At 34.7% G+C, this 121896-nt stretch overlaps 5 protein-coding genes, 4 long non-coding RNA genes, 1 other non-coding gene and 2 pseudogenes across 19 annotated transcripts; 4 read left to right on the top strand and 8 right to left on the bottom strand.

Moving 5' to 3' along the window:
- Positions 1 to 847: 847 nt before the first annotated feature.
- Positions 848 to 5602, bottom strand: LOC124455477 (solute carrier family 49 member 4-like). 4 transcript variants are annotated; one of them, XM_047006113.1, is made up of 4 exons: positions 5439 to 5602; positions 4011 to 4320; positions 2988 to 3678; positions 848 to 2448 (listed from the first exon to the last, which is right to left on the bottom strand). In XM_047006113.1, exons 2-4 carry the CDS (start codon positions 4318 to 4320, stop codon positions 2001 to 2003), a joined length of 1449 nt encoding a protein of 482 aa, XP_046862069.1. In that variant the 5' UTR covers positions 5439 to 5602; the 3' UTR covers positions 848 to 2000. The 4 variants fall into 4 exon arrangements, with proteins under 4 accessions (XP_046862069.1, XP_046862071.1, XP_046862070.1 ...); XM_047006115.1 differs by having other exon boundaries at positions 4011 to 4288; XM_047006114.1 differs by having other exon boundaries at positions 5472 to 5602.
- On the top strand, positions 3477 to 27573 carry LOC124455479. Its single transcript, XR_006951862.1, has 3 exons — positions 3477 to 3486; positions 6898 to 6904; positions 27467 to 27573. It is a non-coding gene; the product is annotated as an uncharacterized LOC124455479 (long non-coding RNA).
- Trnar-ucu lies at positions 6238 to 6311 on the bottom strand. Its single transcript has one exon. It is a non-coding gene; the product is annotated as a tRNA-Arg (tRNA).
- Positions 9142 to 10962, top strand: LOC124455478. Of its 2 annotated transcripts, XR_006951861.1 has the most exons (5): positions 9142 to 9347; positions 9437 to 9605; positions 9694 to 9908; positions 10456 to 10713; positions 10924 to 10962. It is a non-coding gene; the product is annotated as an uncharacterized LOC124455478 (long non-coding RNA). The 2 variants fall into 2 exon arrangements; XR_006951860.1 differs by lacking the exon at positions 10924 to 10962 and having other exon boundaries at positions 10456 to 10863.
- On the bottom strand, positions 9662 to 9968 carry LOC124455480. The gene is made up of 2 exons (XR_006951863.1): positions 9933 to 9968; positions 9662 to 9856 (listed from the first exon to the last, which is right to left on the bottom strand). It is a non-coding gene; the product is annotated as an uncharacterized LOC124455480 (long non-coding RNA).
- Positions 11485 to 24562, top strand: LOC124455476 (solute carrier family 49 member 4 homolog). 2 transcript variants are annotated; one of them, XM_047006111.1, is made up of 4 exons: positions 11485 to 12534; positions 15592 to 15913; positions 18183 to 18867; positions 23876 to 24562. In XM_047006111.1, the coding sequence occupies exons 2-4, from the start codon at positions 15592 to 15594 to the stop codon at positions 24321 to 24323; spliced, it is 1455 nt and encodes a 484-aa protein (XP_046862067.1). In that variant the 5' UTR covers positions 11485 to 12534; the 3' UTR covers positions 24324 to 24562. The 2 variants fall into 2 exon arrangements, with proteins under 2 accessions (XP_046862067.1, XP_046862068.1); XM_047006112.1 differs by lacking the exon at positions 11485 to 12534 and adding an exon at positions 15211 to 15307.
- A 1693-nt stretch (positions 27574 to 29266) lies between the features above and the next one.
- Positions 29267 to 45621, top strand: LOC124455475 (solute carrier family 49 member 4-like). 3 transcript variants are annotated; one of them, XM_047006109.1, is made up of 4 exons: positions 29267 to 29389; positions 32456 to 32777; positions 34938 to 35622; positions 45533 to 45621. In XM_047006109.1, the coding sequence occupies exons 2-4, from the start codon at positions 32456 to 32458 to the stop codon at positions 45552 to 45554; spliced, it is 1029 nt and encodes a 342-aa protein (XP_046862065.1). In that variant the 5' UTR covers positions 29267 to 29389; the 3' UTR covers positions 45555 to 45621. The 3 variants fall into 3 exon arrangements, with proteins under 3 accessions (XP_046862065.1, XP_046862064.1, XP_046862063.1); XM_047006108.1 differs by lacking the exon at positions 45533 to 45621 and adding an exon at positions 39527 to 40221; XM_047006107.1 differs by lacking the exon at positions 45533 to 45621 and adding an exon at positions 41020 to 41596 and having other exon boundaries at positions 29275 to 29389.
- Positions 45622 to 46945: 1324 nt separating this feature from the next.
- LOC124455668 lies at positions 46946 to 48030 on the bottom strand. Its single transcript, XM_047006309.1, has one exon. It carries the CDS (start codon positions 47712 to 47714, stop codon positions 47172 to 47174), a length of 543 nt encoding a protein of 180 aa, XP_046862265.1. The 5' UTR covers positions 47715 to 48030; the 3' UTR covers positions 46946 to 47171.
- A 7659-nt stretch (positions 48031 to 55689) lies between these two features.
- LOC124455679 lies at positions 55690 to 73978 on the bottom strand. 2 transcript variants are annotated; one of them, XM_047006317.1, is made up of 9 exons: positions 73820 to 73978; positions 69282 to 69410; positions 64349 to 64405; positions 63907 to 63976; positions 63092 to 63262; positions 62255 to 62764; positions 61607 to 61762; positions 57894 to 57935; positions 55690 to 57647 (listed from the first exon to the last, which is right to left on the bottom strand). In XM_047006317.1, exons 2-9 carry the CDS (start codon positions 69384 to 69386, stop codon positions 57139 to 57141), a joined length of 1620 nt encoding a protein of 539 aa, XP_046862273.1. In that variant the 5' UTR covers positions 69387 to 69410; positions 73820 to 73978; the 3' UTR covers positions 55690 to 57138. The 2 variants fall into 2 exon arrangements, 1 of the variants encoding a protein (XP_046862273.1); XR_006951983.1 differs by lacking the exons at positions 55690 to 57647; positions 57894 to 57935; positions 61607 to 61762; ... (2 more) ...; positions 63907 to 63976; positions 64349 to 64405 and adding an exon at positions 68799 to 69090.
- Positions 73979 to 82284: 8306 nt separating this feature from the next.
- Positions 82285 to 89695, bottom strand: LOC124455529 (annotated as a pseudogene).
- An 18132-nt stretch (positions 89696 to 107827) lies between these two features.
- Positions 107828 to 109973, bottom strand: LOC124455530. 2 transcript variants are annotated; one of them, XR_006951895.1, is made up of 6 exons: positions 109901 to 109973; positions 109555 to 109731; positions 108723 to 108837; positions 108561 to 108644; positions 107965 to 108145; positions 107828 to 107852 (listed from the first exon to the last, which is right to left on the bottom strand). It is a non-coding gene; the product is annotated as an uncharacterized LOC124455530 (long non-coding RNA). The 2 variants fall into 2 exon arrangements; XR_006951896.1 differs by having other exon boundaries at positions 107965 to 108102.
- A 2755-nt stretch (positions 109974 to 112728) lies between these two features.
- LOC124455896 lies at positions 112729 to 115610 on the bottom strand (annotated as a pseudogene).
- Between the last annotated feature and the right edge of the window lie 6286 nt (positions 115611 to 121896).

The following is a 121896-nucleotide window of genomic DNA, read 5'->3' as shown; positions in this document are numbered from 1 at the left end:
GAACCGTTTTGAGCGGAAAGCTTCTTAAAAACATGACATCATTTCTTTGTTTTTTTTTATATTTGTTTGTTTAAAGAAGCAAAATACAACATCGGAGTGACCAGTACATATATTGTCAATGACAACCAACATACGCGTAGCGGTGAGCTGAGGGGCTTGATTCTCCTTAGAAATTTTACTGCGGGAGGCTTAACCCCCGTAGAAATTTGTAAATACTATCGTATACATACACACGAAGTCAAAGTCATAGCTAACGTATTAAATAACAATTTAATATAATACAAACAAAGTAAAAAAAAAGAAAAGTAATGGTAAAATACCAAAATGAATTTTTTCAATGATATAAACGATTATCAACAAAAAAAAATTAGGCTAGTTAAAATCAGAAGTACATCTGACTGGCTGCATTGAAATCGATGAATCCAAACCGGACGTATTGATAATACCTTGAAAACATAAAAACAGTGTTGCCAGATCGTGAAAAAGTTCATGGATTTGTGAACTTTTTGTTCTCTTCATGAACATCTCGTGAACATTAAAATTTGTGAACTTTTTGTGAACTTTCCAAAATTTCGTAACTTTTGCATTTTTATCATATTATAATAAAGAAAGTATATAAATTTACAAACAAATAATACTTCAATGACAGGGCAATCTTCATAGCTCAACATATTTCAGGACAACAACAATTTTCACGATAATCCGTTATTTTCTGATAATTTCAAACTTAATCCAGGGTTTTCGGCAATTTACAAAACTGCAAGAGTATATAAGAGACCTTACGAAATTCTAAGCCTATGGAAGCAGACCTTTGCTAGTTGGCATCTGTACACTGGTTTTTGCGATGTTTTGAGTTTATGGCAAATATTTATTTGTTTCTTTTTATACATGAAGTGAGCGTATCATACAAATATATATATGACTTTCATGACTTTAATGACAAACAATAGGTACTCCTTATAGGGCTTTTCAGTAACTATTTACAAAATTAAATACTTATACATATTTGTCTTATAAATGTATGAAAAAGAATATCATTAAAAGGATTTTTAAAGATAAAAGTGACATTTCAAGATGGAACTACAAAAGACCTTTTAAAGCTTTCTTAAGAAAATCATATATTGCAATATATGATTCTTTGCAATATTGAATATATTGCCAAGCTCACCGTAATAGGTTTGAGCACTTTGGTGACTCTGCAAAACAATCCATACATTTTGTAACTGTACATCTTGTCTCACAAGTGCGGGAGTCACTTTTGCACTATAGTGATAGCCAGGAGGGCACATTGTTAAACACGATCTACAATACGTTTACTGCCCATGCGTAATTTAAGCAATGTCGGATTGTGTAGAGTATAATATATGTTGGCTGTTGCAATGAATTTTCAAAGGACCTTGTCGGCTGTTGTAATGAATTTTGGATGTGATATGACTGTGAGAGTAACAGTCTAACAGATATAACCGATGAAACAGTCAAAAAACGTCAATCAGCACCCTAAACGTTTAATTTGGACACCATTCATTTTGGGACCAGAGACCAAAGTGAGAATATGAGACGATGTAATGTGTTGCAAACTATAGTTTATACTATTTCAGTTTCATATTGTCCTAAACGTGACAAAGTAAGTCAAAATCTTCAGGATAATATAGAGTCGTTATAAGGTTGTGACTGTTTGGTCTTTTAATACTGCTATAGCTACGCAACGAATATTTTGGGAAAAGCAAAAATATTGGATTAAAGGTATAAAAGTATAATCTAGTCACTGACAATCTAGTTATACAGCTGTAGAACAAGTAGTACATTATTTAGCTATATATTAAGTAATAACGTATACTTGTTTATTTAACCAATCAAGGATTTAATGCGTCTTTAATCCTCAGAAGTCTTTGTCCAACCATAGATTTGGACTGAAGTAAGCTTCGGGTTTGGTTTGGATAATCCTTCCGTTAAAACTGATGAAAATGTTTTGATTATTGCATTCCATTGTAGTAATTTGTTCACGTGGATATTGAAGCTGAGATAAAATCATTTTCTCTTGTCGAATTCCCATCCACAAATGACCTGTTATAACGCTCTTTTATAAAAAGTAGAAGTACAGTTGACACAGCACAAGTTCCCACTGTAGCCCACAGCATCCATTTTATACCAATATTTCCCAATGGAAGAAGAAGAAATAGCGACGCCACGACATTGTTAAAGAACGTCATAGCACCGGAAGTAATACCCTCTGCAACCGGATATGTCAACTCAACTCCCAACTCAAAGAACAATGGTATTGTTCCGTTGACAAAAAATCCACTGAGGCTAAATAAAACGTAAGCTAAACCTTTATTAAATCTAACAATTCCAGTAAAAACGTAATAAATCAACAGGACAGAGTAGAAAGAACACGCCATAAAGATGATAAGCAATAACTTCAAATGTCCAGAAAAACGATCAGCAAATCTGAAAAAAACACAAAAAGGAAATAAGGTGAAACGCGTTTAAAGCCCAAATTCATGCTATGCAATGGTTTTTATTTTTAAAGACAACAGACTTTCGTTTCCCCTGACGTAACGTATTAAGCAATAACATTTATTTGCACCAGTGCCATTTTATTCTTGATGTAGAGAAACACCGCATTATAATCAAATTATAGCTTTCAAGCTAAAAAATTGGTAGCAGATGATAGCGTGCTTACTTTTCGGATCAAAAACTTCCACTCCCACTACCTATTTCGCTTTGAAGTTTGTGGAAGAAAACTCCAAAAATTTGTATACAAGTTTTGTTCGCCCTGAAGAGGGATGACATTGTCAAATGCCGACCTAAATTATTCATTATAAATAATTTAGTGGGCAAAATGCAAAAACTAAATTACCCTCCACCGATTTCACTTAAGGCATACATAATTATTTGTGCGGTTTACGTTTATTTTGGTTACCCTGTGAAACTCCATAAATAATATGACAACATCGTCAGTTGACCAGATAGTAAGATATACTTACGTAGAAAATAGGACACCCGAGATAGCACCACTAGTGACAGCAATAAACCCAAGCAGTCCAGCAAAATTTTCATTCACCTGTACACCGTACTCCGAGAGATTCTGATACAAAATGGCACACCAGCCTCCAAATACACCTGTACTGGCTCCGTATATTGTGGAAAGAAGAAGAAAATTAAAGTTCTTACTCAGTTTTCGTGCACCGTCTTTAAAATCAACACGATCTGTGGACGCTGAAAGACTCGGAGGCTTTGGTGGCTTGGATGGAAAATATGCTAATATGACAAAGAATAAAATTGTCTGTACTGAAGCCTCGAAGTATAGTAAAGTATTAATTTGCTTTTCGTATTTTTTCTCTTCAGTTGTGTTTAGTCTGTAATTATCACCAATTTTTACAGCATTCGAATCTTTCACATCGTCGACAAAGGCAGGTCCAATAAGAAAAGACAGGGAGAATCCTATATATGCAGCGACAGTTGATATTGCAGTGGCAGTGGTTCGTTGGTGCTGGGGAAACCATGTTGACGATAAGAGCGGTGGTGCTGCCATACATACCGGACCACCCAAGCAGCTGATTATCTGGCCGCAATAAATTAAAGGTGTCAAAATTTTCATTTTGCCCGCAGGTAAAACACGTAAAACCGTTCCAACCACTTGCATGGCAGCAGCTAACAGCACTGTGAAACGCAAACCTAAAGACATACAGAATATATGTCTTTTAATACGGCAAATCATGCATAGATGAATATTGCATCCCACCTTCTATCGTCGCTCTGGCTACGTGCCTGATTCGATCATTAAAAGAGACAAAATGTAGATTTTTTAATTTGAGACCCAACTTCCCAGTTTTTTTCAATATAATTGGCTATGCAAGCTACAATTTTCTGTATATTGATTGTTTAGAAGTGTTTCCCACACAAGAACCAAGTATGTATTTGGCCTACTTCGTTTTGTTTAAAGGTGATTCAATTGACTTTAAGTTAACCGAGAAGGCGTTTCAATAATTGTGACAGCATGTATTTACCTTTAACATCCATAATCCAAGAAAAAGGTAACATTGAGACACAAAATGTGATGCTGCCTAAGGCAGCAATAAGATCGATAACCCATCCATCCCATTTATAAACCGCTCTAGCTGTCGTCTCTATAGGACTAAAAGTGTTCCAAATAGCAAACTGCATCATTCCATTGATGCAGAATATCAACAGAACGTACCAACGTTTCTTGTAAACCTGCACATGTTTCCTTGTAGCCATGTGTTCATGAATAGGAAGAAGACATGGATTGCTCTCACTTGGGTAACTGAAATTACCATATGACTTATAATCATCCATCTATACACGTGAAAAAAGAAAACATGATAGATAATTTGTTCATTGACCATAACAACATGCAAGTTAAATTACCCTCATTAAATATTATTTTACCATGCATGTAAGAGAATTACTTTTTGATGCTAAAATTAGCTACTTCATTCATTTCCGTGAAGTCGGAAGATTATAAAATAAATTCAAGCGTTGAATCAAATTTAAGCAGTGAAAACCTTTTTTACTCCTCGAAAATAATTTTATGTGTTCAGTCACTTGAAAAAAATGAATCGACTTAATTTTTTAAAGAAAGAAATAGTAATTTTTCAAAGAAAAAATTTGCATTGTTTGAGTAAAAAATCAGGAATGCTATTTCAACCAAGGAATTGAAGGTCGTCATTTGGTTGTGCCTTTACTGATTCTCAGTAGTTTATTTAGTTTTAATCTTAACCCTTTAAATCTAACCCTCTAAACCCAATCCTAATCACCACGCTGAAATTTCGTGCTGTCGTACTCTGACCGGTAATTACCTGTGGATGGAACTGCTAAGCGGTTCGAGCTAACCGGTCACGTTGAGTATCAAATTGAAATTGAGGCAAGTCCATCATACAGGCAAAATGTAGGAAATAAGATCATATTAACATTTAACATAGGCAAATTTACAAAGTTGTCTAAAGGCTGTTTCAAAGCCTTGTGAAAGCCGTTAAATTTGCCGCTAAGCAAGCTTGAACTTTATTTTCTAGCAAAAGGAACGAAACTTCCCTGTTTCGGCGCAAATTTTTCAAAATTTGTATTATGTAAGACATACTACGATGGCAAAACAGCGAACAGTGAATTCACATGTGGAAGTCACATGTATAACTTCACTCAACTCAAGAGCGGATCAAGTGTCGATGAAAATTCAAGCACGCTCATGAATTTATAGAACAGGAATATTAACAAATGAAATTTGTGAAATTATCTAGTCACCTGAAGACACTATGTATACCATGCATTTGCACATTCAGTTATTTTATTCATTGAATCGAAATACTGTACGCTGTTTCATAATGTCAGTGAATACAAATACTTTCAAAACGACGATATCAAATATCCTCTATGTTTGATTATGACCGGGCTATGAACTATGAAAAGTGATTACTTACATGCACAAGTAAAGTTGGGACTTTAAAACAAACCTAAATAGCTGGCTTGATGGATTTCAATCGATGAACTTCGAAGATCTTTAAAGTGAGTATACAATTAAGAAAAACTCTGCGAAATGATCAAATTATAATGGTTATGTGACCAATGTCCTTCACAAGCATCAACAAACAGGAAATTCGTAACGGCTATTGTATACTCAAATTCACAATCTCACATTAATTACGCGATCCTAAAATAGTTGACAAAGCAAGAAACGTGTTGATTGGCCACTTAAGAGTAATAAATTGAAATATGAACATTTATACCAATGGCTTTATCGAGAATTATCAAGAAAACTGTCCAAAATTGTGCAAATATGTCCAAACTTATCATTGAGCATAATGTTGCAGTAAAGAATATGTGAAGTAACAAGATTTTTAAAGAAAAAAGTACTGTAAGACTCAAAATACGTATACTTAATGGCAGTTGATACCTTATATTTGAGAATTGCGAACGGCTTGAGACATTTAGCTCATTACAAGCCACTGCAGCTGCCATGTCACTGATGTCAGTTTAATCTCGTCTGGCCAAACGAAATATCGCGTATATAAAATGCACTTTTCACCATAAATTCAGTTATTAGTCCTGTATAAGGATTATTAACAATTTATTTTCTTGCACATTAATTTTGAATTTGCAAAAGTTTTTCAAATCTGATGCTTTTTTTTTATTTTTTGAAAAAATATCATATGGTTTCACTATATAGTTTCACTTATACCCACTGTGAAAAATCGGTTTTCTTTTTTTATAAAAAGTTTTCATCTCCGATGGGACTCGAACCTACAACCGTTGAATTAGAAGTCCAACGCGCTAATCCATTGCGCCACGGAGATCACGTTCTCAATAATGCATTATGCAAAGTTGCGAGGATATATGACTAAAGTGCACATTTGCACTCAGTAGTGAGAGGCACTGCTGACATTTGCTTTCTAACTAAAGGCATTTAAGAATCTCATTTTGATCCATGAGTATGCATGTTTTTCTGACATTTTATGTTTATTACATTTACCTAACCTGGTTAAGATTACAGAAATCAGTACGATAAGCTTCTGATCACTAGATCAATTGAGCAATTATCATTTTTATTATAAAAGCAGACTTTTGTACACAGAATAGAAAATGAACAGAAGGCCAACTCAGTTGTGTAATGTGTCCCAGATTTTTTATGCGCTTACGTCAGATCCGCCATTACACTGGCAAGTACTGTGGTTGCTGGCTACTATAAATTATACAGTACAGTGGAATGTTTGTGTAAGAAAATCGCGCTTTTAAACATTGTATTTCATCAATCATGGGAATCCTGCCCAGTAATTGAATTTTAAAAGGTGAGGCACAATTTCCATGCGATTTAAAGTGATTTGACTACAAAATAGACAATATGGCAGTATTTACATTGTATTTTGATGTTCTGATAATTAGAACGCAGGTTTCAAAAGTAAACCTGCACAATGTGTAAATCAATGTTCTAGCACACTACAATTATACACAAATTCCTTAGCCAATACTTGCCAGAGTTATGGTGGCCGTCGAATTTCTAGCTAGCGCAATGAGACATGCGCGAGGACACTGACTTCAAAGCCTCCGACACTAAGTTGGCCTTCTGTTCATTTCCTATTCTGTGCTTTCGGATGTCTTTCCCCCGAGTTTAAAGACTTGGAAGATTTGCTAGTTTGAGGTAGTGAAGCTCATTTGTACAGAGAAGTGTGGGTAAAACCAAATATTGTTTTTTGTGTGCATGCAGGTGTACGAACAGATTAACATTTGGGGATGAAGTCGATGAGTATAGTCGAGGAGACTTTTTTTGAAGTTTCACAGGGTCACTATAACTTTCAAATATTCTAATAGCTCTTAATAAGAACATATTCGAATGAACAGATCAACAAGTCTTTGAAATAGTCGGACCCTGCATTTTAGGACCACAGAGGGGAGATGTAAAAAAAAAAGTGAACAGTTTGGAAAACGTTGCTAAAATCATTTGCAAAAACCTTTGGTGGAAAGTGGAAATAGTCACTTGAATTTCCAATTATTCATCAAATAGTAAAAATTAGGAAATAACAAACATTTTAGAGGAAAATTGTGCTACTGAGAAGTACTTTTGAAAAAGCTTGCGCATGAAAACGTCGCAGCTAAAAATCCAATGAAACATATAGGGTTTAAAATGGCACATGCGGTTCGAGTTAACAAAGTTTTAGGAAAGTTGGCACATGCCTACGCGAACGCTTAGCTTTGAAAATGAAGATTGTTTTAAATTTTTTCTTTTTCGTTAATGTGATCTTGGTTTAATTTCATCAATTATACGTAACAGTCGACTATATAGAGTGTTTTCATTAGTCGCCATGTTGGGGGAGTTTCATGCTCTGTTGACCATAAACACTTTGATGTACTCCCCCAACATGGCCGTTTTGACATCACATGCAAGCATTCCATAGTATTTTCAATGTTCCTACAAAGATATAGAGCAAATTGTGCATTTGTGTTTTAGGATTTTTAGTTCGCCTATTTAAACTTTGGTTAAAGTTAAGCGTTATGACAGAATCATAAAGATTGAAAAAAGTTACACATAATTCTAAATTTTAGATACCGTAGCTAAAACAGAACAGACAATGCTTATATATCCATCGCTAATTCTCCATCAAATTTCAATTTCTGAAAATATTTACTGGGGCCACAGAGAAGATGTTTTTGATTTTTCATTTCACTACACACTGAAATTTCGTGTGGTATGGTATGTACTTACATGGATGTCACAAAGATTGTTTTAAATTTTTAAACCGGAAACACTTGCATTATTGCTATGCCACAGCGTGGCAGCACACTAATCTTGACATGATTCGACAAAGTCCTTCCGGCCGATCTATATAGAGGTAAAATCTCGATTGTTGGATGTCTGTCGGTATCATCATCCGGGGCGTATTTTTACGATTTTAGGAGGAGCGCACAATCACAACAATGTAGGACCTTTCGGAACATCAATCAATTTTATCTCGTTTGACGAATAACACGACACTTGATTCACCGTTGCCGTATTCAGCCAGTATTTTGATACTTATTTGCATTGTTTGTCCGCTCTTGTCATAGTGCTCGGGTGAGGAAAATATGATATTGGCATGGATTTAAAGGACACATGCAAGCTAGAAGACAACTTTATTTCATTGTAATGCCTATAGCGTAAAAATAAGACGTACCAAGTTTCAAAGTCGTCCGCGAAATATTTAAAAAGATATTTAGGGTTATAATCGGTAAAAACACGATATTCGATGACCATTGCTAAAACGCCGTGAGATTGTTTAAGTCTGGGAACTGGGAAAGAGTGACGTAATAGTTGACATAAACAAGCTTCGTTCTTATATCGTTCTACGACTTGCACGCAATTCTTGCACGGCTTTCGGTAGTTTGCTATTACTGTTTTTTATTTAACAAAAATTAATGGATTCTTCTTCTGAAGAAGCCGATTATGATATTGTCGTCAATAACAATGAGGTACAACTTTACATGTTTGAGCCTTTGGCCAACGCGGAAGGTGGTCATAGTAATGACAATTCTTCGTCATCGGAAAGCGAAGATGAATACATTCACAGAATTGGAAATGTTGAATGGTTAGTTGCATTTTATTGATGCTTCATTGTTTTCCCAAAGTAGAAAGAATGTTTTTATCTTTTGGTGCGAGTGTGGCTTTTGTGTGGTCATGAGTACAGGACGGGAAAGTATATGTTGCCAAGAGGTAAACAACACTGGTCCTCTGATACATGGCGATACATCACACAAGAGGAAGAGTTTGCCACAGTATGTACAAACGAAGCTGTCTTAAAAACAGCTATGGTCGTGTACACACATGACATTGGACCTATGCCTGAGAGTGAAGAAAACGAGTAAATATTACCTTAGAAGTGTAATTACGTGTATGTCGACAAGTGTATAATTCCGATAAGTATCTTAGACAAAATTTTGTATCGTTCAGAGCATTACGCTACACGGCGTACCGACAGTGGACGGCTTGGGTGCATGGCAGGTTGGGAAAAAAGTACCGACTACCCATACCTTCTTGTGCTGTGGACAAAATCCGGAAAGCATTTCCTTCGCCTTCTGGAGAATACAAAGGATTTGAATATGCTCAACACTACTGAATGGTAGGGCTTATGGCGTATGACAAAGTCTGTTCATTTGTAATTATGTTTATTTCATGTGGGGGACGTTATTTCTTTTTATTTATTAAAGCGAGATTTATGTTGCTTAATGGCTTCAGCTTTGCTGATTTTTGATTTGTGGTGAGTCAATGGGACAGGTATTTCTTTCACTCCAGCGACATCAAGAGCTTTGGAGAGTGTTGGATTAATGCGTCTGCAGTACAAAACTTCTTTCATCAAGTCCTTAACATATCCTGAAAAGCAAATCATTATTTATGTTGGCTTTGCATTGCACTTTGAGAAAAGGTAAGTTTATTTTTCTGTGCTAACCATAAGTGCTGTCAACTTTCACTGGTTTGATGACCCTTGTCCTTCTTTTGACTTTGAATAAGCCACTCTCCAAATCAATGCCTCTTCTGTTTGCCCATCATTTTCGTTTTCTGAGGTTTATTTCCATTCTCATTGAAATGAAGAGCAGCAATAAACAATCTACAAATGAATGTTAAGTTTATATTTACAACTATTGCAACTTATTGCTTTTGCAATGATGACTTTTAAGTAATCATACACTAGTCATAATTATATTACCTTGCTTCCATTGATCTGTAGAAAAATGGGTATGTTTTGGTGCAAAAAGAATCACCACTCGGTGGAAACCTTCGATGGATGAAGTCTGCTTCTGATAACTGAGTTTTCCAATATCTCTCATGAGATACTTGGACTCAACAATCGAAGACAGCTCAACATAAGCTTTTGAACCTAAGATCAGAAGTTAGTTAACAAAAAGAAAAAGAATGTTGATGTTACTTTGAAATTTATTTGCTTACAATACCTTTTTTTATCCACATTCTAGGCTCTAACATATCATGTTCACATTTTGGGAATACATCACTATGTCCCTCATGGATGTCACATATATGATTGAGAACTGACAACCACTTTGCCTTGACAAGTTCTTCATCACCATTGCTGGAAGCAGCACACCAGTATACATGGTTGGAAATTGATTGGGCCCAATTCGACAATAATTTGCAACCACTTTTTTTTGATGCTGCTAAAATTTTCTTTTTGATTCCTGTTGGAATTTAATTATTGATGAAATGTGTAAAAGGTTGGTTTGTTATGACAATCTATACCTTTTGCTACATGCCATACATCAAAGTAGTGCTCGATTTTTGGTCTTTGTTTTGACATGTAGGATTATATAGCTTAGTTTTTGATAAATGTAAACAAATATTGCTAACTATAACTATAATATTCACCTCTTGCCTTCGTCTCTTCTCAAATGCAGTTCTAACATTTGTTGGCTGCTTCCTTTTAGATGCTACACTTGTGGGTTCCAAAGAGTATTCAAAAATCGTGGGTACAGCATCCTTCTTAAGGCGAAGCCCTCCTGCTGTCCATCCTACTGATTGCATCGCTTCAAAATTTTGCACGAAGCACGAACTCTCGAAATGTTGCGAGCACAATTTTGAGCTCTTTGTTGGCTTCCAATTTTTGCGTCGGATTTTTTCAATCCAAATACCTCGCATACGCTTGTTTTCGGGAAACGAAAAAAAAGAAACCTTTTGCTGCGTTTCGTGTTTCTTAGAAGAACCGTTTTTACAATTAAATGCGGCACAATAAACCATATTTTCAATGCTAAATTGTCGTGTTGTTAAGAAGTTACCAATATATTTTGAACGAAGCGCGCAATTGACCGCGTTCAGCGAATGTCAACTATTACGTCACAACGACATCGGTAGCTGTCGCTAGCTCGTCGGGCATTTTCAATCGTTATCAGTAAAGCATCAACTTTAAACCTCCATATCTTCAAAAATATTTATCCTTTGAGTCTCAAACTTTGGTGAACTTTTAGTTGGAGCTATACCTTCATGTAAAGTACAAAAATAACAATCCGAATTTTATGTTGCATGTGTCCTTTAACAAAACGTCAAATACGTGGCGCGAGTCTAACCATGGCATGGACAAAGAATACAATGAAAAATTTCCTGTATGCAATGACTCCGCGTTCGAAGATTTAATATCATTTAATCGCATTTGGCACGGAACGAATAACATGCAACAAGGTCCTATCACAATGTTATTAAGAAAATATTGGCGACAAACTACAGTATTATTATTCATTTCTTTTGTTAATTTCGTTTGTTTCTACGTATGTAAAGTAGTAAACATGTGTTCGATTTATCGGTTGAGTGAACAAAGTATCATACCCTTCAAAAAAAGACAAATATATAAACAAATTTTTGAAGATACGATTGTCATCTCAAAAATTACATTGTTGTCATTTAAAATTACAAAGAGTTCGTCTATAAAATTTGTAAAATGAATTAAGTTAATATGATGTAAACATTAAACACTGGATGTAAAGCACGGGAAAAATTTAAGCCGGAAGTTGGCAGTCGGCTTTCCGAGTGCTTGACTTCGTGACTTCATTTCTTCCGAGCGCAGGAGCACTCATCCCATATAAAGTCAGATGTACATCGCATCAGTCTCATGTGGCACGTTGATTAGAAATTTAAAATCATTAGATAGAAGAAAGCGTTAAATATGGAAAAGCGCCAAACCTTTTATCACGCAATCATAACGCATGAAGTTCACCACATTTGTCTTGAAGTATTTTATCCAAGTTAATTTGCAACATATGCTACAACACGGAATCACTTTAATATGCTGTACACGAAGTTGTGGATCTAAGTGTAACCGATTATACATTGCAATTTTTATTTATAAGGGGCGGGATGCGAGGAGCAGCACTTCCCACTGCGATAGTAACTTCTAGTTTTACTGTCAGTAATAGCGAAAGTAACTTTTCTAGTTTTATAATTAGTTGTAATTATAATTTGGTTGGAATTATTACACTTTATTACATTAGAAACAGCAGGCTTTACAAATATCATTCGAGGAAATTCGATTTTGGAAATTTGCACAGGTAATTTTTTTCATTTTATTTTTCTTCGTTAATTTTAATTACAACGACGTATGCTTTAACGTGATTCTAACTGTAGAAGTTTTAATAAGTTTAATGATAAACACGCACTGGTGAAGTACTGTCCAAATCAATAATTGTATTAAAATGTACAAATTGTAGAAAAATATAAATATGTTGAAAAGAAACACCGTTGCTCATGAGTTACAGTTGTAAATTCTCCAGTACATCAACAATTGAAGTATGTACTTGAAGTATGTATTTCATGTCACCATGTTGGATGTATTCTAAAAAGGGTTTCTATGAATGATTATATTTCCCAGAATAAATCCACGTTGTTTGGGTGTGTAGTTTTGCCTTTCTCTATTTACAATTCAAATAACATACAAAAGCGAGAAGATTTTGTTTTTTTTTCTTAGTATAATCTGTTCAGAAATGAGGAAAATGGTTGTACACTACCTTAAGTGACATTCTATGACATTCTTACAAGTAAAATTAATATAAATGGTCGAAGTACAGTTTTTCAAGTTGATAAACAAAATAAATCACACTTTCAATATGGTGCAGTCTTGAGTTGAGTTTCATTAGCAAAATGTATCACCCATTATGTTGCAGTTATTTGAGTTGAGTTCATAAATAGTATGTATAACCCTTTTGAGTTTGACTAACAAAATATATCATACATTATAGTGCTGTTTATAGAGTTAGGTAAAATCGATCTTCTTTGTGGCCCAGTCTTTTAAGTTTCATAAACAAAATGCATCACTTGTTATTAGGCAAGCCAATTTGTAGCAGTGATCGAAAATGCTAGCAATATTCGCAATGGAAACAATATCTAAGCAAACTATGTAATTTAGTTGCCTATAAGAACCACTGTATGTGATATATATATTTGGTTGTATGGGAGAAAGTAATTGATCATTAGTTTTGCACAATGTTTTTTCATCAATGTATCTAAATACTTCTTTAATGTAAGATTTAATGTAAGAGTGTCAGATTTTAGGATCTTATGTACTTGATTGGTTGTTGTGCCTGAAAACAGCTAACAATGGTCGTGATAACCTATGCACACTTATTAAAAGTATAAATAAAAACGACTCTCTGAACAATTACCTTAGTTTTTGAGCAATAAGGTTTGAAAGAATAAGAATATAAAGAATTTGATGTACTACAAACTTAGACCTTGCTGGGCTACCTGCAAGTTTTTGTGCCAGGAAAAACCCAAGTATACTGACAAGTGTGCTATATTTTTGAATCATATTCAACAAATTTTTACATATGAAAACAATAATAGGAAACCTATAACAGAACAATTCAAGAAATTGACATGAAGCAAGGAAATTATACTGATTGTATGCCCTTTTAAAACTAAAATGATCACCATTAAGCCTTAGGTTGAATAAATTGGTATGTTATTTGTTGAAGTAAGTCTGCAAATCAATTGTGCTCGGTTAAACAGTCCGACCAATGCAATTATTGTCTTAATATTCAGAATTTAACATAAATTTTCTGGATCCAGATGTGAGTTTTAATGCACATTCTGGTTACAGACATTTATTTATCCTATAAAATGAAATAACATAACTTATTGTACTTAAATTTTATTCATTATTAATAATGACATGGAGAACAACAATTATCAGGTAAATATTGAATATTCCATTTCACTGAAAGATGAGAAGAACATCAACTTGAGTCAACAAATCATAATTATCAATACACAAGCAATTATTAATATAGAGAAGATGAAAATAGCTGTTCAAAGTGCCAATTCTAGAATGGTAATGAGGGGGGTGGGGTATTCATATACATGTATACATGCAAAGCCCATACCTACGAACCAATAACTACAAGAAAACTATCCAACAAGCCATAAATATTTATTTGATGACTCAATGAAGATATAGTCATTCTATAACGTGTTCATCAGTCAGTTCATTCCAAATAAGATAAAATGGTAAATTCCAATTAATCGAGTTACCAATTTTACTGTTGCTTGTTAAGTATTGAACTCTTACTAGTTTCTATGTTTGAATAGTCTGATCCAAAACACGGGAAGAAAGCAAGATTTAAAGTGCCTACGTCAGAATCAGGGAAAGTTCTTTAGATAGTTGAATCGATTCTAAGAGCATTTGCAACAATATATGCAGTTCAATAGCATACAATAGTTTCATGAACACATGTGTACATAATTATTTTTAAAGATGCCAAAATAACATATTTTAATATACTGTTGACAAAAATTAGTTTTCCCTAATTCTAATTATGCAATGTGATCATTGTGATTTCATAACGATGCAAAATGAAGAAAAGTTACATTGCTTCATAAAGAAATAGAATAACAAAATTCTTTTAAAGAATTATTAAGTCATTTTAAATTGCCTTTACATTTCAATAAAAAAACACCTTGGTCAAATTTGATGACATGAGCACTTTCATTAACTCGAGCAACGTCCCACGCATGCTCCGATTGGTCGATGCCCATGCTTAGATTAATTCATCCAAATAAGACACTGTCACAATGTACAAGTTCAAGATAACTGTACGCTTAATCTGTCAACATTGGCGATTTCGTTAAATGTTTAAAGTCGCTTTTATATTTTGTGGTATTTTTAGTCTTCATTATTTACTAAACTTTACTGCTTTCGTGCTTCCGCTGTTTTTAAATAAAGCTTACAACACTATCGTCTTGCTGGTCATTTATAATGGTGGCTGGAACGTGCTGTAATGTTGGAATCATACCATACACATATGAAGACTTCAGCGAAACTAACAAGTAATTGTTCATTATAAAAGAATAGGAAGTTGGCCAACTACTGAAACATAAAATTTACTCAATTTTATATGGTGGATTTGAAGTTTGAACGTGCAAATAAGAAATAAAATAGTAAACAAGTGAACGAGTTATCATTTAAAAATGAGCATAAATATCGCATGACATTTTTGTCGTTAAATAAATCGTGTGTAAGTTGCTCTTTCTCAGGCGAAACTCTCCTAAACTCGTTCCCAGGGCCTTTGCTAACAATACTGTGCAATTCACATTCACTCTTACGTTTTTAGATGAGCAATGGTATTCAGCGCAATGGTTCTAGCAGTCCAAACAAAGCCGATGAAAGTCTGTTGTCTCCTAAAGTTACTTCTAATCATTCGTACATCGGGCAATCTGAAACGCGAGTGTACAAGAGACGTTGGTATATCTTAATTATGTACTGCATCATTGGAGTCCTGCAGAATGCGATGTGGAACACATTTGGTCCAATAGAGACGACAGCTCGGGCAGTTTATAAATGGGATGGATGGGTTATCGATCTTATTGCTGCCTGGGGAAGCGTCACGTTTTGTATCACTATGTTGCCTTTTGCTTGGGTTGTGGACGTTAAAGGTAATAAATATTACTTCATGAATTTTCGTGTGTCAACCAGGATGCCTTACGCGTTAATCACAGCGTAACGTCCATTTTGTGTGCCAAGAATATGGAGGATGTTTTTATTGTGGTCCAACAGACCAATGATAATAATTAATGTAAAATTGAGTTTTCGTGAGTATCTGCTCGCGTATGCATGCGCTGTTAACCACTATACTATACTGAAGAAAATGCTGTCTTTATGTCGTAACCCTTGGATACAGTTGGTTATACGGACGACGACAAAGAATGCCTCTTTATCCTAAAAATATCGCATGTTATTTTGATAACTTAGCTGTTACTCGTTGTTACGTAAGTCATAATTCATTCCGAAAGAAAGTTTTTGTGAAGCCAGTCCAAACTTTGTGTTTGACAGTATTAAAAAATAGAACTTTTCTCTTCTGCTATATAGTAAGGTTTCAGATGCTTTTTCTCCGGATCATTTATAGCAGGCCAGATGCAATGAGGGTTGTAGCTAAATGGATATCAAAATCACCAATCGCATTGCCCTCACACATCTATCAAACCGCTATTTTCTCTAATTTTCTGGTCTGGAAGGGAGATTATGTTGACTTCACTTTACCGTTTAGTTTGCGTTCAGTCAGCGATTTTTTAAAGTTTGTCGGAGTTATTTCATTGGTTTGGGTTGAAAGTATTTGACAAAAAAGGTGGTATGTTTGAAAAATCACAAATTTGTCGGCCGACGACATGCCTGGCATTTTGTGGCATTGAGTTGGGGGAGTTGAATTTTAATGCGGCAACCAGAGTGTAGTCGCAGTATTTATGTTTGCAACGTCCAAAAACAGCTATCTTATGATTTGAAACAGTGAATAATTTTTTATGTATGGCTACAACTTCAAGGTCTCTACTAAGGATGGAATTAAAGACGACAACGACGGCGATGTAGATGTTGGTGTTGATGTTGGTGTTGATGTTGATGTTGATGTAGATGTTGGTGTTGATGTTCGTGTTGATGTTGATGTTGATGTTGATGTAGATGTTGGTGTTGATGTTCGTGTTGATGTTGATGTTGATGTTAATGTAGATGTAGATGTTGGTGTAAATGTTGGTATTGATGTTGATGTTGATGTTATTGGAGATGGAGATGGAGATGTTGGTGTTGATATTAGTGTTGATGTCAATGTTAATGTAGATGCAGATGTTGGTGTAAATGTTGGTATTGATGTTGATGTTAATGTAGATAGAGATGGAGATGTAGATGTTGGTAATGATGTTGGTGTTGATGATGTTGTTGTTATTATGAGGCTATCCGCGTTTTCGCTTTGCGTACCTATTTTTAATCTATTTTGTTTTTTGCTAACTTTTCAGATAAATTAGACAGCGCAGTGACAAAATTGAATTCAGACTACGTTTACACTACGCCGGATCGAAAAAGTTACCGCAGAATTTGACTGCGTTTACACTGATCCGTTTGAATTCCACTGCAGTTTTGCGTGTGTTTACACATAATGTCTCTAGCTGTCGAAACTCGTTAGTTGTTTGTGAAAAATTGCGCCATTTCTTATTTGTATATTGCTGGATGTTTATATCTGTAGCCATAGGTCATAAAAAACATCGATTTTCAATAGTTACAACGGTATCAGTCATTAAAAGCTTTCCAAAACATAAAATGATGACCATTTTTAATTATGCGCTACAAGGCGGTACGAAATAAATAGAACTGGTATCTAAAGTGTAGCGAAATATTAACGGTTAGCTATTTACACGACGATGCGTAGCGCTCCGTTTTCGTTCGACCACGTTTAGAAAATGTGGTCGTATCGCTCCGGAAAAGTGACGTTTTTAAAGAATCCGCTCCTGTGCAATATAAATGCAACCCTGTTCTGTTACTTTTTTGCGCCGTTTTTATACCGATATGGAGTAGAGTAAACGTTGTGTCAGGGTGCCGCAAGCCTAAAAGTTAACAATAAAAACATAAATAAAACCCGCAATGCATCTTTGTTGGCACACATTCTTTACGAAAACGTGTGGAACAATTAGACGATGTCTAACAGTGTGGACAACGAAATCAGTTTGTCGTGCATGTTAAGATCGGTGTTAACTGATGTCACAGATTATGAGATCAGTGTTGACGAAACACGTGATTATTGAAGTGACTAAATAATTGAGAGATCGAGTCTATATTATTTCTGCTTTACGTTATTTGTTGAAACGAATCATTAAAGATCAGTTTCTTCTATCGTCTCAAACTTTCTTAAGCTTTGATAGATTTCTCGTCTTTATTTAGGTTTACGTGTTGGTTTACTGTTATCTGCAGGATTCACGTTGGTGGGCTCAGTTCTACGATTTATTCCAACTGGCAGCACGACAAGTTCGACTGCTTTGATTCATTGCGGTCAGATAATCATTGGTTTAGCAGGTGGTATAGCTGCTGCTCCTCTCCTTTCTTCAACTTGGTTCCCTCCATCTCAACGCACTACTGCCACGGCCATTTCAAGTGCCGCTGCATTTATAGGATTCTCCATGTCTTTTCTTATTGGACCTGCCTTTGTCGACGATGTCAAAGATTCGAATGCTCTTAAAGTTGGTGATAACTACAGATTAAACGAAACTGAAGAAGCAAAATACCAAAAGCAAATCAATAGTTTGTTATACACCCAATCTGGATTGCAAGCAGTCTTTTTCTTTTTTGTCTTTGTATATTATCCATCCAAACCTCCCAGTCCGCCCAGTCAATCAGCGGCCACGGTTCGTGTTGATTTTAAAGATGGTGCCAGAAGTCTGATTACGAACTTTAATTTTCTTCTTCTTGCAACGATTTACGGAGCGACAACGGGTGTCTATGGTGGCTGGTGTGCTGTCTTGTATCAGAATCTTTCCGGGTATGGCATTGATGTGAATGAGCATTTTGCCGAGTGGCTTGGCTTTGTTGCTGTTATGAGCGGTGCCGTTTCCGGGGTCTCGTTTTCCGCGTAAGTATATTACTTGCTATATCTTGTCAGATTTGTATTGAAAAGAGAATTACCCAACATAAAATTTTAAGCATGCCCATTTGAAAAAAAATCTTTTTAAAGTAACGTTTGGTTTTTACACATGGCATCTGAGATAAATGTGAAATCATCCAATGATTTAGAACCCAATCCTGATTCCTCTAGATGTCTAACTACCGTGTCAAGGTGAGGCATGAACGCCACTCTGAAAGCTAGAAAAATACTAAACTCAAAATATGCTAAAAGAAGGTTTAAAAACCCAATCCTATCAAATATTTTAAAAATTAAACCTAGATTGTCAACTTAGCCACTGTACATAAACTCAAAAATAGCAGTTATCAATTGTAAATATCGTCAGTTTTGCCACCTTTCAACATGGCGGCTTGCTTCACTTAGTCCGTATGTTATGACCATTGAACTAAAATACATGGAACGCTACCTCAAGCAAATAATTGAAGCCATATCTTACGCCAGACACGCGAGATTTTACCCCAGACCACTGATATGTATATTACACTGGATAACGCATCCATGTATAAAATATAGTAAGATAATCGAAGCCGGAAGTTGGCTAATCTAATTATGACCTTTGGGGGGTTATCGGTGCCACTTTAATATACTGTTGTATTACAAAATCACAGTTTTTGCGTTTTGATTCGTTCTACAAAGTTTTGATTCGTGCAAAATTTTTGTGAAAGGAACAGAACAACCGGCAACAATATTTATTGGCTTTATAATGGCAGAAAATTGAGATGGTACAAGGTCGACCTGCATTGTTTTGAAACAAACTGGAGATTATATGATGCTGCTGCTTCTTAAAAAAATGTAGAAACATTACAGAATCCTACTAGTGCTACCAAAATATCATCTGCAATGACGTTTATGGAAGATTGCTACAAATTTACTTATTTAAAACAATTTGTTATTCATATCGCTAATATTATAATAAGGCCAGTAGCAAATGATCGATCTTCCGGCTTCACTTTTCGCAAGAGATGCGTTATCCAGTCTAATATACATATCAGTGAAACGTACCTTTACTCCATCATTTAAAGTCTTACACGGTCAGAATTTCGAGTGATTGAGCCATAATTTAAGGAAGTGCTACGAATGGAATTCTTTCATTATCCTTGTAATAAATTAATGACGGCAGCTTTTTATTATTAATGAGTGATGATTAAAACTGCAAATTAGAAAAAAACTGCGAATCTACGACTTGGGAAATCTTCGGATTTGGATTCAGCGTAGTCGAAAATGTCAAGATGGCAAAAAATTACTCAGTTCGAAGGGGTGCCAAATGAAGCTGAACAATATAGTACCACAATATACGGACTAACTCCATTGATATTTATAACATGGATCCATTGAATTTTAAATATACTGGAATGATAACTAAAATAAGAATGCCCTGTGATTGGATGAAACCAACATACGTCTAAAATTTGTCTACTCCCCCTGAAATAGTGCATATTTTCTTGGCAATGGATGTTTGTTTTTACTTTTGGCAACGGGAATTCCATCAAAAATTTTTATTTCTTGTCGTTTTTTCGACAATTTTTCAGCATTGTACCATTCTTAGCTTTTACCTAGCGAGATTTCTACATGGAAAAACGTAAGCGACAAGAATCGATGTTGACCTGACAAACTACTACAAGACGGAAAATGCTAAACTCTTCTTCTAACTCAGAAAAAGCGAATATTTTCGCGCGGTTTTTTGCCAACTTTTGTTTTTTGTCTGACAATATTTCAGAAACTAAACGACCTTTGTTCAATGTAGTTACTTAAGTGAACAATTAATGCCTTTACTATAGTCAAAGCTAAACATTGAAGGTATTAAACAAACAGAAAAGGGGGAAATTTAGCGATATAAAAAGTGTATTTTGAAAAACTAACTTTACAAAGGACTGGCGCTACCTAAAAGACACGGCTTCACTTTCCCCCCTGAGTTATCATTCCAGTATATTTATAATTCAATGCATGGATCGCGCATCACTAATTAATTTGAAGCCTGAAGGCGGCCATATTGAACAGTCCCACTTCACGAGATTCACATACAAATTATATGAATTTCTGCTATGAAAAATTGCGAGAAGCATCTCTTATGATGCATTGACAAAACTGCTATGTATTAGCTTTAACAAGATTAAGTGTTGGAAGCAGTTGTACTATTAAGAAAGGATTTATTTCAAAATTTAAGACACCATTTGAGAGATACTATTGAAAGATAACGCTTCTAGCTTTATGTTGAAAGATTTTTTAGGTTGTATAAGTACAATGCGCTCCAAAATTCATTCCTATCGTGGTTCTTTACTATAGATTATTATTACAGGTGGGACTGTTCAATATAGCGCCGCATATAATCATAGCTGTCTACTTCCGACTTCAATTTTTTGCCTTCCCCATATTGGGAATGCGCGATTCATGTAATATACATATCGATACTTCACTCGTAATTATAGAATTTTGGCGGAGTCAGATATCTAGTAGACTGGGTTCTAAGTCATTGAAGTCATCGCATTGCTCGTTTACATATGAACATTTACATATTATAAGCGTAGTTACAGATTTAAATTGCAGTGAGATTTAAGTGACGAATAGAACAAAGAAAAAAGTACTAAGTGCATGTGAGTGAGGATAAAAATACATAATTTGATGGATATGGATATAAATGTACCTACTTAAAAAAACTGGAGTAGGATGAAACTGTCTTGGACATTTGGATGTGAGATTAGAGATCACGAGACCTTCCTTGTACACTAACTCAAGTTGGGTAGGGCGATGAAAAGATAAAATTAAAACATCAGAGGAAGCTGTGTGATCTGATGTGTTAATATGGGATAAGATGCTAGATGTGGTAAGGCATCACCTGTTAAAGGCAATCCCAGGTGTTATGGTATAAAGATTGCGTATGGTGCTTGGTTTGAACCCACTTGCGACACGGTACAGCATCGACACTTGAAGTGATAACATTAATATATCTTAAGACTTTTGGGAATCTGTTCCATGCTTGTGGAAGGGCGGAATACAAATCTATCACTCATGTGATTGATGGCGGCATTGCCTTTGCGGTTAACTTGGGGGCGTATTTGAAGAGAGGGTTACCCTGTGCAGGGAAGGTAGATGAGTTTCTTCGGTGCAGTGACAGTTGCTGGTTTTGGGGTAGAATATGTAAAGAGAGCAACTGTCAATGCTATCAAATATTTGAGGGGGAAAACCGTTGGTTATCAAAGAGTTTCTAACTATTTTGGAGTTGATTGTGAAAGTTTTTGTATCTTGAGCAAAGATTGACACTAAGCGCGATGAATATTGGTAAAAATTAGGCTGCGCTTAAAAGTAATAGAAATGAAGGTGACGGTTGAATTGACGGTTTGATTGACGGTTGAATTGACGGTTTCAGAGGTGAATGTCATGTTGTGTGTTGTTGATTAAGGGAACCGAGGAACACATGTATGTGATCAAAACAGTGCTAATCGCTAAGTCATACGTTGGCACATTAGAAGATGAAAGGCGTCGTGAACGTAATATATAGAAGTGTTTTTCAAAGATGAGGACAGTTTTTAACCATTTCTGTCCATGAATTGATATAAAGATGGTGGCAAAAAGTAGTCCGAACGGTTACTCACCCGTTAACTTGTTGGTAGACTTGATCTTTTTCTTGACAACATCCTTCACAAACCACATACTTTCACCGTGCTCATGAAGCTCCTCTACTTCGGTCTTCCCTGCACAGGCTCGTACTTGCTTCCAAATACGCACTCAACTTAAACACCTCTACAATGCTGCCGGCATTCCCTTATATAAGTCTTGCAATTGTTTTCTGTCGTTCTACAAGCATTCTTGCTTCTTTTCATTGAAGTACAATATTCCCAAATTCTTAAAATTTGTTATTTTTTTCACGTCAAGTTCACGTTATTGGTGAACTGGTACCTGGAAATCTGGTGAACTGGTATCATCTCATACCTGGAAAACAGTCATTATACCCTACCTCCATCCAGCATCTTATCCATAATGAAACATCTAGTCACACGTAACAAAATCACCTAAGCTTCCTTCGATGACTTTTTTATCCTATCTTTATCATATTGCTCCCCTGACTTAATGATTAATGAAAGCTCACTTTCACAATGCAGCCTTTTGCAATTGACTTTGCGGCGTGTATAAATTAAACGTTTGTTATCGTTTCAAAACTTCACGTTACTAACGGCTAACTCATTGTTGCTAAGGCCCACGCGTTATGTTATGCAAAATATTGTTTTTATTTAACAGACAACTGCGACATGTTGAAATTTGGCAAGGATGGAAAGACTTTTGAAAACGTTAAACTCTATCGTAAGATATAAGAGTTTAAGTTGGTATTGGTGAGACACAGTGTGTCGTAGACTCGTAAAGCGACACTTTGTTATTAACCACTGTTATCTTGGGGTTACGAGTTAGAAACAATCAGATAGCTGTATGGTAATGTCAAGTTAGCCGTTAGTAACGCCAAGTTTTGAAACTATAACAAACGTTTCATTTGTGCACGTCTCGCGATTAATTGCAAATGGCTGTAAATGCCCAAAGCAGACATAGACAGTTTCATCTCACTCAAGCTGTTACGTGTACACCATTAATTTTTGTGTTCATATCCACCACTTTGTGTATCTGCATCGAGTATCCTAAATCACACTTTATTTTTGTCCAATCACACTTACTCGATGTTATTTAACACCTGTAACAACATACATTATATGTAAATTTTAATGTGATTATTTTGCATTGTCTAATGATGTCTTGTGTAAAAACGAAACATATCTTGTACAAAGACTTTTGATTTTTTAAAGTGTGCTTTATAGAATTATCTGTTTTTGTTTTTTAAAGAGGGAAAATTGTTTTTCATTGTTTTCTTCTGTTTTGATTGATTTTTAGTCGTACAAATTACGTACTATTTTTCCCGCGTGATGATTTTCATATTCTGGTTTTTATATTCTGATTTTCATATTCTGATTTTTAGATTCGCCGATCGTTTTACCGGACACTTGAAATTATTACTTATTGTGTTCATGGCTTCTTCGTTGTTTGCTATTTTGTTGATTTATTACGTTTTTACTCGAGTTATTGGATTTAACAAAGGTTTAGTCTACGTTTTGTTTAGCCTCAGTGGATTTTTTCTCAACGGAACAATACCACTCTTTTATGAGTTAGGAGTCGAGTTGACATACCCGGTAGCCGAGGGTATAACATCCGGTTCTGTTATGTTCTTCAATAATTTTTTGCAATCAATTTTTTTGGTTGTACCTCTGGGACATTTGGGTACAAAGTGGATGTTATGGGCAACTATTGGCACTTGTGCAGCGTCCACTTTGCTTTTAGTTTTCGTGAAGGAAACGTACAACCGATCTTCTGTAGACAAACGTGCAAAGGTAGAAAATGATTTTTCTTCAAGCTCCTTAAATATGTAAATGTATAAGAATCTTTGACCGTATATTTCATCTACAATACGAAATTCTTAATTTTATATTTTGAAATGGACAACTTTAAGTTATGATTATTCTTATAAATATTAAAGCCCTGAATTTACACGGAGTATAACTGTATACCATGTTTAGCATTTGTAATATATATCACACATACCCTCTTTTTTTATGCAACAAAATAGAATTATTGGTGAACAAAATTCGAAAAAAAAACACATACCATATTGTCGTAGCTGTATTGTCTTGAAAACAGTACGTAATCGTACAGCTCGGTTTCCATATATACGTCGAATCGTCAATCGTCGAAAAAATAGCTATTTTTCGCTCAGCGATCAAATGGAAACTTGGTTGGACGATTAGGAATGTTGATCGTCGAGATAGAACTTGGTTTTAGAACTCGGAACAAATTTCGGTCGTCGAGATAGAACTTGATAGAACAATTCTTCTATTTGAGAACATCATTTAAAAAATGTTGATACAGATATTCGCAAGGAAATCCTAGGAATTCTAGTTCCATTTCACTCGTGCCCCCAATATCCCATATCGAGTTGTTTGTAAAATGTGCACCAACCACATCTTGCTAATCAATCGTGAAGTATTTCCGCCAACAAAACCTCTTGCAATTATGTTACAGTGAAACATATGTAATAATATGTACAATCATGTGTACTAACCCGTCGTTCATCAAGAAGCATTCGTAATAGAAACTGGCCTGAGAAAAATGTCAGCAAGAATTTCAGACTGCGAAGAATTTTCCGATGAATAAAGACTTTTCGTTGGATAAATCCTACTTAATTCGATTTTCTGAAGTGTACTTCCTGTCTAACACAAATTGACAGCAAAATTTTCAAGACAAATTCGGTTTATTTCGTAAAAAATGATATACTTGTAAAATTCTTCTTTAATTTCTATTACGATCTTGCTGAAGTATCTTGCTGGAAGGCACGATCGCTCAGAATTTTGATTCCAAAAAAAGGGGAACACAAACATCTAATAAGGCCCTGTTTACATGAGACCGGAACGAAGTCAAACCGGTACCAGCTTATGTCGATTAAAGAATCATATATAGTAGATAATTCGTGCGCATAACAGCACTAATTTTTACAGTGAAAAACTGAAACTTCATTCAGCTCTAGAAAAGCGAGTAAATTTTACTACGGCTTACTCTGTTTTACCGTATCTAACACATAAAATTGGAAATTTTGCACGGGCGCTCAGCGCCCCCAGTAAAGTTGAGATTATACGAAAATACAGAAGTGAATTATAACAATGCTTAATTCCTCATAACTCGCAATACACAGCTGATGAAGACTAAGTTCTAAAATACAACGTCATAGTCCAATCACCAACTAACTTTACATCAGTTCGTATTCAGCGACCAAACAACTATAAGTTAATGACAATAAACGTAATAAAAGTAATAAATAACTAAACTAAAAAAGACTACATAGAAAGGCCAAAATAATGGCCCACCAGATGTCCACGACAGAGACTCATGTGAGCAGAACATCACCTGAAAATGACTATCGCTGAGGTTGTCTAAACATCAGCCAACATAAACATCAACTGTCCTTCTCAAGGACTCTAAACTCACCTGGACGATTTAAATCTACAAACATGTAACGATACTCCCGGCTTCAACCATTTACGTGAAAAGAAAACATAACGTGATGTAATGGGAGGGTGTGAGGGTTGTTTTATCTTACTTTTGTGTTTTCATATAATCTCAACTTTACTGGCGCAAAAAAACAAAAACTGAAATTTTGAGTAAATTTTGATATTTTTGATATTTTAATATTGTAACTGAAATTTTGAGTTTACATGATAATGTTTTTCGGAATATGTTACAAATTGTTTGCAGTATGGAGCAACAATTGAAAATAAACTACGAGACCTGAAACTGTTCAAGAAATTCTTCCATTTGCTCCACTGTTCCATCGATGTATCTTTTCAGCAATTTTTCAGAATTTGCACACATTTTTTCAGAATTTACAGATTTTTTCTCTAAGGAAGTTTTCTTTTTTTTGAGCATTCTGCAGATTCACGCTAAAGAATTGTTTGCACCATACACCGAGTTTGAAACACGAAATTTGTTCCTTAATATATTTTAGTCTATTTAAATGATTAATTATGAGTCAGAGTAAACACTCGAACGCTTTATTTGAATTTCATTCCACGAGCCAGTAATGTTTTTACACTCATTGTGCGCACTATTGTTTTCAATTTTGATGCGAGGTTTTTATATTTTTTCTTAACTAGGTTGAGTTAAGGCGAGACCTATAAAACAATTGAAAAACTCAAGTACATGTACGTAAAAATAAAAGTGTGCGAATATTTAACATATTAATTAAGGATAGGCTATCTAGGTGCAGTTAAGGCGAGACCGATAAAGCACTTGAAAAACGCAAGTACCTATATGTACATTGAAAAGTGCGCGAATATTCAGCATAATGAGTATAGGCATTGAGGATAGGCTATTTCCTAGGATCTAATAGTAATTTCTAGATTTAATCTCATACGTAAATTTGACGTCACTACAGCATACTTCAATGATAAAACATAAAGATACAATGTTCATTGTACAATGTTTAAAGGACAATGGCAATAAAATTTTTTTTCATACGTTTATCATAGATAGCTATGGAATACTTAATTTCGTGTTTTCGTGTCTCTTTTGAATTTTGCTGTTGAAAAATTTGACATAAAGTTGAATCCTTATCCGCCATTTTGGAAAAAAGCCTTATGCTAAATTATGCCAGAATACATTATTGACGTCATTGGCTGGTAACAACTGAATGACACAATATAAAATAACAGTATTGTAATAATATATAGCACATTTGTTCCCTGGAATTTTAAAACAAAAACAACAGTCGGCGGTTGTTAAGATTAACAAAAGTTGTGTAGTATATCACGCTTAAATACTTTTCCAATATTAAGACGTAGAAACGTTTATTTCAGCAGATCTTACAACTAGGCTTTCGCGACATACCAAGTGTAAGCCCAGACAATAATAAGCACGTTTTGTACACTGAACATTTCGTGCAATAGAAATATTTCATTTTCCATATTACAAACCTGTGACCAACAAAGAGTTATACGTTTAATTTATTATTTATATACATAAGAGTCTTTGCGAGATTATGTAGTTTTATATAGGTGATAAGCTATAAGCCGCTATGTTTTGTTCATGACTGTAGAGTTTCGTTTATTCGTAATGTTTTACGTGCGTGTTTGCGTGCAAAATGTACACGTACACTTTTCAATTAACTTTATAACTTATGAATGAATACAAGTTTTGGGTGAATCACTCATGCATTTTGCTTTTGCGCAGTTCGTGACAATCCTTCGACAATGATATGGCATCGCAATTGCAGATCATAACAAAGAACATAAGAGAGCGTCTGTCTAAGACTAAATTTACGGTCTCTCGTGATAATATGCGTATTTAAAATGTGTATGAAGTCCGTCTGGTGACGCGAAGGGTTTTCGTATGCTAGCATAAGCACAAGCAGGAAATGGTCTTCGATGTTTATTCCCTAAAATTTGAAAAATCCACCTAGAACATCTTTGATATGCGACTAATCGATGCAGCTTGTGTATTCTCGCCAGCTCATCAGACAGAGGGCAGTTTTCTTCAAGATACCGACACACGTCTATCTTTAACACACTTTCTGACAGCATATTGTCCCTAAATTCTTGGTGTGTTGTCAAGCAATACTCTCCTTGAGTTTCTGTTTGGCCTAGCAAAGCCTCATACTCATCGTATTCAAGCGCTTTTTCCAAGCAACAAAAACATTCGATTGCCTTTTTCGACAAAGTATGTCCACACTTAGAGTTTGAAGGCGCCAAGCATTTGCTCTCTCAACTTTAGCATCTATTTCATCCTCGACGAGGACAAGTCGCCCCGCTCACTCTCCTGTTCGGAACCGCTTTCTTCACTTGTTTCGGCCTTCATTTCAGGTTCATATTGATAGGACAGAACCTAACCCAGTTGATTTTCGTGTATGTCATCCATTACAGCAAAAAACCCCGTAAAATATGCTTTAAATGTGTTGTAACGCCGTCAATCACGAAGTATATTGTATTGTTGTTTTGACTGCTTACCAGCCAATGACGTCAATACCGCTCGAGATAATTTTATCAAAATTTTATCCAAGATGGCGAAATTTATAAAACTTTTGCTGCAAATATCTCAGCAACAAAATATTTTTGAAAAAAAATTTGCTATATTAGTTGTTAGACATCACAAAGGTTCAAAAATATGCCCTAAAAATTTTCGTTGCCGATGTCCTTTAAATTTTTTAACGTAGTTGAAGCTGGACACAACAGTGTGCTAAGAAAGTAGGATGGGCGCAATCATATAGATTGATAACGTACAAAATATTAAAAGAGGAAGTGTGTAAAATATATGCAGGGCGCAAACGTTGCATTACGCATTGAATTAATACTGTATTTCACAATGCGCGTTTGAAGCAATATTTGTTATAAAAATGACCACTGGTTTTGTGTCAGAGATGCCGCTTGCACGACAATTAATATAAATAAAGCATATTTTGTAGAAGCCAAATGAACATATAATACAATGTGGGCACTGTGCTGTATTCTGTTGATTGGTGTTATGAAAATTTATACAAGAAACATATTGTACTTATTAGCGATTATTATGTAAAGGCTTCTGCCGCTGACCAGAAAGCTATTAGGCGCGTCTCCGATTATCGCTCGGGTTATAGCAAACCCCTTGATTTATCTTGAAGTATTTTATCCAAGTTAATTTGCAACATATGCTAGAACACCGAACACTTTAATATGCTGTACACGAAGTTGTAGATCTAAAGGTGTCCGATTATTCATGGCAATTTTTATTGACAAGGGAAGGGGGAGGGGAGGGTGGGATGAGAGGAGCAGCACTTCTCACTGCGATAGTAACTTCTAGTTTTACATGTAAATATGCATTATAATTTGGTTGGAATAATTACAATTTATTACATTAGAAACAGCTGGCTTTACAAATATCATTCGAGGAAATTCGATTTTGGAAATTTGCACAGGTAATTTTTTTCATTTTATTTTTCTTCGTTAATTTTAATTACAACGACGTATGCTTTATATGTGATTCTAACTGTAGAAGTTTTAATAAGTTTAATGATAAACACGCACTGTTGAAGTACTGTCCAAAACAATAATTGTATTAAAATGTAAAATTGTAGAAAAATATAAATATGTTGAAAAGAAACACCGTTGCTCATGAGTTAAAGTTGTAAATTCTCCAGTACATCAACAATTGAAGTATGTACTTGAAGTATGTATTTCATGTCACCATGTTGGATGTATTCTAAAAACGGTTTCTTCGAATGATTACATTTCCCAGAATAAATTCACGTAGTTTTGGTGTATATAGTTTTTGCTTTCTATATTTACAATCTAATTAACATACGAAAGCGAGAAGCTTTTGTTTTTTTTCATAGTGTAATCTGTTCACAGCTGAGGAAAATGGTTATATATTACCTTAGGTGACATTCTATGACATGCTTACAAGTAAAATTAATATAAATGGTTGTAGTACAGTTTTTCAAGTTGATAAACTAAATGAATCACACTTTCAATATGGTGCACTCTTTTGAGTTGAGTTTCATTAGCAAAATGTATCACCCATTATGTTGCAGTTATTTGAGTTGAGTTCATAAATAGTATGTATCACCCTTTTGAGTTTGACTAACAAAATATATCATACATTATAGTACTGTTTATAGAGTTAGGTAAAATCAATCTTCTTTGTGGCCCAGTCTTTTAAGTTTCATAAACAAAATGCATCACTTGTTATTAGGCAAGCCAATTTGTAGCAGTGATCGAAAATGCTAGCAATATTCGCAATGGAAACAATATCTGAGCAAACTATGTAATGTAGTTGCCTATAAGAACCACTGTATGTGATATATATATTTGGTTGTATGGGAGAAAGTAATTGATCATTAGTTGTGCACAATGTTTTTTCATCAATGTATCTAAATACTTCTTTAATGTAAGATTTAATGTAAGAGTGTCAGATTTTAGGATCTTATGTACTTGATTGGTTGTTGTGCCTGAAAACAGCTAACCATGGTCAAGATAACTTATGCGCACTTATTAAAAGTATAAATAAAAATGACTCTCTGAACAATTACTGACCAGAATTTTTGAGCAATAAGGTTTGAATGAATAAGAATATAAAGAATTTGTTGTACTACAAACTTAGACCTTGCTAGGGTACCTGCAAGTTTTTCTGTGCCAGAAAAAACCAAGTATACTGACAAGTGTGCTATATTTTTGAATCATATTCAACAAATTTTTACACATTAAAACAATAATAGCAAACCTATAACAGAACAATTCAAGAAATTGACATGAAGCAAGGAAATTATACTGATTGTATGCCCTTTTAAAACTAAAATGATCATCATTAAGCCTTAGGTTGAATAAATTGGTATGTTATTTGTTGAAGTAAGTCTGCAAATCAATTGTGCTCGGTTAAACAGTCCGACCAATGCAATTATTGTCTTAATATTCAGAATTTAACATAAATTTTCTGGATCCAGATGTGAGTTTTAATGCACATTCTGGTTACAGACATTTATTTATCCTATAAAATGAAATAACATAACTTATTGTACTTAATTTTTATTCATTATTAATAATGACATGGAGAACAACAATTATCAGGTAAATATTGAATATTCCATTTCACTGAAAGATGAGAAGAACATCAACTTGAGTCAACAAATCATAATTATCAATACACAAGCAATTATTAATATAGAGAAGATGAAAATAGCTGTTCAAAGGGCCAATTCTAGAATGGTAATGAGGAGGGTGGGATATTCATATACATGTATACATGCAAAGCCCATACCTACGAACTAATAACTACAAGAAAACTATCCAACAAGCCATAAATGTTTATTTGATGACTTAATAAAGATATAGTCATTCTATAACGTGTTCATCAGTCAGTTCATTCCAAATAAGATAAAATGGTAAATTCCAACAAATCGAGTTACCAATTTTACTGTTGCCTGTTAAGTATTGAACACTTACTAGTTTCCATGTTTGAATAGTCTGATCCAAAACACGGGAAGAAAGCAAGATTTAAAGTGCCTACGTCAGAATCAGGGAAAGTTCTTTAGATAGTTGAATCGATTCTATGAGCATTTGCAACAATATATGCAGTTCAATAGCATACAATAGTTTCATGAACACATGTGTACATAATTATTTTTAAAATGCCAAAATAACATATTTTAATATAATGTTGACAAAAATTAGTTTTCCCTAATGCTAATTATGCAATGTGATCATTGTGATTTCATAACGATGCAAAATGAAGAAAAGTTACATTGCTTCAAAAAGAAATAGAATAACAAAATTCTTTTGAAGAATTATTAAGTCATTTTAAATTGCCTTTACATTTCAATAAAAAAACACCTTGGTCAAATTTGATGTCATGAATACTTTCAGTAACTCGAGCAACGTCCCACGCATGCTCCGATTGGTCGATGCCCATTCTTAGATTAATTCATCCAAATAAGATACTGTCACAATGTACAAGTTCAAGATAACTGTGCGCTTAATCTGTCAACATTGGCGATTTCGTTAAATGTTTAAAGTCGCTTTTATATTTTGTAGTATTTTTAGTCTTCATTATTTACTAAACTTTACTGCTTTCGTGCTTCCGCTGTTTTTAAATAAAGCTTACAACACTATCGTCTTGCTGGTCATTTATAACGGTGCCTGGAACGTGCTGTAATGTTGGAATCATGCCATACAGATATGAAAACTTCAGCGAAAACTAACAACTAATTGTTCATTATAAAATAATGGGAAGTTGGCCAACTACTACTGAAATATAAAATTTACTCAGTCTTATATGGTGGATTTGAAGTTTGAGCGTGAAAATAAGAAATAAAATAGCAAACAAGTGAACGAGTTATCATTTAAAAATGAGCATCAATCGCATGACATTTTTATCGTTAAATAAATCGTGTGTAAGTAGCTCTTTCTCAGGCGAAACTCTCCTAAACTCGTTCCCAGGGCCTTTGCTTACAATACTGTGCAATTCACATTCACTCTTACATTTTTAGATGAGCAATGGTATTCAGCGCAATGGTTCTAGAAGTCCAAACAAAGCCGATGAAAGTCTGTTACCTCCTAAAGTTACTTCTAATCATTCGTACATCGGGCAATCTGAAACGCGAGTGTACAAGAGACGTTGGTATATCTTAATTATGTACTGCATCATTGGAATCATGCAGAATGCGATGTGGAACACTTTTGGTCCAATTGAGACGACAGCTCGGGCGGTTTATAAATGGGATGGATGGGTTATCGATCTTATTGCTGCCTGGGGAAGCGTCACGTTTTGTATCACTATGTTGCCTTTTGCTTGGGTTGTGGACGTTAAAGGTAATAAATATTACTTCATGAATTTTTGTGTCAACCAAGACGCCTTACGCGTTAATCACAGCGTAACGTCCATTTTGTGTGCCAAGAATATGGAGGATGTTTTTATTGTGGTTCAACAGACCAATGATAATAATTAATGTAAAATTGAGTTTTCGTGAGTATCTGCTCGCGTATGCATGCGCGGTTAACCACTATACTATACTGAAAAAAGTCCATCTTTCTGTCGTAACCCTTGGATACAGTTGGTTATACGGACGACGACGAAGAGTTTCTCTTTATCATGAAAATATCGCATGTTATTTTGATTACTTAACTGTTACTTGTTGTTACGTAAGTCATAATTCATTCCGAAAGAAAATTTTTGTGAAGCCAGTCCAAACTTTGTGTTTGACAGTATTAAAAAATAGAACTTTTCTCTTCTGCTATATAGTGAAGTTTCAGATGCCTTTTCTCCGGATCATTTATAGCAGGCCAGATGCAATGAGGGTTGTAGCTAAGTGGATATAAAAATCGCCAATCGCATTGTCCTCACACATCTTTCAAACCGCTATTTTCTCTGAATGTTCTGGTCTGGAAGGGAGATTATGTTGACTTCACTTTACCGTTTTGTTTGCGTTCAGTCAGCGATTTTTTAAAGTTTGTCGGAGTTGTTTCATTGGTTTGGGTTGAAAGTATTTGACAAAAAAGGTGGTATGTTTGAAAAATCACAAATTTGTTGGCCGACGACATGCCTGGCGTTTTGTGGCATTGAGTTGGGGGAGTTGAATTTTAATGCGGCAACCAGAGTGTAGTCGCAGTATTTATGTTTGCAACGTCAAAAAACAAGTATCTTATGACTTGAAACAGTGAATAATTTTTTTATGTACGGCTACAACTTCAAGGTCTCTACTAACGATGGAATTAAAGACCATAACGACGGCGATGTAGATGTTCGTGTTGATGTTGATGTTGATGTTAATGTAGATGTAGATGTTGGTGTTGATGTTGGTGTTGATGTTGATGTTGATGTAGATGTTGGTGTTGATGTTCGTGTTGATGTTGATGTTGATGTTAATGTAGATGTAGATGTTGGTGTAAATGTTGGTATTGATGTTGATGTTGATGTTATTGGAGATGGAGATGTAGATGTTGGTGTTGATATTGGTGTTGATGTCGATGTTAATGTAGATGCAGATGTTGGTGTAAATGTTGGTACCTATTTTAATCTATGTTGTTTTTTGCTAATTTTTCAGATAAATTAGACAGCGTAGTGACAAAATTGAATTCAGACTACGTTACACTACGCCGGATCGAAAAAGTTACCGCAGAATTTGACTGCGTTTACACTGATCCGTTTGAATTCCACTGCAGTTTTGCGGGTGTTTACACATATTGTCTCTAGCTGTCGAAATTCGTTAGTTGTTTGTATAAAATTGCACCATTTCTTATTTGTATATTGCTGGATGTTTATATCTCTAGCCACAGGTCATAAAAAACATCGATTTTCAATAGTTACAACGGAATCAGTCATTAAAAGCTTTCCAAAACATAAAATGATCACCATTTTTAATTATGCGCCACAACGCGGTACGAATTAAAGTGGACTGGTATCTAAAGTGTAGCGAAATATTAACGGTTAGCTATTTACACGACGATGCGTAGCGCTCCGTTTTCGTTCGACCACGTTTAGAAAGTGTGGTCAATCGCTCCGGAAAAGTGACGTTTTCAAAGAATCCGCTACTGTGCAGTATAAATGCAACCCTGTTCTGTTACTTTTTTGCGCCGTTTTTATACCGATATGGAGTAGAGTAAACGTTGTGTCAGGGTGCCGCAAGCCTAAAAGTTAACAATAAAAACATAAATAAAACCCGCAATGCATCTTTGTTGGCACACATTCTTTACGAAAACGTGTGGAACAATTAGACGATGTCTAACAGTGTGCACAACGAAATCAGATTGTCGTGCATTAAAAGATCGGTGTTAACTGATGTCACAGACTTTGAGATCAATGTTGACGTATCACGTGATTATGTAGTGCAATATTGAAGTGATTAGATAATCGAGAGATCGAGTCTATATTAGTTCTGCTTTACGTTATTTGTTGAAACGAATCATTAAAGATCAGTTTCTTCTATCGTCTCAAACTTCTTAAGCTTTGATAGATTTCTCGTCTTTATTTAGGTTTACGTGTTGGTTTACTGTTATCTGCAGGATTCACGTTGGTGGGCTCAGTTCTACGATTTATTCCAACTGGCAGCACGACAAGCTCGACTGCTTTGATTCATTGCGGTCAGATAATCATTGGTTTAGCAAGTGGTATAGCTGCTGCTCCTCTTCTTTCTTCAACTTGGTTCCCTCCCTCTCAACGCACTACTGCCACTGCCATTTCAAGTGTCGCGTCTTATGTGGGTACATCTTTGTCGTTTCTTGTCGGACCCAGCTTTGTCGACGATGTCAAAGATTCGAATGCTGTTAAAGTTGGTGATAACTACAGATTAAACGAAACTGAAGAAGCAAAATACCAAAAGCAAATCAATAGTTTGTTATACACCCAATCTGGATTGCAAGCAGTCTTTTTCTTTTTTGTCTTTGTATATTATCCATCCAAACCTCCCAGTCCACCCAGTCATTCAGCGGCCACGGTTCGTGTTGATTTTAAAGATGGTGCCAGACGTCTGATTACAAACTTTAATTTTCTTCTTCTTGCAACGATTTACGGAGCGACAACGGGTGTCTATGGTGGCTGGTGTGCTGTCTTGTATCAGAATCTTTCCGGGTATGGCATTGATGTGAATGAGCATTTTGCCGAGTGGCTTGGCTTTGTTGCTGTTATGAGCGGTGCCGTTTCCGGCGTCTCGTTTTCCGTGTAAGTATATACCTTGCTATATCTTGTCAGATTTGTATTGAAAAGAACTTACACAACATAAAATTTTAAGCATGCCCATTTGAAGAAAAATATTTTTAAAGTAACGTTTGGTTTTTACACATGGCATCTGAGAGAAATTTGAAATCATCCAATGATTTAGAACCCACTTTGGAAGCTAGAAAAATACAAAACTCAAAATATGCTAAACGAAGGTTTAAAAACCCAATCCTATCAAATATTTTAAAAATTAAACCTAGACTGTCAACTTAGCCACTGTACATAAACTCAAAAAAAGCAGTTATCAATTGTAAATATCCTCAGTTTTGCCACCTTTCAACATGGCGGCTTGCTTCACTTAGTCCGTATGTTATGACCATTGAACTAAAATACATGGGACGCAACCTCAAGCAAATAATTGAAGCCATATCTTACGCCAGACACGCGAGATTTTACCCCAGACCACTGATATGTATATTATACTGGATAACGCATCTATGTATAAAATATAGTAAGATAATTGAAGCCGGAAGTTGGCTAATCTAATTATGACCTTAGGGGTATCGGTCCCACTTCACTTTTTTTTGTATTACAAAATCACAGTTTTTGCGTTTTTATTCGTTCTACAAAGTTTCGATTCGTGCAAAATTTTTGTGAAAGGAACAGAACAACCGGCAACAATATTTAATCCTAAAAAGTTTGGCTTTATAATGGCAGAAAATTGAGATGGTACAAGGTCGACTTGCATTGTTTTGAAACAAGCTGGAGATTATATGATGTTGCTGCTTCTTAAAAAATGTAGAAATAGTACAGAATCCTACTACTGCTACCAAAATTTCATCTGCAATGACGTTTATGGAAGATTGCTACAAATTTACTTAAGAACAATTTGTTATTCACATCGCTAATATCATAATAATTTCAAATTGCGTCTTTATTATATCAGTAAAGAAACAAAATAAATAATCAGAAAGACATTTTGATGAACAATAGTAAGTTGAAAACGGTATCATCAAACTCTACGAGATGTACATCATCAAAATATGCGAATAAATGTACTCTGTTGTCATTAAGCGATGCAAAGTTTTCAACCAGTTCCTATGTGAACAACTTCAATATCGATGAATAGGTTAAAGATATGAATACCTTTGTTCTTACTTTGTTGTAAATTTGTAATTTAAGTATTCATCTTCTAAAAATGTCTCGCACGGCTGAAATTGTCCTCGTCACCTTCATCTTTCAAATTTCAATACAACTTGCCATCTTATTTTTCAGTCGTTACAAAGACAAAAAAACAGAGCTTCAGAGTTTGTATAAGGAATAAAAACGCGAAAACTGTGATTTTGTAATACAAAGTATAGTAAAGTTGGACCGATACCCCCATGAAGCCAGTAGCAAATGGTCGATCTTCCGGCTTCAATTTTCGCAAGAGATGCGTTATCCAGTCTAATATACATCTTAGTAAACGTACCTGATGAGTGATGACTAAAACTGCGAATTAGAAAAAAACTGCTGATCTACGACTTGGTAATTCTTCGGATTTTGATTCAGCGTAGTCGAAAATGTCAAGATGGCAAAAATTTACTCAGTTTTACCAAATGAAGCTGAACGATATAGTACCACAATATACGGACTAACTCCATTGATATGTATAACATGTATCCATTGAATTATAAATATACTGGAATGATAACTAAAATAAGAATGCCCTGTGATTGGATGAAGCTAACATACGTCTAAAATTTTTCTACTCCCCCCTGAAATAGTGCATATTTTCTTGGCGATCGATGTTTGTTTTTACCTTTGGCAACGGGAATTCCGTCAAAAAATTTTATTTCTGGTCGTTTTTTCGACAATTTTTCAGCATTGTACCATTTTACCTAGCGAGATTTTTACGTGGAAAAACGTAATCGACAAGAATCGAGGTTGATCCGACAAACTACTACAAGACGGAAAATGCTAAAAAATATATAAAGACATTTTATATTAAAATGTTGCTTATTCGTGATATGCGATGTGCTTATTTTCTTTTCCTTTTTATCGGGTTTTTTACTCACAACATACAAAAATAGGACATAGTTTACTTGAAATATGTTATTTGTATTTATACATCACATGAATAAGGCTTTTTAAATAGTTTTTTGCGAGAATCTTTACTTGTTATTATGACTTCTTATATTTACTTCTTATAACTCAGAAAAAGCGAATATTTTCGCGCGGTTTAATGCCAACTTTTATTTTTGTCAGATAATATTTCAGAAACTAAACGACCTTTGTTCAATGTAGTTACTTGAGTGAAAAAGTTAATGCTTCAACTATAGTCAAAGCTAAATATTGAAGGTTATAAACAAAGAGAAAAGGGTGAAATTTAGCGATATATAAAGTGTTTTTTTTGAAAAACTAAGGTTACAAAGGACTAGCACTACCTACAAAACACGGCTTCAATTTTCCTCCCTGAGTTATCATTCCAGTATATTTATAATTCAATGCATGGATCGCGCATCACTAATTAATTTGAAGCCCGAAGGCGGCCATATTGAACAGTCCCACTTCACGAGATTGACATACAAATTATATCAACTTCTGTTATGAAAAATTGCGAGAAGCGTCTCTTATGATGCATTGACAAAACTCCTACGTATTAGCTTTAAAAAGATTAAGTGTTGGAAGCAGTTGTACTGTTAAGAAAGGATTTATTCCAAAATTGCTATCGTGGTTCTTTACTATAGATTATTATTACGAGTGTGACTGTTCAATATGGGGCCGCATCCAATCATAGCTGCCTACTTCCGGCTTTAATTTTTTGCCCTTACTATATTTGGAATGCGCGATTCATGTAATCTGCATATCAATACTTCAATCGTAATTATAGAATTTTGGCGGAGTCTAATATCTAGTAGACTGGGTTCTAAGTCATTGAAATCATATTGCTCGTTTACATATGAAAATTTACATATTATGAGCGTAGTTACAGATTTAAATTGCAGTGAGATTTAAGTGACGAATAGAACAAAGAAAAAAGTACTAAGTGCATGTGAGTGAGGATAAAAATACATAATTTGATGGATATGGATATAAAATGTACCTACTTAAAAAAACTGGAGTAGGATGAAACTCTCTTGGACGTTCAGTTTGGGTGTGAGATTAGAGATCACAAGACTATCCTTGTACATTAACTCAAGTTGGGTAGAGCGATGAAAAGATAAAGTTAAAACATCAGAGGAGGCTGTGTGATCTGATGTGTTAATATGGGATAAGATGCTAGATGTGGTAAGGCATCACCTGTTAAAGACAATCCCAGGTGTTCTGGTATGAAGATGGCGTATGGTTTGGTTCCACTTGCGACACGGTACAGCATCGACACTTGAAGTGATAACAATAATATATTTTAAGACTGTTGGGAATCTGTTCCATGCTTGTGGAAGGGCGGAATACAAATCTATCACTCATGTGAGTGATGGCGGCATTGCCTTTGCGATTAACTTGGGGGGCGTATTTGAAGAGAGGGTCATCCTGTGTAGGGAAAGCAGATGAGCTTTGGCGCAGTGAAAGTGTTGGTTTTGGGGTAGAATATGTAAAGAGAGCAACGACCAATGCTATTAAATATTTGAGGGGGAAAACCGTTGGTTATCAAAGAGTTTCTAACCATTTTGGAGTTGATTGTGAAAGTTTTTGTATCTTGAATAAAGATTGAAACTAAGCGCGATGAATATTGGTAAAAATTAGGCAACGCTTAAAAGTAATAGAAATAAAGCTGAAGAAATGTGTGAAAAGTCCAGTGCATGAATGTGAAGTTTTGATACACTGATTCAATAATTTTTCATCGAAATGTAATATCCTTGTCCAAAAAGGGAAGTTCGTTTGACCGTTTCAGAGGTGAACGTCATGTTGTGTGTTGTTGATTAAGGGAACAGAGGAACAGATGTATGTGATCAAAACAGTGCTAATCGCTAAGTCATACGTTGGCACATTAGAAGAAGAAAGGCGTCGTCAACGTAGTATGTATATAGAAGTGGTTTGAAAGATTGAGGGCAGTTTTTAACCATTTCTGTGCATGAATTGATATAAAGATCGTAGCAAAAAGTAGTCCGAAGGGTTACTCACCCGTTAACTTGTTGGTAGATTTGATCTTTTTCCTGCACAGGCTCGCACTTGTTTCCAAATACGCACTCAACTTAAACACCTCTACAATGCTGCCGGCATTCCCTTATATAAGTCTTGCAATTGTTTTCTGTCATTCTACAAGCATTCTTGTTTTTTTTTCATTGAAGGACAATATTCCCAAATTCTTGAGATTTGTTATTTTTTATCATGTCAAGTTCATGTTACCGGTGAACTGCATCGTGTATAGTTCGAATTCAAACCACACAAATCATCTCATACCTGGAAAACAGTCATTATACCCTACCACCATCCAGCATCTTATCCATAATGAAACATCTAGTCACACGTAACAAAATAACCTAAGCTTCCATTAATGATTTTGTTATCCTATCTTCATCATACTGCTCCCCTGACTTAATGATTAATGAAAGCTCACTTTCACAATGCAGCCTTTTGCAATTGACTGTGCGGCGTGCATAATTAAACGTTTGTTATAGTTTCAAAACTTGACGTTACTAACGGCTAACTCATTGTTGCTAAGGCGCACGCGTTATGTTGTGGAAAATGTTGTTTTTATTTAATAAACAACTGCGACATGTTGAAATTTGGCAAGGATGGAAAGACTTTTGAAAACGTTAAACTCTATCGTAAGATATAACAGTTTAAGTTGGTATTGGTGAGACACAGTGTGTCGTAGACTCGTAAAGCGACACTTTGTTATTAACCAATGTTATCTCGGGGTTACGCCTTAGAAACAATGAGATAGCTGTATAGTAACGTCAAGTTAGCCGTTAGTAACGCCAAGTTTTGAAACTATAACGCACGTTTCATTTGTGCACGCCTCGCGGTTAATTGCAAATGACTGTAAATGCCCAAAGCAGACATAGACAGTTTCATCTCACTCAAGCCTTTACGTATACACCATTAATTTTTGTGTTCATATCCACCACTTTGTGTAGCTGCATCGAGTATCCTAAATCACACTTTATTTTTGTCCAGTCACACTTACTCGATGTTATTTAACACCTGTAACAAAGTACATTATATGTAAATTTTAATGTGATTATTTTGCATTGTCTAATGATGTCTTGTGTAAAAACGAAATATATCTTGTACAAAGACTTTTGGTTGTTTAAAGTGTGTTTTATAGAATTATCTGTTTTTGTTTTTTAAAGAGGGAAAATTGCTTTTTCATTGTTTTCTTCGTGTTTTGATTGATTTGTAGTCGTACAAATTACATACTATTTTTCCCGCGTGATGATTTTCATATTCTGGTTTTCATATTTTGATTTTTAGATTCGCCGATCGTTTTACCGGACACTTGAAATTATTACTTATTGTGTTCATGGCCTTTTCGTTGTTTGCTATTTTGTTGATTTATTACGTTTTTACTCGAGTTATTGGATTTAACAAAGGCTTAGTCTACGTTTTGTTTAGCCTCAGTGGATTTTTTCTCAACGGAACAATACCACTCTTTTATGAGTTAGGAGTCGAGTTGACATACCCGGTAGCCGAGGGTATAACATCCGGTTCTGTTATGTTCTTCAATAATTTTTTGCAATCAATTTTTTTGGTTGTACCTCTGGGACATTTGGGTACAAAGTGGATGTTATGGGCCACTATTGGCACTTGTGCAGCGTCCACTTTGCTTTTAGTTTTCGTGAAGGAAACGTACAACCGATATTCTGTAGACAAACGTGCAAAGATAGAAAATGATTTTTCTTCAAGCTCCTTGAATATGTAAATGTAAGCAATCTTTGACAGTATATTTCATCTACAATACGAAATTCTTAATTTTAAATTTTGAAATGGACAACTTTAAGTTATGATTATTCTTATCATAAATATTAAAGCCCTGAATTTACACGGAGTATAACTCTATACTATATTTAGCATTTGTAATATATATAACACATACCCTCTTTTTTTATGTAACAAAATAGAATTATTGGTGAACAAAATTCGAAAAAAAACACATACCATATTGTCGTAGCTGTATTGTCTTGAAAACAGTACGTAATTGTAAAGCTCGGTTTCCATGTAATCGTCGAATCGTCAATCGTCGAAAAAATAGCTATTTTTGGCTCAGCGATCAAATGGAAACTTGGTTGGACGATGAGGATGTTGATCGTTGAGTCGATCGTCCAGATATAACTTGGTTTTAGAACTTGGAACAAAATTCGGTCGTCGAGATAGAACTTGATGGAACAATTCTTCTATGTAAGAACATCATTTAAAAAATGTTGGTACAAATATTCTCAAGAAACTCCTAGGAATTCTAGTTTCATTTCACTCATGCCCCAGTATCCCATATCGAGTTGTTTGTAAAATGTGCACCAACCACAGCTTGCTAATCAATCGTGAAGTATTTCCGCCAACAAATCTTCTCGCAATTATGTTACAGTGAAACATATGTAATAATATGTACAATCATGCAAATCTAACCCGTCGTTCATCAAGAAGCATTCGTAATAGAAACTGGCCTGAGAAAAATGTCAGCAAGAATTTCAGACTGCGAAGAATTTTCCGATGAATAAAGACTTTTCGTTGGATAAATCCTATTTAATTCGATTTTTTGAAGTGTACTTCCTGTCTAACACAAATTGACAGCAAAATTTTCAAGACAAATTCGGTTTACTTCGTAAAAAATGATATACTTGTAAAATTCTTCTTTAATTTCTATTACGATCTTGCTGAAGTATCTTGTTGGAAGGCACGATCGCTCAGAATTTTGATTCCAAAAAAAGGGGAACACAAACATCTAATAAGGCCCTGTTTACATGAGACCGGAACGAAGTCAAACCGGTACCAGCTTGTGTCGATTAAAGAATCATATATAGTAGATAATTCGTGCTCATAACAGCACTAATTTTTACAGTGAAAAACTGAAACTTCATTCAGCTCTAGAAAGCGAGTAAATTTTACTACGGCTTACTCTGTTTTACCGTATCTAACACATAAAATTGGAAATTTTGCACGGGCGCTCAGCGCCCCCAGTAAAGTTGAGATTATACGAAAATACAGAAGTGAATTATAACAATGCTTAATTCCTCATAACTCGCGTACACATTTCTTGTACACACAATACAATGACGTAAGAACCAGGTAACAAATACGGCTAACCGGACGTTATTCCTCATTTGACTCTTCAAATGACTACCGCTAAGTTTGTCGAAACGTCAGTCAACAACAACAAAAACAGTCCTTCTTAGGACTATACCAACCCGCACGATCTACAATTACAAACATGTAATGATACTCCCGGGTTCAAACCATTTACTTTAAACATAATAAAAGTAATAAATAGCTAAACTAAAAAAGACTACAATAGAAAGGCTAAAATATTGGCCCACCATATGTCCACGACAGAGACTCATGTGAGCAGAACAACAACTGAAAATGACTATCGCTGAGGTTGTCTAAACATCAGCCAACATAAATCAACTGTCCTTCTCAAGGACTCTATACTCATCTGGACTATTTAAATCTACAAACATGTAACGATACTCCGGGCTTCAACCATTTTCTTGAAAACAAAACATAACGTGACATAATGGGAGAGTGGGAGGGATTGTTTTAGCTATCTTACTTTTGTGTTTTCATATAATCTTGACTTTACTGCGGGTGCTGTGTGCCCTTGCAAAATTTCCAAATATATATCAAACACAGAAGTTTCGATGTAACAATGCTTGTTTAAAGCAATCTTCCCAAACTGGATGCGGTGATTACAGTGCCCGGGACAGCACTGCTCTATTGTATGAACGGTCAAAGTTTGTTCGATAGTAGAAACGAGTAAAGGTAGAGGTACCCAACCAGTTTATCATTTTCATGATCTCTTGATCTAGTGACACCCTAGCTACTCTAGCCTTGGAGGTTGACGATGACATCGTTGATAGACCCTTAAATATAGCCATCTGTACCAGCGCAATTCAAAACCGATTTGATCCATTTGTCAATCATCTAGGGGGACTATCCCGTATGCTAAATAGGCTTAAGCCCACAGGACCAGGCTTTCAAGAGGCCTGTTGCATCTAAACATAATTAGGATTTGTACGTTTTTGCTTGTCAGGGATAGCTAAATGTGTTTAACTTAGATCATTTATGCCGTTTAAAAAATTTAACGATCAATTGAATGCTGAGGAAAATGGCTTTCGTACTATCTACTGTTTAAATGCACAAGGAAATGCCAAAGCAAAAAAATTAACTGGAGTTAGTGGGAGAAATAAAGCCCACAACTTTGCCTTAGCCTACAGGTCCGGTAATTAGCAATCCGTTACTGCTGGCAATCGAACATGACTGAACACAAGACGATGACGTTTGTGGTAACTAATCAAATATAATATTAGGAATGTCATCGTTGGGGCCTGTTCTAAAAGAGCTCGCTCGCACAATATAGTACTGTTAACATTGAATCACCTAAAGTTTCTGAAACTCTGTATGTTCCACCTGGCAGTTAAAATTCAGACTCTTGGGCATGCAGGGAACCCAGTTTTCTACTGTTCTGTAATGGAATCCATCCCTTTTCTTCATAATCATGGTCACTCTTTACGTCGTGTCTGCAAGTGCCTCTCCTGTCCTGAGAAGTTGGTTAAAATAAAAGGGTGTGGTGTCAAGACAAAATGTGCACAAATAAATCTTAAATATCATAACGGAAAATAAATACTTTAGCGCTCTCATTTAAACAATGTCTTGTTTCGTTGCTCACAATCAAAAACGGATTTCAAAAAATCTGAATTGGAATATTTCCCTTCTTGCTTTAAAACACTGACGGTGCTAGAAAAAAAAATGAAATGCGTTGGTGGAAAATTTCTTAGTGTTTTCCCGGTATATTTTGGGGTAAGATGCGTGATGCAGTTGAGTTGATTACCTGTAACTGAAAACCGTTTATTGCCCCTTCTTTTTGAGTGGTTGTCAGCTTTTACAAACGAGATAGAATCAATTACCTAAATTCAAAAAGATCTTTCACTTTTCAAGGATATTAACGTGTGAAATCAATTTATCAAAGTTTACGTATTTTGACGGCCTTTGAAAGTTAACTGTTCAACAATTACAAAAACCTTTTTAAGCCGACAATTTGAAGTAACAAATACAAAACATACTTCAACAAAACATGATCTTGTAAACTTAGCTACATTAGCTTTATAATGACTTTGAAATAAAGTCAAAATAATGCTTTTAGATTTTGTTTCTTGCTATTATAACTAAAATTTTGAGTTTACATGATAATGTTTTTCGGAATATGTTACAAATTGTTTGCAGTATGGTGCAACAATTGAAAATAAACTACGAGACATGAAATTGTTCAAGAAGTTTTTCCATTTGCTCCACCGTTCCATCAATGTATCTTGTGCAGCAATTTTCCAAAATTTGCACAATTGCGAGTTTTTCTCTAATGAAGGTTTGCTTGTATTTTTGAGCATTCTGCAGATTCACGCTGAAGAACTACTATATTTCACAATGCGCGTTTGAAGTAACATCTGTTATAAAAATGACCACAGGTTTTGTGTCAGAGATGCCGCTTGGACGATAATTAATATAAGTAAAGCATATTTTGTAAAAGCCAAATGAACATATTATACAATGTGGCACTGTGCTATATACTTTGTGTTGATTTGTGTTATGCTATTTTATACAAGAAACATATTGTACTCATTAGCGATTATTATGTAAAGACTTCTGCCGCTGACCAGAAAGGTATTAGGCGCGTCTCCAATTATCGCTCGGGTTATAGCAAACCCCTTGATTTTCACCGTTGCCGTATTTAGCCAGTTCGATACTTATTCGCATTTTTTGTCCGCTCTTGTTACAGTGCTCGGGTGAGGAAAATATGATATTAGTATGGATTTAACAAAACGTCAAATACGTGGCGCGAATCTAACCATGGCATGGACAAAGAATACAATGAAAAATTTCCTGTATGCGATGACTCCGCGTTCGAAGATTTAATATCATTTAATCGCATTTGGCACGGAGCGAATAACATGCAACAAGGTCCTATCACAATGTTATTAAGAAAATATTGGCGACAAAGTACAGTATTATTATACTTTTCTTTGGTTAATTTCGTTTGTTTCTCCTTGCGATAAGTAACTTCTACTTATAGCTATTTCCGGCTTCAAATTTTTGTACTAACGAACGATATTGGGAATGCACGTTCCATGTAATATACATATCAATGGATATTTAGGACTACACAATCACAACCGAAAATTAATAAAAATCTCATAAAATGTTGCATATATTTTAGCCGTCGCCAAAGAGTACGCAGTATGTCGTCTTGTTTTCAGGCTACTGCACAGGATTTAGACTGTTGCAAACATTGCAAAAGCAACAGAAAAAAAATTCGTAAAATATCAGTCGTAAAAAACTTGCAGTACAAGTTGTAAATTCACTATTGTTAAATTGAGGCTATTTAGTGACTAACATGAATCATCAACGCATAAATCATCTAAACGCGATCGCATCGTTCAAAATTACACTGATTTGGATGTGTCTTCCCTGTGAAATTGTAGTAAATGTATTGCTGTCATAACTTATAAACTCTGTAAGAGATAACGTTTTTTGTTCTATGTCACTTGGTAATTTGCATTTATTCATTGTTTTGTCAAAATAGTGGACTTCTTGTGATGGTAATTGTCTTTATAATTCATGCGCCATTGCAATGTATGTTGATGAAACCTTAGTCTCCTGTCTTTGATGCTGTACAAGCATTGAATTGTTCATGAATATGCCTTATTATTCTTTCCATTCTTTTGATATGCATATGCAAGGTGCATTTTTTGTAAGGAAAATGCAATTGCCATGTATTTATCTGGTTCTTTATCTATATATTATGCACTTTATTGTTTTGATGAAAAAGTTCCAAATAAGGCTATTTTCGAACAACTTTGTAGAAGCGCTCAAAATAACCTTTCTGCCGACATGACTAACACTGCAAACTCAAAAATTTCCCCTGGACCCCCCTACGGTGTCTTGCACCTTCAGCGCTCGTTTTGCTACAGTCATGAAAAATGCTCAATCCGCCCCAGCCTCATGTGGCTACTCTCATTTTTTTAAAACAAGTTTTTTCAAAATCATTAGTTTCATGCTAATGTTTAGCTGTATTAATACAGAAACAACAGAAAACAAAACAGATGCTCTAATCTTTATGTTGCCATCTTGTAGAATAGTTTTGACTGTTGACATATCCATAAAACTATTATCATGAAAAAATGACACAAAGTTATGCTTATTAGTTGATTTAAAACATTTCTTTTCTCATAACTTGAACTTATGTTCTTACTAAAAATAAAAGTTTGGTTATTCGTATAAACCAGAGGGTGGACACAAGAGAACTTTATCCCTTGGTAGTCTATCGTACCTTCGATATCCATGAACACCAGAACAGTGGTTGTGATATGTTCTTAAAATTAAACACGTATTCAAAACTGTCATATTCATTTTGTTCTTCAATAACCAAACCATTTTTTTTCAGCTCCTACTCTGTTCATGGGATTCGTAAGCATTTCTAACACCTCATTACACACAGGCTCTTTTAATTTCATTATGTAAGTATCGTGAGATCCGATGTATGGGTTTTCTTCACATCTTCCGATTGTATAATTCATATAACATCGCCTCTCCTTTTTTCCACTGCGGGTTAAAGCATAGGCAATATTATGTTTTGTCATCAAACGTACATTGATTTTTTCAAATCCTTCTCCAAGGTAGATATCCATATTCGTAATTGCGATTAACTCATTTGTCAGTCTCTGGTTGACATAAGAAGCGAAATGTTTGTACGTTGGCATTCCTGTATAAGGACGGACAACAAGTTTCTGTTTATTTCTTAAATCCAAGGAATTTAGGCGCTCTTCAGCGTTGTTTTGATTAAGAAAGATATGTAAAGCCTTGACATGAGGGTGATTTAGATTTCGTTGAAGAGTTTCTTCGACTTCTTTCTGCCTTTCCATCAAACGAGTCGTATTTTTTCTGTTTGATTTATCTTCCATGGTGGCAAAGCCATTATAGGGTAATTTGTCACGAGATGAAGCTGAGCAGTTGAACGAAGATTCCCCAACACATTGTGTAAATTGATCTCCATGTCAAAATTCTCCAAGATTTTTTGCTTGTTCATACCATTGAGAGCAATGAAACCTAATCCAATTATAATAATAAGTATTGCCTTAACACACCTTGACACGAATTTCTTCATATTTTCCTCGTCTAAAGTTTACATACGCGTACGTTATTTGCTATGAAGAGTAATTAACTTCACTATCGATGTCTCCTCTTATTTTACACTTAGCTTCGAAACGTTGATTGCTCCTTTGTACACTGTCCACCAAAAAATCGAATTGCCAAAAAAAAACATAAAAAATCGCCATAGAAACACTACTGTGAAGGTACCACAGGATTCATCCTGACAATCATCCTGACACTCATCCTGACATTCATCCTGACATTCCTCCTGACATTCATCCCGACATTTATCCCTACACTCAGCACAGGATTCACCACAACCATTGATAATGATGGGCGATACCGCTAGCATCGATTCGATACGATACCGATTACTTTTTCTTAAAAGTATCGAGATATCGATTACTAAAGCGATTACTTTCTCCAAATTCGAAAATAAACGTCTGAGTCACTTGATAAAGATCTGATAATGGAATTGCTAAAGTGTGGCCTTATATACTTCAACAATACGACTTTTTTATTTTTATTTTTCTTGTCTTAAATTACAAACTGTCATAACATTATTAGGTGTAACGATAAATTTTCAGAAGCTGTATAAATTCGAATTGAAAAATTTGGTACATGTTATTATTCTGAAGGCGAGATTTCGAAGTGTTTTGATTAGTAAAAGTGAATAATATATTAAAATAACAAAACAGAAAAAAAAACATGTTTCTCGAAACCAATAATGAAAAAGAAGACAAACTTACATAATAGTGAAATTTTAAAAGTAATCGAAATCCTTTTTCGATACCACGCAGTATCGACTACTTCCGGATTAGGCTCCGTATCGGGTGGTATCGATACCAAGTAATCGGTAATTGCCCATCTCTAACCATTGAGTTCTATAAGACCTGGAGGGAACCATTGAGCTCTATAAGACCTGGCGGGGAAAAGTCAACAAAATTACCATAAATTATTAGCGGGCGGCCGCATGGTCAAAAACATGGCGGATTTTGGTGGTCAAAGTCAGCGGAGAGACGCGGGTTCATGAGATAAAAATTTTGTCGTCCACCCTGATTTGACCACCATGATTGGGAGTATAAAAAATATCAAAACTACTTTCCCAACATAAACACTTTTTAAAATTATATTTATTAAACAATCTGCAAGCTTCCGCGGTTTGCGGATGCTGAAATAGCGACAGAAAAGGAAACATTTCATGACTCCAGTAAATAGCATAGTATTAGTTTTACTATTTTTTTTTAACACGATACTTGAAGAGTGTTTTTACTACTAAGTTTTAATATAAAGTTATTTTTGTCCAGTCTTGTTTGTTCTTCACTTTATCGCTCGCCTGAAGAGGCGAAGCAGCCAATTTTTCTCGAGTTTTGCAGCCATCTTGTATCATGATCAAGCTAAACTCTCCTGATTTGAATTGAGTTTACCTACCAAAAATGGGGCAGAATTTGTTCATATTTTTTTTAAGAGATAAAGTGAAAGTTTACAACAGAGTTGTGTTGAAATTGAATGCAGTGCCATGCAAAGTTAATGAGAGCTATGGTATATGTTGTATAATAAAAGTAACTATTAAACTGCTTGCCTGCTCAATTTGACTGACTATATAGTGTACACAATTATAATGGGTTTGGAAAGTTGGATTTATGCAAACAGTTTTAAAGTACTACTTAGTTTTTCTGTAAATAAAGTATTTATTGTTATAGTAAACAGGTTAATACTTCAAAACCAAGATAAAAGAAGTGTGTTGAACAATGTGCTAAGATTTACTCCTACCTTGAAATTTTTGTTCAACAATAGCTTATGATTACATCATTGATATGCATGAAAATTAAACATATTATTGTCTTATCTCAAATCCATACTTGGTATAATTCCAGGTGGTCCACAAATTCACATTGGATGCATTGGTTACAATGCAGTTGAATGTAGAAGAAGCAAAAATAGATGGCAAAGAAATTCTTTGTGTCTTATGAAGAATTAGTAGAAATCAACAGAAAGAATTCTTTAAACAAATTGTAAACAAATTTAAATTGCTCATGGTCAAGCAACCTAGTCAAAGAAGCAAAGTCTGTCTTCAACATGTGACCTTTCCAATTATGTTTAGTTTCTATGTACAAAATACTATTTTCTAGAAACTTGATTTGTAAGTCTTTCATAAACATTTTTTTTATCAAGAGATAAAAGGGACACATCCAAAGGCTTGATGGAAAATACAAAGATTTATCAAGTTGTTTATCATTTAATTCCCTATTGTTAGTTTGTACTTATAAATAATTAGTATTGGTAGCTGTAAGTTGTTCAAGCAAAACAGAAGAGTAGTAGTGCTCGAGGGGTTAGCATTTTTGAAAAATTATATCTTGTTCTTGACATACATTACACAATTCCAAAAGACTGTAAGTACAACTCAATATACTTGTGAATGAAGTATGTATTGGAAAATCTATTTTAAGTGAGGGGGTTAAATTTGAGTGCCCATGCCTGATTTAGTGATGGATGATAATCAAAAAAATTTGACCCAAGATGACTTTACTATTGAAGAACATGATAATCAGGTGATCAATTTTAATTGTTTATTGCATGATCATACACACAGTTGTCAGTCTCCTTATAGACTGAAGCGTCATTTAGAGGAGGTCATTGAGAAACCTGAGTCACTTAAGAAAAAACTTAAGAACAGCAGGATGGGAAACGGTAGACTGAGAATGAAAGTCAATATATGTTTTCTGCACTTTCTAGTTTAACAGAGGAAGGCTTTATTAATGTTGCTCAGGCTGAAATCCTTAACAAAACCCTTTCAGGAATGTCAAGGGATATATTAAATAGGTTAACACATGAAGATAAAACACGTGTTTCCTACCCTACTGAGCAAAGATCATTTGCTCTTACATTGAAATTTTCTTCCAGGAAAGCTTATGGTATGTACGTGCAAAGTTTAATTTAGCATTGCTTCATCCAAGAACAATCCGCACTTGGTATAATCCAATTGATGGTGATCCAGGATTCACTCTAAATGCATTTGTTGCACTGAAATTTAAGGCTGAAGAAGCTAAAAAGGAAGGAGAAGACCTTCTATGGGCCTTAATGTTGGATGAAATGGCAATTCGCAAACATGTTGAGTTTGATGGCGACAAAGTCTTTGGCTTTGTTGACATGGGAACTGGTATAAATGACGATGACGCACTGCCTGAAGCAAGAGAAGCCTTAGTATACATGGTTGTCGCTCTTGATTACTCGTGGAAAGTTCCTGTTGGTTACTTTCTAACTGATAGTACTTCTGGACAGATGAAAGCTGATCTGTCAAGAGAATGTATTGCCAGACTACATAACGTTGGTGTTAGAGTCACCAGCTTAACTGCTGATTGTCCATCTTCTCATCAAACAATGATGAAGATTCTTGGAGCAAAACTCTCTTCAGATAATTTTCAAGCATACATTTAGCATCCATGTGACTCACGTTTGAAAATTTATACTTTTTAGATGTATGTCACATGATCAAATTGATGAGAGGTGCATTGACCCAATTGGGAGAATTGAAGGATGCAAATAATGACCTGATAAGGTAAGATTATTTGATTAAACTAGTCAAGAGCGTAGCCAGCCCGCAAGTTTGGTCGTGCTATGTAAATTTTTCTGTGTTCACTCACTGCAAAAACAATAGATTTCTAAAGAAATGAATAATGATAATGGTCTTAAATTTACATAACACGACCAAATTAGCGGGCTGGCTACGCTACTAAAACTAGTAGAGCTACAGGATTCAGAGGGTTTGCGCTTAGCAAACAAGTTTCGCTCCTGTCATATTCATTGGCAGTCACAAAAAATGGAAGTCAATTTAGCTGTGCAAGCACTCAGTTCTTGTTAACATGATACAATATAACATAAAGTATTTAATTTGTAAAGTTAATGTTATTTCAGTTCTTTAGTTATAGTTCAGTGGACACGTGACAATCGTACGATCTTACATACTTCCTGCACATATATATTTTGTTGTTGTAAAATCAATACTTATCTCTTTGAATAAAGTTCATAATCTAACAGGTTATGGGCCAAGGAAGCCCAGGAGTAGCCCAGTAGTAGCAAAGGAATAGCCCAGAAATAGCTCAGCAGTAGTACAGAAATAGTACAAGACCGTATTTATGGATAGTCAAACAATAAAGTGGCTTGTGTTCGATGGAACAGCCGAGAACTATCCGGCATGGAGCACAAAGTTTACCACATATTTGCAAACGAAAGGTTTGTACAAAGCTCTCATTGGGAGAGAAGTCATACCTCAAGAAGTTACACCGTTAACAGTCGACGCTACAGGTGAGCAAAGGGCCGAATGGGAAACAAAAGTACGCGAGAGAAATCAACAAATTGATGAAATCAAAGAAAGAAACAACACGGTATGGTGTCATATTGCATTAGCTCTTGACAACAACAGCCTTTTATACATACGACATGACTGCTTGTCGCCAGATGGTGGCGGAGACGGAGCAAAAGCGTGGCGTATACTACAACAAAGATTTTCTAACGTAGAAAAACCAACTGTAGTAAGTCTAGTTCGACAAATATCTCGATTACACTTAGGTGAAAGTGAAAAGTTATCCGAATATTTTATACGATCACAAGAATTAATGTCTCGACTCACTGAAGCCCGAGAAAATATATCAGAAACATTATTTAATGCTCTAGTCATTAATGGACTTCCAGAAAAATTTGAACACTTCGTGGTTCAAGAAAGTTTCAACCCAGCAGCCAACTTCTCAGAACTGAGAACTCGACTACAGAATTATGAGGATAGTCGGATCCAAAGAAACCAAGGAGAAGATAGCGCAATAGCAATGCATTCTGGAAATGCATCAGGCAAAAACAAAGCCCCAATCAAGCAAAAAGGAACTTGTTATGTTTGTGGACTCCCTGGTCATTTTGCCAAGCAATGCAGTAAAAGAAGTTCAGCTTTCTGTTCAAAGTGCAAGAAAAAGGGACATCTGTCAAGAGCATGTAGGAGTCAGAGTAAAACCGAAGAACCTTCAACAAGAGGACCAAATTCATTCTGATCATACTCTCAATGCATGAACAGTGGCACTGAAATAAATAGTAACAGTAGAAGATTGAATTATATCATCATTGACACCGGTTGCACAGATCACATCATTACTAAAAAGGAACTATTCGACAACTTAAAACCATGCAATACCAAAAATGTTAAGGATCCAAAGGGAAAATTAACACCTATCGAAGGTATTGGTGACGTACCAGTAAAGCTTCTATTGAAAGATGGAGAAGAAGTAGAGATGGTACTGCGAAATGTCCTTTATGTGCCAAATTACGAAGTCAACCTACTCTCTGTCAACCGAGCTGTCAAATTTGGACATAAGTTAGTATTCAAAGAGAGTGAAGCAAAGTTGATGTTAAATCATTGTCCAGAAATTGCCCTAAACAAAAATGCAGGTTTATTTTATCTGGAGATCATATTCCAAAGATCCAGTTCCTGTAATTCCATTAAAAGCAACCAGAATAAAAGAGAAATGAAAGGAGATTTTCAACTGTGGCATCAACGCCTCGGACATTCGAACAAAGATGATGTCAAACGCACTGTTAACTGCGAAGACAAATTAAAGAAAGTGTGTGAAACATGCGCACTTGGAAAGCAATCATGCAAACCTGTACCTAAAGAAGCTCACAATAAGTCCCAGAAACCACGCGAATTGGTATACACAGATATTCTTGGTCCATTTGAAATGCCTAGCCTCAGTGGATGCAGATATGCAATTACCTTTGTGGACGAATACTCGAAGTATGCAATCGTTAAATTCATGAGCAAGAAAGCACAAGCATTTGAAAAATTTAAAGAGTACGTAGCAGAATCAGGATTACCTCGAAAATTGAGAAGCGATAATGGAGCAGAGTATACATCAAAGCAATTCAAAGCTTACTGCATCGAATCAAAAATAAAGCAGGAATTTACGGTACCCGAAATCCCGCAAAAAAAATGGAGTTGCCGAACGCTATAATCAAACTCTAGTTGAAATGGGACGATGTCTATTAATCCAAGCACAGTTACCAAAACGTTATTGGGTAAGAGCCTTATCAACAGCATCTCATATCAGAAATCTCACCGTTACTGCCAACAGCGAACAAGGTAAAAGTCCTTTCGAGCTATTCACCGAAAAAAACCCAAGATTAAATCATCTACGCACTTTTGGCTGCACAGCATACGTCATGAAAAGGAAGATCAACCTTAAGAAATTGGATTCAAGATCTGTGAAAGCAAAATTTATTGGTTACGATGACAAAAGCACGGCTTACATCCTGCAAGAATTCGAATCAATGAAAGTCATCAAAGCACGCAATGTTGTCTTCAAAGAAAGTGAAATTCAACCTTTTTCAGTAAAAGATACGATAAATCCAGAACAACCAAATCTTATGAGCCCCAACATGGATTTCGACGATGATCGTTCGAAAGATGAGAAAACAAAGGAACCGATTCAAGATGAAGTGGGGGAAAATAATGCACCGATATCTGCTGTTCAACATCAGCAAGAAGATGAAGAAAATCCAGAGGAAGAAATCTGGCTTCCTAGAGAAAGCAGAAATCGGCGGCCACCAGAAAGGTATGGATTATACTATACGTTCAACACAACTAATGAAAGTTTACAAGAACCCAAGTCTTATCATGAAGCAATTAATACACCGCACGCTGAAAACTGGAGAAAAGCAATGAAAGCAGAATATGATTCACTAATAGACAATAACACATGGACAATAGTGAACGAACCAGAGAATGTGCAAGTCTTACCAGGAAAATGGGTATATAAAGTAAAGTATGGAGCAGATGGTCAAATCGACAAATATAAAGCAAGATATGTAGCCAAGGGTTATGCTCAAGTCGAAGGCTTAGACTTTTTCGATACTTACGCTCCAACATGTAAACCCGAAACTTTTCGAATCCTGCTCGCAATGACAGCACAAAAAGGTCTACATATTGGCCAGATGGATGTTAAATCAGCATACATTAACTCCAGCATAGAAGAAGAAATTTATCTAGAACAACCAGAAGGTTTTACCAAGAAAGCAAAATCAGGACGAAAGCAAGTTTGCAAGCTAAACAAATCAATATATGGATTGAAACAAGCGGCAAAGAATTGGTATGAAGCATTGGCTAGTCTACTTGTTAAAGAAAAATTCAAACGTAGCTGCAACGATTATTGTTTATTTGTGAGAAAAGAAGAAGATGGAACATCCTCATACGTATTAGTTTGGGTAGACGATATTATAGTAGCTGGTACGAGTGAAAAAGCAGTTAATCATATCAAAGCAATGTTGAGCAAAAATTTCAAGATGGACGACCGTGGCACACTGCACTGGTTCTTAGGAATGCGATTTCTACGATCTCACGACAAGATTACCGTTGACCAAAAGAAATACATCGAATCTGTTCTTCAACAATTCAATATGAGTGATTGTAAAGCAGCAGCAACGCCTGGTGAAGTAAATCTGAAGCTAATCAAAAGCAACGACGATCAGAAGTTAGCCGATGCAAGGTTATACAGGAGTTTAGTTGGTTCATTACTATTTATTGGTAAACAAACCCGTCCAGATATCCTTCACATTGTTAATCAGCTATCAAGATTCCTAGATAAACCAGACATGTCACATTGGAAAGCAGCAAAGCACGTAATAAGATATCTTAAAGGAACTATCGATTTACAATTAACATTCTTGAAGAATTCCAATCTCGATATCGTTGGTGATTCAGACGCAGATTGGAGTGGTGATCTCAATGACCGAAAATCAACTACAGGATATTACTTCAAATTTGAAGGGAACGGAGGTGCAATCAGCTGGGAAGTGAAGAAACAGGCAACTGTAGCACTTTCGTCAACCGAAGCCGAATATCAAGCTATGGCGGCAGCTGTACAAGAAGCAATATACCTACGAGCACTAATGAAAGATTTAGGTTATCCAATGAAGAAACCAACCAACATTGGAGAAGATAACCAATCTTGTATAAAGATGTGTCACAATCCCGTAATGCATAAACGATCAAAGCACATCGATACGAAACTACATTTCATTCGAGAAAGAGTACAAAGCAAGGAAATAAAGATCAGTTACGTTCCAACCGAAGAAATGACAGCAGACATTCTTACAAAGTCCCGTAATTATATTGGCCTTTGCTGTAGTAATCCAAGAAAGAAGAAAAGTGTAGAATCGTCTTGCAGGCAGCTTTCAGTCGATTGGTTGGACTGTATCTAATAATTTGTTGAATATATTCAGAAAGCCTATCATCTAGATCTGCACTGTACTCTTGGCCAAATAACTCCAAGCCCAGCCAAATTATTCTTTTTTCCTTTTTCACTTTGTCTTCAGCTGCCTTTTTTTGCTCTTCATTTTTTCCTTCCACTTCAGTCAGTATTTTTTTTATTCTCTCCAATTCAACGTCATCAAGCAAGGCCAAAACTGCATCATTATTTTCTTCTTCTCTACTTATATTAACATGGGTATTCATTGGTATAGTGAACACATTTTGTTCTTCTTTCGAAAAGCTTGTCGACCAGACGTTTCAGACTTTGCTCTGGAAATTTATTCACCAAAACCAACACTGGAGGAATGAAACAAAAACCCGCTTCGTAGGCAAATCGGTGAAGTTCGTCAATTTGGTAGTCTGTGTCTGCTTCAATCGATTTGACAACAGCACACCGGTATTTTTTTTTCTCGTCCCATAATATTCTACGGCATAAAGTTGTAGCTCCAGAGCCAGGTTCATATTTTAAGTTAACTATTTCTACGGAACGTAAAAACTCACTTGTATTAGGATCTGAAAGCTTGATAAGGCACTGTTCTATCTTGCTTGTTAACTTTTCTTGAAGTGTTCGTTCAATACCATGTTTATGGAAAAGATTTAGTTGCTGGATGACATCACCTTTATAAAAGTCTTCTCTGACTTTCTTGATTTCATTCTGAGACCATGTGGGTGATTTTGGGCAGAACACTTCCAAATCAGTCAGGGATTTGATTCTCTTATTCAAAACAGGTTTAAGACAACCTGTTATATAAGGAAGATCGGTAGTACTGTTTGGCCCATGAAAACTGTTTTGACCCAGCATTTCCTGAACGTTTTTCTCAAAAATATCAAGTGGAAGACCAAAATATGAACTAGGATATTTTAAATCCTTTCGAATTGTTTCTTTCATAGGTTTTACTAATCTTTCACCAATGTCTTTCTTTTCTGAAATGATTGTAATTGTTTTATTGGGCTTCCTTTCCAAGGGTAGTAAACAAAATTTCAATCATATCAGCCATTTCCTCCAAAAATTCATCATTTAAACACAAAATAACCCAATGCTTCTTAGTTGGTGATTCTTCTTTAGCTGCTGAGAGAGCCTCGTAGACTTGTTTCTTTGAGAACCTAATCCAATCTTGATCATAAAGTTCTTGGCTACGCAGAATCCATGTAGTGGCTCGTTTTGTGAAAGTTGATGGGTTGTTAACGTCTCCCAAGTTTTTCAAAATCGCATGGGCAGAATCATTGGTTTTGTTCACGATATAGTAAAGGCCATCAGATTCTGATATCTTATCAAACAAATCAAAGACACACAGCCAAGGAATATATTTTAGAAAAGAAAGTTCGCTCGTTCCTCTGTAACGTTTTGGGACTTTACTTGCAATCAAAATATAGTTAATCTCTGGTTGAAGATTTTGAAGACTCATTCTTAGATCTTCACTTGTCTTTGAAGAGGTCTGGGTATCTATTGATTCTACGATAAAATTGGTCATATAAATGTTTTTAGCACAAGGCAACTTGATCAATGGAAAGATAGATACCCACGCTGGTATCGTCAGCAAAAGCTGGTTTCCACAATAGGCGTGTAAAATATAAAAATACTGAAACTGTTATGTATAGAAAATGCAAACAAAGCTGAGATGACCAAGACCGTCGAAATGTAAATGTCAGTTTTTTACAAATTTTTGTTTAACCATGCATTTTATTGCAACATACTTACCCTGTTGGAGTAATTCAGGAAGCTGTTTTTTATCATTTTCCACTGAAAAATAAAAAAAATACTCATCAATAAATTCGCCATGATAAGTGCTCTTAGAAATAATCTAATTAAATTATCTAACTCAAACCACGAAGAGAAACATTTCATCACCAAAACTCGATTTGTCATAAAAATCATGCCAGGCAAACTCATTGGCGTACTCAACTCAATTTTCCCACCCACTGGTTTGACTCAAGTGCAGTTTCTCCATCGATTCTTATTTTTTATCTTTGTGCAATTTTTAGCTACTAGTATTCATTAAAATGTGCTGTTTTCTTACTTCTCAAGCGAGTAAGTCGTAGCTGACATAAGTCAGAAATCAAAAACACTACAACGTAGAATTAAAACAAGGATGCTGATTTTAACAGTTTAGAAAAATCTCCAATGTTGGCTGAAGTTCACATGAGTACTCTGAAAGAAATGCACTCCAAATTAAACAAAAAATCCTCTTTATTTTCAGGCATGTTAAAAATTATCACGACCTTTCAGTTTCCAAACACGGGCATCGACCAATCAGAGCACTCATTTTGCTTATTTATCATGTAAAATTTGAGTGGTATATTTGTTTTTATTGATATAAAAAAATAAATTTGGCGTTAATATTAACAAAACATCACAAAAATAGCCTAAAAAACACGCCAAATTTCGATAAAATGTAGGCTGCCTTCTCTAGTTTGGATTATAATTGAACCTCTGCATAGCATAAAAAATATAGGAAGCTACTAGAGCAAAATGAAAAATAAAAACGAAGTTATTTAGCTATCTTGTTGATTGTTTACATGAATAACAAAACATGCATACATTATGCATCATATGATTTTGAAAAATTTGATTGCAAAAACACACAAGTTTTAGCTGAATTGCCTCAATACCAAACTATCAAAACACATTAGTCATCAATTTTAATGGACATATATTTTAAAGCGAAAAAAGTAGAAACACTGACGTCTTTAACAGGGACGGATCGAGGATTTTTCAAACATCAATCATTGGACGTTGAAGGCATTTCGCACCCTTGGGGGTCCGAGGCCTTCTCTTCTGTGAAATTTTGAATTTCAAAGACCTGGAAATGCCATTTCTAGCGTTTAAGAGGAATGCAAAATGCTTCTTGTGGGCATCATTTTGGCGTAAAAACAACACATTTTGCTTACGTTTTTTTCAAAGAAATTGAAGTGAATGTTTAAATGTTTTGCTAAATATTTAGACTCATTATCATGCCAAATATATGGCTCATTAGCATGCATAGGAACATAAAATTTACTTTACATGCTATTCCAAAAAAGAGATAGTCTCTAAAAGTTTCAACTAAGTTATCAGGCATAGACCAGCTAGAGACCCCCATTCACACCTCTATGTAATGAGTTAAGTTAGAAATGAGATACTACAAGGAACTGCTCAAAGATATAGAAAAGCTCGAACTCGCAAGTTTATTGTAACCCTTTACCCATATCCACATACAGTGCCAGGAAATTCACCTTTTGAGAAAAAACTCAAAATTTGTATCTGCCAAAGATTAAACAAAGATTATCAAAGTAAAATTTTGCAATTAAGGACAGCTTAATACCATTAATGATTATTAGGCAATTCACTAGACTATTCTCTTCTGTAAGTTTATGCAAGGTGTGCCATATAGAAAATATCAGTAGCATTGTATTTGCAAATATAAACAGAATGTAACAAATATGCCTTTAATCATATATTTAAATGAATGTTAAAATTGGTACATGTGTCATGCTTACTGGTCATGATGAATATCTTTTCGTATAATCATAACTTTTTTAAAGGTAAATCTGAAGTAAGTTAGTTTAGAAATTATATTGATCATCAGTAAAATTATCTAGTGATCATAAAAATACTTTGCTGTTTTGCCAAATTTCAAGGTTTATCTGCATATGCAGGAACACATATTTCCTTTATAGAAAATGCTTTTCATACATTAATAGCCCTTTGGAATTTATGGCAAACAATCTGGTATGAGCCGTAGATCATCACACCTTGACATCTCTACATGAGATGTTTATTTAGAAAAGGGGACAATATGTGACATGGCACAATATTTCATGTATGTGAAATACTCAGCTTTAATACCATTCCAGTCAAATTGTCAAAATAAAAAGCTCCGTGGATCGAAAAGACTAACAGTCACAGGTTATTTCATCATAATTGACTAAATAAAGACTAAGCCCCATTACTTTAAGTGCAACAATACTTTTCTACGTTTACTCTTTGAATAAAATCAGAAAAAGGCTTAGGTAAAAAAGTGTTTCTTTAACAAATCTAGCGTAACGTGTAGCTTCAATTAACGTGTAGCACGTGCAATTGACGTAAATTGGCCTCCAGACACGTGTGTCTGGATGTCAAATTTGGCTTCAAAATATTATTAGGCTTTTCTATCACAGGTAGCCTTCCATCTATTATGGTTCAATGTCTTGGCCAGGCATTTACAATTCATCCATAAATTTTTCACCCACTTGAAAAAATTCACAGTCTGGACAGCAGCATTCATGTCAATATTTGAATTTGTATAAGATTTTCCTAAATTCCATCAGATTGTAGTTTCTATAACGCTAAAGAAAATTACTATGAAACGATCAAACATTCAATTCGGATAGTAAGCTTGACTATGTTAGCTCAGTTGGCTATCAGTCGAAATCGATCAAACCAATCACAATAAGACAAAAATTTAAACGAACCAATTACACGATAGCAATTGGACTCCATTATCGGTCCGGCCACCTCACTTATCGGTCGAGATTATTCCAGATCGTCCACTGAACTGGCTATTGACCAATGGAATGGCTTAAATAAGCGCTCTTGAACTCCGTTAACGGTCGAACCAGTCGAGCCACTCCGCTTATCAGTCAGCCAGTTAATATAATTCCAGATATGTTAAAATCTACTGATCTGTTTACTAAGGTGGTATTTATATAAGTTTTCATGAATAAAACAGAATTTTGACGATGAAATCCAAATGATTACAGAACGGGAATTTAATGATCACAAAAAATTGTACTCATTAACTTTGATAAATAATTTTTGAACTATAAACATCAGTCGCGTGACTGATTTGACATACCCTAGAACCGCCCTTGGTCGTTAAGAGGACGTGAAAACAGCTTGTTTCACGTCGTAAAAAAAAACACTAAGAAGACGTCGCAAAGATGGCGGAAGTAAAGAAACCGAATATTTACGACAGATTACGCCATAATAACGTCGTCTTAGACTTCGCGTCCGCGAATCAAAATGCAGATTGACTTTTTTTAAGACGATCGTCTCAAAAACTCACTGCGCCAAATGTGTTCGAAGAAATAAAAAATGTCAGCAAAACGTCAAGCGCTAGACAAAAAGTTAAAACCATTTCTACTTTTCGTCGAGCGCATGACGATTTTGTTAACGATTTTGCTGACGATTTGGTTTTAATTCGTACTGCGATGATGCTAGCTATGTGTTTTAGTTCGTACTAATTTTTAAGATGATCATCATAAAAATCGTCTAGTGGAGATCCGCTTTAAATAAGTTTAATATATCATGCTCAACTTAACGAATAATTGTTAAATAATAGGAACTATTCTAAAACTATCATTTTCAAATGCACCAAACTATAATGCTGCATCACCTAGGTCAACTATAAAATATAAATTATGAACTTAAAACTATAAACCCACAGGACTGACCTTTCCATTCTTCGTATTTTCCTGATAGCTCCTTTTGCATCATTGGAATATCTCCGGGGTTCAATTTTTTTGTACTTCCGCACATTCGAACATATGCAATATCGTTGCCCTTTTTTATATCGTACAAAACATTTAGATTGAATTTTGAAGCTTTTTCTGCAAAAATAACAATATAGATCGCATGTGAAAAAGCTAGATAATGATAGTGAAATGTCGTGATGTGTTAAGTGGTAAGAATAGCGTTAGAAGTTCGTTTGCAGTAATATAAGTTCGTTTATTTCATTAAACAGTGCCTTGTATGCATGAGCACAATATGAAATAAAGCGTTGCATATAACTTTTAAATGCAGACTTAATTGCTAGCTCTGAAGCATATAAGTAGCGAATAGACTATTTTCGATGAATTGTTGTGATGTGATTAATCCGACAACACGATTTATATTTGCCTCACTATAGTATAACGCCATGCTGGCTATACAAACATGAAGTCCACAAAGAATTTATGCAGTTCTCACGTAGTGGTCATCTCTGCAGGCATGCAAAACAACCTTCAAAAACGACCAAAAACTACAATTGAATAACACAATTATTTATCTGACTGATGACAGTTTTTGCGCTCATCACGATGAAAACATTGTCAATAACTTACTCCAGTTCTCTGATCTTTTCCATTCTTCGATAAAATACATATGATCCTTGCAAACCTTCCAGTTACGATGCACTTCAATTTCCACAATGTACTTGTTAGTTCTACTACCTGATTGTTCAACTGGGATAAAATAAACTTTTACTGCTTGCTTTTCCGCATTAGACATACTATCGACACCATTCTTAACGTGAGCATCCAGTACAGTGTTTAATGATTTGTTAATTGAATCCTTCAATTTTTCTACTTCGAGGCCAACAACTTCGCCGTGTTTGTAATTATCGCGTTTGTTTTCTGAGTCCCCGATTCCAAAATAAATTGTTCCATTATTACCTGCATTTAGAACTCCAGTTATAAATGGGCGAGCTATTTCCATCATTACCCAAGGAAGTCTTTGGGGGTTTCCTTTTGTAAACAATTTGATCTCGGTTTTTACATCTTCTGCATCGCAAAACACCGCTCCAAGCTCATATTTGTGATTGGCGGCTTCTTGTCCAAATGGTCGTCGAGTACCTGACATACAAATGAAACAGGAGTTGAAAACAATGCAAATGTGTTTAAATACTGAGAATTACTTTTAAAAATGGCTTGAAACAGCCAGATATCGCCGTTTAAGCATTATGAAAACGTTTGCAAAGTCTAGGAAATATAAAAATATGAAGAGACCATAATCGTAGCATTATATTCAGCACACATTTTATATTTACATCTCAGACTTTACAAGAAAAGCAGTGTCTTGCTTATAAATACATTTTGTACAAAAAAAAAACAATGTCATTTGTCAAAGTGCAAACTAAGTATTTGCGTGGTTCTTATAACGTTCGTAATTGATATACTAACAAAACTTTGGAACGTCAGTGTGTTTAGCATCACCATCAACAGCTGCATCGCAGAAATTTTTTTCAATTAGTAATTGCTCCTCCTGCTTTTCACTATTTTCCTGTGGCAGACTTGTCTTTGGTGCTTGAGGAAGACTTTCTTTACTTTTAAATTTGACATTGACTAGGCAATCTATATAATAAAATGTTATGAGAAAAATGAAACAAATCACATATAATGCTTTCTTGCAGTCATTGTTTATACACATTCTATTTCGCAAACCAGTGACAGGGATCTCGTTGGACAGGGATCTCGTTGGAGTCATTAAAAGCTGCCTCCCTTTCTTCGTAAAACCAAAGATTTTTCAGAATTTTAAGTGATTTCAGAAATTTGAAAATAGTTTTAATGTAGAGGAATTCAGAAAAAATGTTGATTTCAAGAGCAGTTCTGGCAAAAACGTGATTATAAATAATTTACGTTCTTTCAATGTGCTTTTAATGCCATCTATTTACCCTGTGAATGTACCTTTGAAAACAAATAAAATGATTCATGGAATTTTACACAAAATCTAGGAACTTCTGAAAGATTTCCAACGAATTTTTAAACATTGCATAGTACGCAAAAGTTCAGTTTGGCTTAATAAAAACGCTTTGTTTCCACTCCACAACTAAATTTCCGCTACTGTTGCAAACATCAGAACTTCAATTATATTTTTGTGTTCTTTATCACAAAGTTAGAATCTCTGAAGAAGTTATTTTTGTAAGGTTTTCAAATATTGTTTTTGAATAGACTACAGTTTATTTACACGAGATTATGTTGTAAAAAAATCACTTAACCTTTCTTATTGTTGAGAGACCATGTTTTACTGAATATGCGAGCAGAACCAGAAGTCATATGGATAACATTCTGTGAACAAATAAATAAGGGAAAATGCATGTTACATGCTGCAAACCTAATTGCAAATTTCTACACAATTAAGAAATAATTGGTTGCAATTACAGCAAGATTGTGATAAAAAGCATACGCCGTCTTCATTTCAAATGCATTGAGAAAAAAAATAAAAAAAATCATTACGGAAAAAAAACAACAAATAAATAACCATCAATCCAAATCATTAATACGGGATGGGGACTGGTCTACAGCAGAAAATAAACATCTAATCAGACAAAAAATTGGTAATTTGGCTTTTCTTTGTTTCATTTTGCTGTATTAGCAGTCAAGGGGATAGAGCTGTTTTCAAAAAAGCTATCAAAAATGTTTATTTTGTCAAAAGTTTACCTGCAGTACTTCCCACATTTCTTTTTCTGTTGTTGTACATTCCGTGAAAAAGACATCCTTTATTAACAATAATAGTTACATATAAAAACTATAATTGATCACTTAATTTCAACCGTTCAGCCACAGGGAGTAAACAAAAAATTATAAATTGCATGTTTACTTAAAGAAATAGTCTCACGGTAATGCTTGCACGCAACAGCGCTTTTTGGTGCACCCTAAAATGGCGGTACATTAGGTGGTCAGCGACATGTCTACTTCGATACATCGAGGATATATCGACGTAGACAATCGATATATAGACGGCAAAACGCGGTAGTCCAGGAAATAAAAAAAAAAGGATTGTTTTAAATAAAGATGTATTCATAATTAATATAATTAGCCAGAAACAAGTTAGCTCGTTTGTCCATCGATTTATGTACAAAAACTTGTACGTGGATCGAGTTGCTTTGTATAGCAGTTTGCACTACACCCTGTTCTTCATGATCAGGTTATTGAGCTGGTGATCCGTAATAGTTTAAATCCTTTAGATCTTATTTAAATTCCAACATTTTGTGCACTATTTTTAAGCCCTTAATAACCGAACGCGAGGTCTTTGTGGAGAAATATCGGACCAAGGTCTTTTTGTACAAAAAGACAGAGATCCAATATTTCTCAGTAAAAACTGAGAGAGCGAGGTCATTGAATGTTTTATTATATGGCATCATTTGACCTGAAACGAAGCTTGCTTTCTTTCTCGTCCTTGCTTTTTTTACGGGTTGGCTTTCACTTCTCTAGTTTTCGACCATAAAAAATAAATTTGAAACAAATTGTATCTTCTGTTTTCCAAGTCTTTTTCCTTCGAATTACATTCGTAAATGGTTTTTGTTCCGTTTATTTGCGTTTTGCTGTATGCATTACAAAGTTTGTTTACATTTCATTGTAAAATTACGTGCCTTGGACAGTTGTTTAATCACCGGAAAATAACAAGACCAGCAAAAATATTCCTGAGCCATTCAAAGCGCTTCATTTAGCCTGACGTGACGCTTGCAATAAAGTAAAGTTAATTAATTATGCAACTCTATATTCGAAGGTGGAATGTCATTAAAGCTGGATTTCCACTTCCCGGTAAGGACGGTAACGGTAAACGGTAAACGGTACACATGAAGGAAATTTTCCGTTTATTAATTTCCTCTTGTTTTGGCGGACATTTTAAAACAGATGCGCATCATCATGGCTAAACTTAGAACAAAAACATTAATGATGCTGTTGCTATTGAAAAGAAGAATGCAACTGCGAAAAAAATACAAAAAGAGAATGTGGGTTCGAAGAATATTTCAGGAAAGAAAGCAAAAAGGAGAGTTTCACCTTCTTGTAGAAGAGATGAGACTTTTTGATAGGGAATACTACTTCAAATACTTCAGGTTATCCGTATCCCAGTTCGAAGAACTTTTGCAGCTTGTTGCTCCTAAAATCGCCAAGTGCAGTGAAAAAAGAGAACCAATATCTCCGAGTGAGCGGCTCTCAGTTACTCTAAGATACTTGGTCACTGGAAAATCTCACGCTTCGCTGTCAAGCAATTTCCGTATACATCCTACAACTATCAGCCGTGTTATAAGAGAGACCACGGCAGCTATTTGGGATGTTCTTTCACCCATTTACGTTAAGTGTCCCGAAAGTGAAGTCGAATGGAAGAACATTGCGAAAGATTTTAATCGCAAATGGAATTTTCCACATTGCTTGGGGGCAATTGATGGCAAGCACATAGTCATGCAAGCTCCAGCAAGATCAGGGTCGAGTTTCTTTAATTATAAAAAAACTCACTCAATTGTTCTTTTAGCAGTGTGCGATGCACAATACCAGTTCACCCTCGTAGATATCGGAGACTCGGGCAGAAATAGTGATGGAGGCGCTTTTTCTAGTAGTAATCTAGGATATTCAATAGAACATGATCTTTTGCATCTACCCAGAAATGAGAAGATACCTGGATCAGAAAACAAATTTCCTTATGTTTTTGTTGGGGACGAGGCATTCCGTTTGTCTGAGCAACTGATGAAACCCTACCCACGCGAGGTACTCTCTTTGAAAGAGAGGATTTATAACTATCGTTTGTCTAGAGCTAGGAGGGTCATTGAAAACTCATTTGGCATAGCTGCTGCACGTTTCCGAATTTGGCGACGCCACATTATTGGTAAAGTTGACTTGGTCGTTTGTACAACAAAAGCAGTTGTGGCATTGCATAATTACGTGATGCATGGCAAATCTTTTTGGGCAAGTAGGTACTGTCCTCCAGGTTTTGCAGATACCGAAAACAGCTATGGATTTAAAAAAGGAGCCTGGCGCAACGAAGTAGAAGCATTTCATAGCACAGCTGGGTTGGCTGACATTCAACAACTTGGTTCTAATAATTACAGTAAAATAGCCAAGAGAATACGAGAAAATTTTTGTGATTATTTCATGTCTGAGGCAGGGCAAGTACCATGGCAATTGAAGCATGTCACAGCAACACATGAATGATACAAGTTATCTTTAACTGGGTTTGACAATTGTTGGAGCATTCATTAATGAAACATGTACATATGAGTAAAGTAGAACATATATAATGTGTAGAAAGTTTGTAATTTCTTAAGTTTTAAGTATGCTAGTTTTCTAATAAACTTGTATAAAAATACCCACATATAACCAGAATTTTAATGCTCTAATCGTGATAAGGCCTTCAGAAAAAGCAACTGTAATTATAAATGACAAAACAACAAGCATCAGTTGAAAACCAATTTACCTTCAACAAAACACACTAGAATTAAATAAAACAAGAACTTAAACATCAAAATGGTATTTATAGTTCCAGTTAATGCAGTTATATAGCATGCAGTTAATCATTCATCATCAATGTCAAAGCTCATTAATACCTCTAAAAGTTTGATTCTAGCTCTCTTGTTCTTCTTAGATGAGAGTTGTTTTAAAGGTGCCACCAGACTTTTACAAAAAAGTAAATCAGAATCATTTGTGTCTTCACCAGATTTATTAATGTCTTTGACTATTGCTGCAGTAAGAGCTGCATTCAAAGGGTCATCATCTTCTTTTCGTTTTCGAGTTTTCGTTGAGGCTGCTATGATTTCTGAGGATGGTTTGGGCTTGGGTGATGGATTTCTCATTCCAGGTGCAGCAATTGCTATTTCATTGGAACTGCCTGAGGATACTTGAGTTAAATCAAATGGTGACGATGATCGACTATCTGATAGTCTGGGTACATTCACATTGCTTGTTGATTTTCTATTAGAAACACTATCTCTAAGGAAACTCAATTCAACAAAGAAGGCACATGTGGGTAACTTTTTTGCTTCTGCTCCAGATCGTGATTCCAATTCTCTCTTTTCAGACACTTTCGGAAACTTTCTCTTAACCTTTTGAACTCATTTTCTGCTTCAATTGCTGAAAACATATGGGTAAAATAACTAATTGTTGTCAAAAGCATACCAAGTCACAAATTTAAAAGAAAGCACAACACAACATGTGGTGTGCAATACTCGCAATATTTTTATACACATCTGGTTTAATAGCAAAAAAATAAAAGCATCTGCAAATGAGTTTATGAACAAAATATCAATATCATCTGAAGTTTTGCTATGGACTTTACATAACTAGGACAAAACTAACAATATGGTTTTTTAGATGTAATGCTAGGTATGCAAACACACAGGTATAAACACATGAAATGGCATGTAACAAAGTAAAAACATGAGAGATTTTTCATTTCTGGTTACCACAATAAACATGATAAGCTTCCTGCTTGTCATTTGTTAAAGGATGCTTTGTCATTGATGCATATTTAGAGACTGTACCTTGCACATGGAGTTGCTCTGAAATTTTTAACCATGCTTGTTTCTTCATAACACTGCTCTTGAACCCTTTGGACTTCAAATCCCATAGGCAAGGATAATTCCTCACTTCATCAATCAAATTACTACTGAAGTGATTCTGACTTTGTAAAGAGTACTCGCTCTCTTCGTTATGTCCAAAATTATCTATCGTATTATCACTGGTTTGGCTAAGCAGTTGCTGCTCCTTGGAAACATCTTCAGTCGCCGTCATCTTCTGCATTATATCTTGATCCAATATATACGTGGATTCTTCAGATCCAGTAAATATTTGGCTACCATAATAATTGACATGCGGATTGCTTCTCTGAAAACTTAATAATTTTGTGAGCATCAATTTAGTATTATCCGCCATCTTGCTACTACCCAGGAGTCAATTTTTGTGGTATAATTTGATTGGCTAAAAAGTGAAACGGTATGAATTCCGCGGAAAAAAGTTGACTTGACTTCAACTTTTAAAATTGGAAAGCAGTACGGTGTGCATACCGTTTTGCGGTGCTACATTTTCTACTGCGCATGCCTGTACCGTTTGGCGGTTACCGTTTTCCGTCCTTACCGGGAAGTGGAAATCCAGCTTAACACAAGCACGCAAATCATTACCGTGATTATCATTCATTAAAAAAATTAATGTAGTACGTGAGCAGATTAAAAAGCTGACGCACTGACAGTAAAAGAATATGAGTATAAAAAGGACTGTAATTTTCCATAGACAACCTTTTCTTTAGCGTAATAGTAACTAAAGACAACTAATAGCATTTCGTCCGCAGAAGGCTGCCCTTTTCTTAAGTTATACTTTTTTTAATTGTACTATTGAAGTTTTGGTTGTCAACATTTTATTTTCGTCGCCCTTATTCCTTAACAGTATGAGGCTTCATTTCTGCAACATTTCTATAAGAATGAAAAGCAAGGACCCTATAACTATAATTCAATATGGTGGGGGGTGGGGGACTAATATCTAACTCTTTTTATTATTAGTGTGCACATTTCCGTTAATAATATAAACATGAAAGTAAAAGCATTTCTATATTTGTGCTGGTCTGTCTGTACAAATGCTCACGATGCCTATCACTATCCCTTACGTTAAACTCGTTTTCCTTAAAGACAGGAAGCATTTCTTCTTTGTCGATTTCTTTTAGTATACAACAGACGCGCTCATATCCTGTTTCTTGAACGTGTGAATCCATAATTCGCTCTCTTCTATAGCGGTCCTTGTAAACGACAAAATATTCATTATCACTTTATTTGAGATTGTTTTTTATGATCATTGTCGCACATAATAATTATCGCTTTCAATTAGCTGACAATTAATAAAATGTGGCAGGTAAAACGACCTAAAAGTCTAAAATTACTCCATGTTGAAATTTGCAGTTATTGAAAATGCAAATGCAAATGCCAGTGGTGCTAGCACATGCTATTTCAATTTACTTTTTCCGCCCCTAGAAGCTTCAGTCAATTTTGATATTAGTTGATTGCGGTACATAATGATTTTAAAAACACTAGTAAAACAATCGCAGAGCAAAATGACTCTCTACTAAGCTGTCTCCTCTCAGACAGCTTAATAATAATTCTTGTGTATGCAATAAAAGACTGTCTAAATTTCAATAGGTATTTTGTATATGTAGCTAAAGTTTAGGACTTGAAGAATCCAGTTACATGGTTTTAACATGCGATATTTTAGTACAAAATGTTTAAGTTTGAAGATTTCAAGTTTATTTTGATTATTGCTTAAATGTTGGAATAATTTTTCCGATTAGCAACAGCAAGAGATTCTTGGTATACTGAATAAATAATTTGTCCTTGCTACTCTTCCTCCCACAGTCAACAGCTTACTAAACTTCAACTTTAGTGGTGAGCGTGCTTAGTAAAGTTTTTCAACATCCTTTGCCAAGTGCTATGCGTCGTAATAATTCCAATGTATTAATTAATCAGCGGCCGATCTAGGGTATGTATCAAGTCAGTCACGACACTGATGTTTATAGTTGAAAAATTACTTATTAAAATTAATTAATACAATTTTTTATGATCATTAAATTCCCGATTTATAATCGTTCGAATTTCAATGTCAAAATTCTGAGTTAGACATAAAAACTTATATAATTATCACCTTAATAAACAGATCAGTAGATTTTAACATATCTGGAATTATATAAACTGACTGACAGATAGGCTAGGGGGCTCGACAAGTTTGACCAACAACAGAGTCCAAGAACTCTGATATAAGCCATTCCAATGGGCAAGAGTCAGACCAGTGGACGATCTGGAAATTCTCTACCGATAAGGGACTAATTGCTATCGTGTTATTAGTTCGTTAAACTTTTTGTCTTATTGAGATTGGTTTGACAGATTTCGACTGATAGCTAATGAACTAACATAGCCAAGCTTACTAACTGAATTGAATGTTTGATCGTTTCATAGTAATTTGCAAAAATTACAATCAAAGCCACAACTGGAATTTAGGGAAATCTATTACAAATTCATATATTGAATGCTGCTGTCTATAGTTCGATTTTTTCAAGAGGGTGAGAGATTTATGAATGAATTGTAAATGCTCGAGCAAAGACGATCTCGAGAGAGACATTGAAGTTTTTGTTTTTGAAAAGCAACAAGCCATCATTGTTTGTTTAGAGATTTCTGAGAAGACATATACATCCAAAATCGTAAGCAAAGGGTAACTAAAGTGTAAGCATGACTGTAAAATATCCAAATCAATGTATGCGAGTATGTGATGCAATTTATGTCAATGTGGCGTAAGGTAAGCAGATTCTTGCTTTTAAAATTGTTGTTGCTGAAAGACTTTTAGTTATGATTTCTTTGGTACTTGGGCAAAATCCTGCTTTCCTTCAAATGTATTTCAGTGGACAAAAAACATTGGTGGCCATAAGGTGCAATGCTGTTATTTACCTTATTATAAATAAATTTTGTGGATTTTAGTTTATGGTGCTAAACATCGTTTAAAATTTGAGAAAATTAATATATAACATGAGAAGGAGTTTACTATAAATGTAACCAGTGATTATTAGTTTTTCTGATACATAAAATATTTTATTTTGACAATTGACTGGCATAGTATAATTTAGTATTAACCTGAGCAATTTCCCATCCATGAAATTTCCATGTCACATATTGTCCATCTCTAACGGAACACCTCATGTAAAGATGTGAAGGTGTGTTGATCTAGAGCTTAGAACAAATTGTTTTCTGGAAATTCCTAAGGGCTGCGTATGCAGGAAGAACATTTTCTATCAAGTAAAAATGTTTTCCTAGGTATGTAGATAAGCCTTGAAATTTGGCAAAACAGCCAAGTATTTGTCATGATCAATAGGTAATTTTTCTGATAATCATTATAATTTCTAAACTAAAGTATTTCAGTTTTCCATTTTAACTCATTTCGATTATATAAAAATATGCTTATCGTAAGCAGTAACTAAGCGTGATGCATGAACCAATTTTAACATCTCTAGTCATCAACTTTTTGTAATGTGTACTTGTCATCTCATGTAATTATATGATTAAAGGCATGTTGGTTATATTCTGTTTATATTGGCAAATACAATGCAACTGGTTATTGCTATAAAGCAGCTTACATATAGACTTGCAGTAGATAATAATATAATGCTTAGTAAACATGAATAACATTAGGCTGTCTCTTAATTGCAAACTATCACTCTGAGAATCTTTTTAAAACTATGGCAGAAAAAACTTGTGAATTATTTTCTTAAAAGGCGGCTTTTTTGTCACTGTATGTGGAGATTGGCAAAGGGTTAGACTTAACTTGCATGGTTTCAAATCTGAGCTTATGAACTGTCCCTTGTAGTACCTCATCTCTAACTTAACTCATTACATAGAGGTGTGAATGGAGGTTTTTAGGGGGTCTGGCAAAATGGTAAAAAAATTTTTAAAGCCTATGTCTTTTTTGGAATAGCTTTATTGTATAGTAAATTTATGTTCCTAGGTATGCCAATGAGCCTTAACATTTATCAAAACATTCATTTTTGAAAAAACGTTAGCATAATGTGTTGTTTTTACAAAAAACCATGCCCTCAAAAAATTTTGTATTGCTCTAAAACGCGCGAAATTGCATTTCTTCAATTCAAAATTTCCACGGGAGCATAACCCCTGACCTCTAAGTGAAGAACGCCGGAGGCATTCCATGACTGATGTTTGAAAAGTATTAGATCCTCCCCTGCAATAAACTTTGACTTGCACGTTCTTTAAATTTTTTATACTAAAACCACGTTTTGTTGTTTTGTTTATATTTTTTGCCAAGAATGTTTTCAGTAATATCCATGATAGATGTGCACAGTGATTCTATGGGGTGCCAAATGTTACAAAATCATCACGGAAGATATGTATGAAAATATATTAGGCATAAATTGAATAAGTTGTTAGGAAATAATATATGTAGATTGCGTGCACTTATGAACAAAATACAACTATTGTTGCTTGTTGACATATTCAACTATCAGGTAAGGTTTTGTAATATTTGCGCTGCTGTGCTTGTGCTTTATTTTTATTTTTCGTTACCGACAGCAGGATCATGTTACTTTAAATCATTGTGATCTTCTGAACAAATCTTTGTAATAAAAGATTTTATAGATCCTTAGTTCAATGAGTAAATTCCAAATGTTAAAAAAAGCTGGCCCAGATCGGAAAAGTAGATCTAAAAAGCCAGCCCAAGCTAAAATCAATAAACCTTGTCTATTAAGTAATTTTTATCAAGGAGGTTAGCATAATGTTATCAAAAAATTTACAAGTTAAAAAAGAATATCAAAGTTTTTTCAGAGTTGAAACTGTGAAGATCCAGAAGTAAATTTACGAAAAAATTTTCTCGTGTAATTAAAATCAAACGTTTGCACTTTAATAGTAAATCAATGTGATTACGCTATATTTTTCATGGTAGTTGTCTTTCTAATGTCTGATGTTGTACATTGCAGATTTTCCCTTTATGTTTTTATCTATATTATCACGATTTACAGCATTTTTATAAACGACAAAACCCTGCACACAACAGGAATGGGTAAAATTGGCAAGGTTTGCATTTTTGGGTAACATGATGTTTAAATCTCAGACAATATTATCCATTTAAAGCAAAGAAAATTAAAGCACAAATACAACACTACCAACATGCTGCAAAACCTTACCTAACTGAATCTTTTAACAAACGACAAATGTTCTCGTCCACGACACCACTATTAAGAAATTTTTGTTCATAAACTACCAACAACATGCGGGCATATTATATAATATTATGTTATTCGCCTCATATATTATTCGATAACTGACATGTTACAAGCTGATAGGACCTGTAAGGTGTAACACGAGAACTAAAATCTAAATATCCATATTTTCTCATACAAAATTCAACGCAGTGATTCAATGCCAACTGTGGCTTTCTTATCTTGCAACTGGAAACGTACCATAATCACAAGTTATCTGATAACCATATGAAAGCTTATAGTCTTAAAAAAAATTGCACGAAAATCAGTTTGTGTATTCCTTTAATGCCTCTTTGATTTGGTGATAATATATCAAAATATACAAAATGGCGCTTTGACTTCCATCTACAAAAGCCATATCGCATTTAAATTGCATTTTGTATTAAAGTGTAAACACATACCGTTAAATGCTAAGTGAAGTGCGACGTTCAATTGTAATTTTTTATGTTATCGCTCTGTCTTAAATAAAGAGCATGTTCGCCTTGGTTCAACGAATATAATGCCATGTTTTGCCTCTATAGAAACATCGTAGAGAAGCGTCCTTTCACTTTCTGCGGCTTTGGTCATGTGAGAGTTTATCTTAAAAGCGTGGGTGTAGTTTGCGAGTCGAGAACAAAAGTTGAGAGTCGAGTGTTATGTCATGAGTCGAGAGAAAAAATTCAGTGCCTTAAAAGCATCATAAAAAGTATGATGTGATTTTGACGTCAAATTTGTGGTTTATATTTGTTGTTGTTGAAAATTTTCGTGATACTTCACATTTAATGATTTGTCTGTCATTTAACTTTATGGCGACGGCGATTATTCATGCAATAATTTTTACTAAGTTATATATTTCCGGAAGTGTTGTTTCATCCAAAGTATCTCATTAAATACTTAAGCTTTTATAAAACAAATCACAGCATTAGATAGCCTGCAATCAATGCCTTCTGTTAATATATATTTTATTACTTGGACATGTTTTAGAACGATTAAATCGCTGTTGCTCTGCCATCAACATAATTCCTAAATTATAACGCAATGAAACACTTACACAAGTTTGTCGGAATTTTAGTGTTTTGTTTTGTAGATATGGCAAAAAAAACAGATAAGACCATAGTAAAATTCAATGAATTTTCTATATGAAGATGGAATTTCAGCTTTTCACAATCAAATATATTGCGGTTTTGGCATTAGAGTAATATTTCCTCGAAAGTTTTTTTCAAGCGGAACGTCTGTTGCCACGGCGATACGTTAATAACATCTTAGGGAAACCATCGCTCCAACAGACTTTGTTTTTAATAAGACTACGGGAACATTTGATGTTGAGAGAACAAATGATGCTGAGTCAATTGCCGGTGGTTAAGAGTCATAGGATGTATAGAACCGGAGATATTGACACTCAAAATTTGGCGGTCGGCTTTCCGATCATTAAGGGTCAGGTCAGTGTTTCCCAGCTACTGGTACCATGTAATCCAGTACTACCTGTCTCATGTGGGCAGATGGAGCTCACCAGCCTTGGCTGGCAATCCATCTTCGGGAGTAAACCCTGAGGAAAAATCAGCTTTAGAGAGGAGATGGGCGCCGCCAAAACTTGTCTACGCCCATGGACTTGTTATGATAAGACAAATAGACATATCGACATGCCAGATCGGTCGAGGCCCGGATCACCAACGACCGCCCTTCCTGCTGCAGTGCCGCAGGGTTAAGGGAGTGAGAAGTATGCTACTGGGGCACAACCATCTCCAGCACTAAGACTTCCACGGGACAACACCATCATTGGGACCTGGACTGTACGGACTTTGTATGCGTGTGGAAAGATAAAAAAACTCACACATGAACTTTCTAGATACAAGTGGGTCATCCTAGGAATAGCAGAAGTGAGATGGACAGGCTTTGGAGAAACCATCAGGGATGAGGGAAACAAGTTGTAGTATACTGGGGATAACAACAAGCATAGACATGGAGTTGGCTTCATTGTCAACAAGGATAGAGTGAAATCAGTGATTAGCTACACACCAGTCAACAGCAGAATTATTTCGATTCGTATTGCAGCACGGCCAAACAACCTCTCCATCATCCAAGTCTACGCCCCGACCTCTGACTATGACGACGAGACAGTAGAAGGATTCTATGAAGAACTGGACAGGACCATCAAGTCCATTCCTAAAAAAGACCTGCTGATTGTCATGGGAGACTGGAATGCTAAAGTAGGCGAGGATGCATATGACCAATGGCCTGGTACAGTTGGACGCTTTGGATTGGGAGAGACCAATGATCGTGGACTAAGACTGCTAGAATTTGCCACGAGTTACAAGATGACCCTAGCCAACACACTGTTTCCGCATAAGACATCCAGAAGGGCAACATGGCACTCACCTGACAACAAGACCCACAACCAAATCGATTTCATTCTCTTCTCCTGCAGATTCAAATCCAGCATTAACAAAGCCAAGACTAGAACCTTCCCTGGAGTAGACATTGGTAGTGATCATGACATGGTGCTGCTGACTCAGACTAAAGAAATACTACAAGCCTAACAGCGCCCTTATAAGATTCGACCTAGAAAAATTACAGGATCCAACAATTGCTGCCACGTTCAAGGCAACATTGGGAGGGAAATTTGCTGTGCTCAATCTGTTGGAAGATGACAACAACAACCTCACAGAAAATGCGAAAGAAGTGCTACAAGAAACAGCAACAGAGGTACTTGTGAAGAGAAGGAAAAGGAAGAAGCCTTGGGTTACAAATGACATCCTGGACCTATATGACAACAAAAGAGAGCTCAAGAGGAAGAAGACCACAGATACATCCGCCGCTCAGAAGTATGCCAAAGTCGACAAAGACATTAGAAACAAAATGAAGAAGGTTAAAGAGAATTGGATTGCTGAACAATGTAACATTCTAAAAAGAGGCATGAGAAATGGTAACAGCAAGATTGCATATGACACCCTCAAGATGCTAACAAGGAAACAACAAGCAAGATCCTCGTTAATCGAAGACAAAAACGGCTCCCTTCTTACCGACGGAACAGCAGTCCTTAGAAGATGGACAAAATACTGTCAGGAATTGCACAACTGCAACTTGAGACCAGATACTAGCTTCCTAACCAAAGCACCCAATACAAACAGGGATAATGGAGATGCACCAATTTTTCAGAAAGAAGTCAAGGCAGCACTACATTCATTAAAAGGAGGCAAGTCACCAGGAGCAGACAATATACCTGCAGAACTTCTGAAGCATGCAGGCCCAGAACTTGTAAAGGCTCTAACCACCATCTGCCAAAGGATCTGGAAAAAGAAGCAATGGCCAAAAGAGTGGAGTCAGGCTTTGATCATACCCCTACCCAAAAAAGGCAATCTCAAACAGTGCCAGAACTACAGAACAATCAGCTTGATCAGCCACCCAAGTAAAGTCATGCTTTGGGTTGTACTAAATAGACTGAAGAAACAGGTTGAAGAAATACTTGCAGAAGAACAAGCAGGATTCAGACCTAATAGAAGCACAGTCGAGCAGATATTCAACATCAGAATTCTCATAGAGAAGCACATGCAACACCAGCATGAACTGTTTCACAACTTCATCGATTTTAAGAAGGCTTTTGATCATGTGTGGTATGATGGCTTGTGGAAAGTCCTAAGGAATTACAACATCAACAACAGGCTTATTGATGTAATAAAGGCTCTTTATGATGGATCAACTACTGCAGTTCATCTGAATAACAAGATTGGAGAATCATTCAGGACAACAGTTGGGGTTCGTCAAGGATGCCTGCTCTCTCCGGTTCTGTTCAACATCTTCCTAGAAAACATCATGACAGAGACACTATCTAAATTCCATCCATCAATAAGCATCAATGGTAGACCACTTAGCAATCTTCGATTCGCTGATGATATCGACCTTATAGGAGGTAGCGAGCAAGAGCTTCAAGACCTCACCACAAAACTTGAAGAAGAAGCAAAAGCCTTTGGAATGGAAATCAGTGCAGAGAAAAGTAAGGTTCTTGTCAACAGCAGCAGCAAGCAAGGACCAACCAACATCAGATTGAATGGACAAGCTTTAGAGGAGGTAGACAGTTTCAAATACCTGGGTTCCATCATCACTAAGAATGGCAGTTCAACAAAAGAGATCAAAACAAGACTTGGCACAGCTACAGCAGCAATGACTAGACTTGGCTCCATCTGGAAGAGCACAAACATCAGCCTCCCTGTTAAGATCAAGTTGTACAAATTACTGGTGATTTCCATCCTCTTATATGGATGTGAAAGCTGGACGTTAAATGCAGAAACTGAAAGGCGGATCCAGGCATTTGAGAACAAGTGCTACAGAAAATTACTAGGCATCCATTACTCAGAGCACAAGACCAACCAGTATGTCAGGCAACAAATTGATGATGCTGTAGGCAAACAACAACAGCTCCCAGCCATTGTAAAGCAACGGAAACTTGCATGGTTTGGCCATGTTAATCGCCACACTTCCTTGGTTAAGACCATACTCCAGGGAACCGTAGAAGGAGGACGTAGAAGAGGCCGTCAACGGAAAACCTGGTTCGACAATGTTAAAGAGTGGACTGGACACACACTAAGCAAATTGCTGAGAATGACAGAAGACCGAAGACAATGGAGATCCCTGACTGCAGTCTCTATTATGACACCCCTACGACATGAAAATGTCACGGGACTGACATGACATGACATGACATTTCCGATCATTATGTCTCTATCGCTATGCCAACAATAGCCCCGATAAAAGGTTAAATATGCATGATATGGGCACGCTGATAGGCCAAAAATACGCTCTCAAGACGACGGTTCTTCTAGTCTTAACATGGTGAAATCTGAATGAATTTTAGGCAAAATATATCGAAATTAAAATAGTAAACAATTAAATAAATGCGTTTTTTTGGTTTTACGTTAATTCAAACCTTAATATCTCGTGTAAAATGCTATCAAAACGAACGACTTCCACACTATCTAAAAGATCGTTTTTAAGCTATAATTTGTTGGTAAGTTTATTATTTTAAGTTGTGTATATCCAAAGTTATGACATAATGAACTTCGTAGGTCTTCAAAGACCAAAAGTTACCAGGGACCGTCGCCAAAGAGTTAAGGATAATTTCTATGCAGCTGCATTTTACGCTGTAGCGCAAAATGCCTACACGTTCATTAAATTACGCTTGTGCAACATGTCAAGCTCAAAAGGTCAATAGCACTCGTGCGCTCGCGAATAGCTCAAGAGCATCGCGACAAAGTTGAATTCGTTCTACTTTTGAATACATTATTTTGCTTGTAAGTTCAAAACATTTTATGGGCTTTCCGCGAAAGAGCTTTCTCATACAAAATATCCGTTTTGTAGGAATCCTAACCTTTCTTCTACGACGAATCAAATAGATAGCATTTAGTGTGTTTTTTAAGCATTGTAGAAGTAACTGTCTTTTGTTGACAGCAGCCACGTTTATTTTCTAAAAGAACAGTTGTAATATATAGTTTAGATGGCTGTTTGGCAAAGAGGAATAAAATATTAACTGGTGTTTACCAAGATTTCACAATTGATTTCAAAATGCAGATGATATAGTTCTTCATGGAAATAGTGAATTTTTCGACAGCAATCAAACAAAATTCAATGAGGACATTAATGCTGTTGCTGACTGGTTGGGTGACACTGAATTGTTAGTAAATTTAGAGAAAGGAAACACTGAATGCCTCATATTTGGAACAGCAAAAAGATTGACAAAGTTAAACGACTTATTTTCTAATTACTACTATGCAGAGTGAAAAAATATATGAGACAAAAGAATATAATAATCTTGGGTTGGAATTGAATATTACTTTCAATATGGGTTCTTATTTTTAATAAAAAATTTTAAGCGTGCGTCCGGAAGGCTGAGACTGCTTGCAAAGAGGTTGTCTTAACAGTAAATCGGCAAAAGCAATGTATTAATTCTAGTTTTTACGTAACTTCACTTATTGTAGTATACTCTAAATTAAATTAACTGAAACAAAGATGAAGAACATCTCAACTTTTCAAAACCATGCTGCCAAAATAGTTTCTTTCGGCAGTGGCTTTTTGGTAGATCTCTCTTTGGTTATCCAATGTAACTGTAAAAGAGCTTGTGAGGTTGTACGAAAAAGCCAATTTAAGGACATATAATTTCTTTTTCAAAATTTTCATCATTATTATTATATCGTGGGGTGGTCTGGCTGATAAGGAAGTCCAATCATTATCTTGTAATTAGTTTCAACATTTTTGTCTTTTTGTCTTTTTGTCAATTTTTTGTCTTATGTTGATTGACAGATCAATTGTAAATGTTAACTTGATAAATTTTCTGAAGACTATTATACTTTATTATAGATTTAAAATTTAACTAATATTTATTGTATGAAAAGGTATTTATTATAATAAGTGATTATTACTTATTAATTTCCCTAAACGTTACTGAGTTGCTCATTAATCTAACTTCTTGCAGTCTTATCAAATGTACCACATATCTTAATTGTATATGATGTAAAGTACTTAAAATCTACAAAACATAAAACAAAGGACGTAATCTAGTTAATTTGCAAACGTTTTAAGCCTGACCGCATTTTTTTTGCAGCTTTAAGTCTATTTCACTATGTATGATTTTTGAAAAATTGGTTTTCCAGGTACCTGCCAGCGATCATAGTATGAGGTACATGATTTTGCCATAAAGTTTTCTATCCATGCGATGGCGTCTGAAGGAGTTATGAAACCGATGAACAAGCGGAGTGGGCAATGGCTTCAACTCGTCTTTTTGAGGAGTTGGGAGTTAAAAGGCAGTTTCAAGGTGAGGGAGGCAAATTTGTGCCACGACGGTGGAAAAAACTAAAATAAAAATACATGAGCAACTGGGAAAATATGAAACGTCAACCACAACATTAACATTGCACAACCTTCTCAACCTTCACCGCTTTACAATAGCTCCACTTATAGTGACGTCACTACCGGAAAGAAGACCCTACTTCCCCACCCAAAAAAAGCTTACGCTCTCAGGTAGTTGAGCTGAAGATGTCACTCGTAGAAAACACTGTATGAAGTATTGCTATAAACTTGGGGTTAAACTTGCAAATTTTATTTTGACCAGACGCTCTGATGATGATTATGCAAGATTTTATAACAACATGGATGAATTGCAAGTTGCGAATAGTTAGGGATGAGAACTTAGTCACTACATATAACGTGGTGAGGAAAAGCGGAAAAAATATTGTAAAAACAAATACAACAAAAATTAGCCTCATCAAAATGAAAATTCATATACCATTCATTAAATTATAGTTAAATTGACTATCTGTGCCTCATATCTCTATAAGCACTAAAGTTCATAACTCGAGCTAAAGTGAGAGTCTTAAATTCAGTCGAGTTATTGTGATTTATTCGTGATCATCGTAATTGTTTTATAATGGCACAATTTATTTCAGGTTTGTTCATTTCTGGCCGAACCAGAGTGCAAGGGCTGTTTAGGGAATACTGCTTAATGGCATACATAACGTCGAAGAAAGTGCAAATCTTCTGAAAAGGCAAAGAACAGGTGCCAAATTAATGTCGACAATAAACGCGACAGATAAAGAGTTTGACGAGTTGAATTCCATGTAGAAAATTTACGCCTTCAAGCAACAATGCAGAAAAGTTTCACAGTAAATTCAAAAATTTTTACCGACTACCGAGATCTTATGTTAAAGAAAATTTTCACAATATTTGCAGAAAAGGTGCAACTGCAACATAATGCAATCAAATGCTCACTGATATTACTTTATTAAGTGATTTCGGCTGTTTGACTACCGCTAATCTCTCTCTTATTTTACAGCCCGTCGAAGGCTCTAGTCAAACAGCTATCAGCTCGTTTGATAAAATTAATTATATCAGTAAAGTTGATCGCATTATAAGTATGTGTATTGTTGCATGTTTTAGATATTCACTGATATTAAAAAGAACTCTGGACATGTTTATATTAATTCGATTCAAAGAACACATAATTTACATCCAGGACGACCGTAGATGTGTATCGACGAGCTTGTACTTGATAATTATACGACAGAATGTTTTGATGCTTTTGTACATCGATTAAACTTCTTCAAAGAGATTTGTGATGAAACCTAAAATTCGGTGAGAATCTCATTTTTGACTTACGCTAGCTGGACAGTTGGTGCATATGCAGTAAAGTTTTCCATTTCGAACACTAGTGGCTTCATAATATTTACTAATAAAGTATAGTATACAAATCAGAGAACTCTAGATACGCGAAAAACAAAATAGGTGATTACCACAATGTTAGAAATAGCTACGACATGGGGAATTTATGGCAATATAATGAAGTAGATTTATAAAATTATTATTTAAGCAATCTACTATATTATCTGTGTAATCTTTTGTTTTCTGGGGTGCAAAAAATGAGATTTCTATTAATTATAAGAATGGAATGTATCATAGAGTGTTCTCCCATGTGAGACTTCTTCAAGTAAGTATTATTAATATTAAGGAAACATTAAGGAAAGCATTAAGGAAAACATTTAGGAAAGCGTCGTAATATTGATACATGTCATGCGCAGTGAGAGCCACGCCTAATTTAAATGAGTGTAATAATGCTTCTACTCCAGTTTGAAAAAGTGGAACTATGCCTGCACACCTCCACTATCATTCTTTAAAATCAAAATTCTTACAGTCATTGTCAAACGTGTCTGAAACTTAAGAAATTCGGTGTGCTACTACATTATAAGCAAAACTTTTTCACAAAACAAAAAAAGCATCAAATTTATTAAGAGTCTGCCAAAATCCACTTAAAAACTGTGCAGTTTGAGCATGAAGAAAAGATAATGTTGTAAGAAAAGTAGTGACAGGTTGTAAGAGATCTAAGAATAACCATAACACTTGAAAATGCAGTTAAGCTCTCAACACATCTCTTGTTTTCAAGTTGTTTAAGGCAAACTGTGACATTGTAATGTTCACAACAAATATCACCTACGATTGTCCACAATTAAGTAATTACTCGAATCGAATTGAAGACTTTGCATACACACATTTCACTTTATAAAGCAGCAGTGAAGTATCGTTGACAATAAAACCTCTGTTAGGCTTTGCTCATGAAGTGCTATTTTAAGAAAGACGTTGTGCGTGAACGGTATTGAAAGAATATTTAAGGAAAATAATATTTCATAAAAATTAGCTACAAAAAAAACAACAAAATAATAGTTATGTTGCAAACAAATGTCTAATGAAAATCTACGTAAACGAATCAAAACTAATTTTCTTGAACTAGTTTGAAAATTGCACTAAAATATACTAAGAATAAGAAATATTAAGGTAAAAAGAAGTCTGAAAATTGTTCTTTCCATCTTAAAAGATTACTGCCTCAGAAAAAATTACGAGGCCTTATTTTCATTGATGTAGATTTTAAGGAATAGTGATAGCCTTTCCATGCCCTCCAGTTAATACCATCAGCGTATGAAGAGTGTTTACCATGATGATAGATCCCGTTTAAATTAGAAGCATGACAATTATTATACCACCATGCGCCTTTATAAATAACTGCACAATTTGCTGAAGAAGATTTATCGTTGTCAGAGTCTTTAGTAGTAAAGGCCATTCCCTTGTGGGAACTTTTAAACGAATCACCAGCTGTTCCTAAGTATTCGTTAAAACACAATGTTATTTGTTGTTTAAGTGCCTATGAATGAAATTTGAGCGACTAAGTTGTGCGGGTAAATAAGCAAAACCTAAATAGAAATTTCAATGCATAAGACTTTTGTTTATAACATCTCAAACACAATATATCTTTACACTATGTTAATAATTTACTAGTCATATAACTGCTATCTACTCCATGTGAAGTTTGGAAACATCAGTACCAAAAAATTGCTTGAACAAAATATGAATAGTATTATAAGAATATTGTATTTGTGTTTTGGCTTCAAAAGAAACAAAATGTACGATTTTAAAGAACAAACAAAATCACATATTATATTCAACACATCATAACAACACTGTTGAGTTGCTTTTTGTTTCCTGCCTCGTCAGTTTGAATCATTGTTTTACAGTGATAACAAAGAGCATGACCCAAATGAAAATTGTATTTTTCGGGAGCATGTAAAGCAAAGATCATGTTGTTGGCTCATTGTAGATAATTTCGTTCAAGTTTACTTATATGAAACTATTTTGCCTACGTTATTCTATGAAGAAATTACAAGTGAATGTCATCAAGTGCACTCAAGGTTACAAAAGTGTTACCTCGTTGAAAAGCACCAAGGAATACCAAAGTTTAAGTTTGTTTTCAAGAATAAGGCAACGTTGCGATTAATGACGGAATAATACAATTTGTTCCCTCACAAAACAGCATTGTAACACCTTGCACAATTGGCATAGATCTGATCTTATTTAGCTTTATTTTAAAACACCAGTTAAGAAGCTACTTGAAAGTGGAGTTGTATATAAAATCACATGTCCACGATGTAGCTCGTGCTATGCTGGCCAAACAAGTCCTCATTCAATTAACATTAGTAAGGAGCATCAAAGCAATACAAATCCGGTGGGAAATCCCTTTAGTTTATGTAATGACAGTATTACGATGGAAAATGTATGTTAATTAGTGAGTTCGTCAAGATCTACGACACATATAAAGGCCAATTTCCTTTACGGTCGCTTTGCCCGCGCGCGCAGGGCATACACATTTTAGCATGCGCTATAAACTACGTCATTGGCTTTTCTCGGACTTCACGGACGTTAGCGCACACGCTTTGAAATTTGAAAAATTTCGACTTTCTTGTCGTGCGAACCATGGAGCACGTGAATAATATCAACCAATCACCAATAGTTGAGACGCTTAAGAGAAGGCTGGCTGGTATAGTTATGAAGGCATCACCAGTGAACAGGTAGCTCAGTGTTATTGTCAGCCTTTCGTCTAGCCCTATGTCTACGCGTCGTGTTTTCCAGCATGTGATACTGGGGCTAACTAAACCAAGTAGCTCTTCAAATGTGCTTGGTTTTTTTGGAAACATTTGAAAAAAGCTCATGGTTGAATAACATTGATATTTGCATAAAGTTTGATATTCGCCTTTACTTTTTCCATCTAAATAGATTTGCCTCATCCAAAGTCGTTTTATAGAATTTCCTTCTTTGTAATCGCCTTCTTAATAACATCAGTGTTAAGAGTCTTCTATTTAAAGCTACTATCTTTGACTAGTTTTTACATTACCGCGCGCAAAAAAGTTTAATGGAGACTGTTTTTAAACGCGCGTACGAATGCTTAAAATTGTTCTCTCCGTGTTCGCTGGCAAAACGACCGTAATGAAAATCGTCCATAATTACTTTAGCAACATAGCAGATTAATGCCATTAAACCCTCTCTAAACACTAAAAACGAATATAGGACTCGTGTACTTGTTATGAAAATATATAAGATAGTAGATTATTGTAGTTCAAATTGATAATTCGAAGCTTTGTTAATTCCTATGTTAGATTTTTTAAAAGGCTTGTAATTTAAATGTTAGTCATTTCTAACATGATGGTACATGGAATACCAAAATATATCGTTTCCATACTGTTGTTGGCTTTTGTATGACAAAAATTATGTGCTGCAACGTTTTTACCTTGCAGGGTGTCTTAATGCTCAGTTTTTGATATAACATAATTTGATATCATGTGTGCTGCGCACATCCGTCAAACTTTCAAATGTTGTTCACTAGTAACTTTGCCAACGAGACTGAAATTTGCAGAGATTATTGTAAAACACCGCAGCTGCGTCAACCAATAGTTTGTCCTCAACTACCCTAACAATATTGAAACCATCCAAATGGACCAAAACTGAAGGACAAAAAACGTGGAAAAGTAAGGGTTGAAAACCTATTTTTTAAACCCTATTTTTATATGCACACCCACTTGGTCACAATATTTATGTATGCATGATATGCCGTATTAATTTCTTTTTCAATCTATTGTTTTTCACGTATCATAGAATAAACTTAGCAATTTTTTCCCCCTCCCCTAACAAATATCACCCCGTCTACGTGTCTGATGCCACTGTATGTCACTATAAATGCAGATGTATGAAGTATTGCAAATACCATTGTTAATCATATTAAAAGAAAAATTATTCCTTGGACCAAATTGTTCGTTCACAACTTTTTAAGTTTGGACACATTGTCAAGTTATTGATTGTGATTAAAAAAATTACTAAAGTATATAGCAGTAATTTGTACCTGAATATGTTCCAAGGCTTAACTTGTATTTCAGTTTTCACTTGTAACAGAGAAAAATCATATTCAGCATATTTTGTGTTGCCTGCTGTATCCTCCATGTCAATGCGAAGTTTATTTTGACTTATAGACGTTAATCTGTTTATTTTTCTAATCCAAGCCAGAATTCTGTTTTCAAGTTCCCAAAGCCATTTTTGTAATCCTGCCATCCTCTATAGAAATCAACACTACCATCAAGACGACGTTGAAAAACAGTCCAACCACCACCAGATGTCTTCATGTCGCAATATACATTGAAACTCCCTTGATCATCAGGATCAATCTGATACACACCACTTTTTCTTTCTCCTTTCTTGTAAAGTTCTGCGCAGTCTTTAACTTATTAGAAAAAAAAACAGTAAAACTTTCAACAAATTCGTTATCTTTGCGAGCTTTAGTATTTTAAAATTAAAACCGAATTTCAACCGAGAATTTTTTCAACAAATTATTTTTGGGTTTTGTTTATGAGAAAATATTGGAATTGAGTTCCATGGAATAAAAAACAAAAAGAAATTTAAATAATTTTCTTGCATGAAATGTTTTTAAACATATATGCTTCGAAGGTTTTGCTATTATAACAACAAAGCAAATATTTTTCTTGGGCAGTTTTTTTTAAAATGCAATGAATTTTTTAACTTTTTGAAAGAAATCCCGAATAACGATATCCTTTTTTATTACAATTTTGGACATGAATATGACACAAAGTCGTTGATGTTTCGTCTTTACTACGAAAATGACGTGAGATTAGCTACTAAAAAGCAATGAACGAAATATTTTTTTAGAGTTAGTATGAAGATAATTTTTTTATAGCTTTTAGACAACTGTCGAGTTCAGGGGTATTTCGATTTGTTAGAAACCCATTTATAATAGGAGTTGGTTAGGTTTGCTAATGACTGCCTCTTTTCCCCCTATCCCCACCCTCCAAAAATTGGCGATTTTTCGATAATTTTAGATTATGTCTGAAATTTGAAAACAACTGAATGTGGAGATATTCTGAGAAAGAATTTTTGAACGTAGCAATTACCCCGAGAATAACATGCATAAACGTGTTATCGTTAATCTGTTTCTATTTTTAGAGCTTTTTGTTGTCAATTTTCATAAACTACTCTTTGAAAACAGGTAAATGCCCCGATTTATGGAATTTTGTAAAAAATCAAGAAATTCTGGAAGGTTTTTGGAAACAGAATTTCTTCCAATAGGCATTGATGGTACACGAAAATAAACTGTTGGCAATGGATATCAACCTTGTAAACTTTAATTGGCAGTGTCAGCTATATGGAGTAAAAAAACCTTCAGAAGTTAATCTTCCGTGAAATCTTACTACCTGAAGACAATGGTTATCGGACTTGTACATTACTACGCACTTATTGATGTTAGAAATTATGATATCTTCCAAGAATTAGAAAAATAGTTAAGACATGTAGCTGAGAATACTTGGCATAGTGATTGGGATTGGACTTATCATAAAATTGCCTTTATAACTAGTCCCCGTATCAAGAAGTCAAAGGAAAATCAGATGTTTGCCATTTTCGTTGAAATTTACATTATAAAAAAGAAAAATCTTTTGCTAAGTTTTTGTTTGCGTAACGTAACACGCAAACTATCTATTCGTCAATTTTAATAGATCTTCCATTTTTTATACATCATTTGTATCTATTTAAGTCACAATAATATAATTAGTTAAATAAGAAGACAACTTAATGCTTTCTTTCACTTACTTACCTTTCGTATTCTTCTTACAAAACAGGCCTTTATTTAGAATGTCTAAAATTTGTTTTTGAAGCTGAAGTTGTTTCTGAATTAATGCTTTTAAATCATTATTGGTCCTTCGAGTCCTCAAAGCTCGTTTAAACATTTCCAATGATCCTATTTGTGAATGGTGATCATGACTAGATGCCTCTCTATAACAAGGTATAGAAAAGGAAGGCAGTGCTATGGCAATTTCAATCAATTAATGGAGGTACATGTACATATATGCATGTATTAAATTTATTTGAAATCAATTGTTATCAAGAATTGATAACATTCTTACAATTAAAACAGCCTCTCTCTTTCCCCCATGTGTCAAACGTCTTATGCCATTGAAGCCACAAATTTAATTGCTAGACGTCTCTTATCGTTGGGTAGAGTAATAGTTGTAGGCAATTTAAAGAAATGTGTTCTTAAACACTTTAATGCCTTGTAAATTAGAAATATATTCTTGTAAATAAAAATTTGTTTTGTTAAATCCTAGAATCAAAATATGTTATGTTCTTATAACAAAAGGGAAGTAATGCTCTTTTGGTTTTATTTCAGCAAAATTTCTTTCGAGTTGAACTGAAAATAGAGCGATTCCTATCATTGGAAAAATTGCAAAATTAATTTTCGATGACTCATCAAAAGTGTCATAAATATTTTCCTAAATGTCATCCTAGAGAGTAGCTGCAACGAATTAAATAATTTTTGCAGCTTAAAGTATGTTTTAATAGCTTTATACTTGGATGTTGTATGTCGATGTTATTAATAAATTACTATACTTCACAATTTTCCATAGTCTATTTTTCTATGTAACTACATTTTAGTCTATGTAATTGCTTTACCTTACAATATTTAGTTAGCGAATATAGAATTTAAAGAATAATATCACGTGTTTTACTCACGCCCAACAATAGAATCATCAATAAATTTCTAATGCTGGGAATGGAATTAATTTACCTCGTCGACAGACATTGTTTAATGCAAATGCCGTAATTAGTAAACCCTTTAATTACTTCTCAATTTTTTGTCTTTCGAATTTTTGATCGCTTCCGTGTTGTTGCCTTACGAGAACGCTGTATGGGAGGGAAAGGGTTCAGTAAAAAAGATATGTTGATATCTATTCCTAATTAAGCCTGTACTGGGTGATTGAAGTAGATCGTGATTGATTTTGAATTTAAACATGGGAAAATAACACCTCGATTGCCATCCTAAACAAGCCTATAGCATGTTTTTGAAATACAAATATAAGCGAATATTTGGATTATAATATTTATACACTATGTCAATTGTGTCATTTCATTATGAAGAAGAGCAGTTCGTTTATATGTATATACTTATAATTGCATATTTAATATTGCATTAATATGATGAAAAACAGACACAAAAATTTATGTAGACGTGTCAGCAGTCATTTTGCCCTTTCTACTCTTATATAATCAACTACACTTCGCATTCAATTCATAGCCACATACGTTAAAAATTATACGCGGATTAAAATTAACGCGATTGATTGACTACAAGACACAATTGCAGCTAACTGAACAAGGGTTGTTTAAAATAGTCAATAATTTTCTGCCAAAAAAAAAACAAAGACAAAGACGTTTCTGCTGATGAACATGGTTGATTTTTTAAATCAGCATGAATTAGGTAGCCACAAGTATGCTGCTGCTTTAAGGGCAAACGAAAAATAGGTCTTTTTTTGTCTTGTTTATACGATTCAATCGAAAATAATTTTGGTTATTCAAGAACCGTCAGTTTTATGTTTTCCTTTCGTTTGACGGCTTCCAGTTTGTAGGCAGAAAGAAGAAATTACTATGGTGATTCCTTTTACTTCAGCATTCAGAAGAGTGCATGATAAAATATCAGCAACTAGAGAAAACATTTAGCTACAAATCTAGCAGTGTTCGGCATACGTTGGATTACGCTGAATGTAATTGTCGTCTCGTCGTGCCGTCGGTCATGTTTATGTTTCAGTCCAAGTTCTATTGTTCAGTTTCCTTTTTAAAAGGAGAAAACGCAGCAAATCGAAGCGGGGAATTTTAAAAAAAGCCAAAAGCCAAAAGCCAAAACCAAAAACCCACACAATTTAAATCTTATACATTGAATCTTTTCTATATGAAGAAGCTTGGTGTATTTTAAAAATCATCTAAAATTTACCTGTTCATAATGGCAAATACAACAGAAACAACCAGCATAGACAAGAAAATAGAACTGGCCATTTTTCCAAGGAAGTCAATTAGTCGCAAAATAACTTTACCTTGCACAAACACTTTCAGTGTTACACTAAACCCTGATCTGCTATTATGACTTTGTCATAATAGCATTTTCTTATTCATGTAGCTCTCTTAGTTATCATGAGTTTTGCTGAAACGGATGTCGAAGTAAGATTAAACATCCTGTTTTTAAAAAAGGGAGATAACAGAAAACAAGATAATAATCAGTATTCTTTCATGTTTTGTGCAAAATTTTACGAAGCGATCATCAGCATGAAATTAGCGACAGTTTCAACGAGGGAAAGGTTTGTACTAAAGGGTAGAGCTGCAGAGAATTGCATTTTTCTTTATGGTAATTACCTAGAAATAAAGGTTCATAACTATTTATATGACAAAAGACATTTGCACGTGAGAAAAGCAAAACACGAAGTAAAACTCAATGTTCTAGTGTTTTTTTCACTCCACTTTATACTTTTCTACATCGCTTATGGAATTGTAAAAAAAGTTTACTGCATTTTCTCATCTAATATCAAAACTCTCATTGGTGTTTTCTTCGGTATATATTTTTGAAATATTTTTAAAATTACGTCGTGTGGAATGTTTTTCATTATGACCAAAAACGTGTCTGAGCCAATCAATCCCAAAAAACAAAACCAAAACAAAAAAAACGTTGTTGAAAACTATAGCCACAAAGCTCTCAATCATATGCATGCAACAAAAAAACACAAGACATTCTTTACACAATGAAAACCATAATGTATTCTAAAAACAATTTATGGTTCAGTAACTGTACACTGTGCACATTGCAAATACAAAAGCAACAACCAGTATGGTAAATTACGAAGAAAGAGCAGGCCATCTTTGCAGAGAGAATTCGTTGCAAAATAATTATAACCTCACCACAAACACTTTTAGTGTTACGCCAAACACTGTTTTGCAATTATAATATTTCATAATGGAATATTTCTATTAGTGTAGCTCTCTTACCTATCATGAATTTTGCTGAAACGGATGTTGACATAAGATTTAGACTACATCATACTAGAAAATAATTAATAAGTATTTCATCATTTTATGAGCAAAATATTACACGAAACCATCAGTATGAAGTGATATATTAAACAAAGGTGAGGTCTTTACTAAAGGGCAAATGATTGTATATATTTTTTGTTAACAACTAAGGAAGATATATTTATAAAATATTTATTGCATGCATGCATGGCATAAGACATTTTCACTTGAGAAAAGCAAGACACGTATTGGATTACTTTTCGAAATGCTTGCATATTGAAATGCGTAATTCATATAATAAAACTCGGTTCTCAATGCTATTTGTCCATCTCGTACATAGATTTTTAATTTGCTTACAAAACCTTTACGGCATATTTTGATGAGTAGTTGTATAAAAATGACTGCTGGCTCATTAGGTTTAAAATTTTTTCTGGGCCAGTGAAAGTGACCTATTTACTTCGGAAGCAACTTTTGCTATTAAATCCATGAACACACTTTATTTCAAGGGAAACAACTAAAGAAGAACATGCATATGTAAATACCCCCGATTATCGATATTGTGCAGCCCCTGATTCAATCATTAACTGAAAGAGAAAAAAAAGGATTCAGAAATTCGATCGAAAGTCCACTAATAATGCCACGGTCACTCTTATAACCTTTTTCACATCGAAATTGTGCCAGAACAATTTCCCTAGAAAGACTTTGATTTTGTTAAAAAGCTGTTGAAATCTATCTTTGTTCTTATATAAAAACAAGCACTTAATGAATGCTCAAATTATTAAAATGCGCTTTGATTATGATTGTCCGATCAATGATTGTCATTATTGCAGGTCATATGCAAATGCTCAATTGATGACTTCTTCGATGCACACAAGATAAGGATCTCCTTAACTCGTGCGTGTAGCGTAAATTAAATTGAGTTAGAGATTGTATAGGTCGATGTATGTTAGACAGTCTCATGCTAAATTAGTTCCACTTTTTTTTGACGTCATGAACACATGCATTAAACTGTTTCTCTCGAACGTATCACTATGTAACACATTTCTAAGCCCTTCATGATTCAGATCAAGTTTCAGTTGCTCTATATAGGCCTAGTGATATCACTAACTCGATGTACAAACTTCTACAAAATATGTGTCATTAGAGCTTAGTATGTCAACTTGTAAAAACGCACTGCTTCCAAATCAACAGTTTTTCAATTGAGCCTTCAGCAAGTACTTTGTTTTCGACAGCATATTTCAGGAGAGCATCAACAATGACGTTTAATATCATCACCACGATATGTTATCCACACATCACTATGACAAGGCGATCTATCTTTTCAGAATATATCCATCGTTTTTGCATAAAATGCCTGATACAAAACACAAACAGCTACCTTCAACTGTAATCTTTCCTATATTACGCAACCCTTGACAACACCTCATAAGCATTTCTGATACGTTAACTTTAATTCACAACAAAATCTCCGTGCTGTCCCTAACTTCTAAACGACTTACGATGAAATAGGATATATGTCATGTCGAAAGAAAGCTTACTCGTCCTGTTTTCAAGATTCAAGGAAATTACTTTATGCAATAGCTAATGCACAAAATATGTTGACTATAAAACACCAAATTTTCAAACTATATAATTTTCATGCTGCGTAAAATGCCTTACCAATGATAATGAAATATATTGTTCTCGGTGGAATATATTTCGCACATTTGAATCCCTCTCTTCAATTACAATCTTGTTTGTTCCTGCAAACACGATTTTAGAAATATCATTTCTTCTATAAGTTTCCAGTGCTAGACTGTTACACAAAATAAACTTTGCCTTTCAATTTCATATTTAAAATAGCACTTCAACAGTACCATTTGGTTATGAATTTCCAAAGAATAAGATCCGAGGCCAGTTTATATGGAGCCAAGTTACACGACTAGGCGAGTAGCTCGGCATACAGCACCAAGTTCTCGTCTGTTTTATTAATTACTTGATTAACTTGACTGACTGTTTACATAAGACATCAGAGTAACTCCCCTTGATAACAGTGGTGAGATCTCGGCAAATTGAGTTTTTTCGTTGTACCATATGAGCAGGATTGAACGGGATACTCGGTTAGGCTAGAAGAGTAGGTAAGAAGCACACATGCTTCTATACGTTCATACGCTGTAGCGCAAAATGCTCACATGTTCATTAAATTACGTCTGTGCAACATGTCAAGCTCGAAAGGTCAATAGCACTCGTGTGCTCGCGAATAGCTCAAGAGCAATGCGACAAACTTAAATTCATTCTACTTTTGAATGCATTATTTTGCTTGCAAGTTGAAAATATTTTATTGGCTTTCCTCGAAAGAGCTTTCACACAAAATATCCGTTTTGTAGGAATCCTAACCTTTCTTTTACGACGAATCAAATAGTTAGCAATTAGGTGTTTTTAAGCATTGTAGAAGTAACTGTCTTTTGTTGACAGCAGCCACGCTTATTTTCTCAAACAACAGTTGTAATATATAGTTAAGATGGCTGTTTCTCAAAGGGTAATAAAGTATTAACTGGTGTTTCCCAAGATTTCACAATTATTCCTCTCTTATTTATACAGTGTTTTTTATTGATATTACGCAGGCGCTAAATTATTCAAAAATCCTTAAAATGCAGATGATATAGTTCTTTATGGGATAGTGAAGATTTAGACAGCAATCAAACAAAATTCAGTAAGGACATTGATGCTGTTGCTGACTGGTAGGATGACACTGAATTGATAGTAAATTAAAAGAAATGAAACATTGAATGTCTCATATTTGGAGCAGCAAAAAGATTGGTAAAGTTAAACGACTTATTTTCTATTTACTACCATGCTGAGTGAAAAAATATATGAGACAAAAGAATATAATAATCTTGGGTTGGAATTGAATAGTACTTTCAATCTGGATTCTAACTTTTAAATAAACTTTAAACGTGCATCTGGAAGGCTGTGACTGCTTGCAAAAAGTTTGTCTTAAATGTTAATCAACAAAAGCAATGTATTAATCCAAGTTTTTACGTAGCTTCACTTGTTGTGATATACTCTAAATTAAATTAACTGAAACAAAGATGAAGAACATCTCAATTTTTCAAAAATATGCTGCCAAAATAGTATCTTTCGCCAATTTTTCTTTGGTAGATCTTTCCTTGGTTATCCAACGTAACTGTGAAAGAGCTAGTGAGGTTGTACGAAAATGCCTCTTTAAGGACATATGTCTTCTTTCAAAATTTTCATGATTATTATAATATCGTGGCGTGGTTTATCAGGTACCTGTCAGTGATCACTGTATGACGTATCTGGGTTTTGCATTAAGCTTTCTGTTTGACTAAATTTTTCTACTCATGGGTGGCGTCTGAAGGAGTTATGAAACCGATGAACATACTGGCAAGCAAAGTGGGCAATGGCTTCAACTAGTCTTTTTCAAGAGTGCGGAGTTAAAAGGCAGTTTCAAGGTGAGGGAGGCAAATTTGTGCCACAACGATGAAAAAAAAATAAAATAAAAATACATCTGAAATGGGGAAAATTTGAAACGTCATTCATAACAATAACATTGCACAACATTCTCAACCTTCACCGGTTTACAATAGCTTCACTTATAGTGACGTCACTACTTGAAAGAGACCCTACTTCCCCACCCCAAAAAGCTTACGCTCTCAGGTAGTTGAGCTGAAGATGTCACTCGTAGAAAACACTGTATGAAGTATTGCTATAAACTTGGGGTTAAACTTGCAAATGTTATTTTGACCACACTCTCTAAAAGATGATTATGCCATATATTATACAAACATGGATGAATTACAAGTTGCGAATAGTTGGGGATGGGAATTTACCCACTACCTATAACGTGGTGATCTTTTTATAAAGGAAAGCAGAAGAAATAATGTAAAAACAAATAGAACAAAAATTAACCTCATCAAAATGAAAATTCATATATCATTCATTGAATGATAGTCAAATTGACTATCCATTCCTCATATCCCTATCAGCAGTAAATTTCATAACTCGAGCTAAAGTGAGAGTCTTAGATGTAGTCGAGTTATGGTGAATTATTCGTGATCATCGTATTTGTTTTTAATGATTTATTTCAGATTTGTTCATTTCTGGCCGAACCAGCGTGCAAGGGCTGTTTAGGGATTACTGCTGAATGATATACATAACGTCAACGAAACTGCAAATCTTCTGAAAAGGCAAAGAACAAATGCCAAATTCTTGTCGACAATCAACGTGACAGATAACTGAATTTGACGACTTGAATTCCATGTAGAAAATTCACGCCTTCTAGCAACATGCAGAAAAGTTTGACAGCAAATCAAAAAATTTTGCCGACTACCGAGATCATATGTAAAACAAAATATTAACAATATTTGCAGAAAAGGTGCAAGTGCAACATAATGCAAACAAACGCTCACTGATATTATTTTATTAAACGATACTACCACTAGCCTTCTGTACTAAACTAGCTAAGCTTTGATAAAATTATTATATCAGTAAAGTTTGATCATATTATAAGTATGTATTGTTGCATGTTTTAGATATTCACTGATATTAAAAAGAACTCTGGGCATGTTTATGTTAATTCGATTAAAAAAACACATTATTTACATCCATTTAACCGTCGATGTGTATCGACGAACTTGTACTTGATAATTATATGATAGAATGTTTTGATGCTTTGTACATCGATTAAACGTCTTCAAAGAGAGTTTTGATGAAACCTGAAATTCGGTGAGAATCTCATTTTGACTTACGCTGGACAGTTGGTGCAAACGCAATAAAGTTTTCCTTTCGAACACTAGTGGCTTCATGATATTTACTAATAAAGTAGAGTATACAAATCAGAGAATTCTAGATACGAAAAAGAAAATAGATGATAACCACAATGTTAATAAATAGCTACGACATGGGGAATTTATGGCAATAAAATGAAGTAGATTTATAAAACTATTATTTAAACAATATACTATATAATTCACATTATTCAGATAAAACTTCATTATCAAAACCCTTTATGATGCTTAATAATTTATAAAAATAGCGAAGCTTTGACATTCATTGCAATAATTGGACGATAAAAATATTTTAGCCTTCTTGCTGTATATACAATGCATGACATTACGCCTTCTTAAAACTGCACTTTCCGGGGGGGGAGTTCGGCATCAAAGATTGTGAGATTTGCTGCACGTTATTTTGCATCATTTGCGCAGGTAAAACAGATAATTCCAAGGTAGTGGATGGCGATAGTGACTAATGGCCCCACTGAACACGCTATGGATACCCTTTCATTCATGGTTCATGTAGTCATATGTTTTGTAATGTGATGCGGTGAATTAAATGCTCGTCACATTACAAAACTACGTTTCATAAGTTTTCTTATTTGGTCATTTATTGTAAGAGCATGTGCATATTGGGCCTATAAGAACAGAAATAAGGTTCAAAATCTGCTCTTGTACGGCAAAAGGTGTCCACGTACTCCATTAAGACGCAGAACAATACAAGCATATCTTCTTTGCAACTCATCCGAAACATTGATGAATAAATTTTGAAAAATATTGAATAATTTGGGGAATTTTGAAACATGACCAGCTTTACTGTTGTTATTCACATCATACTATTCGTATCTACAGAACGTATACGAGTGCTCTGGTCATTGAAAGCATATTCTACACAGCTCTGCAAGATTATTGATGTTTAAACACATTAGGTATGACAATATATTTATGTCCTTCATCTCCTCTGTTCTTTCTAGGTCTTCGAAATCATGCTAAAGAAGATAGAACCGAATATTTGCTGTTTATCTCTTTCACCTATTGTTTTTCTGAAAAGGAAAATGAGATTTCTATTAATTATAAGAATGGAATGTATCAGCACCCGTTTCTGCTCATTCTAAATGGGTATTACTCAGAGTTCTAAATTTTAGAATGCGGAAGATAGCCAATTTAGATTGCTTTCTGTGCTATCTAATAATGGATGCGGTGTGATGTTTGTTGTACTACACATAAGGATAATAATATCTGAGATCGTCGCCATTTTGGTTTCCAAACATACACTAATAATCTATAACAAGGATTATTTAAATACAATGAACAACAGACCTGAAAAGTACAACAAACTTTCAAGAGAGCAAATTGATGCTCTTAATTACTATTTTGAGAATGGCATGAAATCTACTCTGTGTTTTGAGCTGATAAAAACAGCCGCCGAAGAAACGTCGTTGTCTGTGGACAAGGTCAAGGTGAGAACGAGCTCTTCTTTAGTCGTCCGCCGTCTTTTAAAAATTTTTCTGTATTCAGTAAACCAACTGCGAAACCAGCGCCATCAAATCAAAGCCATACGTATCTCAATCACATCCCTAAAGTTGTATTTCTACTCCACAGTAATTTGTATGAAGTTCTACTTTAAACTTTCCTTTTCCAAAAAGCACATTGTTACTATCAAGTCGTCATACAACAAGAATAAAACCAAATTACAATTTACTACTTTCAAATTATTATCTTCAATTACTGTCTTTAATTTACTGTCTTCTGTTACGTTAAGGACCGTTTGGTCCCACGTACAACATTCAACAACAACAATTTGTCTTTACTCTTATTAAAAACAACACCCTTTCAAACGTCACTTCCTGTTTTCCATTCCGTCCGTAGCGGCAATTCCTACTTCAAACACATTCTTATAATGTATTGTGATATACAATGGACATTCTTTATGTACAGAGTTATAGGCTGTGAAACACAGTAACTGGTGCAGCTTTATTGTAACACTTGATGTTATAATGTCAGTAAAAATTTCACAAAATTTGTTTGATACTGCATGTTTTGAAATTATTCAAAAGCTTCTTCACAACTGACATTATGCTTTTTTTCAGAAATGGATTGGCAACAAAGTTGCTTCTGTCAAAAGAAAATGTCAATCTAATAATTCGGAGTCACCCCTACCCTCATGTAATCCACCAAAAGTCCCCAAACCACCACCCAGATTACCGGGGTCAAGCGGATATAATCTATTTTGCTCAGAATTTTTTAAATCAGGTGAATGAAATATTAAATCACTTTAGTATAATCAATAAGGGTTTAAGGAATGTTACCCATCAAGAATTTGCTATGATGAAAGCCTTGACAAATTTATCCATTATTGCAAATGGATTGGTCTTGGAGAATCCGAGCAAAATAAATATGTACAGAAAGCTAATGACATGAAAACAACCCAGTGACATTAGATGATACTCAAAGAACAAAATTGGTTGATCAGCATATGAAACTTTTAGCTGAGGAGGTAACAGTCGTTTTATTAATTAATTTTGCAATGAATAGCAGAGGTAGCATTAAGTAATTAGAATAAATTAGAATAGGCTATTGATTGGGGAGACTTTAGTCTCTGGAAATGTACATAATTCATGGTATTCTGATAAAGGAAGTTCATATTGCCTTAACATTGTATGCATTTCTAATAGTGTTATGTTGAGTAAAACTCTTTGTTTTGAGCATGTATTTTTTGTGCAAACATGGTTGCAGTGATTACCAGATAGAAAGTTATTTCTTATTGCAAACTTGTTTTTCTTTTGGCATGAAATTTGACTTGAACGTCATCTGGCATGAAATACTTTTTTGTATTCTGGTTGTGTGGAATGTATCAGTTGAACTGTTTCATAAGGCTATGAAAGAATTAATGAAGAAATGATTTAATAATAATAAACTATATTTAATGGTAGTATGAAGTTTAAAGTTTTTGTGAAATTGAAAATTTATACAGTTACTAAATGCTGTGAAAAGTGATTGTAAAATTCTTTTGGTTCCAAGAAGATTAATCACTGAAGAGATGATTGTTGTTGCTGCTGTTGCTCATATTTTATGACAATATTTATACTTCACTGTCTTAATCACAGATGTAATGCAGACATATATGTCATATAATTTGGGATATGTAGAATAGTGTTTGGACAACAAAAGATTCTGTTTAATTCTCCATCAGTAATGATGATCATTACAATAGCATTGATGGTATAGCATTACATTTGTAGAAATAATAATTATCATAGCAATACCAACAACAACAGAAACTATGTATAGTAAATAAAAAATAGTAGCAATAATAATAAAAACAAATGTCATCTCATGCCATTTGTTAAAGTCCATATTGTTGCAAACTATACATAGCTTTTTGCAGTACTTATGCCTAATGTGACCATTATCAATTATTTTACTTTTCTTTTAGTTCAGTTACTTGGAGTATCCTGGTTGCCAGGCCAGCTGCTTACTGGTGAATGGAAAAAAGAACTTTATGTCCTTGGTTCATCAGGAGGAAAAAGATTTGTTCACAATGAACCAGCAGTTTTGTGCAAGTTTCAAGCAATGTTTGGTAAAGAGTAAAATAGAATAAAGTTTAACTTCTATTGATACGTAAGCACCAGTTTCATGGATACCAGTTACTGGATGGTACACAAGTAGTTACATGTGACTAAGTTTCAGAGCTTTACTATAATGTCATGTTACGTATGGTTGCAAAATGTTTATCCCATCTCAAAATAGCATATTTCTAACGGTAAATATTAAAATATTTTTGATATCTGATAAAGTGGTGTACGTATATAATATCATGAAACCATTTGCTACACTGTGTTTCACCCCTTTTGGCAATCACCAAGTGAATGACAGTTTAGTTGATGCTTTATTTTACTTTTATGAATTTATATTTTGCTCAATCTATAAAGATATTGAGCACGCTTTTATGACGAAAATTCACAAACTATAATTTTATATTGACAAGCCTGCTTCGTGATTTCTCACTCTTCATTAAATTCTCTAAAAAGAGTGAAAAATCACGAAGCAAGCTTTTTGGGATAAAATTGTAGTTTGTATAGCAAAAAAAAATTTGTATGCTATATTTGGTAGATGTAGACCGAGATGTAGACCGAGAAAAACAGAAATGGACTCATGAGGATGTAAGAATGCTCTTTAACAAGAAGTATAGTAAGTTAATTTTTTATTTATTCTTGTACGCAGGTCTTCACCATTGAGAGTGACGTGACCATTCAGGTGTAATTTTAACCACCACAGGCCTAGATAAAGTATTTCACTCTATGGCTGCAAGTTTAAAAAAAATATTTTTTGAATAAATTTTTCATTAAATACTTTTGAAAACAGTATAATGTTGTTAATAACAGTTATGTACAAAGGTTGCCTGTATATTCCTGAATGGTAGTGTTTACCTTACAGTGATAGTTTAATTTTACCTTTGATACACCTGCATAAAGAAATCTTCTGTTTTTAATAAAAGTATATGGAAGATACAAAATTTTTTCCTGTGAGTAATTTTGTAAAAATTACCGTTTTTACAGTCATGTTGTTAAGTCATTATGTTCGTTAGTTCTTGTCAGTGAGCATTTTTCTTAAAGGTGAAGCAAAATGTGTGACTGGTTCTTGCGTTCCATATCTTTCTGGTGGTTTTCATGTTGAAGGACTACCAGATAACATTCGCCTAAAGAAGTCACGACAATATGGCTCAAAGGAAATACAGAAAATCATGGACTGCCAGGACAGTATTTCCATCATTCTTGAAACGTCAGAATGTGCACCTTTGCAAGATTTTGGTAAAGACTGCAAGGAATTGCTTAGTAATGTATTCGGAAAATGTGACTTTAAAGTATCAAAAGAAAATGTGGAGGTATTGGATATTGAGACACATAGCATTTCTGAAATCAAAGAAATAATATCAACACACTGGAAAGTGTTATGTCTAGAAGCTTTGACAGAGTTAAAAAAAAAATTGAATGCATATGTGTCTCAGGCAAATCATTTCGTTTTGCCTGTGTACTGTGATGATGAGGAAAGTCAGTTCTGGCTTTTTTCATTTACGGGATCTCTACAAGCTCTGCACCAGATAAGCGCAAGAGGTAAATTGACAGGATGTTGGCTAAATCATGAGTCAGGCAATACCTTCCACCTTATTAAAAAAAAGGAAACAATCTTTGGAAAAAATATTATTAAGGACAATGGCAATGTAATTTTTGAGACTCATAGGTTTACTGATTATACCCAAACCTTCATATTGAACAAGTCCTTTGAAAGGAAAGTTACTCAAATTTTATCAAAACAGGGATACATATAGTTTTCAATTTCACACAAATGAAAAAAAATTCATTGTTTACAATGGTAACAGGTAGCACTGCAATATGTGCATTGTAATCAACTCAGTTTTTAGTTTTAGTTGGATTGTAAATAAGTCAGTTTTAGTTGGATTGAACATGTTTTTTTTTAAAAGGTAATATTCTTCTATTCACATATAAGCCATGCAGAATGTCTAATTCTATAATTAAAATTTCGAAGATTAAAGCCCAAAAGTAAAAACTACATTATATAGAAACTACACAAAGACATGCACCACTGGATGGGCAAATAAGATATCATTTTGTAAAAATAACTGTAATAATTGAGATACTTATGCATTAGTAAAAAATATTTATGTTTGTGCAATATGTTTTAAACGTCTTGCTATTGACAATGCATTGCAACCAGAAGAAATAGCTTTGGACAATTGAGTTAATTTCTCTTGCTGGCGTAATGCACATGTTTCTTTTATTGCAGGAGAGTAGTTACTTTATGTAGCAAGATGCCAAAGTCTAAGCAGTCTTGCTGACTTAAGTTGTTGTCAATACTTCCACATAAGGCTTTGACTTCATTAAGGTTCAGAAATACTGGCACCCAAACTTTTTTCTTTTCTTTTTGTTTCACAACAATAATGTTTTGAACTCCAAGACCTCCATGAGCAAATCCACAAGAATGCAACAATTCTATGCCTTCCCATATCTTAATTAATAAAGATATCCACTCGGCAAACGCGATTCCGTAACTATAGCACAATCCTTCCAAGGACATGTATACTCCAGTTCCTACATGACCATAAAATTTTGTTATTAAAATGAATGGCTTTTCATCCTGACAAATACCAATTAAGATTGGAAAACATGGGTGAGATGGTAAGCTAAGAATAGTTCTTGCTTCATCAATGACATCAAACTCAGATTTCCTCACTGCAACTGCCATTCCTCTAAACCAACATAACTCCATGCTATCAAAATTCCCATTTGGGAATGAATATGTAGGCTTTGATGAGGAACGTAGCAATTCCGACCGATTGAAACTCATGCAATCAGGTAATCCACATAGCATTTTATTCTCAGTTGAGCAATCTATGAAATGAGACAAGAAAATAAAGTTTGGGAAAATCATTCCCCCCCACCCCCCCAAAAAAAGGTTCTCAATATTACATACAAATAACACCAAAAATTAAGCACTTCCTCAAATTATTCTTATCGTGTGCCTCTGAAATTTATGTTAATTAGGGACTGCGCTAGCTATTTTAAACCATACCATTTTCCGTATGACATTGGTTAACATTTTCAATGGCGTCGATGTGGCTAATGCCAGAATAAAAGTAGACATGATTGCTATGAATTCGCTTCACCGTAGGAAAACACTTTCGTACAATGAACCCACACTCGAACAGATATACTCTTATATTTATTTCTCAACACTTTTAGAACATCTGAGTTACGCGACATAAGGAATCTTGATGAAACAGAGTTGACAACCTATAATAAAGTCATATATAACGATCAAGGACACAAGCGACTGCGTTCACGAGCTCTCGAAAGTGAGACGGTTTATATTTCTTCTTGATGCATCTTTTTTCGGCATTGCTTCAACTCAAATGACATAAATATGGGCAGTACAGTTTATAAGAGTATGCAACATTTGTGAGTAATGTCCATTGTCCATATATAAAATAAAGATAATAGTACCCGCTCGGTGATTGGTCTATAGCCGTGTGTGCATTAACCTGTGCAAACCGACTTCAACTCAATCAATCAAATCAATCAATTAACCAAAAAAATTTGCATATCGATGTAAATTTATCTGTTTCGAATTATTGTTTCGTATCATTGTATACAAGAGGTAAAAACTGTTTTTCGTGTTTGCACCATTGCACTGGCTTGTGCAAGCCTTGAAGCCGTTTGTGGGAACTCGAGCAGATGCAATCGGCAAACCAAAACCTTCGGTCTCCTGCTTGCACTGATCTGCTCTCAAGTTTTCCCAAAGGTCTCATTGGTTTGCATAAGGCAAATTGTATTTCTCAGATGATATATGGGCATATGTGACGTAAACGATCTAATAAATGCCCTATATTAAATTAACACCTTATGCATATTAAATTCCTTGCAACGCTACTTACTAATAAAGTCCTGTCCTAGATAGACACCCACCACCTTCACAACATCACCTTTATGATATATTAATTATAGTGGGTTCACAATTTGGCTTATAAGAAGTTTAGTTTGTCGTAGTTTTGTTTTCTTTGTTCACACAAACAACTAATATACACGTCTCTCTTTTCATTTCGCTGCACCACAACATCTAGAATTGATTAAACGCCCTGGCCGTTGATAAATTCTTTTACGGTACCAACGAACACTCAAAATAAAGCAAAATATATATCATAAATGAATTTCACTTTTAACATTTCGAGAATTCCGCTGCGTCGACATTTTCACTTTACGGTGCTTTTTGTGAAATAAACAGCACCGCATAATCCAATATCATCGAGCATATGTGATTGTTACACAAAAAGCATGCAGCCAGTAGCAATGTTTTGTTACAGCAAATAGTTGACAGTTGTGGATTTAAATTTTTTAACAAATTATGTTTCAAATAAAATATTGATTTTTTAGTTAGTACAACGACCCTTTAGCATGGACCTTATTAGTAGCAGAGTATGTAGCATCTTATAATAAAAACAACCCCAAAAACCGATCACGTTCTTTCTTAACATCAGAATGTTACTTTAGAATGTGATTGTAGGGAGGGTTGGTATTGCGCAGAGACGTGCAATGATTACGGTAGGCGTGCAACATGACAAGAGTGTTCGATCTGTAAATTGGCTTACGTGTTCTGTGAAATGGAAGCAGTGCTCAGTTACGTAGATTAATAATTTTGAGTTTTATATTATTTCAATACAAAAGCGTATCGATTCATTTCATTTTCTCTTACAGCGGCAGTGCCATCAAGGGTGCCGAACCAGACCGCACTCTCGTCAGCATCGTTTCGTTAGCTTGAACATCGGTAAAGTTAGTCATCTGTTTGAGCAGGGGCGATCTAGGATATTTTAAACATCAGTCATAAACGTCGGAGGCGCTCCGCACCGGGGTCTGAGGCTATTCTCCTGAGAAATTTTGAATTTCAGAGCCTTAAATGCCATTTCAGCGTTTTAGCATTACAAAATGTATTTTGTGGGCATCGTTTTGCTGGTAAATACAACAAATTTTGGTTACGTTTTTTTCAAAAAAAAAATGAAGTGAACAATACTTGAATGTTTTGCCAAATGTTTAGGCTCATTATTATGCCAAATATATGGCTCATTAGCATGTCTAGGAACGTAAAATTTATTTTACAATAATGCTATATTCAAAAACAGATATAGCCTTTAAAAATTTCTACCAAGTTGTCAGGCATAGACCCCCCTAGAGACCCTCATTTAAACGTCTATGTAATGAGTTAAGTTAGAAATTTGGTACTACAAGTGACAGTTCATAGATATAGAAAAGCTCAGACTTCAAACCATGCAAGTTTATTGTAACCCTTTACCCATCTCCATATCAGTATTAGCAAATTCACCTTTTGAGAAAAAACTCAAAATTTTTTTCTGCCAAAGAACAAGCAAAAATTATCAGAGTGAAAATTTGCAGTTAAGGACAGCTTAATGCCCTAAATGATTATTAGGCATTTCACTTGACTATTATCTTCTTCAAGGTGTGCTATATAGCAATCACTAGTAGCATTGTATTATCAAATACAAAACAGAATGTAAACCAACATGTCTTTAATTATATAATTACATGAATGTTAAAATTGGTTCATGTGTCATGCTTACTGGTTATGATAAATATCTTTTCATATGATCAAAGCTCGTTTAAATGTAAATCTGAAATAATTTAGTCTAGAAATTATAATGATCATCAGAAAAATTACCTAGTGATCATGAAAAATACTTTGCTGTTTTGCCAAATTTCAAGGTTTATCTGCATACATAGGAAGACATTTTCACTTTATAGAAAATGCTTTCCATACATCAATAGCCCTTTGGAATTTATGGCAAACAATCTGGTATGAGCCGTGGATTAACACACCTTTACATCTCTACATGAGGTGTTCAGTTAGAAAAGGGGACAATATGTGACATGGGACAACATTTCATGCATGTGAAATACTCAGGTTTAATACCATTTCAGTCAAATTGTCAAAATAAAAAGCTTCATGGATCAGAAGACTCAAAATCACAGGTTATAGTAAACAGCTTCTCATGTAATCAATGTTAGTTTTCTCAAATCTTAAACAATATGTAGTATAACTGTCCAATGATTGAATGATCAATGATCATAAACTGAAAAGCCCCAAACATTTGTTTATGATAAAGTAAATAATAGTATGGCGCCTTATGGCTACAGATTTTTTGTCCATTGAAATATATTTGCAGGAATGTAGGATTTCGCTGCCATATAACGGCCACGATTCCCAAGCACTAAAGAAATCATAGCTAAAAGTCCTTCGTCAACAACAATTTTAGAAGCATAAATCTGCTTACCATACGCCATATTGACATAAATCGCATCACACACTCGCATAAATTGACTTTGATATATTACATTCATGCATACACTTCACTTGTCCTTTACTTACGATTTTGTTGATGTAAATTTCTGCTGATAAAACTCAAAACAACGTTGGCTTGCTTTTAACATCAATGACTGAAATGTCGCTCGCGAGATCGTCTTTGCCAAGCATTTACAATTCATCCATAAACTTTTCGCCCTCTTGAAAAATTCCAGTTTGGAAAGCAGCATTCATGTCAATATATGAATTTGTAAAAGATATCCATAAATTCCATCTGATTGTAGTTTAGTTTCTATCATGCTTTAGAAAATTATTATGAAACGATCAAACATTCAATTCAGACAGTGCGCTTGACTATGTTAGTTCAGTTGCCTATCAGTCGAAATAGGTCAAACCAATCACAGTAAGACAAAAATTTAAACGAATCAATTACACGATAGCAAGTGGACTCCCTTATAGGTCCGGCCACCCCGCTTATCGGTCGAGATTATTCCAGATCGTCCACTGATCTGGCTATTGACCAATGAAATAAGCGTTTTTGGCGTTCTTACACTCCTTTATCCGTCGAACCAGTCAAGCCACCCCGCTTATCAGTCAGTTATTCCAGGTCAATTAAAATTCAACTGACCTGGTTACCAAGGAGATATTCATTGGATTAGTCATTAGTTTTCAATAATAAATAAAGCTGGATTTTTATCACGAAGTAAATGCGATAATAAGGTAAGAATAATTAATGAATTTTTAATTGATATGAATAGGTAATTTTTGAGTTTCAAACATCAGTAGCGCGACGGTTTTGACATACTCTAGATCCGCCCCTGGTTTGGAGTTAATCTCGAGCAAAATATGAAACATGGGAAGGCTTGTAACGTTAAAAGACAAATTGGATGATTTAGACGGACAAATCATGAAATTCGGTGTTTTCAAAAACTCGCCCCAGACCCCGTTGCTCAACTGACAAAGCTTTGGATACGTCTCGGCTATTTTATATAATATGAATGCTCACAATTTTAGATGAATTGGGTTGGGCAGAGAGAGCTAATTGGTTGGGATATATGTCGCATATAAACTCTACTTGTAGGACATTGATAAATAATAAAGAACATAGTTCTTTCACAATTCAACGACAGGTCAAACTTCCGGTGTTGTACAGAAGACGAGAAATGACTGTGCACTAACATGACGTCACAAACCAAATGTTTGCGTGATATCAGTTATACTAGATACGTGAACAACTTAAATTACATAATAAGTGTACAAAAGTAGCTATTCGTTTACGAATAGTAGCTATGTCGTCTATTCAATGTCACTGTCCACTTCCGAGAGCTCTTCGATGTTTTCATCTTCAGTATCGGATTCCTCATACAGTGAGCATTCAGATTCATTGGGAATGTTGACATCATTGGTTAAGTTGACAATCTAGCATGGAGAAGAAAGTTTTCCAAGCGGAAGCTCAAAACTTTTCTTCAAGCTGAACAACTCATTCCGCAATTTGATTTTAAATCTTATCAGTTCATGCTTTGAACCAAGCATGAATTCATCGCTGCTCAAATCACCAATATCAGCAAGTGCTTCATCAATTTTGAGATAAGATTGGTGTAATACAATAGAAGCCTTTCTCTTCCAAGTTTAAAAGTTTCTCTTCCTCGTCACATCGTTTTAGGATTAAGTACATTTCAAAAGCCTTCCTCTTTGTGTATACTGGGACCGAGGCTTCCTAGAATGTCATCCTCACCAGACTCAAACCCTCATAAAGGTCTGATGTAGGATCTTTCGCTTTGTCAAATGTCAGACGATCGGGTAAACTGTTTATAAAATCATGAAGAGAATCAATGGCAGCATTGTGTTTCTCAATTGTTAATTTCATCTTGTTCGTGATCTTGGTGATTTGCCTGACAAGCGAGTGGCAATTTTCTGACCATCTAAACAAGTAAAGGAATACAAAATTAACATTTACAAGAACAACAAAAGACAGATATGTAACATAGCTTAGGTTACAAGTATTCGAAATTTACAGTGCATTACAGTACCTGCATACTTCTTTCTCAATGTTATTAAGAAATGCCTTTCTATGGAAAGTCCATGTAAAGTCCGACAGTATCTTTCGTTTCTTTTGTATGACTTGCAATGCAACGTCAAAATTAGGATGACCAGGTTTCCATCTTTCTTTTACAGAATGCTTTCGTTCAATATCTTTTAAAATCTTTCGAAACCTGTTTACATAAATTTTGCGCGTATGTAAAAAAAAATTTAAAGCAAAATATTGCTTTGACACATTTATACATACTGGTATAGTTTTTTCGACATCTGATGAATTGAGTAATCTTCAGACGTTATCTCTTGGTTTTCTTCAAAACATCCGAATGATGTAGCACTAAGAATTTAATAATTCACCAATTAGGCTCAAAAGAAATATTAAAACGTCTATAGGCATGTATTATAGAGAAATAGCCAGTTTAGTACATTAAAAAACCTACCTTAGTTGGTTTTTTAGTAACCTACCAACTACAGGTAGTTCGCTAAATAAACCTTCATTTCTTGTTGCGTTTTAATTTTAAGTTGTAGACATTTTGCTTCGACGTTAACGATTTTCCTGAAACAAATCATATAAAAATTAAAACAATTAAGGCGCAACAAACAAATAAAAACATTTTCATTGTGTCAACGCATAGTTAAAAAATGAAGCAATGACAATATTCAAGCACCTGCATTGCTAAAATTTCTTCGAGATAAGTGAAGAAGCGCGTCTGTCAAAAGATCTACTCTTCTACTGGCAGACATCTCCTTAGTAATTGCTGAGAACCCACGAAGGTAAGCCCAGAGCCTTTCAATAGCCTCACCATCTGTAAGACCAAAACCATCGAGCCTTCTAGGACTGAGCTTGACCTGTTTTTTTTGAAGATAATAAAAAATAATATTTTACCTACGGGGACTTTTAATCAAGGAAGAAACCAGAGCAGAAAAGATTGTCTTTCTTCAATCGCTACATCATTACCCAGGGATGTACTTTTCTAGAGGGAGGGGGTGCTCTAGTTTGGATAAAATTCTAGTGGCTGCTTGTTGCCGTAACATGCAAGACATTTTTCGTTAAATTTTGTTACTTATATACAATGATTGGAGATTTTGAAATTGTGCTCCAAACCCCAATTACGATAGCTTGATGGTTTGATATACATAAATTTCTTAGGAAATGCCACCTCATCCATCTCCACTAATCAAGGTTGGAGGAGAGCACATTCCTCCGCTATCCCGCCTCTTAATCCATCCCTGTCAATACCAGGTACAAAGCTTTATTCATTACCTGGCATGAAGCCTTGTGTCCATAACAATGAAATATCGGCACCGAAATTGACACTTTTGACAAAATGTCATGCCTCTTGTTTGCCTAGAACGATACCAATTTATTCAAAGTTTAGTTGGTGAATGAACTTGTCCCACATCATACATGCCAACATTAAGATACCTTTAAATGTGATGATAATACACATCCAATATCATACATTACTTTTAAATCAACACCAGGACTTTGGTCAGCATCTTTTAAAATGCTTTGGATTAGGAACAGCGAATACGAAATTCTGAATATTAATAATAGGACACTAAATATTATTAAAGGGTAATAATAGATCACGTTAGCACAGAATCGTTTTGTCCTTTGTCCCTTTATTTCAAAATTGACACAGGAAAAGAAATTATAACCCGACGATTTGTTGTCCATACCACCTAATCAAAGATCAACAATATTGATAATTGAATGAAGACAATTATTTAATGAGACAATTGCTTAAATTGTCCAACAAAGTGCGAAGATCATATCTTCATTCAATTTCAAACACGCACTTCATACAACAATCTTTAATATTGATAATTACGTGCAAACCTGACAGTTTACACAATCAAGACATAGACCATGTATAAACATGATAAATTAAAGGAAAAGAAAAAAATTGGCTGTTTGTAATTTTGATTTTAAATCCACGTAGCTACTTACGTATGTATCAGGGCCCATGGACCTGCATGAAGCATAGACCCACTTTTCTCAGGGGCGAAGCCTGCCCAATCTTTTACTCTTACGATGCAAATTTGTCAGCAAAATTGTTAATAATTTCTTTAGAAAATCAAATCCATTCATTGTTTTTCCAGTGATTGAATACAAAATATTTGCAATGTAAAATAGGCTGGCTTTGCCATTGCTTTTCATTGGACTACAATAAAGTTTGTTTTCAAACTATTCACTCCCCCTTTCCAGAATACTTTTGAATAGGCTTCAAAGTCCTTCATCATGCAATAATTACCTCTCCTACTTTGTTATTAGACTTGCTATAATCATCAACAAAATCATCTACTTCATCCTGATCAGCAAACTTAAGGCAGCCACGGTTTGGGACAGCAAAACTATTCCCTGCCAACTTTTTGCGAGTTAGACCAAAGCAAGCATCCATGGAATGAATGGCCACACCTAACTCACCAGTCTAAAGCAAACAAAGCTCTTTAATAAAATGAAACGAATTTTATGGTAAACATGTAACACTTCATATTTCACAACAACTTTAAATGTTCTGATAATATATGTGACAAAAAACATATAATTTAAAATAGTTCACAAAGCAAATAGTAGAAAAAAAGAAATCAAATACTGACTTGTGGGCAAAGAGGGCAATTTCTATAATCAATCAGGTCTTTCTGTATGAACTTTAATGATCTGACTTGGTGTTTGAAAATCTGACAAATCAAATTCTTAAATGATATAATATATACAGTCAAACCTCTTGTATCAAATGACCCTGTACTAAGCAGATACTGTGTAAAATCCAAAACTTAATCTCATATAGCTAATAATGATGAAAGTATAATGATGAAACCTCAATCAAGCTGACACTTTCATTAAGCTGACACTAGTCTGTTGTCCAATGGTGTGTACTTAAAACAGGTTAGACTGTACTACTCTACACATATAATCTAACTATTAGGTCTACAATAACTGTAAATAGACTTTTGTTTTATAACATATAACATACCTGTATTCATCGAATGATCCATTGTTTAACACATTATATATGTTTTGACCTTAAAAGAATAAAATGAACACCTAGTAAACTTGTGCATTTGTTTCAAAAATAAAATAAAGTTGAATACACAAAGTCATAACAGCAAAGGAAACTTCATGTATAATTTGAATGTGCTCTTATCTTATTTGAGGCAAATACGCATTATTTATGTTGTTTGTAAAAAACAGTGATTCAATAAAATTTTTTGCAAAGTATAACCCATCTATTTCCACTATTTGATGGGTAGACTATCACATGGGTACACAATTCAGGTTTATGAGAAATACATACCAGTCTAGGTAGCATTTCAGGATATTCAACTTCAACAGTGCTGCAAAATTTGTGCAAGGATACATGGCTCTCGCAAGAATTTTTCAGCAAAATCCATGAAGTCAAAGTGAAATGCAATTTTGGGTTTAGAAGATGAGCCTGGCCACAGCTGGAGTTTAATTAGTTTTTCAGCATCCTTAATACACTGACAGAATTCAACAATTTTAAATGCTGCCTAATTAAATTGTATGAGATAAAAATTGATTAATTGATATGCAAATAATTAACATAGAAATTATTGGCCTAAATGAAGCTAATACTTAACAGTATTACTAACATATACACATTTACATGTAGTCAAAGTCAAAATAACTATTGTTGCCATACTGTACCCTTTCCATCCACACATATTATAGTACGTGATTGTGTTGAAGAGCAGTTAGCATGCTGAGTCACGTAATATACCACCAAAAGTAATGGAACAAACATTTCACAATCAGTCTAAAGAGTAGTTATTTAAGCATCAGAACATGTATACATTCCATATAGGCACCATGCACAGCATATAGCAGCATATCCTTCTTGAAAATGATTGATAGTTTTAACAAAATACTACAGATTAAGTTACTTTAGAGTTAAGACATGGTTGTAAAAAATTGCCAGCATTTGATGAATACTAGAGCTTAACAAGCCAAATTCCAAATGTAAAAAGCAAAAATATTTCATCTGAAGAATTGACTTTGGAAATAATCACCTAGAATTGCCTTCTAATAGACGACTTAACATTTATGTTTTGCTGGCAGGCAAATTTTATAGGGATTCATCTGTGCCGCCAGAAAGAATTAAGCTTACCTTCCATACTTCAACCAAATGGAAAACATTCCTCGTTCGATGAAGGGATTCCACTCAAACAGTAGAACTGTCCGTGACCGCAATCACGACATCTAATTTCTGCTTTCTTTGCTGGTATCCCATCTTCTACACATTTTACGCAGAGTTTTCCTGGTAACATGGCACAATTTTCGATGTACGACTTTACTAAATTATTTTGCAAACACTTCCAGGATTCGCTTTCATTCACTCTCCTCCTTTCATATCGAGATCCAATTCCACGTATTATTTGTACCTTCGTTAAGGTTTTCTTGAAAGCCTTCAAATGTATCGATCGTACGAACTGAAGAACAACATTAGAGAGAGAGAAATATTTTCCTACTAAGTTTCCCAGCAGCAGAGTATGTCTTCACAGTCAAAGAGTATGGTTTTACCCTGCGATTGCCGCCCAACTAAGCGCCATCTTTTCTGTCTGTCTCACACTAACAGTGTCCAGAGATATTGAGGTCAGGAGAGACAAACATAGCTTTTAGATTGCACAGAAAGCAATCTAAATTGGCTATCTTCCGCATTCTAAAAGTTTAGAACTCTGAGTAATACCCATTTAGAATGAGCGAAACGGGTGATCATAGCGTGTTTTCCCATGTAAGACTTCTTCAAGTAAGTATTATCAAAATGCACATTAAGGAAAGCGTCGTAATGTTGATACATGTCATGCAATGAGAGCCTTAATTCAAATGGGTGTAATAATGCTTCTACTCCAGTTTCAAAAGGTGTAATTAAGCCTCCACCTCCACTATCATTATTTAAAATCAAAGCCTTACAGACATTTTCAAACGTGTCTGACACAAGAAATTCTGTGTTACTAAATTGAAAACGAAACTTTTCACAAAACAAAAAATCAAATTTATTAAGTCTGCTAAAACCACTTAAAACTGCATTAAGCATGAAGAATATTTAATGTTAAATGAAAGTAGTAGAGCTTGAAAGAGATGTAAGAATAACCATAACACTAGAAGATATTTAAGCTCTCAACACATCTCTTCTTTCAAGCTGTTTAAGGCAAACTCTGGCATTGTAGTGTTCACAACAAATATCACCTACAATCGTCCGAAATACATAATTACACGAATCGAAGTGAATACTTTGCATCATCACATTTCACTTTATAAAGCAGAAGTATCGTTAACAATAAAACCTCTGTTAGGATTTGCTCATGAAGAATTATTTTAAGAAAGACGTTGGCGTGAAAGGTATTAAAACAATATTTAAGGAAATATTTTAAAATTGCTACAAAAAAAAAAAAAAAACAATAATAGCTATGTTGCAAACAAATGTCTAATGAAAATCTACGTAAACGAATCAAAACTAATTTCCTTGAACTAATTTCAAATTTGGACTAAAATATACTAAGAATAAGAAATATTAAGGTAAAACAAGTCTGAAAATTGTTCTTTCCATCTTAAAAGATTACTGCCTCAGAAAAATTACGAGGCCTTATTTTCATGGATGTAGATTTTAAGGAATAGTAATTTCCATGCCCTCCAGTTAATACCATCAGCGTATGAAGAGTGTTTACCATGATGATAGATCCCGTTTAAATTAGAAGCATGACAAAATTACTATACCACCATGCGCCTTTATAAATAACTGCACAATTTGCTGAAAAGATTTATCGTTGTCAGAGTCTTTTAGTAAAGGCCATTCCCTTGTGGGAACTTTTAAACGAATCACCAGCTGTTCCTAAGTATTCGTTAAAACACAATGTTATTTGTTGTTTAAGTGCCTATGAATGAAATTTGAGCGACTAAGTTGTGCGGTAAATAAGCAAAACCTAAATAGAAATTTCAATGCATAAGACTTTGTTTATAACATCTCAAACACAATATATCTTTACACTATGTTAATAATTTACTAGTCATATAACTGCTATCTACTCCATGAAGTTTGGAAACATCAGTACCAAAATTGCTTGAACAAAATATGAATAGTATTATAAGAATATTGTATTTGTGTTTTGGCTTCAAAGAAACAAAATGTACGATTTTAAAGAGCAAACAAAATCACATATTATATTCAACACATCATAACAACACTGTTGAGTTGCTTTTTGTTTCCTGCCTCGTCAGTTTGAATCATTGTTTTACAGTGATAACGAAGAGCATGACCCAAATGAAAATTGTATTTTTCGGGAGCATGTAAAGCAAAGATCATGTTGTTAGTTCATTGTAAATAATTTCATTCAAGTTAACTTATATGAAACTATTTGCCTACGTTATCCTATGAAGAAATTAACAAGTGAATGTCATCAAGTGCACTCAAGGTTACAAAAGTGTTACCTCGTTAGAAGGCACCAAGGAATACCAAAATTTAGTTTGTTTCAAGAATAAGGCATCGTTGGGATTAATGACGGGTTTACACAGTTTGGTCCCTCACAAAGCAGCTTTTTAACAACTGTCACAATTGGCATAAATCTGATCTTAATTGGCTTTTATGTTAAAAACACCATTTAAGAAGCTACTTCAATATAGAGTTGTATGTAAAATCACATGTCCACGATGTAGCTCTTGCTATGCTGGCCAACAAGATGTCAGTTACTTCACTGTAATAAGGAGCATCATAGCAAAACAAGTCCCGTGTAAATCACTTTTAGTTTATGTAATGACAGTTTTAGGATGGAAAATGTATGTTAATTAGAGAGTTCGTCAAGATCTACGACTCACTTAAAGGCCAATTTCCATTTCGGTCGCTTTGCTCGCGCGTGCAGGGCATACGTTTTAGCATGCTATAAACTACGTCATTGGCTTCTCTCGGACTTTGTGGACGCTTGCGCACACGCTTTAAAAATTGAAAAATTTCGACTTTCTTATCGTGGGAAGCATGGAACACATGAATGATATCAACCAATCACCAAGAGTTAAGTCGCTAAGGGAAGTCTGGCTGGTATAGTTATAAAAGCATCACCAGTGACCAGGTACCTCAGTGTTATTGTCAGTCTGTCGTCTAGTCCTATGGCTACGTGTCGTTTTACCAGCATGTGATGCTGGAATAACTAAACCAAGTAGCTCTTCAAATGTACTTGGGTTTTTTGGAAACATTTGAAAAAAGATTATGCTGAATAACATTGATATTCGCCTAAAGTGTGATATTCGCCATTACTTTTTCCATCTAAATAGATTTTCCTCGCCCAAAATCGTTTTCTGTATTTCTTTCGTTGCAATCGCCGTCTTAATAATATCAGAGTCAAGAGTCTTCTATTTAAAGCTACTATCTTTGACAAGTTTTTACATTACCGCGCGCAAAATAGTTTAATGAGACTGTTTTAAACGCGCGTACGAATGCTTAAAATTGTTCTCCTGCGCTGGCAAAACGACCGTAATGAAAATCGTCCATAATGACTTTAGCAACATAGCAGATTAATGCCATTAAACCCTCTCTAAACACTAAAAACGAATATAGGACTCGCGTAGTTGTTATGAAAATATATAAGATAGCATTATTATACTTTAAATTGATAATCGAAGCTTTGTTAATTCCTATGTTAAATCTTTTAAAAGGCTTGCACTTCGCAGAGATAACCGCAGCTGCATCAACCAATAATTTGTCTTCAGTTACCCTAACAATATTGAAACCATCCAATTGGACCAAAACTGTAGGGCCAAAACGTTGAGAAGGGCTGAAAACCAATATCTTAAACCATATTTTATATATGAACACCCACTTGATCACAATATTTATATATGCGTGATATATCGTATTAAAGTTGTTTGCTATATTAAAAGTGATTAAAAAAATTACTAAAGTATACAGCAGTAATTTTTACCTGAATAAGTTCCAAGGCTTAACTTGTATTTCAGTTTTTCACTTGTAACAGAGAAAAAATCATATTCAGCATATTTTGTGTTGCCTGCTGTATCCTCCATGTCAATGCGAAGTTTATTTTGTGTTAGAGAAGTTAATCTGTTTATTTTATCTAATCCCAGCCAGAATTCTGTTTTCAAGTTCCCAAAGCCATATTTGTAATCCTGCCATCCTCTATAAAAATCAACGCTACCATCAACACGACGTTGAAAAACAGTCCAACCACCACCAGATGTCTTCATGTCACAATATACATTGAAACTCCCTTGATCATCCGGATCAATCTGATACACACCACTTTTCCTTTCTCCTTTCTTGTAAAGTTCTGCACAGTCTTTCATTTGATTGAAAAATAGTAAACAATTTCAACAAATTTTCTATCTTTGTGCGTTTAAAATTTTACCAAGTTATTAGCTATCTTTGTGCGTTTTAAACACGGAAAATTTTAGGACGTTATTAGCAATTCTCATTTTTATAGTTTGTTTAATATCTTCAAGTAGTTTATTTCTAAAATCGAAGCTACCGGTCTAGCTGTACTACAACTTCGGGGTTTTTGGTGGAAAACGAGTGGATCAATCTACTCTGCGCGTTCATCGGGCTTTTTATACAAGTTGTGTTTCTTCATCTCACATTGCACATTTCTTTTTTAACAACATAAGAAACTGGATGTTTTTAATAAGGAATTCTGTTTTGATAAATCTGCTTTGGTGTTTGTCATTGTCTATAGACCCTAAGAAAAGAAACAAATTATACTTGTGCTATTATTTCAAAAGAAAATTGATTAAAGTTTATTTGACAAGAGTATATACAATTGACGTTGCATTTGATATTAACAAAACGAATATTATCTATAACGAATGCTGAGTGTATTATAGTAACTGGTTTTCGTCACAGGCCTAATATCACGGGTCTTAATCACTTGTCTTATATCTCATCCAAAAGTAAAATTATTTGATAAAATTAGGTGACTTAAGATGGGCAAAAGCAAACGGCATGTATGATTGAAATTTTAGGCCAAATTCTTGAATGTTTGCAAGTAAATTTTAACGCTTTAAGGTACATGAAATGGGAAGTTGAAAGTTAATTCACTATTCGCGAGAAACCGATAATCAAATGCTGGCGGATGCGAAAAATGCAGCAGACAAGTCAAATTACATTATTATTGTTTCTGAAGACAAGGTCTTTATTTTTAAATGTTATTTTTAAGTTCAGTGGAAATAAAATACTGTTATGCATTATTTTGAGAAGAAAGCATATAATGAACTGAAATTCATAAAAATAACGTATCAAGTAGCCTTTACCATTCTTTGATTCAACAATTTATAATTTTATAAATATCAATATATCAAAATAAGTGGTGATGATTTTCAACTGTCCATTCTTATGATGCTCATAGTCTTTGCCAGCTGATTTATTTGAAAATTGAAATGGAGATCATTAGCGTATTGGGTTTGACAACCGAATGTTGTCAGGAATATCAGTAATGTTTGAAAATAGACAATTTACAATTTGTTGGTTGATAATCATTATACGTATGTCATTTCAAAATTCTTTTGCCTCACTAATAGGTTGATCAAATGGAACAGTCACCTGTGAGCTACAAAACTGTAACAATTAGCAGGAAAATATTAGACCATGCAGTGGCGTGGTGGCAGGGGGCCAGGGTGGTCGAGCCCCCCAGCTGTTGATTTCTGAGGGCGCAGAAATGAATATGAGACACGAAGTTTTAAATTTGGTCTAGAAAAATGAATTAAAGCAAAACAGCTATTTCCGCAGTTATAAAATACAGTTAATGAAGTTAACTTTGGGGAAAAGGAAGACTGATCAAAATGCAACCTTGTGTAGGGGGTCGTTTTACAGTCTATTAAGGAATAAAGTAATCGAGGAGCATTCTTGATGTTTCTTATGTGGCCACAACAATTGAATTGTCAATTGTCACAATGACTGCAGACAACATACAGGGCCAAATTTAAGGTATTCTTTGAGGGCGCAACAAGGCCAAAAAATGTATAGTTTTTGCCTATTTCAATCAATTTTGGCTTTCTCCCACAGACAAGAATCGTTACTGGCATTGCATCTTTTATTAATCGAAGCTTAGTAATATTTTTGTGGGTAGCCTGCCAGGCTAACCACAATGTTATACTAAAGATTGTCCTGATATCCAGGTGATAGGACGGCAATTCACGAATTGACACGACTACATGACGATGATGCTTTACGGAAAATATTCGAAAGTATAAAATTAAGGAAATTCGTAAAATTTTACTGGCTATAATTGAAATAAACATCTCAAAATATCAAACAAGTATACTAAAGGTTGGTATTAATATTTAACATCAATCATCTACAATTCATGACCTCCTGTAACATTAAAAATAGAAATCCAATTGTATAAAATTCTGTTGTGAAGATTCTCTATTGAAGCGGAAAAAAATTAATTTTTTGTTAAAATTTTTGAATTTTCTCGAGGACGTCGCTACTCTTGTTATAGTGGCTGGCCTACTTAGCAGGTCTATTGAGTCATTGACTGAAGCCTGTCTCTCAAACAGACGTCCGACTTGTTTCAGTCGTTTAAGTCAGTCGTCCATAGAGCGCGAGTTAATAAACTAATAAGACGGACTTTAGTTGGTGGTAATTGGAGACAAAATCATCATTTTGTTGATAAATGATCTATAATATTTTGGTTATCATTACAAAAAAATGACTTTCGGACTTCTCTAGCGATTTTTCATGTAGTTAATTAAATATTAGGCATTTACGCTATCCGCGTACCTATTTTTAATTTTCTAGTGGTAGCGCAGTCATCGGTAGAGTGTAATCAAAATGAAAAGGCTTACATAAAGTATCGAGACTCAATAATTCTGCGACATGTACTGCCAATTTCATTAGTTCAAAGACGAAGGGGTAATTTGTTTTGGCCCCCGCAGTCAAAATTGCACCACGCTACTGAGACCATGCACAGTCTTATCCTGACCCAGAGTTTTGCTTGAGGCATAAATGAATAACTTATACGGAATTTGATTAATGCTGTGGAATAAAAAGTAATGCCTTGAAATAGTTTGCCGATAAACCAAAATTTTACTCTCAAAACCTTCTCACACGATGCTGTTTCAAAACTCTACCGTTATAGAGTTTCATACCGTTTTAAACTGTTTACTAATCCCATTGAAAATTTCTGCATTGTAGACATATATCTTTAGATGCTAGTATTTAAACTTGAAAAAGATAAGAAAGATTTTCATTTCCTCAAAATTGTTCTAAACAGTGGCGGATCTAGAGTAAGTCAAAATAAATAACTGTAGCACTTTAGCATATATTTACATTTCAATGCTCCAATTGGTGAAATTATAATCTTTAGAAATTCAAAACCAATAGTGTTTTTCAGAAAGTACTCTGAATTTAAAATTAAGAGCCATAGTTTTAACAACGCTGGATACGCTTCTGGTTCTAATGTCTATGTACTTGGTTTTCGTTTTACTGACTATTTATCTATTTAAGTCGCAATGATAAAAAAAAAAAAGGTAATTTCATGTTGTCTTTCCCTCACCTTTTGTATTCTTAATACAAATCTTGGCTTTTTCTAGAATGTTCAAAATTTTTTTTTGAAGCAGAATGACTGATTTCAAATCACTATTGGTCCTTCTACTTTTTAAAGCTCGTTTAACGACGTCCAATGATCCTGTGTTTGTACGACGAACATCATTACATGCTACCCTATAACAAGATGTAAAAGTACCAAAATGAAGACAAGAGCAGCGTAGCAAACTCATAATATTTTGAATGGGGGTGACTATATTCTAATATATATGTTGCACGCAGTGACTTAGAACCCAATCTACTAGATTTCAGACTCCGCCAGTCTTCTGTTACAAGTGATGCAAGCTGCCACCTTGAAAGGTGACAAATCTGACGACATAAACGATTAATATCTTATATACATTTGGAAAATTCATATTCTTAGTTTGATTTTTAAAATGCTTTATAGGATTGGGTTTTTCAATCTCCTTGCTTACTTTTTTAAGTTTTGTTCTTTTCACCTTTCAGGAGTGCGTCCGTGCCTCACCTCGACACGGTCATTAGATATCTAGAGGAATGGGTTCTAAATCGGTGGTTGTACGATATCAGTTTCTTTAAAATGCCATCTTCCTCAAAAAAGTTGTTTTTATAGCTACAACATTGAAGTCAAAAATGCTCTATGAAAATATATAGTAGCAAATACAGTTCTCTCTTTATAGAGGGGGAAATAATAGTTGCAATCAATAATCAAATACGCTCCTTATTAAATACTTCTCTGAGTTGTCATGATTTTAGCAGAAACAGATCTGAATTGTTCACATAACATTTAAACAATCTTGTCAACATTTTCTTTATTTTTTTTAAAAAATTTATCACTAATCACGTTCAGTGTATGACGGTTATGCAACAACGATGTTCACGCCAAAGTGTGTTAACATGTATGTTGCTGCCTGGACTGCGATTCTTTCAAGAGGGTGAAAAATCTATGAATAAATTGTGAATGCCTGGGCAAAGATGATCTAGCGAGAGATATTTCAGTCATTAATGTTGAAAGCACGCCATCGTTGTTAAGAGATTTCTCAACATAAATTTATGTCCTAAAATGTAAGTAAAGGACTGAAATGTATGCACGATTGAAAGACATCAAAGTCAATATTTATGGGAGTATTATCCGATTTATGTTAATTTGGCGTATGGTAAGCACAGATTGATGTTTCTAAAATTGTTCTTGCTGGAGGACTTTTAGCTTAGTTTCCATTGGTTATTGGCAAATCTTGCTGCAATATGCCGCAAAATCATGCATTTCTTCTAATGTAGTTCAAGTGACGAATAAATCTGTTCCATAAGGTGCCATGCTATTATTTACCTCATATATAATTATAAACAAATGTTTGGTGCTTTTGGTTTGATCATTGATCACTCAATCATTGCACAATTAATAACTGTTCATTATACTATACATTGTTTTAGTTCTGAGAAAAGTATTAATTACATGAGAAGTTGTTTATTAAAACAAGTGGGGTTCACCCTCGTAGTCTTTGCTAAAGCCCCTAAAGCGGGTGTGAGGACACTGTGCACACTTAAGTGACCTCTTCCATAATTATTATTCTGTAGTATTAAACACGAACTATTTTACATCCGTGAAAAGTCCAATGTAAAGTCCACTCCACTTTTCTAGCTGACATCTCATGTAGAGATGTGAACTGTGAAGGTGCCTTGATTGTTTGCCAGAAATTACTAAGGGCTGCCCATTTAAGAAGAGAAATTTCTATAAAGTATGATCACTAGTAAATTTTTCTCAAAAGGTTTTTTTTCACAGGGTATGTGGAGATTAGCAAAGGGTTGTAATCAACTTGCTTGAAATCTGTTTTGTATATCTATGAACTGTCCCTTGTATTACCTCATTTCCAACAACTCTTTACATAGAGGTGTCAATAAGAGTCTTTAGGAAGGTCTATGCCTGGCAACTTGGTAGAAATTTTAAAGACCATATTTATTTTAGAATAGCTTTGTCGTAAAGTTCATTTAAGTTTCTAGTTATTCTAATGAGTCTTAACATTTACAAAACATTCATGCATTTTCACCTCACAGTTTTTCTAAAAAGTTTGCAAAATGTGTTGTTTTAACGCAAAAGCGATGCCCACAAAACATATTGCATGTCTCTAAAACGTTGAAATTTGCCTTTCCGAGACCTCAAAATTTCCCCTAATGTTCCATTACCGATTTTAAGAAATCCTAGATCTGCACCTGTGTGTAAACTTAACTTGTCAGTTTCAGTCAGATTTCCGTTGTACGTTGATAAAAACTTTTGGATTAAATAGGGACTTATTTTGATAATATTATATATAGTAACAGAAAATGAAGGACACATATTAAGATGCGTTGAAAAATGGATATAACAAATGGCAAAAGCTTGTTAAGTCTATGTTGATTCTCTGCAAAATCAGCATGTTTAATATTTTCGTTTTGTATTTTTTTTTTAAAAAAAAAACGAAACAGTAACGACAACATTTAAAATTATCTGCGCGCAAGATTGGCGAATATTTTGTTAAAATACGTAGTTGGACTTCTACTCAAACAATAACATTTTTGAATGAGATGCGACCGAAGCACATTTGAATTAGCTTGCGCAGGAAAATGACACAGTAAAAACCATTGGAACAAATAGGTTAATATATACCACATGTTATTAAATCTAGTGAAGTTTTAGGAAATTTGCCGGGTGGGTTTGCGAATGGCTTTCAAACTTCGGGTTTTTCCCATTTTTCTATTTAGCGTATTTTGTTACAATTCTCATTAATTATGGATAAGAGCTTTAGTTAGTGCAACATGAATAATTGATTTAATTTTTAAGAATTCTTTTAAATAAGAAATAAACAAAATAATCTGCACTTTGGAAGCACAGCGTTCGTGCACGTATTCAGCAAATTTCCTGATATCTTTTCACACCGAAACAGCATGCTCCATATTTTAACCGTGTTGCAATTGATTATTAGGTAGGTCAATTTTTGTAAGCAAATTATTTCAAAACGGATTCTCACAACTGAAATTATCATCTCAAAAATTGTTAGCCATTATTTGTACCATTTTTACGGTCTTAGAAACCGTTGG

This window comes from Xenia sp. Carnegie-2017, unplaced genomic scaffold, assembly GCF_021976095.1.
Source record: "Xenia sp. Carnegie-2017 unplaced genomic scaffold, XeniaSp_v1 HiC_scaffold_4, whole genome shotgun sequence".
In the NCBI taxonomy this organism is placed as follows: Eukaryota; Metazoa; Cnidaria; class Anthozoa; order Malacalcyonacea; family Xeniidae; genus Xenia; species Xenia sp. Carnegie-2017.
Note: the sequence above shows the minus strand (reverse complement) of the source record. Positions and strands in the feature narration are given on the sequence as shown.

Coding starts and splice junctions, on each gene's coding strand:
- LOC124455475 (XM_047006107.1), top strand. CDS start 32,456: ATGAGCAATGGTATTCAGCGCAATGGTTCTAGAAGTCCAAACAAAGCC. Junction 32,778..34,937: donor TTGGGTTGTGGACGTTAAAG/GTAATAAATATT, acceptor GTCTTTATTTAG/GTTTACGTGTTGGTTTACTG. Junction 35,623..41,019: donor TCCGGCGTCTCGTTTTCCGT/GTAAGTATATAC, acceptor TTTGATTTTTAG/ATTCGCCGATCGTTTTACCG.
- LOC124455679 (XM_047006317.1), bottom strand. CDS start 69,386: ATGGATTCACACGTTCAAGAAACAGGATATGAGCGCGTCTGTTGTATA. Junction 61,763..62,254: donor GAAAAGATCAGAGAACTGGA/GTAAGTTATTGA, acceptor TTATTTTTGCAG/AAAAAGCTTCAAAATTCAAT. Junction 57,936..61,606: donor AAAATACGAAGAATGGAAAG/GTCAGTCCTGTG, acceptor TTTATTTTTCAG/TGGAAAATGATAAAAAACAG.
- LOC124455476 (XM_047006111.1), top strand. CDS start 15,592: ATGAGCAATGGTATTCAGCGCAATGGTTCTAGCAGTCCAAACAAAGCC. Junction 15,914..18,182: donor TTGGGTTGTGGACGTTAAAG/GTAATAAATATT, acceptor GTCTTTATTTAG/GTTTACGTGTTGGTTTACTG. Junction 18,868..23,875: donor TCCGGGGTCTCGTTTTCCGC/GTAAGTATATTA, acceptor TCTGATTTTTAG/ATTCGCCGATCGTTTTACCG.
- LOC124455668 (XM_047006309.1), bottom strand. CDS start 47,714: ATGGAAGATAAATCAAACAGAAAAAATACGACTCGTTTGATGGAAAGG.
- LOC124455477 (XM_047006113.1), bottom strand. CDS start 4,320: ATGGATGATTATAAGTCATATGGTAATTTCAGTTACCCAAGTGAGAGC. Junction 3,679..4,010: donor TTGGATTATGGATGTTAAAG/GTAAATACATGC, acceptor GTATGTCTTTAG/GTTTGCGTTTCACAGTGCTG. Junction 2,449..2,987: donor TCGGGTGTCCTATTTTCTAC/GTAAGTATATCT, acceptor TGTTTTTTTCAG/ATTTGCTGATCGTTTTTCTG.